At 46.4% G+C, this 108,043-nt stretch overlaps 27 protein-coding genes across 28 annotated transcripts; 11 read left to right on the forward strand and 16 right to left on the reverse strand.

Annotated features, from left to right (window-relative positions):
* Positions 1-954: 954 nt before the first annotated feature.
* GL218_07205 (Transcriptional regulatory protein pro1) lies at positions 955-3,106 on the forward strand (the record flags this gene model as incomplete). The annotated part of the gene is made up of 2 exons (XM_033583952.1): positions 955-1,111; positions 1,221-3,106. 2 exons carry the CDS (start codon positions 955-957, stop codon positions 3,104-3,106), a joined length of 2,043 nt encoding a protein of 680 aa, XP_033432836.1.
* Positions 3,107-5,362: 2,256 nt separating this feature from the next.
* Positions 5,363-6,199, forward strand: GL218_07206 (Haloacetate dehalogenase H-2; the record flags this gene model as incomplete). Its single annotated transcript, XM_033583953.1, has 1 exon — positions 5,363-6,199. The coding sequence occupies one exon, from the start codon at positions 5,363-5,365 to the stop codon at positions 6,197-6,199; it is 837 nt and encodes a 278-aa protein (XP_033432835.1).
* Positions 6,200-7,728: 1,529 nt separating this feature from the next.
* GL218_07207 (uncharacterized protein) lies at positions 7,729-9,144 on the forward strand (the record flags this gene model as incomplete). Its single annotated transcript, XM_033583954.1, has 1 exon — positions 7,729-9,144. The coding sequence occupies one exon, from the start codon at positions 7,729-7,731 to the stop codon at positions 9,142-9,144; it is 1,416 nt and encodes a 471-aa protein (XP_033432834.1).
* A 1,058-nt stretch (positions 9,145-10,202) lies between these two features.
* GL218_07208 (Secretory component protein SHR3) lies at positions 10,203-11,057 on the reverse strand (the record flags this gene model as incomplete). The annotated part of the gene is made up of 2 exons (XM_033583955.1): positions 10,203-10,825; positions 10,967-11,057. 2 exons carry the CDS (start codon positions 11,055-11,057, stop codon positions 10,203-10,205), a joined length of 714 nt encoding a protein of 237 aa, XP_033432830.1.
* A 3,567-nt stretch (positions 11,058-14,624) lies between these two features.
* On the reverse strand, positions 14,625-16,506 carry GL218_07209 (Mannosyl-oligosaccharide 1,2-alpha-mannosidase MNS1; the record flags this gene model as incomplete). The annotated part of the gene is made up of 2 exons (XM_033583956.1): positions 14,625-14,718; positions 14,804-16,506. 2 exons carry the CDS (start codon positions 16,504-16,506, stop codon positions 14,625-14,627), a joined length of 1,797 nt encoding a protein of 598 aa, XP_033432829.1.
* Positions 16,507-17,338: 832 nt separating this feature from the next.
* Positions 17,339-19,019, reverse strand: GL218_07210 (uncharacterized protein; the record flags this gene model as incomplete). The annotated part of the gene is made up of 2 exons (XM_033583957.1): positions 17,339-18,088; positions 18,282-19,019. The coding sequence occupies 2 exons, from the start codon at positions 19,017-19,019 to the stop codon at positions 17,339-17,341; spliced, it is 1,488 nt and encodes a 495-aa protein (XP_033433071.1).
* A 1,382-nt stretch (positions 19,020-20,401) lies between these two features.
* GL218_07211 (uncharacterized protein) lies at positions 20,402-22,404 on the reverse strand (the record flags this gene model as incomplete). Its single annotated transcript, XM_033583958.1, has 2 exons — positions 20,402-21,829; positions 21,901-22,404. The coding sequence occupies 2 exons, from the start codon at positions 22,402-22,404 to the stop codon at positions 20,402-20,404; spliced, it is 1,932 nt and encodes a 643-aa protein (XP_033433072.1).
* Positions 22,405-26,305: 3,901 nt separating this feature from the next.
* Positions 26,306-28,825, reverse strand: GL218_07212 (DNA polymerase alpha-associated DNA helicase A; the record flags this gene model as incomplete). Its single annotated transcript, XM_033583959.1, has 5 exons — positions 26,306-26,393; positions 26,528-26,588; positions 26,660-26,819; positions 26,936-28,030; positions 28,109-28,825. The coding sequence occupies 5 exons, from the start codon at positions 28,823-28,825 to the stop codon at positions 26,306-26,308; spliced, it is 2,121 nt and encodes a 706-aa protein (XP_033433073.1).
* Positions 28,826-29,314: 489 nt separating this feature from the next.
* Positions 29,315-30,027, reverse strand: GL218_07213 (DNA-binding protein SMUBP-2; the record flags this gene model as incomplete). Its single annotated transcript, XM_033583960.1, has 2 exons — positions 29,315-29,661; positions 29,715-30,027. The coding sequence occupies 2 exons, from the start codon at positions 30,025-30,027 to the stop codon at positions 29,315-29,317; spliced, it is 660 nt and encodes a 219-aa protein (XP_033433074.1).
* A 5,744-nt stretch (positions 30,028-35,771) lies between these two features.
* GL218_07214 (putative catalase protein) lies at positions 35,772-36,817 on the reverse strand (the record flags this gene model as incomplete). Its single annotated transcript, XM_033583961.1, has 2 exons — positions 35,772-36,418; positions 36,478-36,817. 2 exons carry the CDS (start codon positions 36,815-36,817, stop codon positions 35,772-35,774), a joined length of 987 nt encoding a protein of 328 aa, XP_033433067.1.
* A 6,297-nt stretch (positions 36,818-43,114) lies between these two features.
* GL218_07215 (uncharacterized protein) lies at positions 43,115-43,615 on the forward strand (the record flags this gene model as incomplete). The annotated part of the gene is made up of 2 exons (XM_033583962.1): positions 43,115-43,395; positions 43,450-43,615. The coding sequence occupies 2 exons, from the start codon at positions 43,115-43,117 to the stop codon at positions 43,613-43,615; spliced, it is 447 nt and encodes a 148-aa protein (XP_033433068.1).
* Positions 43,616-48,761: 5,146 nt separating this feature from the next.
* On the reverse strand, positions 48,762-49,310 carry GL218_07216 (putative FYVE zinc finger protein; the record flags this gene model as incomplete). Its single annotated transcript, XM_033583963.1, has 1 exon — positions 48,762-49,310. The coding sequence occupies one exon, from the start codon at positions 49,308-49,310 to the stop codon at positions 48,762-48,764; it is 549 nt and encodes a 182-aa protein (XP_033433069.1).
* A 2,256-nt stretch (positions 49,311-51,566) lies between these two features.
* GL218_07217 (uncharacterized protein) lies at positions 51,567-53,361 on the reverse strand (the record flags this gene model as incomplete). The annotated part of the gene is made up of 2 exons (XM_033583964.1): positions 51,567-52,364; positions 52,414-53,361. 2 exons carry the CDS (start codon positions 53,359-53,361, stop codon positions 51,567-51,569), a joined length of 1,746 nt encoding a protein of 581 aa, XP_033433070.1.
* A 2,833-nt stretch (positions 53,362-56,194) lies between these two features.
* Positions 56,195-57,406, forward strand: GL218_07218 (uncharacterized protein; the record flags this gene model as incomplete). Its single annotated transcript, XM_033583965.1, has 3 exons — positions 56,195-56,413; positions 56,498-56,708; positions 56,838-57,406. The coding sequence occupies 3 exons, from the start codon at positions 56,195-56,197 to the stop codon at positions 57,404-57,406; spliced, it is 999 nt and encodes a 332-aa protein (XP_033433065.1).
* Positions 57,407-70,802: 13,396 nt separating this feature from the next.
* GL218_07219 (Protease synthase and sporulation negative regulatory protein PAI 1) lies at positions 70,803-71,393 on the forward strand (the record flags this gene model as incomplete). Its single annotated transcript, XM_033583966.1, has 1 exon — positions 70,803-71,393. The coding sequence occupies one exon, from the start codon at positions 70,803-70,805 to the stop codon at positions 71,391-71,393; it is 591 nt and encodes a 196-aa protein (XP_033433066.1).
* Positions 71,394-74,494: 3,101 nt separating this feature from the next.
* Positions 74,495-75,217, reverse strand: GL218_07220 (uncharacterized protein; the record flags this gene model as incomplete). The annotated part of the gene is made up of 1 exon (XM_033583967.1): positions 74,495-75,217. One exon carries the CDS (start codon positions 75,215-75,217, stop codon positions 74,495-74,497), a length of 723 nt encoding a protein of 240 aa, XP_033432807.1.
* A 1,576-nt stretch (positions 75,218-76,793) lies between these two features.
* Positions 76,794-77,234, forward strand: GL218_07221 (uncharacterized protein; the record flags this gene model as incomplete). Its single annotated transcript, XM_033583968.1, has 1 exon — positions 76,794-77,234. The coding sequence occupies one exon, from the start codon at positions 76,794-76,796 to the stop codon at positions 77,232-77,234; it is 441 nt and encodes a 146-aa protein (XP_033432806.1).
* Positions 77,235-77,523: 289 nt separating this feature from the next.
* GL218_07222 (Exo-beta-D-glucosaminidase) lies at positions 77,524-80,423 on the reverse strand (the record flags this gene model as incomplete). Its single annotated transcript, XM_033583969.1, has 4 exons — positions 77,524-78,659; positions 78,775-79,717; positions 79,779-79,823; positions 79,881-80,423. The coding sequence occupies 4 exons, from the start codon at positions 80,421-80,423 to the stop codon at positions 77,524-77,526; spliced, it is 2,667 nt and encodes an 888-aa protein (XP_033432809.1).
* Positions 80,424-81,683: 1,260 nt separating this feature from the next.
* Positions 81,684-85,443, reverse strand: GL218_07223 (uncharacterized protein; the record flags this gene model as incomplete). Its single annotated transcript, XM_033583970.1, has 7 exons — positions 81,684-82,698; positions 82,747-83,126; positions 84,005-84,272; positions 84,343-84,468; positions 84,527-85,111; positions 85,171-85,357; positions 85,416-85,443. 7 exons carry the CDS (start codon positions 85,441-85,443, stop codon positions 81,684-81,686), a joined length of 2,589 nt encoding a protein of 862 aa, XP_033432808.1.
* Positions 85,444-85,753: 310 nt separating this feature from the next.
* On the forward strand, positions 85,754-88,112 carry GL218_07224 (Chitotriosidase-1; the record flags this gene model as incomplete). The annotated part of the gene is made up of 6 exons (XM_033583971.1): positions 85,754-85,785; positions 86,411-86,517; positions 86,580-87,239; positions 87,288-87,720; positions 87,770-88,035; positions 88,093-88,112. 6 exons carry the CDS (start codon positions 85,754-85,756, stop codon positions 88,110-88,112), a joined length of 1,518 nt encoding a protein of 505 aa, XP_033432803.1.
* Positions 88,113-91,646: 3,534 nt separating this feature from the next.
* GL218_07225 (Killer toxin subunits alpha/beta) lies at positions 91,647-96,268 on the reverse strand (the record flags this gene model as incomplete). The annotated part of the gene is made up of 7 exons (XM_033583972.1): positions 91,647-92,898; positions 92,958-93,646; positions 93,705-94,117; positions 94,199-94,367; positions 94,440-94,460; positions 94,532-95,441; positions 95,649-96,268. The coding sequence occupies 7 exons, from the start codon at positions 96,266-96,268 to the stop codon at positions 91,647-91,649; spliced, it is 4,074 nt and encodes a 1,357-aa protein (XP_033432802.1).
* Positions 96,269-96,928: 660 nt separating this feature from the next.
* GL218_07226 (uncharacterized protein) lies at positions 96,929-97,777 on the forward strand (the record flags this gene model as incomplete). Its single annotated transcript, XM_033583973.1, has 1 exon — positions 96,929-97,777. The coding sequence occupies one exon, from the start codon at positions 96,929-96,931 to the stop codon at positions 97,775-97,777; it is 849 nt and encodes a 282-aa protein (XP_033432805.1).
* Positions 97,778-97,960: 183 nt separating this feature from the next.
* GL218_07227 (uncharacterized protein) lies at positions 97,961-98,593 on the reverse strand (the record flags this gene model as incomplete). Its single annotated transcript, XM_033583974.1, has 1 exon — positions 97,961-98,593. The coding sequence occupies one exon, from the start codon at positions 98,591-98,593 to the stop codon at positions 97,961-97,963; it is 633 nt and encodes a 210-aa protein (XP_033432804.1).
* A 678-nt stretch (positions 98,594-99,271) lies between these two features.
* On the forward strand, positions 99,272-100,030 carry GL218_07228 (putative wsc domain protein; the record flags this gene model as incomplete). 2 transcript variants are annotated; one of them, XM_033583976.1, is made up of 1 exon in its annotated part: positions 99,272-100,030. In XM_033583976.1, the coding sequence occupies one exon, from the start codon at positions 99,272-99,274 to the stop codon at positions 100,028-100,030; it is 759 nt and encodes a 252-aa protein (XP_033432812.1). The 2 variants fall into 2 exon arrangements, with proteins under 2 accessions (XP_033432812.1, XP_033432811.1); XM_033583975.1 differs by having other exon boundaries at positions 99,518-100,030.
* A 1,558-nt stretch (positions 100,031-101,588) lies between these two features.
* On the reverse strand, positions 101,589-102,134 carry GL218_07229 (uncharacterized protein; the record flags this gene model as incomplete). Its single annotated transcript, XM_033583977.1, has 1 exon — positions 101,589-102,134. The coding sequence occupies one exon, from the start codon at positions 102,132-102,134 to the stop codon at positions 101,589-101,591; it is 546 nt and encodes a 181-aa protein (XP_033432810.1).
* A 1,349-nt stretch (positions 102,135-103,483) lies between these two features.
* Positions 103,484-104,286, forward strand: GL218_07230 (Presequence translocated-associated motor subunit pam17, mitochondrial; the record flags this gene model as incomplete). Its single annotated transcript, XM_033583978.1, has 2 exons — positions 103,484-104,111; positions 104,186-104,286. 2 exons carry the CDS (start codon positions 103,484-103,486, stop codon positions 104,284-104,286), a joined length of 729 nt encoding a protein of 242 aa, XP_033433049.1.
* A 270-nt stretch (positions 104,287-104,556) lies between these two features.
* Positions 104,557-105,984, reverse strand: GL218_07231 (Adenylyltransferase and sulfurtransferase uba4; the record flags this gene model as incomplete). Its single annotated transcript, XM_033583979.1, has 1 exon — positions 104,557-105,984. One exon carries the CDS (start codon positions 105,982-105,984, stop codon positions 104,557-104,559), a length of 1,428 nt encoding a protein of 475 aa, XP_033433050.1.
* Positions 105,985-108,043: the final 2,059 nt, after the last annotated feature.

Genomic DNA, 108,043 nt, shown 5'->3' on the forward strand with positions numbered 1-108,043 from the left:
CGTTGCCTAATACCCTACCAAATAATCCTTGCCATCTGCTTGCAGCCCACCGTCTTCCGCCAGTGTCACCGAGTGGTACAATGCCCTTGTACCGCTATTTTTTTTTTTTAATTCTTTTTTTTCGAGGAGGGTGGTTGGTCCAGGTGGTCGAGGATACCCACCTTCATCCGGGTGACTCGACCGCGGTCCATAGAACCGGCCAAGCTCATTGGCATCCGCAAGCGCATATCCGGCTCAAGTCACCACGTCCTACCCCAAAATGGGCTAATTTGCATATGTAGTAGCCTGCAGCGACCAGTAATTAGGCCAGAAAAGTCATGGGTTAAAAAAGGAATTACCCCAAATTGCGTATGTTGCTATTTTTGAACATAGCCGTCGACGCTACACCAGTTCACGACGCAGCTAAGGTGGTGGCCAAAGAGGACGAGGCCACGATATAAGTCCTCACACCTCCAATCCACAGGAGCGTTCTTTTTTTCGAGATAGAGTTGTGAAGGGTTAAAGATTCAAGTGTCGTTCCAATTTCTCCTAATTAGTTTCCTCTCTCTCCCCCCTTCTCTTTTCCCTCAACTCTCGTCCTCCCTATAACCTCTTATTCCCGCTAAACTCGACTAACGTGAAAGGCAAGCTGGTACTTGCTTGGATCCTATCATTCATTCGACGAGAAAATAATATTAATTTTGACGATTTCCGAAATTTACTCCGTGCCGGCCTTATCTCCACTCTGCGGATTATTATTCACCGGGCACGAGAACTTGAGCGTTGAACGTTTTTGGGCAATTACTGGCTTCGAGGCGCACTCTCTAAAGCAGACCCTAGCAACCTCGACCTGGACCTAGAACTAGGGTCCCTGGCTCCCCTGGTCCCCTCCCGCTTTCGCTCGGCTTGACCAGCATAACCCCCCCCCACCACTACCATCTCGACGCAGGTACCTCAACTCGACATAAGATACAAATGGCATCTCTACCCCCCAACCCCCAAGGAGACCTCATGAGAGCAGCAAACGTCAACATGGCCGTCGCACAACCGACTAAGTCGAAGGCTGCTTCGAAGCAAAGCAACAATGCCAACCCTAAAGCAAAGTCACAGATGCACCGCCGTTCAAGAACAGGTTGGTACTCCCATATAACTGACTTACACGACCACTTACACCGGCTCGGCCTTGGTCCGTGTGTAAGTCAACTTAGAATAGCAACACTAACAAGACCCCTTTTCTATAGGCTGCTATACCTGCAGATTACGACGAAAGAAGTGCGATGAGGGCACTCCCATGTGCACAGCATGCAAGCATCTCGGTCTTGAATGTGAATACAAGCGACCGATGTGGTGGAGCAACAACGACTTGAGGCGACATCACAAAGACAACATCAAGACGATCATCAAGCGAAAGAAGCTCACCGAGAAGGCCTCCCACACCATCCAGACCTCAGTTAGTTCGCCGCCTGGCTTGTCGCACTCCCTTCCTACCTCTGCGACCTTCTCGGACCCTCTGGATCGAACGAGGTCGGCGTCAATCGACTCGCAATTCGCCTTCAACTTCAACAGCCCGCCCAATGTACAGGACTATGGGGCTTACAACCCACACATACTCCCGTCGCATTCCGACTTCATGTTCAACATGTCTCCCTACGAGATTGACGTCAAGACCGAGCGACAAATGTTTGTAAATGACGTCCCTACCTTAAGGGAATCAACAGTTTCAACCTTCAGCACTTTCCACACGCCACCGCCGCCAGGAACTGTCCTTCCGTCCTACCCCATGGAAGGAGAATGGGCCGAGCAAGTTTTCCAGGAACGTCGCGAGTCGCTAACTGAAGAGACATTAAACTACAACTTTTTTGATTTCTCGCACGGACTACCTACCAGCACCAGACAAGTCGATATCGAACTAGATGAGAATGACCAGCGACTACTAGAGCATTTCATTCAATTCGTGTTGCCAACTATCTTTCCCATCTTAGAAACTAACCAACACGGCTCCGTCGGCTCTGACCTCATCTTGCCTAACTTACAGAACAACAAGCCTTACCTTCACTGCTGTCTCATGATTGCAGCTCAACACTATAAGGCAACAATGAACGTCCAAGGAGAGGAGATTGACAACGACATCATGCGACACCGACACGCTACCATCGTCGCTCTTTGCGAAGCTCTAAACAATGATGAGAACCACCACCAGATCCTCGAGGCAACTCTAGGTCTCATCTTCTTCCAGTCCTGCGTTGGCCGATATGACGATTCGCTCCCTGACATTCCCTGGCACCAGCACTTCCAGGCCGTAAACTCTCTTGTCACGAAATTGGATCTGCCCCGATTGGTTTCCGACTCGTGCGAGCAGCTCCCCCAAACGCCATTTAACATGACGTTGACCGCGTGGATCGATATCCTAGGAGCAACTATGCAAGGGAGAGCCCCAGTTTTTGCACACACCTACCGCGAAAAACATCTGTCTACCACTAACCCATTCCTTGGACTTCGCGAACTCATGGGCTGCGATGACCACATCATGTATCTCATTTCCGAAATCGCCTGCCTCGAGGCCCTCAAGAAGGAAGGAATGGATGACATTACCCTTTGCCAGCATGTACACGCTCTTGGCGACCAGATTGGGTTGACTGAAACCCATGACAGCGCACCCAAGATGCCCTTCAACGCCAATGGCTCTCTTAGCCCGAAACAACTCAGCAAGAACATCACCAGCGCCTTCCGATTGGCAGCTCGCATCTACCTATGCAGCCTAGTTCCCGGCTTCTCCCCCAGCCAGGCTAGCTGTGTTGGCCTAGTTGAGAAGCTCACCACTGTGCTACAACTTATTCCGTCCGGTGCCAGTGGCTTCGACCGAAGCCTCTCCTGGGTCTACCTGGTCGGCGGATCCGTCAGCGGAATGAACTCTAGCTTCAGACAATTCTTCAACGACCGCATCGCTCAGCTAGGCGATGCTTCTAACTACGGCAGTTTTGGTGGCGTTGTCTCGCTACTACACGAGGTCTGGCAACAGGCCGACAACAGCCAGCCGAGTCCCAGTGCGAACGGGTCCACAGAAGCGCCCTACATCTCCTGGAGAGACGTTATGCAGATGAGGGGATGGGACTACCTGCTGATCTAGATTGATCATGTCCCTCAAAGCTGGTCTCGAGGAGAGTAGTCCCTCTCCTCATCTGCGGGTGGCCTTCTGGGGGCGATGCAGGAAATTGCCGCCCCCTTCGCACTGCGACTACGGTCGACTACAACATTTTCTTTAAATTATTACTATCATAATACCCAATAGAGAGAGGATGCCGCAAGGCAACCGGAACGACACTTGGAATAGGTGGAGATTAAGGAGCTTGGATATATCAACATAGTGGACGGCGGAGACGGGCCGTCACATTTGGGAGGTAATGAACCTTGCTATGGCTTATGAGTAAATGACGATTTCTTATTATTGATTCCCTTTACTACGTGTTTACGGCATTGTCGGATGGCTCTATATATACCATTGCATGCATTGGCAGAGGGGCATAGGAGTTTTGGGCAATTTGAGCCATTTGGGAGGTATGGATTCAGCATTTGGTTCTGGATAAAGGCCTAGCATCACTTGTCCCTGGAAGGAAAGGGGCAAACCAGGTTCATAGAGGACACCGTTATGAATGTCCTCGCCTCTCAACGTTTCTTAGGGACTAGAAACCCTAAGGACAATAGGAGAAATATTCATGTTTGTAGCATAATACCTAACACAATTAACGAATAAAAATTCAAAATTCAAAATAATTATTTTAGTCTTGGAATTTCTTTTACCTAGTGATTTGATTTACATCTATTTGCTAACATTAACCCGTATTCTTTGACTCATACTTGCATTAGACTAATTAGTCGCAACTAACAAAAATATTCAACTTAATTAGCTTTTTATTTTATTTTACCAGGCGTTTAAAAGAAAACCTGTAAAACAGAAGAAGAAAAAAACCGGACACCACCAACGACCCCGGAGCAAAATTTTTGCTATCCTTACCGGGCTTATACTCCACCGGAAAACTTGGGCATCTTTTTTTTTTTTACATAGATAGATGCAGAGCGGTGAACGGGAATGGATCTCGTGATCAATGAGTCAGGTGCTCAACGCCCCAACGACCGACGATCCCACATCGGTTTCACTTACATAGAAATCTACCATGTATGTTAGGCTAGTTACTTAATGTAGCTTTCTTCTTCTTCTTCTCCATATGTGTGCTCCATAGGCACATATGCAGTAGATCATTCATCCGTCCACGCAAGCGCGGCGGCCCGCTTCTCTGTCAATTTACCGTATGTAGCAACCCGGTCGAAGGAAAGGCTTTTTCGTTTTCTTGCAGTCCATGTCCACCTTATCATGTATGTAGTGTATGTAGTGTATGTAGTGTATGTAGTGTATGTAGTGTATGTAGTGTATGTAGTGTATGTAGTGTATGTAGTGTACGTAGCTATGGTGGAGTTTCACTTTCAGCTGCATTTGATATTTGACAATTACATACATTAGGTATATAACATAACATGCTTGATGCTTGATACTTGCATGGCTTTTGAGACCGAGTGCAAGGCAGATAGACGGTGGCGTTGGTGTCGCGTGAATGCGGGCAAATTTAAGACATGCACTTTTATAACTTCTAACCGTTACGTTAGGTACCTTACATACCTACCTCCTGTAGATACCTAGATAAAAACACTGTATTACTGCTTTGCATCATCACATGTAGATCGCAAAACCACGCGAATTCAAAGATCTAAACGACTAACCTACATATTGCTGGGTATCATATAGTGGGCTGTGCGGACAATCAATGCGTCTAGACAGGGCTTTCATTGCTTCATGACGTATTGCCAGCTCGCTCTTCTACCCTTGACGAGCTGAGATAACTTTTTCATCCGATCTTTTCAACTTTTGAAACTTGCGAAGCCACGCAAAATGCCCTCACCTATACTAAAAATGTACCTGTTGGTGTTATTGAACTAGACAGGGGACTTTTCGGCACATGAGTAGGGTAAACCAGGATTTTGTCATCTCGGCCGAGAATGAGACCATGGATTGATTGATTGACTGATTAATTGATTGCTTGCTTGTTTCTCCGCCGGCAAGCGAAAGAGCTGATGCGTCATGCATAGGCGGTCTGCACTTGATGGATCTCGTGTAGGAAAAGTCCATCTATGTACTACTAACAACTCCGTCGGCCGCTTCGCACCGGTCATCTCGACCCGACAAAATCCAAGCCCCGTATATTGTTTTTTTACCCGCAGGACGCCCAGTGGCGTATGTAACTACTACATACTGCGGTGAGGATCGTCACTTGGAACGGCGGTGGAATCTTCTGCAACAAAAACCGGGCAACACGAGCTTGTGCAGGTACAAATGTCGCATACGCAGGAATTACCAACGACCCAGTCGGTTACGCAGGGGAGGCGAATCAAAGCCGTCTTCTTCGACTTTATGGGAACGTGTCTAGATTGGCATAGCGGAGTCACCAACACTTTACCGGTAGCTATAGCGGAGGCAACCCGCTCCAGATTGGCGCTTGATTGGCGCGAGGAGTTCTTTAAGGAGCTGCACGCTCGGTCCCAACAGGGCCTACCGCCTGAGGATATTGACATCACACATCGAAAAACTTTACTTGGAGTCCTGGGTTGGGATATCTACAAGGAAGAGCGCTGCCATTTTGTTGGGCTCGACAACGACGGCGGGCCTACAGGTGTTGTCGATGTTGTTGCCCCGGACGGCGGCACGGCTGCTATCGAACGCGCTGTGCGTTCGTGGCACAGTATGGCTCCATGGTCGGATGTTCGCCCTGCGCTAACCGCGCTGAAGAGCAAGCTAGGGCTGGAGCTATTTGTACTTGCCAACGGGACTACGAGGCTCCAGCTCGACCTAGTCCGATCTTCCGGTTTAGATGGTATCTTTAGCTTGTTGTTCTCCAGCGAACTTCTAGGCGTCTATAAACCGGCGCCGGAGGCCTACGAAAAAGCGTTAAGGCTGGTGAAGGTCCGGCCGGATGAGGCCGTCATGGTCGCAGCCCACGCATACGATCTCAGGGCGGCGAAGGCCCTCGGTATGAATACGATGTATGTGTATCGTTGGACGGATGACCGTAGCGAGGATATGGATGTTGTTAGAAGAGAGAATGATATGTTCCTCGGTGAAAGTGAGAACGGAATGGAAGGGTTGTATTCCGCTATCGAGGCCTTGAATTAGGTCTCTAAGTAAAAATTGCTAACTATGTAGTTCGCATCATACATTCTACCAACAAACAGCCTTGCGGTAGGTCGCGAACCAGGTCTCTCGGTTCAGAGGATCCGTGGGCTGTGAGCTTTTGGTAAACGAATATGTTGTGCATGAGGCCTCCTGCCGACGGATTATTGAGGATTAAGCGGCTCGTGTGAGTTGCATTTGAAGAAATGAGGCGCACACCATCGTCATAATTAGGTACAGCACGGCCCGAAGGGTTGGTTCTGTGTTATACTTAACATGCCTAGGTAGAGATGAAAAATGTTGTGGTGGTGGTCTGCGCCTCCAGTCCCGGTTTCTATAAAATGCCGACCGGTAACTCTCAGAGTGAAGTACACGAGTACCTAGTAACAATAGAACCCCCCCCCCTCTCTTTTCCCCCCGGGCTTACAGGTAGGATTTAAACTATAGCGGGTCTTTATTAAGGTCTTACAGGGATTTAGTATTCGCGCAATCAGCGTCTAGATTTGCTAGATTCAAAGCCAAATTAGGAAAACCCTAGTTTTAGTCTAACTGTGCTGGCCAATTAGACACGTATTTCCCACTTTGTCGCGCCTAATTTGAAAGTCGTACTAATACTTTAGACCAATAAGATATTTCAAACTTCTTCTCCTTCTCAACCGCCGTAACTGGCGCCCCTGTAGCCGCCCAATGAGTACGACGTTCAAAGAACGACTATGGGCGATTCGCCTCATGAGAGCCTCTCGTTTTAGAGATTACTTCGTCGCTTAATACCCGCATTGCCTCATCGCGAACATACCTGTTCGCCTAGAATTTGTTGCGTCCACTCAGTATACTCGAATGAGTAGTGCTACGTAATTTATGTAGCGGCTAAGTTAGATCTATTCTGCATCTAACTCTACCATCTCGTCATCTTTGGGTGAAGATATCCAGTCGATCACCCGCTCCCTGCCGCATTATATCGGGCGTCATGTCGAGTACCCCATCAGGTCGCATCTGTTGGGCTAGAGAAATCGTCGTCGCTTAAGTCACGCGATAGAGAATGATTGCCAGCTATGCCATCTATGCTGTTCGGGCCACTGGGGGCCAAAGGGACGAACAATGGTCGAACAAAGTGGAAACAAAGATGTCAAGGAACGAAACATGATTCATAGGCCGGGCATCAAAATTCACTTGTCATTGCTAGGCCATTGCGTTGTTCGTTTTTTTGTCCCATGTCTATTCACCCACACCTTTCATAGTCATTCGACTGAATACTCGAACGTATTCATTGTCTCCGCTTGGTTACTCTTATTACTATTTCTAACTCACCCCCCCTGCCTATCTTAGTCTCTGACTGGCTTTTCTGTGATTGAATTTGCTCTTTTGATACCATAGATATTGTCTTCTACCACGTCCTAGTACATACTTTCACTTTCTTATTCTATCTACATAATTATCTCTTGGCTTTTTATTTCCTTAAGTTATACCTCAGCACTGTAGCAACATCTATAAAAAATCAGAAAACGTCGTATTCCATCATAGCTGATCACCCCATGGCGTATCTCTGGGGTCCTCGAAGGGCTTTACGTCTCGCGGCGGTGCTTGCGACGACTGCTTCAGCCACATATATCAGACCGAATATCCTGCTCGAGAGAGCCGATAGCACCTGTGCCGCAGACTTTACGAAATGCGCATTATCAGGGCTGCCAGAAAACTTCTGCTGCGAACCGGATACGACGTGTATAGCCCTGGCCGGCAACACGACGGTATTATGCTGTCCGAAAGGCAAGACTTGTAACAAGATAAATCCCATAACATGCGATCTTGCGTTACAAGATCCTGCCACAAATCCCGAGGCCGAAATCAAGACGACGGCACTGGATGGAATTCTTGAGACGTGCGGGACGGGAACTTGCTGCCCATTTGGTTATCATTGCGATGGTACGATATGTGTGAAGAACACCGATCAGAGTCAGAAGCCGGAAACAAAACCGAGCTCCATAAGCACGTCTGTACCAACTTCTACTTCCTCACCTGCCTCGGCATCCAAGACAACGACGGTGGCTGTAAGTGAGATAACGTCCGCCACACCACCTCCCACGTCGCCCACAGCACCTACCGCTCCAGATACCGAGCCGACCGACGAACCAACTAGCGAGCCGGTTACTGAGGCACCAGCACCGTCAACAACGGGCACGGCTGATACCGTGAAAATTGTCGGGGGAGTCATAGGAGGTGTTGTTGGCTTCGTCTTCATAATCCTAGCCGTCATTTTCGCGCGGTACAAGCGTAAGAAGCAACTCCAGAGGCGGGAGCAATTGCAGCGCCACGACTCTACGTCATCCTTCGGCAACATTATCAGTGCGCCTGTGCCTCATGCTAAGTATCCGAACGAACGCATAGACTTTCTAGCGAAGCAGCCCCAGTCCAGTTCGCCTCGGAGCTTCACGCCGTCGTCTCCGACGGCCGTAGCGTCGCCCGGTAGTCATCGGAAGCCCGATGAGGGATATGGCGGTTTAGGGTTTATGCCGCCGAACTCGCCCTACTCGCCGTATGCACGGCGCCCGGATAGTGAGATGTCAGACGTACCACGCAGCTACCATGCCTCGGCCGAGATAGGTGGGCTCCGGAGCTTAACAGGCTGGAATACGCATCAGCAGAACGGCGGCGGGAATATTAACAATTATTCTCCCGTCCCGGCACCTCTAGTCACCCTAACACCCGCACGGGATGGTACTATAAAGGGAAAGGGGAAGAACAAAGGGAAGGGCAAAGAAAGGGCTCGAGGCAACGAAGATGAAGACATGAGTATTAATATCTTTGCGGACCCGCGCACGGTGGCAGATGGCAGGCCAGATAGCTCCGTGACGACGTGGTCGAATATCCAGCAGCGGGCTGATAATAATGGTAATGCGACGCCGGTCAGGGGGCAGACAAGGTTGGGAGACGAACTCCCGAGATGGAGGTGATAGACTCCATCGAGTATTACCCTCACGATACGCATAGCAAGGCGGGCATACCTTTTCTCCTTTTTTTCATCTAAGCTAAGCCGATCGCTTATCTTTATTTTCCTTTGTCTTGATCCAGCAAAAATCTAGGATTCGGGAGGGACACTTTTATCATGATACCACTGGGCGGACAGGCAGGCAGAATAAGCCAGGCGGGTTTGCATTGTACGGCGTTGGGAGGGAAAGTTCTTTTGCTTTTTTATTATTTATCTACTAGTCATAGTTTGGAAAAGGAGGGATGAGTTTGACACTTTGCTTCCGCGGACATACGATACGATACGCACCCTTCTTCGCAGAGATCAGAGCAGAACATGTATATTATATAGGTTAGGTACCTTAGTGGTATATTACGGGGGTGGACAGTGCTTTGATCGGCTGTTATTATGCCCTTTAACTATGTGCCTGGCTGGGTGCGCCCTATGCATAGGTTAATATTACTTTCGCTTCTATATGCTTTGGGTTTTTATTGATAGGGATGTTGTCTTCTGCGTGATACCGTGTTTTGCAACTATTCCGGGTTTGATCCATTTAAGTGTCTATCACGCGTGGAAAGGGATAACAACCGACTGGAAAAAAGTATTTATTCTCAAGTTATATAGAGGGTAGAGCAAAAGCTCAACTAAATACCTCAAGTACTCTCCCATGTAAATAAGGCACAGAGATTAAAATCTCAAAAAACAAGAACCGAATCGCGGTTCGTCTTAGTATGCACACATTTAAAACCCAGCCCAGTTGATGTAGCATGGCAACTTTTCGTACAAGCGTCTCAGAGCCCATCTCAAAGTACGACTCCTTCTTCTTATATTCCCATTAATCGTCCATCAACAGCTCATACATCTTCATAATAGCCGACCACCCACGATACAAATCCAAAAAAAAAAAAAAAAAACCACTCTCAACATATTTTTCGGTTTACTAAAACGGCACCAATACTAACCCCCCTTGGCCCGACTCTCCAGAGCTAAGGCTCGTACATAGTAAGAATACGAAAACTTTTTAGGGAAACGAACAAGAGCTATTCATTGCTTCTTCTTGCTGCTCTTCTCAGTCGTCGGACTCGACGGACGACCGCCATTGCTAGTCTTCTCCATATTCTCGTACTTCTCGTACTCCTCGTCGTCCTTACGCTCAGCATACCACTGACCCGCCTGGAGGACCAGCACACCAACAAGCACCAGCGCCAGAATCGTATTGCTCGCAGCCAGGACCTTCAGACTATCCTCGCGCCCGAGAATGATCTCACCGCCGGTCAACGGGTCGCCGGCACCGGCGCCAGGACGGCCGACGCCAACGGTAGTCGGGTCGAAGTCGTCGGACTCCCAGGCGCCGGCGCTGACGAGGCGCAGGCCCTTGACGATGTTAGCGACGTAGACGCCGACGCCGATCAGGTAGAGGACGAGGGAGGCGCCGTCGAACAGCATGTTGGACTCGGAGGCGCGGAACAGCTTGATGAAGAAGCCGAGGAAGCCGACGCCGACCATGATGCTTAGGATGCGCGCGATTAAGGGAGGCGACTGGTGCATGAACTTGAGGTGGATTTCGAGCTGGTCTAGGTACGCGGCCGAGATGGGGTCTTTGGTCCATAGCAGCGGGAAGTCGTACGGGAACATGGCGAAGAGGATTCCGAGGAAGAAGCATGTTGCTAGAGGGGAGGAGACATGTTAGTGTTGTTGTATAGCAGGCCTATTTGTTTGTGTGTATTTATTAAGATCATTTTGCGCCGCGGGGTTAAAGCGACAGCACAGCGCAGCGCAGCAACGATAGAGAAGCAGGATATACATACGTCCTATAATCATAAAAGTCGCAAACGACCCAGACCCGCGATAGTCCTTAGACCGGGTGGTCTTATTCCAATCTACCCACTTATCCGACATGGCGACCTGCGATGACGATGTTTGCGACGCGGTTTGGTGGGAGGTTTAGAGGCTACGTAATGGATAAGATAGGTACCTTAGGAGGTAGGTAGCAGTTGTGTCGGTGGGAAAAGATAAAAAAAAAAAGAGGACGTGCGAAAAATGGTTGATACACGTTTTTAGTGCGAATTGACTTGTTTTATAAGTTTTCACCGTTGATCAATTAAGAAAGTAGGTGGCATATCGTGTTTGCGCTGTTTGCCGCGGCTGAGGGGAGAAAGCTGAGAAAATGTGATTGCAGTGCAAATGAAGTGTACCTAATCTAATCTGTGCAAGGCTGTCCTGTCCCTAAGGTACCTATACGTGTATGCATTTAACGGGGTATTCATATTCCTCTAAGAGCGTCACTTGTAAAACTCTCCGTCGATAGCAAAGTCGCGTATATCGATCGTGTCTATCAACCTACTATCTCAGCTTCAACTATATAAGTGTGATGCGGGATTTTTGACCGTCCCATTCATCCAAAAAGTTTGTTTCCAATTCTAGACGCCCGATTCGTTGAAACCTGTTATCTATATCACGCTTCAATATAAGACAGAATATCCAGTCCCTTTTCCCCCATACTGGAATAAGGGTGTATACGAAACGCCCCATCTCCTTGTGCGCTTGCCGATAAACCTCATATTCCAAGTCTGAAGTATCATATAATATATAGGTACGTGAATCTGACTCAGAAAAGCACTGGCTTCGAGCTTCATCGTAATATACCCAGTTATACCATATGTTGTCCTCGAGATCTGCACACTCTAATACAAGGTAGCAAAGCATACACTCGATGTCGAGCTCCGCAGAGCGAAGCAGTCCAAAAGATTCCCCGTTAGGTAGTTCAGGCACGATCCGCTCCTCAATAAGTTTGATATGATTTAATACATCACATCCTATATTCAGCTCAGCGAATTCCACATTACTTCCTGTGATCGAAGCCCAACTCCACGACGGCGCATACTTGCTACGTCGGACTTGAGGTGTAGAGGGTTCAGTAGCCCATGTAAGCCAATAACTGAGATTGCCTTTCCATAGGCCAGCCATGTATGTGTCGCCGGTGGCTTCCTGGAAAGCCTTCGCGATGCCGGACACAGCAACCAGTCTATCAGACTCTTTTGTAAGCCCACACTTTGTGTAGTATTCCACAATTTGAGTCCAGTGTTCACATAATGTTTCTGATCTCTCTTTGTCGTGAGGGGGAGGATACAATCCGGTAGTATTTTTTTCGAGTTCATGGAACAGCAACCCTGCTTTATTACTCTTAGTATCTGAATACTTTGTCCTGCCCCTTTCTAGATAGTCTAGATATTCTGGATCTTCTAGGTTTTCAAATATCGATTTAACTTCGCAATTGGTGCCCTTCCGGCACCCCCAGAAAATCTGATCTTCAGAGAAGTAAACAGTACGCGTAGCTAGAAAGCGTTCTTGTACGACCCAGCCACGTTTGTTGAGAGGCATTTTCTCGACTTCGTCCCCCCACCTCAAGATATCCCATGCCCACCATAGTCGGCCGTCTATGTTCGCCGCAAGCGGATAGTAGAGTCTCTCACGAAACTTTCTTCGCCTAAAAAGGCCGATATTTGCTGGGTCGGATGACGCAAAGCCCGCCGATATATTACAATGTGAGTAGCGGTAAATATCTATCATCGTACTGGCCTCTCGTTGCCATTCGCTCTCTGAATCCTGAAAGATGCACAACGAGTCGATCCAAATATATCTATAGCCGAGACGTTTAACAAGAAGCGCTGCATCGTGGAATGCTGGCCACGTTCTGTTAATCGGCGGTAATTCATCCAGCCTAACGCCCTTACGAAGCTGTGCCTCTGTGTCTTTAAGAAGCCGTGGCATCTCATCAGTGTTTCCCCAACGATGAGATAATGTCCAGTATACGGGATATTTATGCACAGTATTATGCATAGTATCAGGTTCGGTTGATGTTGGGAGGCGTGCTTCGTTATCGGCACCGAATTGAACCATGACTTCGGCTCTATCTCGCAGACATATCATCCCATCGTCGGCTTTCTCAACGTCAATCACTCGAGTCGGGAAGAAGGTGCTAGTGTCTAAACCAGATGACCTATGATATTTATGGGTTGAGCCACAAGACTTATGGTTAGCTTGGCAGGATGATATCCACTGACGTATCTTTCCTAAAGATTCGTCAGACCCTATGCTAGGGCCGAGGGTAGACCAAGGATGGGCCTCAAGATCACTTAATAGTGCACAAGATAATGTTTTAATGTTCTTTGGTTGTACTAGAGGTTCTGTAACGACTAGATAGCTTATCAGTATATATATATATTAAGGTGATAGGTTATTCTGATAGTATTTTATACCTACATTCGACAATTAAGGTGCTGGCCCAAGAACTCTGAATATCAAAAATTGCGTTGTGATTGTGGTCAGTATAGGCGCTGATACTAAACTTCCCAAACTCGTAATCATTATTGACATCCTCTATACCTTGCTTGATCTGATCTGGAGGCTGATGCATTGCCCATAACAAAAAGCAGATGAAACACCCGCTTTTCTCACTCGCTATAAAGTCGCGATAACTTTGGTATAATTTGATCGTGAAACCAGGTTCAGGTTGGAAAGTAAGTCTGCATCTGTCACATACCTTTCCTTCGTCACTTTCCATGATCGTATAGGAATGCCAGATACCGTCGTATGGTAGGCGAATGCTGAACTCTAAGAACCGTAGACTAAACCCGATATTCAACGAATATTGGGAATGATAAGTTGTTCGTTAGTTACTAGAGAGCGTTGGCAATTTTTCTTCTTTACTTTGTAGGTTTCCGTTTTCAAAGAAACTCCGCAGTGGCGTAGACGAGGAGGCTTAGACCAGACATTGCCCGATGATATCTCTTACAAGATTTCGTTAGCGGATGGAATTAACCAACCACGACAGCTGTTCCTATTCTCTCAAACTGTTTAGAGAAAGCAGCCTAGGCAATATCGGCCCACGCAGTATTGCTACCTAATGGCTTGCAATATGGATGAATAATGACTCTCATTGATTCGCGGAATTGGTATGACTGGCATAACGTGGCAGGGGGCGATGCTTCTTATGTTAAACCCCAATTCCTGTACGATGTACTACGCCTCCACCACCCCAATAAGTACGATAACCATAAAGCAAGTAGGTGTCGGTGCATAAATCCCGCAGTAAGAGCCTATAGAAACCCTATCTTGTGATCTTGAAACGGCACCGCATTGACCGAATATTCACCGTCGAATAAGATCCTGTAACCTGTGAGATTATGATGTTAGGAGCCTAACTTAGTGAGATTCCTATAGCTACACCGAGTCAGCCTCAACTATAGAAGAGGGATTCGCGCTTAGATCGAGATAGAAGCATGAAGGGGATGCATAAGATTCGTTGGCATATGACACTCTTATTGACTGAAAATTGCTTATGGTCCAATTGTCTAGCCCACGTATTATACGTGATTCTTTCATACCCCCTCATTACCCTCGTCCCATATCCCAAGCCCATTCGTAGAAAATAAATTAGTACATTCCTGGAAATATAGACATATACTAGACTAATCTTTTAAATGGATGGGCCTCCGTGTTGAAAACCCATTCGTCCAAATTAATGAGATCGGGCTCACTGAAGATCAAATAGAAATATCTATAGCCCAGTCGTTAGCCGCGGTCTATCTATGACATAGCCAATCTAGACAAAGTGGAAGGAAGAGGGAGATAAATCAACTTACTTCAAAGTTTCACCCATCCAAAAACTTTCCATAGAGTCCATTTTCGGAGGATCGCCATGAACCGTGACATCCCCTAGAGCCGCATTCGCGAACGACGTCTTGGTATTCATCTGGATAGAATCGAACATAACCCAGGCCGACTCAAGTAGGTCTGGGCGACCGGTGGCTCGATATAGAATAAACACGCTCTCTATGGCTTCCGGCCGTAGGAGATAACTTGAGTCGGCGATCTTCGTGAACCCCTTCGGAAGTCTGGACTGAGCAATTATCTCGTCCGCCTTTTCCATGTTATCCAGATCCTGCTCACCAGCCTCCCGCAGAACAGCGCGTTTCCACACCAACTCATCCCATTCACATTCCTTGTCTGACTTGCAAGGTTCCATGACGAAGGTCTCAGGCATTATTCCAAGCGGCATCGCATTGTACGTCCAAATACACCCGTCCACCAACTTCGTGGCCGCTTCTAGATGTTCCGGTTTCTCGAATAGCTTTCCGCCGACTGCGAGCATCCCGCCAGCGAAGCAGACTAGATGCTGGCCTTGGTGCTCTAAGTTTAGGGCTTTCTTCCCGTCTTTACTCCCTATATGCACGGTACCTGATATCAGAATGTCCGCGGTATCCGGAACCATGGGCCGGAAGAGAAGATGCTTAAGAGCGGTTTTCATCGAGTTCTCGTACATAGACTGGTATGAAGGCATAAGTCCACCCGTCATAGCGTACATCTTCGGCAGATACTCATAAGTGCTGTCTGCGAGAGCCCCGAGCCCAAACGTGGTATCGCTGTTGAAATTCACATCTCGAGGATTAAGCGCGAACGGCCACATGCCAGGGAGCTGAGTGGTGCTCTGCTGCTCTTCGAGAGCCTTTCTGATTCTGTCGGCAGCATCATACCATTTCGGGTCCCCAGTCAGCATAGATAGACGCGTAAACTCCATGCTGAACGAACCGACCTCAGCAAGCCATTCCATTTCGGGTGCAACCTGTTTCCCTCCTTTCTTAGCATTCTCGAAGTCCCAACGAGATATCGGCATACGATTAGGCGTATCAAACGCCTTGTATAGCATATCTCCAACTTCTCTAGCCTTGCGTAGCAATCGTAGGTCGCCGCTTAAGTCATAGGCTGCAAGAAAACCTCCCAGATAGCGAATTGCAGTTTCGAAAGCATTTACAGTCTCAATCACACAGGTCGTAAAGTCAATGTTAACCGCAGCGTTTACAGCCTCCTCAAACTCGGACCGCATCGACATAATCCATAGGGTATCTAAGCTGTCGACCAATGTGGCCCCCCAGCCTCCAAACAACTCTTTGGATTTGCCGCTGATAGGAGCCAGCTCATCGCTCTTAAAGGCCCTAGATCTATAAGACTTCCAGCAACGGGCGAACGCCTTCTTAATGGTATCTTGCCGTCCCCGACGAATATTCGCATCTTTACTTGATTCTTTCCCAAATACTTTTTGAATCTTAGGAAGTGTACGTGGCTTGCCGGTTGGCAACTGTCTTATATCCTGGACGGGATAATGCGTGGTCACTTTCCGCCAGAAATAGTTATCATCTTCTATAGCCTTTGCGATAGACAGAGGATTTTGAGACGCGCTTCTAGAGCTAGTTAACCCGTAGCCATCCTGAGTGATCCAGGAATAGTAGAAAAAGAGGATAAGGGACGCGATGACGAAAGGGAACCAGACGCGTCGTCGTAATATCATCTTTGCGAGAAACTAGCTATCTTAGGTACCGAAATAAATAGAAATATATGAGATCGTTATATAAGGCATTGAAATAGCAATTGTTGAAGCAACTTTGTTGTTGTTGTTGTCGTCAGAAGGTAACCAGTTTTACATAGTTAAGGGATGAAAAGATATACTTAGGTTCACTATTCTCTAAGCCTCATTCTCCCCTGAAGTCGCCTGTAGATTCGGGTAGTGATGAGCACCCCGCGTAGGTACGTACCTATGTGACTGGTCTTATGTAATACACGTTTTACTCGTATTTCCTTCGAATTGAATTGTGTCTAATGATTCATCGCGTTTTCATACTTTCACACATTCAACAATACGAAACTCAAATTGTGATAGAAATATCAAACTTTACTTACTATTCTAAGTGAATTTCCTATGCCTATCAAATTAAGTTAATTTTCAACTTCAAAAGGTGGGATGTGCGATGTAATACTGCTTAAGAAATTGAGTGACCTCACTTATCGGAGACTTTGAGTGAGATGACGATCTCATTTCACAACAGCAACTCAATGCCGTCTCAGCCATTCTCCGAGAACACAGGAAATTGTTGGATTCACTCTCTTTTAACGACCTATGTACAACTGCTCTACTCACAGACATACGATACACTTCATATCGTCTATTCTCGACTGTTAATACATATTCGAATGTTGTCATTACGCTGTAAGACACATCATGCTAGGACAAGTCGGGCAATATACACTTCTATTTCTGATGGACTACGTATATTCATCTCAGTAAATATGACCATACTTATATACTACCAGAAAACGTGTGTAACAGCTCATCATCCTCTCATTTACCGGCTCCCGGGGAAGGGCAGCACAGCAACACCTCGCAAACCGTCTACACCTTTAGCCCGGATTCCAAACACGACATCATCTTTACTTAGTGACAATGTAGCTTCAACAGCAGAACCAACATCAAGCACACCCGTCCAAAAAGGTGCGCTCGTAGGACGCCACACCACCTCATAACTACCATCGTGTCCAGTAACAGGCGGATCCCAGTAGAGCGTGGTACTAGTACTCAGAGCCGACGTATCAACGCGCACATTCTGAGGTATCCCAGGCGCTGTCGCAAGACTCCACAGCGCAGCGCCGTTGACACGCGCAACACGCGCTACATACTCGAAGTCGACGAACTCAGGTAGGTCTCCGAACTGCTTCCCATCAGCGTCGACACGCACGTCTTGATGCTGATGCGCGTAATCCTCATGTGGCTCCGTGAACCGGGCTGCCGGGTATCCGGCCTCGAGGAAGGGCCGATGGTCGCCGCCGCGCAGGTAGCGGTCAAGGCGGTAGACGACGGAGACGTTCATGCCTGTGGCCGTATTTTCAGCTGTCTCCTTAACGAAGCGCGCTAGTTGGCGTGCCGGCGAGTCGTTCTCCCCGCCGATCGTGAGGCGCGTCTCCCGCGTCGTGCTGTTCTCGATCGCGAGGCCAGGCAGCCCCTGCGCGAACAGCCGTATCACGTACGGGTCTACGGATTCCCCATTCGTCCCGCCCTTCGGCGACCCCACGATGTCGTTCGTGAACATTCCTTCGACCTTTGGGGGTACGAGTGGAAATTAGTGTCAATCCAAATCTCTCATGGTTGGCTGAGGCTCATGCAAAGGGACGTAAAATTATGGTTTACATCGGAACGTCCAGAGACGTAATTGGGAGGGAACCCGTTTGAAGTTTTACAGGTTTCTACATCAGATACATCTATTCCAATCCAAAGGAAAATGTTAAACTTACATTAACTCTCGGCGTAGCATTGGCGTACGTCTGGGCCAGGAACTTCGCCCCGTAAAGCCCCTGTTCTTCGCCTGCGACGGCTACAAACGCGATACTCGCCTTCGGGCGAGGGTACTGGGGCTGCGATATGATCCGCGCGAGCTCAAGCGAGATAGCAACCCCCGAAGCGTCGTCGTCGGCTCCAGGGGCGTCGCTTTCATAATTCAGCGGATCCGAGACCCTCGAATCGTAGTGCCCGGACACAACGTATAGCCGGTTATCCTCAGTCCCATGTAGAGTCGCAACGACGTCGCTAATGAGCACCGGGAATAAGATACGGTTATTATCGATCTCCTGTGTATACCCTATAGTTTCGACGGTCAGCTTCCCATCGCTGGCGTCAGCGTACTTTTGGAACTCGGCATGGATCCAGTCGCGCGCCGCTCCTATCCCTCGCGTCGTCGAGTTTTGGATTGATAACGTATGCCGCGTTCCAAACGACACCAACTTCCGGATTGTAGCTTCGATGTTGGCCGGATCGACTTGCGCGAGTATGGACTCAAGATCTGCAGACGGCGACTGCGGTAAGTTTGGCCCGCCAACCGTATTCGGGGGCCAGCTTGATGCTAGACATGTCAATATAGACGATGGCTCCTCCGCTCTGGGCCTCAGGAGCACGTTGGCCGGATTACTCGAGGTGAATGGTGCTGCCGCACCGAGAGTCGCAGCAGCAAGCACCGCAGAGAAGGTAAGTTTCATAATAGCGATCGTATACCGAGAGTTAGTATATAGAACCGTAGATGAAACCCTTTATTTAAAGTTATCAATTATTCGTAATAGTTATAGGTATCTTAGACTTATAAGAAGACCCCTAGAAATTCTTGCGAACAATCTAGCGATGCCGGCAATTGCCAACTCCTCTCTCGCCACCGACATCATCGTCCCCGTCGATATCACCATCGCTAGCCTCCGCTCCGGCAGGCCTGCCCAGAAACACCGAAGATAACTATATGCAGCTAACTGACTACCAAGCTACCCCTCTACTCCAACTTACCTATGTATGACCGATGTTCTGATAACACAAATTGACCAATCACCAGCAAGCACGCAAGAGCTTCCTTTTTCCGCAACCACGGTATATACCATGTACGTACAGTAGTAGTAAGCTCCTCTATTAAGACGGGGTATAAGACTTGGCGGCGGCTCGTTTTATGGCCTTGCTATTCTGGATCTGGAAGCTGGAATGGAGGTTATGGGGAAGTGGATATAGGTTGCGTCGGTATTGGAGTGGCACCTCGAATAGGGATGATTCCAGTTGCATAGTAGTTGACTACGCTCTATAATTATCTAAAGAATTATGGGTAAATAGTGTGACGTTATACGCTTAATACCACAACTCCTATGCGCTAAGAGACTAAGATAACTGGATTTAGATGTGGTCACAATATTAATAATTAGTTAAATCAACGAGCCCATAGTCTGTTGGTATTATAAGTGGTGGTACTACGCTTCCGCAACATGCGCGCTTCATATATTAAATGGATTACCACTACAGTTATATTCAGTTTTCCCCAATCAGCTTCCTCACCTCCTAATCTCTTCCCCTTGGTATCATACGCGCCTAAGCTCTACTCAAATAGGTCTTGCGATCCTCCGCGTAGGATATCAAAAATCCTCCCAAGAACAAAAGAACAATAGAAACCTGAGCAATGCAAGGCGTCCCGCCTAATATGATATGGTATCAAATAGCAGGCTGGAAATAGAAGGACTGGTCGAAAATCGCTATGAAAAAAAGTCGGACTGGATTAGTAAAGGTCCGTCACCATCCAAAATCAAGATGGCGAATACAGAGGTAGCTTGCAACTTCATCTAATCCGTTTGAGAAGGGTAAGATGCAGCAGATGAAGAAGTTGTGGTCGTATCGTACAGTCATAGATCTCAAAACGCCGTGCTCAAACGTCGTTAGAGCCAACCGGTGTTAGCGCCAAGGGACAAAGAAAAGAAAGCCGCCCATGCCCAAAATTCCAGTTGCGTCCTAGAAAATGCGCAACAAGTCGAATCGAAAAGTTCTAGCAAACATTCGGAGTCAAAGCTCTACCATGTTTGGGTAAGTTAGCTGGTATAAATTAGAGTCCGTGTAGTCATAAATCCACACCGGCCCCTTGCGGAGACTGGGGGGGCCTCTTTAGAGTTAATTGGCTTAGGGAAAGGGTCCTGGCAGCCTTTTTCCTTGAGCCGTCTTGTTCCTCCACACGAAGCTCTTCGCCAAAAGCACCGAAGCCGTGGGTTGGCTCTTCCTCGCGGGGTGTTTTGTATGCTTCTGATTCAGTATCGATGCCAGCGGATAGGGGCTCATCGTCATCATCGTGATCAAATGCGGATACGGTGGAGTAAGTAGTAGAGGAGGTTTCGAGTTTGTTCGAAGTCCGCGCTACGAGGTTAAGCCTGTGGCCAAGCTGCGTCACCCGAGCCTCCAACGCTTGCCGCGCGTCTCTCTCGGTGTCTAATAAGGCCTTCAGAGTCACGTAATGATCCATAGTAAAGGGCCCCACATTCTCCCCTAGCAAGGTAGGGAGACTTGTCGCACCACGAATGGTAGAGTTAGACGTAGGGCGCGGCCGTCGCGGCGGTGCTGACGAAGGAGGCAACGATCCGATGAATGTATTTCCATCGCCAAACGAATCATTCGAATGCCGGGATAACGTATGTCTAGAAGAATCTTCTATATCGCCCAAGGATGTCATGTATCCTGATGTTTCTGCTGTCATGGGGCGTTTCGGCGTGTAAGTCGCGGATGCTCCTATAGAACCTCGAGGCCGTGGTTGATCGGGAGTAGCAGGTACATAATTGTTTACGCCCGGAATAACTTGGAATAACTGAGAGACTAGTTTCTCTAATTTCTGGTTACGAACTTCCAGAGCAACTATACGATCTTCAAGACCAGCTGCTTGAGTTATCTTCATACCCACCATTGGGCCAAAATGAAAGGGTTGTAGCGGTGTCTTGGGTGGTGAGAATTGCTGCTCTGGGGAGCTAGCCGGCGTCTCTGCGTCTACTTCCACGACGCCGGTGTTGTCGTCGTTATTAATGGTAGACGCATTAGGCGATCGGATGGCTGCATTATAACTTTCTCTCCAGTAGCGGATTTCGTCACTCCGCTTTCGAACTTGAACGTGGCCCGCTATAACATCCTGAAGTTGCGATAAACTTCTCGATCTGCGGCGGTGCGCAAGACTATCGCTCGTGATGGCACGGCCAATGCCATTGGGGTCATCTTCGGCGGATGTATGGTCGCCACGCCCGTGAGTGCTGGCAGGTCTAGGAGATAGACCTATTAACTCCCCATCAAAATCTTTTACGCGTCCGCTTAGGATCCTGTTTGATGATGCGGCTCTTCTTCGAAGTAATACCGGATCTATTTGTATTGAACTGTGGGCGCTAGTAATTGCCAACATATCATCGGGGCCGACAGAATGTGATCTTAGCGCTCTGTCGAATTCTGTAACTGGTAACGAGACGGATCGCTTCGACTCGTTTGTTTTTAGGGCTCGATTCGAAGCCGACTGGTCCTTAAAACATAGAGTTGTTAGAGCTTAACGGTCCTTAACGGAGCTTGATAGTAAGTTGTAGTTATGCTTACATCTTCATGTAGTGTAGAGTCGACCAGTCCTCCAAACCGAGACTCTGGGTTATATGCCTCGCTCGTACTCTTCTTCTTTCTCTTAAATAGTCTACCTAGTGTAGACTTCAGCGTCGACCTTTTCCGCAGTGGCCTATCTATCTCTACATCACCATTGTCGCTGACCATAGAATACCTTACGGTGCTAGAACGGATTGTTCTTTGCTGTTGCGGGCTTGTAGATGCGTTTGAAGCTTGGCTAGGTCCAGACTGTGTGACAGAGTCAGGCTTGTCCACCCGTGCGACCTCAGGAGGGGTCTGCCCAGGTCTCGAAGGAGGTCGGTCTTCGTTATGAGGCTCAAGCTGCTCCAATCTGCCTTCATGAGCAATACCTGAACCGGCGCCTCTAATAGGAAATTCGTCGTCTATTGGGATAGGACCGCTAATTCTACCGCGGATAGTAGCTTGGTCAGGCTGAGCTGTTTTCGGTCGCCCGACACTGGTGGCAGGCCTGAAGATACCCATATTGCTTGTAAAGCAAAATGCGGATTTCACGGAGTTGTTAGATTACAGATGTATCGAACGACGGGGAAGATGATGGGTAGATAATTGATATGGAAGTGAGGGCGACCAGCGATCCATTTCTCTTTTTTCAAAACATAGCAAGTCCAAATCCGCGATTAACCAACTTTGCTTAGGAAAAGAACCGCTTCCTGCATCTCACATCGCCAGCAATGCAGCTCAACAGGATGTGGGCGTCGAGTATACGAATCAAAAGTCGAGAAGGGTAAATTACCCTCGTCGGTTGTTTACTTGATAACAGTGGCAAAAGACAAACAGAAGGATAGGTTACAAAGAGACCTGAGCAGCCGAGCTAGTTTAAGAGGTGGGATACGAGAGGCCTTGGGGCCATTACAGCGCGTATATGTTGGAATGTATGTTCCTTGCGACGGCCGCACGCTCATGCATATACATAGTGAATGAGCGAGTGGGATGGCAAGGCTCTGGGGGGGTTCGAGCGGACGGGCGGTAAACATAGTGTAAGTACCTATAATCCTGGATGGATAAGTGTCAACCCATGAAACAACTACCAATGCATACAGGCGCCGGTGCGAAGGGGGGGGTTTAACTGCACTGCTGCAACAATGTCTAATGAGAGATCGGCTCCAAGTAACAGAAATGGCAGAAACAACAATAGCTAGGTCCGCAAGAGAGCTCAAAAAGGGACTAGGATAGCTAGGATAGGTCGGGATGACGAAGGACCAGGGCGTTGGAATGCTCTGATATTGGCCCCAGGGGTTTTGTAGTGGATGTGGATGAACCCTGTTAGGACCTGCAGGTGCATTCAAGAGGTCCGTGTGTTCATCCGTCCGTGTGTTGGCTGAGATTGTCTTGACGGACTGAATAGTTTATTGGCGTGCGTCTTTGCATCTCGCGTAGGAATAAGACGGGGAGGCGATGAATGGTTGTGACATGAAGATTTTGAGCTGTCACCTGGCATCGTATCGGAGCGCCAACTACATTACTTCATTGTCTCAGAGATTGTTGTATCAAAGAGAGCCACGAATTCCAGATAACTAGGTGAAGATGTAAATGTAAGGATATCATAAGCAGATAATTATAATAATTGTATATTTCATAAATTAAGATAGGGATTAATAGTAGACTTGACAGATTAGATGGACTTGCCTGGGCCTGCCTGGGCCTGCTAAGCTTAGGGTTAACATAGTACCGTACTATGTACCTAGCAGCTTCCTAGCTACAGTAGTATTTGATTTAAAGAATTGTCCAGGTGCTTTCCCCCCTACAGGGGTTGAGGAGTACGACCGGATAGGCGCATACTCAAGCATTGGAATGGGAAGCCACTTACAACGTACTTAAACGCCTAAACGCAGGTATCTAGGTACCTAGGTACCTAAAGGTAGGTACCAATAGAACCAAGCTACGGAGGCTCTTTCCGGTTGGGGGTATACAACCGTTTCGTTTAAACATTCGCATCTTACGCTGACTCGGCCTCGGGTTTAACCTTCATTTGTACATATTTATATAACTACATATAGATATGTAGGTATATGTACCTAGATTGCAATTAGATTCGGGTCGTTCAAGATATATGAACTGTAAACGTCATCTATCTCGCTTCGACGTCCACACTAAATATACTTACTATCAATTAGGATATTCGATCGTATATTACACGCGCTTAGGCGGGTAATTTAGGTATATTCCATGCGAGAAATGTCTATCATATCGTACCTATTTGAACGCTAATAATACACCCAGATTCGTCAGTCGCAAATCACATATTCCGCACAACCTGAAATAGTAAAACACGAACGCAACTTCTGGTCACACTATTCTAAACCAGGAGAGTATCATATTCAGACGTTTCCTTATTTAACTTAAATACTCCAATCAAGTACTCTACTGCATCCCCTCAAACAACAAGTACATAAACAAGTACATACCTAAAGCATGAGCATGAAATCCACATATCACGCACGCTGTATTTGCTATTCGCGAATTCTACTATGCATATAAAACCTCACATCGTGAGGAACATGGCCCGCATATCCGCGAAGATGGTCTAAGGCCGAGCACAGACTGAATAGTGTCCTCAGCTGCAGACACTAAACTGCATGTAATGAAATTCTGTATGTAGCGGCCGACACTAGAAATGAGGGGCCGATTCTCCATTCTCCATTCTCGTCCCTGTTATTTTGCACCACGTCCGCTCTCCGGCTCATCCGTAGATTTACTATGTATCAATATCTATTAGCAGCGGTGCCAAGCTGCCGTACGACACAATATACTACACTACGAGAGGCCTCGACACATTCACGCGACCCATCGACGCTTGCCGCGTTTGATCTTCGAGGGATATCTTGGGGATCGGAAATCCTATGGGCCAGGATCTCCCTTAATAAGATCTCCCCGTCTTTAGTCCGCAGGCAAGACGTCAGCACCGCGGCGTGGTTGCTATGCGACTGACTAATAACATCAATGCCGCAAGGTATCGCAGCGATCAATATGCATCCTAGGTTATGTTGGCACCACAGCACGAGGTTTGAAAGAGGCCGGCACGAGGTGCAACTCGGGACACGTATTCGTTAGTCCTTTAGGATTTGGCTCTAGTCTCGCAGGATGAAAGAAGAGCTCACATCCAATGCGTCTCCTGTAGCTTGCATATAGTTGCTGCATTGGATGTTGTCGAAAGCTACCTTACTGCATTACGAACGCACAAGGCATGCATTGCATGGTACATGTTACCTAGTATCGAGAAACCAACCAAGACCAGAGTTGCAGAATTTCTCCGAGCCGCTAGCGACGCAGGTACAACATTTTATGGCCTGAGGTTTATAGCTCTAATTTAGTAGATCGAGGCTGTGTTAAGTTTACAGATTAACACTTGCATTGCGGCTTTCTCTTCTCCTACCGAGTTCGCCAAGAATCTAACTATTCAAAAATATAAACAATAATATTCTCCAGTTATTCAGATCATTCGGTTACTATTATATCTTATCAACAATATGTTATAGTAGTTGACCAATATGCATCAGGCATATATATCACACTTGCTTAACATCCATTTACTCGGAATATATGCTTCCTAGGAGGTACTTTCATACAAATATAAAAAATACATGCGTATACGAATACTCATGTACTCTTGTACCCGATTTCGGTTTTCTCGTTTCGAGTCTAGCTTGTGGGTCTCGAACGGTCCGCCCCCACCTCCAAAGAGCATTTCTGAAACAACAAGGATCCAAGCTACTGTACGTACCTAGGCTAATCGTCACAGTATCACAGCGTCACCGTCGCATATTCTTCTTTTCGAATACTCGATATGGTATTAATGACAGCACAACACTTCATTTACATTATCCGCATATGGAGATTCGTTATAACCCTCATTAATAAGAGAAACTCTGGGGATCCTTGGTTTCTTCGGCCTTCGAAGATGCCGCCCACCCGCCGCTACGGTCCAAGTATCGCACTCCTTGTCCCTTAAGTGAGCAGAAATAAGTGAGGCAGAATATTCCCATCTAAATAACCCGCTTCCTCCCCTACTCGTCCAGATATTGCAAACACATACATACATTGTATAAGCCTTACAGGAATGAGTCGAAGGAGATCATAAGAAATAATCTAGGAAGTGTCTGGTATTACGTCTTAACAAAGACTAGCCAGCAGCAATTAGGAAGGCTCGACATATGTACCTAAGTAAGCTCGGTAAGCATCGTAAAGTTGCATCTGCAATGTTCCAGCCACCACCATTCGCTCGTATAAAAAATATGGAAGAACGCTGTCCTTCAATTCACCAGTTCCAAATAATTCGGTGTTAGGGCAAATATCCGTTCGCTGGACCCCAATTTCCCACTACTACGCCACGCACATAAGCAAGTGAGTTTATCACATATCTGTCTTATGCCTCTATCGAAGCCGCATCGACGTAACGGAGATCAGCGTTGTTTTCTAGCCAGTCCATCCAGTTGTTGAGGAATTTGCTGCCCCTAGTGTAGGTAATTGAGTCAGAAATGAGCTTCTAGAAATTCTCCACGTGGGTGAGGGTCGGAGCGCGGGCCATATCAGACGAAATTAAAGTCAGGGATAGACGGGATATTGCAATGGGGTACTTGGGACATACCTTCGGACGGTCTCAGAGTCGCCCACGACGACTAGCGAGCGTTTAGGCCTCGTCATAGCAACTAGCACGAGTATTGTTAATGTTTCATGTCATAGTCTTTATATGAGTTATAGCAAGCATTGCTCGACATACCATTTAAACGACGCTTCTCGCTGAGGAAGCCTACTTCTCCTTCGGCGTTGCTCCGAACCAGACTCACAATCACGGCCTCCTTCTCCCGGCCTTGGAATCCATCTACGGAGCCGAGTTCGATCCTAGGAAAGGCTTCCTTCAAGGGGGCTAGTAGGCCCAACTGGAACTAGTTAGAATAGCCCGGATGGATCGCGACAATAAAATTCGCGCAATATAACGTCGGAAAGGGGCTAAGGTCAAGATTATAAGAAAAGGGGAGGGGAGAATGAGGCTTACCTGAGCATTATATGGCGTAACGACGGCAATATCCTCCGGTCTAACGCCCGCCTCGACTAGCTTCTTGACATGCTGCTTGACGAGCGCAGCCTCCATCTCATTGCTCTTGCTTTCCCCAAATAAGGACCTGATGCTTCCCTTCTTCCCGCCCCCTTTCCCATCTTTACCCTCCCTATCTTCCTCTTCCTCGTTCTTCTCCGGATAATCCCCTCCTTGGGTATCTATGAAAATCACCGGTTCGCTCGTGTCCTCGGTATCTTGCACTTCATACGGCAGCCCTCGTAGTAACCGTTCTTTTACCGCATCCGCGGCTACTAGTCGCGACTCGTATAGCTCATCCGAAGGGAACCTCATGACCTTCTCGTGCATACGGTACTGTGTCGTAAGCATGCGTTTAATAGACGACCCGTGAAGTTTAAGTAGCCTATCGAAAAGCGTAGTCTCGAGGCTTGCCCCTTTAATAATAGCGCCGTCTTTCTCCTCTTCACTCCCTTCCTTTACGGCCTTGGGTTTCGTCTTCGAGTTGGTTGATTTCACTGTTGGCGGTAGTTGAAGATGGTCGCCGGCGCACACAGCCTTGGAGGCTGATAGGAGCGGGACCCAGCATTGTGCTTCGAGGGCTTGGCTGGCCTCGTCGATGATCACGACATCGAATTTCTCGCCACGCAGTTGGTTGCCGCCGGCGCCGTGAAGCGTCGCAAGGACGACTTTACTCCCACCCACTAACGTACCTACACACCGGCGCTCGCGTTCGCGGTATTCTTTCCGTAGTTCCTTGAGGTCCGCGTATATTGCTTTTCGCTCACGACCATTGCGTGTCTTCTTAATAGAGGCTTGTTTGGCATCCATCTCAGAGCGCACATCCTTAACGATGAGGCCCGCCTCCGAGGTCTGTGTAAGTACATCCAGCGAATGGTTTAGTACAGAGGGTAGTAGGCGCGCCGGATGCCCGAGTCGTACGATAGGTACCTTGTGCGGTGAGAGCCTCTCGACAATGTTGTCTACCGAGATGTTAGACGGCCCGCAGACCAACACACGTAGGCCGCGCTTAACCATTTGTAAGATCAGCTCTATCAATGTGTGCGTCTTGCCCGTCTAGTAGAAACAAGCAACACCCAGTCAGCTTCATCTTGCTTATAGCAGGGGAATATAATTCAGAGTTGGAGCACTCACTCCAGGCGGTCCATGAATCAACGCTATCTCTCTAGATGCCAGCGCGAACCTAATAGCATCCTTCTGGGAGTCATTCAACGTCGGATCAAACCACTCGATCTTACCCTCCCCATACTCCGCATCCCTGACCAGATCCGCCGACACAGGCGACGGACTCGTAAGACCAAAAAGCACACGCGTGAAAGTCGAATATTCAGATTCTGACATATCCCCCAACCGCTCCATAGTCTGCTTCATACGACGATACGTGACGTCATCAGCCAACTTCACCAGCCAGACACGGCCGCCAAAAGACGCCGCATCCTCCTTATCCTCATCGACCGCAACAGCAATAGCATCCCTCTTAATCCTAATCACGACGCCCCTCGCGCCTTTGCGCTCCAGGTCCTTAACCTCGCGCTTCTTAGCGCTGCCAGCAGGCTGCTCCGAGACGAGCACGATATCGCCGGTGCGGACGCCGTGCTCGGGCAGTTCCCCGGTCCCGGAGGTGGCGGCATCCGGGGCGAGCTCGATTACTGTCCTCCCGCCTAGGCCGGTTCGTTGCGATGAGACGACTAGGTTGGTGACGGCGAGCCCGGCGCGCTGCAGGGAAACGGGGCTAGTTCCTGAGATTAGGCCGCTGGTCTCGTTGATCTCGCTTTGCAGTTCGATGTCTAGAAGTGCTAGTTGGGTCCGGGCGAAAGCTGGTACGTCGACCGACTTTGTTAGGAGTGACATCGTTGACTACCTATTATATTCATCTCACTCCAAGTGATTGGTCAAACACAGCTAGACTCGTCAAACTCGAAATAGGTAGTGATGAAGCCGAAGTGACTAAGATTCGGATTGAAGAGAAATCTATTCAGATTCGCGTTTAAATTACCTGGTAGGTTAGATACGCTCGGTAGCGCTAGGTTGTCAGTTGTAAATTGTAAATTGTAAATTGTAAGTTGTGAGTGGTGAAGTTTGGTGGAGTAAATTTTGATTGATGATGATAGATTCTAGCTATTCTGTAGATTTCCTACATGTAGACAATCTATAAACACCACTCAAAATCCATACTACTCAGTACATAAAAATCATTATAAATTATAGCTTTCCTAAGATACCAACCTAATCAAATGAATGATTACATTTGACCTAATTTCATCAATCCTAATTTTCTTCTCATTCTTCAATGCTATCATGACTTCCAACTCCGATTCCGAACCCGCCATATCGGGTAGCTTAGCTAGATCCCACACCCGTAGGTTGCGTAAATAGAACCACAAACAAGCTTACAACTATAAGCGCACATGCAACCAACGAGACAATTATTATTGTCCCCCTCGAAGCAGGGAATTTCCCTTTGATCACCCATTGCTGGCCTTGGTAATATCTACGATATCCCAGCAACAAGACTAATATAGATATGCCTATGAAAGTTGCACCGAGCGGCTTTCCTATATGGCGAATCGTCTGAAAATGGGGGTCATCTGGCTCTATCGACGCGTTTAGACGGAATAATTGGGTGATGGCTATTCCGATAGATGCGAATGAAAGTGATGTTCGAAGCCAGGCAAGAAATGTCCGCTCTAGTCGCAAGCTGTTAGAAGCAAAATAGAGGCCGGCTGGCCAGTTGACGTACCCAAAGCCAAATGGTCCCTAGCTACGCTTCCTTTATTCTCCAACTCTACCGACCACACGCCACTAAAACAATGTTTTAACCAATTCTTCTTTTCGTTCGTATGGAGAGATGCGCCATTCGTGCCGTTTGTACCGTTTGTACCATTTGTTACCGGACAGTCGAGTTCGGATTGCTGTGCGGGACGTCTATTTCTCGGATTGGGTGACATTCGCGTGCTCTGGTAGTTTGTCGCATTGCCACGCGCAGTCGCAATACTCGTAGTTTCGTCTGGTACGCCATCGTCGTCCCGCTCTAGTACACGCTGAAAGCTCATCCTCGCAATCCGTCCCGATGTCTGCGAACTAATAGTGTCGGCACGCTCTCTAGCAGTCTAATAGCAAATTAATTTTTTTTGTCAGAGAACTTAAATATCGGGAATGCAAGGGAGGATCGTGGATATATATAAATTTATTTCTTTTCTCTCCCGTTTTCCCTTATCAGAGACAGAAAAGCTATAGACTAGAAAGCAATGATAGTATACGCACGAACCTCGAGAATACCACTGAGCCTATCTTGGGATGATAACCTCGATAGCGATAGCGGGCGGTCTGGCACAGGCGAGGATCCTCGCAGATTGAGAGAGGGTCCCACCGTTGGGGAACGCCCGGAGGCGGAGGCCATCTCCCCTCTCGTCCTGCACGACCTTACTGGGTTATTTTTCGTATCTTCGAACGTAGTCGTCGAACAAGAAAAAAAAAACCATACCAAGACTCAATTTAAAACTTGGTCTTGCATAGGCGCAAGCGCAAAGGCTAATTGACCGGACATGTTGGAAGTTTGGTGATGTTTTGTTAGCTTAGATGATACCATAATTAGGCTAAGCCAAGATCTTTATAAATTTTTTAGATCGATGACCTTATGTATGTAAAGAACCATCCCATCTCTAGTGTCCATATGTACGGATTAGGTACGCTTCCTCTTTTTCCTTCACGAACCATACGTCATATGTAGGAACATACATACTCTAGCACTCAGGACCCCTGTAGCTACCCCTAACCCACTTCTACCCCGACAACTCTACGTAGAATATAAATAGAGAGAGTACCATTGTTTGGTGACCTTCAAAAACTCCAATGATACTGCCAAAACCAACCAAGCCCCTATATAAGGAATTGCAGCCGCTGTTGATCCTCTAAGGGAAACCGTCTCTGAATGTCCAACATATTCTCCAAGGAAATCCGTTGGTTTCTTTATAATCACTTCGTTGCTATCAACGTATCTTAAATTCGCAATGATCTAGCTAAAGAGCGTTGCGACAGTCGTCTTCCCTGTCCCTGGTGGACCAAGAAAGACGTAGTTGAGGGCCGATTTCAGAAGCTCTTTCATTTCCCTTTCACGAACATAATTGATTTCTTGTCTAGATACTAATCCTTTTACAGTAGCCTTGACTTTCTCTATATTAGCCATCTTCTCGAGCTTCTTCCAGGCATCACTTCGGCCATAGTGTTGATTTCTCTAAACGTTCTCCTTGACGTCGTCGGACTTTCTTAACTTCATCTCGAAGTGCCTTAATATTTTGGAAGGTCCCTTGTCTCTTTCTATGTCTAATTTGTCGACTAAACATACGAAGGATCGGCACATTGTATCCTCCGTCGACCTTTCGGGGCTCCTCCTTCAATATACTTATTAGGACAGCAATTAGTTCGTCCTCGTAATAGTCTTCAAGGTCGATCCTTCGTGAAAAGCGCTCGCGAGCCTTGGGGTGACCTAATAAAAATTTTATATGCTCTCTGGAACCGGTCACGATCAAAACACCTTCCTTCGAATTTAGCTCCCAGTCGGCAATGGCCTCGTCCATAATAGTAATCTTATCTAATGTGATACCTAAGAACTCGAGATAGTCGGTGTATATCCTGGCGATGGTTGATTTACCAGTTCCTAGATTCCCACTGATAATCAAATCCAGCTTTAAACTCCTGATCAGTATATTTTCTTTGTGGGTCTGAAATGCTTTGATTCTGTCTCGGACTAATCGGAATTCGTTCTTTACATCATCTAGTCAGATCATGTTCACTAGCTTTTGAAGAGGCGAGTTTAAATTCTCTCTTTCTCGGCTTTGGATCCAAAGAGAAATGGTCCCCGGTGAGAAAATGGGAATCGAACTCGCCGCTGGTATCCACGGAAGGGCGTACGGTCCAGATGGAAGAAGGGAAATCTATATGGGTATATATGGAACCAGAAGTCCGACGAATCCAAATGGAAAAATGGAAAAAATAAACGTGTTGTCGGCAGAGGGTAGTTCTATTTCCCCTTCCTGATTATTATAGGCGTTCGGTTTCGATAGATCATTCGCTGTAGCAATACTATTCCTCCAGACATTCTAGAAGGACTTTAGACGGTTAAACTCCTCCATCATAGTATACATTTTGAAGAATCATGATTATCATAAGTAAGCGTAGATAATGATCGGTGGCGGAACCTGGGGTGGATGGTGCCGTCTAATATGCTATGGACATCTTCGGTGGCTGCTGGACACACCATCTTCGTATGGCCTTCGTATATTCTGTTCGTCGCAATGCCTTTCCTAGGAGGAGGCTGAAGACTTTCAAAAGTCTCTACGTCGGAGGTAGGAGTTATACAGCCGTAGCTTGAGGGGGATAAGGGACTTGTCGATAGGCCTGAACAGGAATCGTCTTTATCACTCCATCTATGAGGGACATTGGCTCGGCCACTGGAATTCTGGTTTGAAACCTTAGGTGAGAATCTCGTAGTATCAATTTATAATAATCAAAGATTTGTTAAGGATAAAAATATGATTTTACCTTAGTACTCGACGGGACCAAAATGTGGAATAATGGGCGTAGGTTATATGTGATTGAGTTATCTTTCTAAGAAAGACAGACAACTTCAACTTTTGAGTTTACTGAAGCTACCTGAAGCATAAGTACCTAGGTACTAAAGGATTTCGATGTGCTGACTCCATTATATTTTATAGACTTATCTACCTAGGGAATGGTTATGTAGGCGTGGAGGTAAATACTAATATGTACGTATCCCAAGCCAATATGCTACGCTAAGAAGTAGGCACTGTACCTGAAATATGTTCCTCAGTTGCTCATCCTAACGGCGAAACTTCTTAGGATAAAAATGAGGCTGAGCGGGGGAAAATATTTATTCATCCCCTGAGACGTGAGAATGGTACAATACAAGTCTCTTAAAATTGTAAAAGATCTGGTAAGCCCAAAGTGCCTAGGCTGGGATCCTTATAGAGCAATAAACCAGGTATGTTATGCCTCACTTTGATTGATGTCCTACTAGAGGACTTATTGCGCATATTTTCTACCCTGCTTACGCTTTGCCAGATATTTACTGTATATTTAGCGCACTGTAGCAAAAGAATACTTGTACAAGTGGTTAAAAGTCATCAAAACCTACCCGTAGCTAAAGGTTTAAAGAGGATCCCCATCATCGCAAACACAGGATCAGACAATCTCACATTTGTATAAGGCTTATCGAAATTTATTGAAAATTAGCCCTACAACGAACAACCATGGATCAAAATCTCTTCTTGATTCAAAGATGGATAGTTAAGTACAGCATTAAGTACAGAACTGCAGCCATTCGCTGTAAGCTAGTAACCTCCCATTATAACGCACGCTACAAATATATTTCTCATCATTACGATAAAACGGTGCTTTCATATAGGACTAGTCAAGTTATGGCTATTGATGTATATCTAAGTACTCAAAACCGTTGGAAGTTCTCGTAGAGTGATAATGTCAGATATAGAACGAGTGCTAGGATATCTGATAGTATTAAACTCGTAACGCTTAACTTCTACTCTCTTGTAGAGTATATAGACCCCTATAGCTACCCCTAACTAACAGATACCCTAACAGTTACAGCTAACATGTACTTACTGTTAATGGGATAGAAAGGTAAAATTCGATACTAGGGGATAGTTACCAAATACAACTTTACAGATCGCAGCAGCTACCCACATCTCTACACCGCCAAATTTACAATATATTTAGAGCGTAGCACACGAATAACTTCCACTTATTTTTACACTTTTTACACTAAACAATACACCATATTTTCCCACCTCTTCCCTTTTCCTACTTTGACTCTTCTCTCATCCTATCCTATCCCATCGCACCTTAAACAGGCTTCAACTTTTTTTTTTTTTTTTTTGCATTTCCTAAGATGTTGTTTTTCCAAGGATCCTATCACGGAACCAGAATTTACAGAGCTTTCTGAAAGGGTAAGTTATCATTTTTTATTCTTTTCAAACCTCATCTAACATTTAACGGCTAAACAAACCACACCATACCTGCGTCTGACTTTTCGAGTCGTTCAGTTAACTTGCTTAACACTAGGTGTTGGGTTTCTTTTAAGAATGGACGCCGGGAGCCTAAACAAGTGACAAGTATCTGAACGATGCAGCCAAATAATCCTCGCCATTGAAACAATTGATATTTCCTAGAACCTATTGAAGGGCAGTGTAAACATAATTATTCTGTGCGAGATTTTCAACTAATAAAGGACTGCTTAACCAGTTCCAAAGAATTCTGGAAAACGCTCGTTATGACAATAAAAAGTCTCATATACTTGATCCTGAGAGTCTGGTTGTACAACTTTATATCACTATTAGATTAGTTAACTGCCTACCTAGGTAGGTAAGTAGAAAGATGTATTAGATTAGTCATCACTATCAGGTTACCTGAAACTCCTATTTTCCTAGAATTATTAGTGCATAGCACGTTCTCATCATCCTAATCGGATCATCAAGAATTCTATAAATATTACTTCATCTCAACGTTCTAACTAATAGTACCTACCTACATATCGGCTATGTGACAGATTCTTGCGGGCTGCTTAATACAGTAATTTGCCAGAATATTCTTTCTCGCGCAGCTCGGGGATCGATGCAGCGAGCTTCGGTCGGTCGGACGGGACAGCCGCTCTCTAGATAAGCAGCGGGAAAGGCTGAGGCGCACCAGCGATCCCGCACATCCGATTCCAAAGGGGGCATAGACAGCGCTGAGCTGGAGCGAGGTTCCCGGTTGCCGGCGACTATCAGCCAATCTGCCGAACAGGAAGGACGCAGTCGGAAAAGTCGTCTTCGGCCTATGCATACTACTCTGTCTCGTCAATTGTCGGTTGCAAATTTCGCGCAGGTGTTTATCTAGATATATATAATCAGGCCCCGATGTAACCGCGATGCGATATCCTCACGGCTAGTGTACCTATAAGCACTTCGCATACCTTCTCAACACTCTGTTGTCTCATGTTGTTGACCCGAAGCATACTACTCAAATATGTGGCGACTATTTATATTCAGTCCTACCTCGGGGGATCGGGGGATACAAATTGCGATTGGGTGCTCTCCCTCTGCTATGTGCTCGGCTTATAATTTATTATGCTCTTGTTATAAATTTGAATTGGTAAAAATATTCTCTTGATACCCTTTGTTACAGATTGCCACGTCTTTTTATCTGTAGGCCAAGATCCTGTTAGCATACGGCATTCTACCCCCGTACTGTTTTCTGCCCGGTGGGAAAATTCCTATGCATACCATCCACCCATGTTCTGGTATTGTGTATACCTATACCGGCCGGTAACGGATAGCTTTGTGATCGTCCTAACCGACCTGCATGTCCCTGGTCTGTCTCTTATGTAAATTTCGTGAGCGCTGAATGCAACCCTTGACGCCACAGTTCCATCCCGTTTCTCGGTTTGCTTAATCGAGCGTACGAATCAACCTGGAATCTCGTCGATACTTCTGACATTGATTTCCAGCCTTGCGTTCATTTTTCGTCTCAAGGTGCTGCTAGCTGGATATACTACCGAAACTTTTGTGAGAACCATGTCGTGCTTTAATCTTATATACGTGCACTTACAAACTCTTCTTAAGCGATTTGAACTACCTAAGGGCTGGAGTGTTACGAGGCCGTGCCACTGTGTTTGTGATCAGCAATTCCTTGTTTGTATGATCCGTGGGGTCGGACTTAAGGGCTGAATTATATTGCATATAATCCCTGGTTCGGGAAAGGGAGGGAAGGGAAGGGAGACGCTTTACTTTTGACGGCAAAGACGAGGATATTGTGTAGTACCCACCGGATCAAGCCTCATGTGATCCTCCCAGAACGACTTTCTCGCGTAGCTGAAACTTTCCTGTTTAGGAATGATGAGTTCAGCAACTGGTTGCCAGGGATATTTCTTCTCATCCCATGCGACGCCTGCATACTCGACAGGCTGTTCGCTCAAGTTCTCAACAAGTTGCACTTGGAACAAGAACTCGGCGTCGTAATTATAATGGAAGTTTTGCAACCATCGGTGTAAGATATCCTCGGCGTCTTCTGGCTTCACTGTTTTCTCGGCCAGCTTTGTTTGCGTTTCTGTGGACGGGACGAGCCGATATTTCATAATGTAGTCGCCAAAGCGATATGCGGTTTGCGAATACCATCTCATCGACTCGAGATGCGTGTTTGGAGCCTTGTCCCGCGAGACCTGAAGCTCATAGTCTGGCCGCTCTTTTAAGCGCTTATACATCTCCGCTTTGTCGTGATCGTACATTAGACGAATACCCAAAACCTCTCTAGTAGTTTTGGCGTCGGCGAGCTCGATAGCTGGCGTGCTGTTAAACTCAATATCTTGGGTCGAATAGTCTCGACCGGCGTCAAACATCTCCCCTTTTACATTGAAGATCTTCATAGCAAAACCTCGCGGTTGAGCAATACGGTCCTGTTCTCAATGTCAGAATTTGCTAGTAGCTCGGTACGTTTAGAAACACCTGCGTCAAGACCTGGATCGCCTGGTTCTGAGCTATAGCGGCATGCCACGGGATATTCTCCGGCTTCCCTAAAGAGCTCGGACTGCTTGAGATGTTTGGGTAGATCTCCTGGTACGACAAGCTTTCCCTTGACAATGCCTTGCGTTCTAGCGTGAGTACCGCCGTAACAATGCCGTGCCTTGTTATACTGGCGCCGTTGCATCTCGCTGATCTGCGCGATCACGGCTCTCATATCCTCCTCTTCCCCAGGTGGAATCCTCTCCACGCCCGCAGCCTCCCAAGAGACATACTTCCTACTTGCTAAATTTACCCATTGGCTCGAAGCCATCGTGTCGATGCAGATTGATGCAGCTATCCGCTTTTAGATTATAACCAATTTATTTTTACAATTTTACCAGTCTAGGACTTGATCATGTAGAGGTGCAGATCTAAAGCGGAATCCAACGACTGCCTAGGTACCTAAGTTCGAACATGATGAACCATACGTAGGTAAGGTCGTGACGTACAAAATACGATGTTGTCTATGCCGTCATAGATCATGAACGTAGTGTGCCAGCCAACCCGCGGCTTCGAACTCTAATGGGAGTTCAGGCATTACTCCTCATGGCTCATATTATCGAAGCAACTTAAGCAGAGACCCGAACGTATCGGCGACAGCGACGGTGAAGACATATGTATTGTATGATGTATAAACTAGCGCCTCTAATTTACGGGGAAAATGCGTGGCGCCAATAGCGTTCAAGAACGGAACTTCGTATATTTGGATATTGCTATATTCTTGTCATCTTTCATTTCATTGGCTGCGTCTAGGTTTCGGAACTTGAACGAAGCTCCCGCTGGATCCGCCATCCGTTTTCACGGAGACGAGATTCAAAACGAGCTTTACCGATTTATAGAAATGCATGTATACTAGGGTACCGTACAAATCTAGTTAAATTTCATAACCGATTCGGGTTGATGTACACACCCTTCTGCTTCTAGAAATCTACGTGCGTATATGAGAGACGGCTTCGTGCACTAGCACGTGAAGAAGGGGTACCAGAGACCCGGTGGAGTCCTGCTTCAAGCCCAACTTACTTCGTTGGGTATTCCGCAACTACTATATGCACGATCTGTTAGGCAGGCTAGCGTAGTAAAACGCAGCGAGTCCCGCGCCTTTCCATTCTCCAGTTCCGCGAGCTCGCATTGCTGATCAGGGCGAATGCCGCCTTGTTGATCACGACGCGCTGGTTTCCCAAGGGGAAGAGACCCATGATGGATCACTGCTCGGCCACTTGTCAACCTTTTTTGATCCTATGTAGGGAGGATTCTTACCGCGTTATGCATGATAAGCTCGTGGCAGGTTGGCTAGTTAAATATGAACCAGAATGAGGACGAGGCTCTGACGAAATCCTGCTTCTCGAAGCTGAGCTAGAAGGACCCAAGGCTACGTACGTGTGGTAAATACCAGTGGTCACCACGCTACCCAAGCACGAGGGTTCTTACCTCTCGTAACCGAACGGATTGAGATGCTGTTGGTGTTCGACTCCAGCCAGCTGCAAATTATGTTGATCCGAGTTCCAGCTACACGAGTAGCTGGAGATCGTCTCTGCCATCTCGTAATGCCTAATAACCTCGTGACGATAGCCCGCGACCCATTGACGATCTCAAGGGAGAGGCACAAATCTAGTCACCGGCATAGCTATAGCATGATCGCCAGCTAGGCCTCGATAACAGATAACACCGAGGGTATTGTCTAGACCAGGCCTCCATCTGATAAGCAGGCAAACTAGCAGGCTGGCAAGGTATGTAGGTTTGTACGTAGAAGAGTGTGTCAATGCGCCTTACCACACAACAAGCCCCGCTCGCTATGGCAGTACATATGAAGGGAATATGGGAGCGGATGAGAGGCGACGGCTGGTGCTGCACGTGGCAGGCCGCGGACCTAACGAGGCCCCTCGTGATATACCTTTTTGGGGGGTGCGATAAACTAGGAGGCGAGAATGCTCCGGCAACAAAGACTTGGCCCCAACGACCGACGATCTCTGGTACTAGGCTTGGAGGAGACGATGTTTGCGTCTATGATGCGTGATTGGCTAGACACGTCGGACAAGCATCGCGGGAGCAGAGAGGATCGGCACTTCGAGGACACTTCTTGTCGGTGAAGTGCATCTTTCCCCCCCTGTTTCGATGAAGATATTCTAGTATTCTGTGATGCAGTGTGGGATACACACTTCTGACAAAACTTAGAAGTGGAGGTGCTTGCGTGTTGTAGGTTGCTATATGGAGCAAGTCTTCTACCCTATTAACATTAGATAGTTTGTTAGTTAGAAGCCGGGTGAGACTTGGGCAGCCGTGTTACGTGTTGATGGATAACACAGGGCCACAATATATAATTTCTGGGTGGGACTGGCATATGTGGAAGAAATTGATAGCCGTTGTTGAAGTACGTGAGACGTGCAGGATTCGGCCCTTCGAATTTTTGGATACCGGAAGAAAAGCGGGCGTTACCTTTAGTCACAGTTATACATAATAAGCATAGACCAACGCATAGGCGGGTTGCAATTAGGTGGTAGAACACTTGTTAATCAGGTATAGCATTATTACACAGCACTATCATCATTTGTCCCATCATACGTTAATAAACGTTGGTTTAACTACATGTGAGGGAAAATGCGCATACAAGTATACGTATATATTATACGTACGTACCTAGGTACCTTAGCCTTAGTGTATAATAAAGGGATCTCACATTAGTTTTGACGAAGGCTTGACTGGATGACATTGAAACGTTTAATGAGGGGAAATGGTAACTACAGCCCTCTCAGAAAAGGGGAGTTGGTAAATGAATGTGAGAGTGATGTCATTACCGTTCCACGACATACGCATAAGCAGCGGCAAGCAGCAGGAGATCGCAAAAGGATTTAGAAATATGACGAAGCATTAAGAACCTGGTAGAGGTTCGGTGGAAGATTTGGGGGGGAAAGGCTTTGATGAAGGCTTGATATTAAGGGGTCTCAGAAGTGCTCGGCCTGGCGCGGGTGGCTGATACATATGAGAGAAGCCATGAGGGCTTGATCGCGGGGAATGAATAAGATTCCTAGGTACCTAGGGTACGTGTATGCAGGCCCCGGTGAGGATCAGTGAGCCTCTTACGAAGATTGGTACGCATGTCGTCACCGCGATAGATATGGCAAGCAGCCATATGAAAAGTGTCGATATAACTGCCAAACGAGACAAGGGCAGGTCCCGGAAGAAAACGTTGCCCTTAAATCGACTTAAATCGATTTAGATCGAACAAAGAGGATGACGGGCAATAGGAACTGGTAACAAACTTGCCGTGAATAGCCTGGCTCAAATGAGGATTTGCTAGTATACCTTCCTATGAAGGTAATGATTCGACGGTGGGTAAGGCATGCAGAAAACGTCTCGTTAATCTGTTTGAATACCTAATCAGACGAGGGCTTCGTGCATGGGGGATATTTTGGGTAGATCTTAACATTTTGATCGTCGTTCTGCTATGAGAATCCTAGCGAGCTGTTTTGAAGTCGTAGCAAGATGGCGTCGCCTTGTCTGCTCGTCTGCTTGTCAGCTTCGTTGCCTTGTCGCCTCTATTGTGGAATAGCCACGGTTCATGCGTATGTAAGCAGAACAACTCAGGGCATTAGACGTCTGTTCGGTACGTATTGGTTGGTTAAGCTGAAGCGGCAACGAGTTAACCATGATAAGTACCATACATTGCTTATAAATGACATCACCACGTACCTCTCACCACACGCCAGGGCGTGGAAAGGCCCCGCATCCGATTTGGAAATGCCCAGGTGCTGCACCATCGCTGTACATTATGTACCTAGGGTACTGCCCAGGAGATAGATGGGTGTACTTGTTACTGAATTGGCCATACTGTGTCTTCGACTGTACAAAGGCAGCCCAGCTCTACGCTTCTGCTTCTCAGCTCTGATGCCCCATATATATCTGCCTTGTCTGCTCCCGCCTACAAAATCGTCATCTTCCGGGGGTCTGCCCTAACCCGAAGGCCATTGAACCATCCAGAAAAGACCCGAGGACGTTCCGATTACGCCATCTCTGCGTCGTCTCGAATATTCTTGTTTCGCCCTGCCTGATCAGTCATTCTAACCATTTTCCCAAGTCAATCATATGAGGAAGCTGGGAAGGAGTGTGAAATAGAAAATTGAGAGCGAGGCAAAGAAAATCTTGTTTAATTGAACCGAATTGGGTGGTTTAGCGACGACGCAGTTCCTAGTGGTATTCCCGCCACCTCATGGGGTTTTGGCGGATGGCATTTAGTATTTTGCCTAACCTGCATCCTGTAAAATCCGAAGGAGGTCACTTTTTTTTTAGGGGTCCTTCTCATATCCTCTGAAATTGGCGCCCTGCAGAGCGGAAGAACAACTCTAATCTGCGCCAAGGGTTATGATAGGCCAGTCATATTCCCTGCCAGCCCTCCGACTCGGGTTGCTATCTTCATCTAAAATGCCTCTTTCTTGTACGTGCATAAGAAGACGTCTTGAACAGTTCACTCTCTCGTCTCGGTACATTGATCTGAGAGACGTGTTCGTCGTGAGGTATCTGGGTATGTGATCAACCCACGGTGAAGTTTATCAAATAAGCATAATCGGTACGAAGCAGCTCGGGTCCTGTTCCGACCGCCAGATTGTGAAAATCTCGTAAGCATCATTATGGGCCGTTAAACGGAGCCTTTTTGCTTATCACTTACTTAAAACGTATTCGTGAAGCAGGCTTTTAAGATCAGTTGCTCATCACAGGAACCCCTTAGAAACGGTCTAAGATTGCTGTGCTCCATTAACTTCTCTTGCTGGCCCACGAACCTGAGCACGGCCATTGGCTGAATTACCTCTAGCCAAGCCCGAGAGGAATCCAGTAGCAATCCCATTCCTCGTTACCACGCCTGTTCGTTCCCCATTCCAAGGACCACTTCTTATCGAAAACTCCCAATCATGAGCGGTCTGTTGGAGTCACACAAGCCGACGACGATCCGCGCGACTAGGATATTCTTTATGTGGGTGCCTTTTAGTGGTTCTCCTTACAGGAACCCTTTATTTTAGATAGCAGTATGTAACTCGGCACTATTAGTAACGAGGAGTATAATTGAATGTTTCTCTTGATATGGCTTGTCCTCTTGCTGCTGCTGCTGTCATGTTTCAGGTTTGGGTCTCTTCTTAAGGGTAAAGAAGCATAAATAGAATTTCCGAGCTGGAGGAATTAGTCTCGCCGTCTCGTTGTCTCGCTGTCGAGGTTTATTACAAGGGCCTCAGTAATAATACCGGAAATGTTGGAAGGACACTAAATAACAAGTACTTTTTACATTACGAAGCATCAAATACATCCACTGGACAGATACGATAGAATAGGAAAGAACCTTTAATGCTTAGGCAATCGCATCCTGTTTGCGATTATCTGCCTATAATTTTAATTCAAGGGTCCTTCCCGCCGAGATTCGGTTGCTTACGATGACATAGATGGATGTAAGGTTCTCATTCATACCTCAGTCTTGTCAAAAGAGGCAGAAAGGCTGTAGGTACATAGATGCATTAAGAATGCATTATGTAGATACATGTACATCCACGTAGGTACACTACATAATATGTACGTAGGTACAAGACATGGAACACAAGCATGGAAGGCATGGACCATGGACCATGGACATGTATGGACGTATGGAGATGTCGGAGAGAACAACATCTAGTAGTAGTAGGTAGCGAAGTAGAGAAGGTAGGTACAAAAGCAGGTGTACGTATGTACTTACGTTACGCCTTGGTAAGGCAGGTACATGGCAATCAAGCAAAGTGGATAGGTACCCACTGGTCTAATACAGTGTTAGTTTTACTGTGACTATGTCACTCGCCCACGTCCCTGTGCCGTGCCGTAATTCTCTTGTCACATCAGAGACCTAAACAAAAACGTCGTTTTGCCGTCCTTTGAACAATTTTGTACCGATCGACAAACGACCCACGAGCTGACTGACCACACAAACTCTCTCATACTCGGCCAGCGCAAAACCCAACCACGCTCACCCTGTCACCCCCCAAAACACCTGCGGCACCCCCGTCCAAGTCCTGAGCTTTAGTCTGGCGATCACTTCAACCCTAGGTATGTCGAATTGGTCCCCCCCGCTCATCCCCGATTCGCAAGACCAGGCCCATTCGAACTCTTCCTGCTTCTCCTCCCTTATTACCCAAAGCCCACCCTTTCTCTTTTCCACTACCGTATCCTGACCGACTTATACAACCCACACCCTCACACGAAAGAAATTATAGAAAAAGAGCCGATGTATCCTTCTTGCAGGAATTAGCCAAGACAGCCTCTTGCGCACCTTTCTCTCGTTACCTGCGCCTCAGGCCTGTCGCACACGGATATACATACGCATTTATTCTACCCGTTCGGACATCACGGTACCTATTGTCTACTGAATGGTGGCGATCTCTCGGAAGCTTGGGTGACGGGAGGATACGGGCGTAAACCTTCAAAGCATCCTACCAACTTTTTAATCCATTCTAATACCGCGGGCATCACGTCGTTCGCTTTCGCCAACTTAATACTTCATTTCCGCAAACCCTCCGACGGTCTGGACCAGTAGTAGGATTATACACACAAAGCGTTCACGATGAGTAGTGAACCCGTAAATACGAAACCTAATCTCCCCGAGCGATCGGATTCCTCGTCTTCATCTTCTGCAGAAACCCAGGGGATTCACAGTCCTATCCCTATTCGACCGCGTTTGCCTAACCGCAAGAGCAGCGGCACTCTCATAGTTCCTCGAGATTCCTCTCAAGTTGGCCCACTAGAGCCAGAGCTTGAACCAGATGATGTTAGGGCGATGAGCCCGCGAAGAACGAGCGAGGATATCGAGGTTATGGGACGCGAGGCTCGGGAAGAACTTCATAAGTAAGTCTAATTTGATCCGACGAGACTGGCGAGGTTAAGGCTGACGGATTACAGGCATGCGAGGGCGCTGCAGGATTCTCTCTTAATGATCTTCAACCGAATAGAGGCAGTCAAGGAGGAACACGACAAGCTTGACAGCCATAACAAATTTTTGCAGAAATATATTGGCGATCTAATGAGTACAAGCAAAATTACATCTACCAACCGAGGCAGGAAGTAGGCTACTGCCGCGAGGTTGCAATGGAGAGGAGGGAGGTTGGACAAATAACGGCCGCCGTGTTGCGACAGCGGCGCCTATGATACCCATACCGATTTCGCGACTTAAGGTCGCTACTGGCACCGAGATTCGAGCTCACAGGACTTGCCGGATTATTACTATACATTTACTAACCAGATTCGCTCGGTGGCCGCTCGTTGCTTCTGGATTTTAGTAGTTCTTCTCAGTGGGATAGTCCGCCCGGCTAATACGGGAGGCTTCGATTCTGAGTGTGTTTTAACAGTGCTACGTATTTGGGGGTGACGAGTTGTACTGTGATTTTTATACCAAGACAGGGAATCCGGTGTTGAAAAAGAGTTTATATACCACTGCCGTTTCATGACTTACATCAGCATCAGGACTACCATTGGATTAGGGGATGGGTTGAACGGAATTTGGCATCACAAACGGCGTTTGCAATAACGATTTGATTTCGGCAGTCAACCGGAGGCGATTGACCTCGTTGGCAACATGTACGTAGGCGTTGCTCGTCATTGGGACATAGCTTGGTTCGAGCACAATGATTCGCGAATAGAGCCTACCCGTTCATTCGACTGCTATTCTGGATTTCTCGCTGGTGACGAATAGTATGTTATAGCCTGGCAGTTAGTAGGCCCTCATGTCCTCGTTTGCTCCAGATCTGAACTTGCCTGCTCATTTGTCCGATACTTGGGTTCGCGGTGCTGAGAAGCTAACATAGTTAGGATGTTTTGCAGTTCTCTGCGCTGTATCTACAATCGACGACAGCTACGAGTCATCGCAATGTACCGTTAAGTGAGACGTCAATTCTTAGTCAGGAGATAGGAGCCAATATTCCGGCTTCCAGCTTGGCTGCTGCCACTCACCTCTCAACAATACGATATGTCTTTTATCGATCATGAAGATTGATAACGCGCTACGCTGGACACGACATGATTGGCAGAGGCGCAGACGTTGCTACGGGTGCGACCGAGGGGAAGTCCTACGACATGGTAGTCACATTGGGTGGTTCAATAATGCAGACGCTGTGATTCCCATGGCGACGCGGGACGGCTGGGTTTGCATGGAAGATAGGGTTGCCGTATGGGTATTTTCACATGCGGTGTAAACAGAACCGGGGGAGCTAGTGGTGTCGTCGGCCGGTCGAAATAGGGGTACAGACGGAGATCTACCTGCTTCGGGCGAACATTGTTATCCAGTCCCGGGGACTTTTGTACCGGCCGAGAAATTTCGAGAACCCTACCTAACTTAAAGAACGGACGGCGGCAAAGTCGGCGTTGCGACGTTCGCCGGATTAAATTATTCATTCATTACTGTTATTATATTTTTATTTTTATTTTGGCGTGTTATATGCATGGATATTTACACGAGCTTTGGGTATTGGAGTAGGGCAGCAGGGGGGAAATAAATCGGAAAGCTCTGGACCATGGATTTAATCTCATGGGAAAATCCAGATTCCCATCAGACCCAACGCCCGAGCGAGTCGAAGCCCGAGGAACGCTTATCTGTGTAACCACACTTTGAAGCACGCCCAAGCGAAAGATGATCGTCACAACCCCCCCTCTCTCTGCTGCTCCCCCGACGCGCCCGCTTGGTCCCGTCTCCCTCCTTCTTCTCGCTCTCGTACGCTGGGACCTATAGAAAGATATCTCACCCCCACGGAGGGCTTCGGTTAGTCTACGAGGGCTTTTGGGACGGGAAACAGGACGTGGCCTTGATTATTATTATTATGATTATTATTTTTCGGGGAGGATTGGACGGGGTAGCATTTGGCGTGTCCAGTTGACTTTCAGACCAGGGTCCTTCGGCTCTCCTATCGCTTTTTCAAAAATCCCATGAGCTTTTCGCAATCTAAAACCTATCCGTCATCTGAGTCTTTTCGTGAATTTGCCATGTGTGTAGGGCGTGGCTGTTAGTCATGGTTCTTTGTTGGGTACTGACGCAATTGGCGCTCCTTGTCCTTATTCGACAGGCATTTACCTCGTAGGGACGAATGAGAGGCAAGGGGTTGGCCTGTATGTATATTTGCTTATGTAGGTACATGTCCCCCCTTTCTCGTCCTTCTACCTACGCACAGTACGCATGAACTATAAAGAAGTATATTTATTATATCGAGCAAACGGTTTCTACTTTTTCGACCCCAACGCTTTGTTCTCTCTTCCCCTCGTATCGTATCGACCTACGCCATAGTGGTATGTTGGACAGGAGATTCTGTGTTCTTGGACAATGTCTCACCGGTTCTCAATGGGAGGGGTGCCTGTCATCCTAACTGATCCTTGCAAGTTATTTTCCTTTTTTTTTCGCCTGCGGCATATCATGGCGGCACGTGGGATGGCTGCACGTATTGCTGGAAAGACGGAAAAAAAAAATGAAACAAATGGTATTTTTCACCGCTTCCGCTTCGCTCAGTTATCTCGAGGTGCTGTCTTGAAGCGAATAGATGCCGAGTTCCGCCATTCGTTGTTGGTCGATAGCATGTAACGGTCCATCTAGTCATTGGTCGATGCAACAATATAAACTGTTTCCTCTCGCTCATTTGTCGCCCTTTGCAATCCTTTGGCTTGGCTATTCCTTTGGCATAAACCTCTGTTCAACAACGTCGACCTGTCTAATGAGGTACCTGCCTAATAAGTAAACTAAGTTGGTTACCTCACCTGAAACTGTTCCTTATGTACTTCATTTCGACTCGCAGAAGTTGAACAACGGGTAGCTATCGGTTAGATGCGGTTGGGCTCCGAGGTTGTGGTACTGGTCGATGAGTATCCATAAAGGAACGATAAGCAAGACATACATGCCTATAAGCTGCGTTCACGCGTGTCCGGGTATCTTCCAAGGCCCGATATGGTGTTCATATCGGGGCGAATCACAAGAGCCTCATGCATGGAAATTCGGGAAGTATTCCTCTTTGAGGCATCTTAAGGGGGGGATGTATATAAGCATGATAAGCACAATCATTGGAAGGCCTACGCAAGTCCTGACAAGCCTAGAAGAGGGGTTATGGCTATTTTCATGTAGAATACATATGTTTATATTTATAGATGACTTTTTATTATAATCTTACGATGATCAAGTCATAAGCTTCATTTCTGTATTTGCCAAATTATCGATTTATGTAGTAAACTTCGTTAACATTATGCTGAAATAGGCTGCAATTTAGCTACCCCGTTATTCGACCACGTTAAAAACCTCTTGGTGATTAAAAGCCAAAAGCTCGTCATATTATACTATGGTTGTAGTGAAATTTATGGTCGCGTTATTCTTACTGATTCATTAAAATTATAAGATATGATGAATCTAGTGTTGTCAACGCCTGCTCCAATAAGTAACATTGGATTTTACGATGCACCAAGTAATATATATGATCTATATTGGTAACTCGACGTGGTAAGTTAATGATGGTGTGGTTGTAGAGTTGTCTCATAAATTACCTAGCATTAATCAGCGACATAAACGACCTACACACCAAATAAAATATATTAATAAAGTAACAGGTAACTTACCTATGCATCTTTGTTGCTGGCCTTTGCCACTCGAAGGCAATGTCAACTATGACTTTGCAAGAAAAGGAGTGCTGTGTATGGATGCATTACTAAGTTAATATCGAGCATTCAACATCTTGGCTTCAAGTTCACGTGAACTTTCTAGAGTAGTATTTTATAATCCTATTATAGTTATTTTTTTTGCCACCTTGGATGAAGCTGGTAAGCCAGAGAGGCGTCAAGATAACTGTCGAACCTCTACTGACAATTATACTAGTAGGTGCGCCATATTTTTTTGACGTCCTTCTGTATGTTATCCAAGTAAGAAACTTAGGAGAAGACCTGAAATTCAGGACCTGAATGATGAGCGACGTAGGCCGAGCCCGGGACCCGTGACTCTATACCGGAGTCCGATGATTCGGGTCCAAACGACCGGCCGGTACATCCCCGACCTGCATCATCTGTACACACCAATGGCCAAGCATTCCCATCAGTCGCTGCTTTATCCTCCTATTGGACTACTCCCCTAAAATCCGTCTATGAGCATACATACAGTACGCACGTACGCACGCATGTATATGCAGACCCAACAACGGCATTTATCCGCGTCCTCGGTGACAAGGGGGTAGCACAATATTACACCACCCCCAGCCGTAAGACGACGTCAGGTACGCCTCGATTTAGTCGCAGACGCATGCAACTAACCTGCCCCCCAGCCAATTCCCCGTCGCCAACCAGGAACCGATAGATGATAGCTCACCCCGGCACAAGAAAGAAAGGGGGACGACAGGGTAGGGGGTTCTCGGTGGTCTAGCGCGTACGACATACGTCATACGTCATTCCGGGGGAAATAGTCGAAATGGTTAAGCAGCGAGGGACTGTGTTTTATGACAGGTCCCTTAGGGTACCCAAGACTAATAAGCAGCGTGCGTGCGTGTGGGGGAAAAGATGAGGGCAGGATGGGGAAATCTCGATCGCCGACGCCAACACTAAACCAAACAGGCCAAATGTGGGGGCACAAACCGCATCCTTCTACATACTTCTAGGTACATAAGCATATTTCTTACCACTAAAGTCGGTGAAAAGCCAAGGTCGACGAGGCTAACACGATCCCTGTAAGAGTAGCTGATGGCTCAGTCCCTGTCGAACTAAACTAGATGGTAACGGGTAGCAGTATAATTAAATCACAATGGTACGACATATAGAGGCTAGTTACTTATTATAATTGCCAATGGATTACAAGGAATTTCGTTACTCATCTAGGTACCACGTCACCGAGCACAGGTACATAGTAGGTATGCAACTTGGAGACAAATGTCCTACAGTCAGCTTGGAAAGGTAAGGCAAAATGGTATAGGTCTATCCAAGCGCTAGCCCCTGCACCAGACTCCGTACTTGTGTGGTGACGTAGGAGCCACATGTATCTAAGGGAAAAGAAAAGCCCTTCCGCTAACCATTAGAAATGCAGATTATAAAGAGTGTAAAGCAGTGCTACAAACGCCCGTCCCCTTGCCGAACTTATACCTAGGTTAGGCCCTCCTGCGGAATTTGAAATTAATACAACTACAATGAGGCAAGACTATATGAACTCTATGCTGAGAGGTGAGTTGCAGAGACGTGCAAGCAGCTAAACATATCAGGAAAGTATTCCATCAGTAACCGAGACTGTCGTGTTGATGAACGGGACATCGCCCAGGGTGATCGACAAACCATGCGCTGATGCAAGCTCGGTGGAAGCGGCATAGGCACTCCAAACGCGCCATACCGACGCCAACTTCGAACTCTTCGAGGCAGATGGTACATTCCGCAGAATCCACACAGTCCTTCTCCGTGGCTAGGTACGGAAACATACCGGTTCTGCGAGTAGCCTGGCTCGACCTGCCGGATGCGCCAGAACTTGGGTTATACGAACTATGTGCTATGATACATGATTCGATATGCGACTCTCGTAGAGCCTCAAAGTTGAGGAGCTCTCTCGAAGGTAGCTCGCGATGACATATGGGGCACTCATCTTCTTCCGGGATCTGTGGCGCGGGTGGTAATGGGCGATTAGTCATCGCTGTCGAGGATGTGGACGAGGAACCACTGGCTATATCCATGAAAGAACTAGCAGTTAATTGATGGCCCAGGAGTGAAGTACGGCGATATCTCGGGTGTGCCTGCTGTGGGCGTGAGTAGTACGTCGGCGGGGTTCCGGTCATAATTCTATTTTGAGACGGGAAGTAAGGTCCGCTTACAGGCCTCGACGGGCCCGGACCAGAATTCTATGGTGGCATTAGTAGGCTACTTGTAAGTGGCAACGGGGGAAACGAACCATCGTGACACTTCGACTCCTAGGGTAGGCATCATGAGATGAATTTGGTAAGACCAAGTACTGCTGGGGGCGGCTGAGATTATTGTCCCCATTGTAGTTGCCACTAGAACTACTCTGGGATCGATGATGCGTCGACCTCGGTGAGAATTGGCTTGTCGAGTGCTGGGTTTGAGGTGGTGTAGTATTCGGGTCCGGGACGCAGGGGTTGCAGAGCCGAACCTGTTCACCTCCTCCGAGCGCGGTAAAATCGGCGATGCCGCCTTCATCCCCGAGGAAAGGATATCGTTGAAACGTCCTTTCACCGGGTGGCCGTACGATATATTGATGTGGTATAGTAATCCTATGTGGGGAGCACGCATTACATACTACTCTTCCACATTTTCTTTCCTCTTTATTAGTTTCCTCGACCAGCTTTGTCATATATTATAGTTAGAATAGAACTTACCGGCAATGATGTTTCCTAACAAAAAAGCTGAACTGCGTGCGACATATTGGACAAAATGTCACTTCACTATCTGGCTGCCATCTCGGAAGGGTAATATCCTGCGGAGACCTGCCTGACCGTGGAGTAAATTCTGATGCTATCGGATTTAAGCGCGAGGGGGGCCTCTGGGTCTCACTTGACACTACCAATGGTGGTGCAGTTGCATTCTGATTCGTACGTCTAACTATCGGGGATCTTGCATCGGTACTGGATTGAGGTGGTGCCGAGTTCCCAATGGATAGCCCACTAAACGATTCGTTCGTTTGGTCTAAGACTTCCCTGAGAGTTAGCCTCCCCTCTTGTGTATCGCCAACTTGAACTGCATATGATTCTGAGCCCCGTTCATCGGATGCGATTGTATTGGTGCCAACGTCGGATTCCGACGACTGGGAATTGGAACCTATGCCCTGGATAGACGCTGAACCATTTACTATATTCGATTCTGTGCCCAAGCTATTTGAATCCGCGTCATGTCTTAACGCGCTACCGATCTGTTGTGTTGTCGCATTAGCCTGACCGGACCCGCGGCCACGCATCCCGATCGCCACACTCCCATCATCATCCCCCACAGGACTCCTCTCAATCGTGTGTGTTGGACAGTCGTGATATCGAGAACATTCTTGGTCAAAGAACCTAGAAGTGCTGTATGGACAGACATGGTTAACTCGGGTCTCGCTCCGAGCATGCGAGCTCCCTGAGCCAGCGTCGCTTATTTCGAGAGCATCCCTTTCGGATAGGCGAGGCGAAATAGGTGGATCACTACTAGCAGACATCCTGTGACCCAGACTCGCTCAAGCCGCATAGAAGGAGATCGACGGGGAAATCATAGAAGCGCGGAAATATGCTTAGAGTCTCTGAGAGATGTTGATTAATCGAGCTTGGTTATCGTTTGGCACTGGTTTATAGCGACGAACCCCTCCGGGGCAAATAAGGATTGCTGAAGAACTGAGAAGACGGAAAGTTAGCGATAGTCTTAATCTAGGTACGATACCATAGAGAATGTTATGTTAATGTTATGTTGAGAAATAAGTTGAGGGGCAGAGGTCCTAGCCATAACCCTCTGATGGTCACGGACTTTCCTCTTAATAAACTTACAGGGATACAATGGCGCTTAAGCCTTCGGAGTACATGTATAAAATATAGAAGTTGGAACAGGTAAGTAAAGTGAATGGAAGATGTAAACCTCCCTGCAGCAAAGCAGAACCGACGACAACGCGATTCCCTAGTTTTGGTATGTATAAGGAAGAGAGGCACGAAGGATGTTGCCGCTAGAGAGTGAGAGCAGCGCAGTTGCCAAGCAACTTCGATATGCTGCTGATATGCTGATACATCTTCTTATCTTATCGGCTAACTCGGGGTTCTATCTATCGCGTGCTTGGAGAGTGCCGCGGCGGGGCAATCGGTGTTAGTGCTTTTAAGATACATGAACATGTACCTAACTTGCAAGTTAGAGCTGCTGCATTAGCGTCTATTTTATATTCAAGGCTCTCAGATCATTGATGTACCTAATCCAAGGTTAGGTGCATTCCATTTATAGGTCTCTATAGGAGGTACTCCTCTAACCATTTAGAACTTAAACTGTTATATTCATTGGGTATAATATGTACCTATCTTCTTAACTCTACCTATCGTATATAGGTAAGGTAGGTACCTATGCTTCTACGTAATCGGCACGATTCCCACTGAAACCCAGTTAGTGCCGTCAAACCATACTTCTTTAACCTTCCCGCCGCCTACTTGGAAAAAGCACCGGTTCATATCCTGTTCTCTAGATATGCCAATATTTCCAGGTTCGTAGGCCCCAGGAGTCAGGCAAACAATGTCAGCTCCTTTCTCAGCTCCATCTAACGCGTCGTAAGTTTGAGGTCCTTTCCAACCTGTATCGTCGTCTTGCCATACGACTTGTATCGTACCATCTTCCTCCTGATATAATATATACGTATTAACTTGATTATTGTTGTCGTAAGGTCGTCCAACGGAAAAGGCGCCGATAGAGGTGTCGGCTGGGATCTTCTTCGACAGAGCCCCTTTTCTCCAAGCCACCCCGTCATTAGAAGACTCTAATCCATCACGGATTTTGAGTGATAGCATACCCTCATTACTTCGGTAGATTATGCCTCCGGCGTTTTGATATGTCTGTGCGATTGGAAGCACAACCATACCACCCCCTTTAGATGCTTTAATGTTCCAATTCGTATCATTAACCCACCACGGGGCTGAGAGGTCACTAGCATTTTGTCCTAGCAACGTAGTCCACCGTATAGCGTTGTTGGCGTCCTGGGAAGCAATAAAAGGGAAATAACATGATATTCGAGCTTTTCCAGCCGTCTGTAGAGGATACGTATTGATACTTCCGGGTTCACCTTTGAGAGGAAATTTCCCGTTTTCAAACTCGAAATTGAAGTTCTGACCCCGAATTATACCATCTTTATCCTCATAGAAAAACTCAAGATTTGGCTACTCAATCAGCAATGTGTACACGGCCATACTTGGGTATGAAACTTACCACCGGGTCGGCAAACAAATACGACCCCGCGGCTATCGATCCATTTTCCATTGGTTGATATAATAGTATGTCCAAAACCGTCGTCTTGGTCCAATTGGCACTGACGTGCTCCTTATCTGTAAATCGTATTTGATTATCTTCGTCTTGAAAGAAAAGACGAATTCCGTAATCCGCATCGGTCCTATACCCTGTCACAGCTAACCTGGAACCGACTTTGATAGATTGTGTTGGCGTCGACTTCGGAGGATTGGATGATGTACCGTTGGAAGTTATATTCGAGTCCATTCCGTCGTAATTGACGCTCCAATGTGCCTGGCTTCCTATAATACCGCCCAAAGTCGCGCCGATCCCAAGTAGTAACACTACGGCGCCAACTATAGTCCATAATACCCAACGTTTCACCTTCACCTCTTTACCATTACCCAAAATTTGACCTTCATCCTTTACCCACGACGAACCCGCGCCGGCTGCAGCATAAGGACTGAGATATTGATGTTCAGCACTCGACGAGGCTAGCTGAGGATTATGCATCAGATTTTCACTAGAAAAGCCTGAAACATGTGATGATGGCAAGGTCTGGAACGATTGCCCATAGTTGTGACTCGCATTTGGGCCGGACCATTGAAACTGCGGTTGCGATTGTGATTGCGTCATGTATCGTTCTGTTGCGATCGTAGGGACGGCCTGCAACCCTTGCGAGGTAATTTCATCGGCGTGTGCTGATCCTTGTGTTCTATATGGCGCCGTCGCATCTCGCATTCCTCCCAGAGCAGTAACGTCGGCATACTTGTGTCCATCGTGTGATATAGGTTGCAATCCCGGTGTGCCTTGCTCGTCTCGTACTGGGGCTACCTCAAGCCATGGTTGAGACTGTTTGGATGTCAGCGTATTGGGCGGGAAATGGTATTTATTGTCGTCAAAATGTTCATCTTGATGATGGTTCTGCATTGCTGCTGCAGAACAAAGGCGCAAGTCGCTACATGAGACAAGACTACGCGCAGGTTATACTTGATGGTATCCTACTATCCAACTGTACGTTGAGGAAAATCATTTAACATTGGATGTATTACGAGAATAGGAATAACTATAGAATGGAAAGAACATACCTCCTACCTAGGCTACATAATTTACAAGAGATCAACCTCTTACAACATTCTTAACCCCTGGACCACTAAAGTCTTCTGGTAGCCCAATGGCTAAGCATAATTAGATCTCTTGGGGCTGAGCTTTCGGCGATGTTTAAATCTAAATTGAACGGATCGGGGTTTATAATTGGACCATTAAGGGTTAAGGCTACAGAATTAATCAGGTACATATGTATAAACACGAGGTAGGATTCCAAACCCTGCTAGTTTTGAACCCCCTTGCCCTTGTTCCCCCCCCCCCCGGTTTCCCCTCAGAAAAGATAATTCAAAACGAGGCCAGTACGAACCTGACGGCTTGATAAGCGAGAACGGGACGTATCAAGCTTTTCTTTATTTTTAAACTATCCGCCTCTGAAATGTTCTAGTTGATTTCGACCTGCACGTCAACCGGATAGCCGAAGCCGAAATGGAGGTATCAATCAACGCCTCTACACACGAACCACCTCGATATGGACGTTCTATCGAGAACGTCGAGCAATAAAGAGTACTTTTTACCAACTCCCGTTGCGTTTCTTTTTAGCGGTATTTGATACTCTGTGAGTGGTAAGGTCGTAATTTAGATTTTGATCTCCGTGTGGGCCGAGTAGTGCCCGGAGGTCTAAACCCTCATCGCCAACGGCTCGGACTTGTCTGTACGTCTATGCTCTTTCACCATCCGGTAAATTACCAATATTGCCCAATTTGTAGTTAACTCAAAAAATCTTTAACCTTAGATGAATTACACTGTCCTATAATACGCGTCATCGTGATAATTTACTTGTCTGACTCATTGACCTAGCGTACGGGCCAATCATAGCGTTGAACATACGAAGGAGGGCCCCCCTATTCTACAAATCGGACAGTTTGTAATGTTCAACATCAAAAGTAGCTTCCCCACTTACACGCCATGCCTCAAGTACATGTACATGAGTGTAAAGCCCATTCAATTCCAACATGCAACTTGTAGAAACCAACGGCCAGGTGGAGGATACAGATATATTAAAAGCTCTTCATAGGTACCTATCTAGGTTCTTGGTTTACACTAATTTGATTCTAAGGATTACGAATGATACAGGGAGTTTCTGGAGCTCGCAACTCTAGGAAAGGGTCTCGTTTCAACTTTATTGTTAGGCATATACTTATGATAACTTCCTATTGGAGCTCAATATCCTCTTACTTATCACCCAGACAGTGACTCAGTCAGTAATAGAAGCTTTGTAATATATTTCTTACTGCAATGTGGTTTGATTTGCTGCGGTTGGAATACGCTCTCCGCTCACTAGCTTTTATTTACAACTCGGCAGCGAATTTTAACATCCCAAGTCACAGTCGCGTTTGTCCATGATTAGTGTAAGTAAGTACCTAATATGAATGAAATTACAATTGAAACTGTCCTTGTATGATACGGATGTTCCTTAGTGTTCGCCCTTATCTACATGGTTCTGCTTATGCTCCTTGCTGCGCGCTCCTCTATTACACACCAGGAAAACGGGTCTCTGTTACACCTTTTTAGCTTTACTATCGATGATCGCATGCAGGTAGTTTGCCCCCTATTATTCAAGGCGATATGTATATTTTAGTTCAGGCCGAATCTTTGTTTGTATGCAGCATAAGATATAAATGTCGATGGTCCCTTACCCTTACAGAGGTCCTTTATCTACCCCCTTTTCACCATAATGCACACCGAACAATAAACCACTATCCAACTGGTGTGTGGATTAGCATAGATTGTAGAAGATGGTTTACAATTCAAACGATCTTTAACGCTGTGTGGATATTCAGACCAGTAACAAGTAGTTCTGTTTCTGGACAGTTTAGCCAATTCCTATCCGTGTTAGGCAAACGTTCGACTAAACGGCAGTACTGCCATACTAGGGACTTGAGTTCTGTACTGTAATAATTAACAATATTATGAGCAGCAATGCGCTAATAAGTACGTATTATACCAACAGGTACATCTAGGGATGAAAGGACATTTGTAAAGGTCGAAATCCGCTGCTGATTCACCAAGATGGCACCCCGTAAAATCTGGAGTTGAGATGACTGTCTCCGTCTTTAGTCAAGGTGCAGACAAAATTCTTTTAGAAATCAAGATCATTTATTGGACAATACATCACGATGTCCCTTCCTAGTTCATTAGTTTTAGAATGTCAAAATACCTGCCTTGTCACAATGCATGACTGGACTTCGTGTCATAGCTTCAAATATGTATACTTTTTTCGACTGTATGCCAGTCGAATATCTATACCTTTCGACTGGCATACAGTCGAATATATAAGTAGGTTCTGTTTAGTGCAGTACATTCCTCAGGTTATTCCTTCCTAAGCAGCTAAACTTGCCAGTCGCCTGCCTAGATTCAACGAGTCATACGTGAACAAATCACTGATTATCAGGGCGGAGCGAATTTTTCAAAACTAAGTTGAAATAGTTTCCTAATACCTCAGGTCACCAGGTGGTTATAAATAAGGCACCACCCCAGTGATTTCTATTGATATTTTCCTCTCTTCAACTTCATCAGGTTCACAGGTGAAAGGTCCCAACCTAAGAACATCATTTCCTCGAGTCTTGCATCCTTTAGCAAGATCTCATCTACCACCGGGTTTGTTACCCATATTGGCAACCTTCACAGTATCATTCTCTTGTCCCCAACACTGAAGATGAGGGTCGACCTTCAGGAAGAGCTCGATGAGGTCATGAGCCTTGACGAGTCCACAAGCCATGATGAGTCCATGGGCCTTGACGAGGTCACGAGCGTTGATCACATGGATCTCAGTCAGCAGTCGGACATCGATTCGATGCCCGAGACTGCCACCGCACCTTCGAGCTTTCCTCAGTTCAACTCCTTGCCCCAGCATGTCCGTCGTATGATCTGGAAGGTAAGTGAACTTTGTTGTCTCTCTGGAGCCCCTTTACCTTTCCGTTTACATTAAACCGCTAACACGGCCTGATATTTTCTTTAGCATGCGATGGATGAAGAACTCGGTGCCCACCACATCGTCGTGAGCAACCACCGTTCCGTCTGCCGATCTGTTCCGGCGCTGGCCCACGCCTGCCGCATGTCTCGAAGCATTGCATTCGAGAAAGGTGGTGTGTTCAAGCTCGGAAATGGGGATAGGACTTGGTTTTGCCCCGCTACGGACTTCGTCTACTGGGACACGGACAAGTATGACTGTAAGTTTGCCACCTCCCTTGATTCGATCTAATTCCATGGCATTTTGTTAAATGCCGTAATAATAATACCCCTTTATTATCACAGAATTACTCTTAAGTCCTGGTAGCCGCTAACAATCATCTTTGTAGTGGGAGAATTGACCTCCTCTGTTCAGAACCTCATCGTACCCTTCTTTGCCGGCAACAACTTCAATGAAGTTTTCCACCATTTTTCCGAGAAATTCGAGGCGTTCTTTGTCCCTGGCAACCCGAGTCAACTGAAGAACATCTTCATCTCCGTGGAGTGGGCTGCAACGACGGATATTTGGAGTGACATGGCCATCTCTCGACTCTTTGGGTCGCGCACTATTCTTGCGCCTGCTCTCGACCAGTTCGACCCTCTTATCGACCACGTCAATGACACTTGTCCGGTGCTTCCTGGCTTAGTCGCTGAGATTTGGAAGAAGCATGAAGCGATTGACTTTGATCAGTCGGTCAAATGGAGAAAGTATGCTGGAGAGGTTCTGCATGCTTGGATGAATACCGCAGCCGTGTTTTCCAACAAAATTAGCGGAGACCAGCTTGATGACTTCTGGAAAGAGCGCTTGATGCACCCCAACGGAGGCTCCTGGTTGAAATGGTTTGAAGACCGTGCGCCCAACATCTTCCCTACTTTCATGTTCACGAAGCCTGACGACGATGAGATAGTCATGACTTGACTTAAGGGAGGCAATTCGTTATCTGGGACTACAGAGTGGCACCTGAAGAATCACATGCACTGGCGTTGACTTATTGTTGACTACTAACAATAACTGACAGCGGATGTCTATATATTCATCCTAGATGCGAATAAAAATAACAAGATGCCCATGATTCCCAATTAAGTTTCTGGATGTGATAACGTGATTGTGATTGGATACCTAATATATTTGTCTTTACGAGAGTGCTTCGTCCTTGATGGAAAAGGTTACGGGTAACCTACCTAACTTGAAGCCTATTAGGGTCAATGCTGCCTACGATATTACCTACCTCCTTAGGTACCTACCTGGTATATTCATATTGATTTTCTAGATTCTGAATTGAACTACGATGCCAGGAGAGCAATCCCGGATTCTGGTAAAATTTAGTTAGTGATTAGGGGCTGGTTACGAAGCTAAGACCTGCTGTTTAAACCCTGCGTAACACGCTAATATTGTATTTGAAGTGCCCTGTACATCTTATACTCCTCAATGTTTTATCCATCCCTTCCCGAAGGAACATAGAAGAGTGAATCCGAAAGGACCTATTATACCTGTGATATCCCATATACATATCAGATATGAATTATCTCGAGTAGCTTGTATAGCACTCTCATACAATATCTCATCAATGAGCCATCTCCTAGCTCTCATATAAGGTAGTCTTTAACAACTAAGGAGTAGAACAGCATCCTTGGTTACACAACCGCCATACTATTATACGTGGTCACATGTAGATGTGGCGTCGTTTCCGTGTTGATTCTGAATGCAATATGACGATTTTCGGCATGGCTAACCCCGAAGTTCTTCCTATCATACCACGATCGATGCTTAGTGGTAGTTGCAGAATAAAATGACTGGTATTTTTTCTATGCACAAATTCTCGGGATTCGGTTAGGTATTTGGGTAATCATTTAGTAGGCCTACTGCGCCATATTTACGTCGGATACCCCAGTAACTTTCTTGGGTTATTGGTCCTTATTGAATTGTTCGAGAGACGTTCCACAAGCTTGTGGAGATGATCGAAGAGCTCTAGAGCTTTAAAGGCAAATATATAGGTCGTACATACCCCTCTAGCATTTGGTCCTCGGGTAGACCGGACATTCCCATGATCCGACCTCCAGAATCTCCCGGCCTTTTCCAGGCTCATAGCCCCATAATCTATGTATCCGAGTCCTAATTTCACATTGTAAATATTCGGCTCTGCCGGTGTTTAATATCGTGATCCTAATTCTAGATTCTCTGTCGCTCGCTGTTAAAACTCGGGACTGGGATAGCATTTGAAGAGAAAAAAAGTTGATGGGGTGACGGTGATACGGCTATCGAGATGTGGCGAATTTATTTGGAAGCGGTGAACATGCGTTGATCCCCGATAGCTATTAGGGAGTGGAAATGAAGCCCGTCACAATACATAATGGTCGGCATGGCAACCCTGACAGGTTGTGTGGGGGCCGCTACGGGATGGTATACTGTATAGAAGTACGTGATTGAAAGGTGCTCATCCATACAGCTGGGTTATTGGCTTTGTGGTCCCAATGCAGGACTGGTAGGCTATTGAGATGGAAGATCCGGAGAATTCTATTCGGAGTACGCTAGTTACTTTCTTTATCACGTAAATATTGTATTGTATAGAGCTGATCGCTTTTAGTTCCCTCCCCTTTCTCCCATTAGACCGGCGAAATACCTATGTAGCTGAAAGCTGGATGTCATGCACTAGCCTCGCATACGTAGTGGACTTTAAAGAACTTTGTCATCTCCGTGGCACGCGGTAGGGCTCGTAGGTCGTATGCGCAACTGAGCCAAGCACCGGAACGACGTCTAAATGCTACGGCAGCTTTAATGTGGGCTGAGAGATCAGTCATTGCGGCACGATCCTGTGGAGGAGCTGCAAAAATAGATTGCAGGGTAGGAATCTACAATGGGGTAACGAAGTATACCCAACGGTTATTTGGCGTATACCTCTCGGGGTTAGCTAATAACTTGGAGGTAAGCCCACGTAGGAAATTTAATCAAAGTGCTCACGTTCATGCTGTGTCACATATCATGACATGCGTCCCGTTAATCCTTGTGATAAGCCAACCAGTACATATGTATTAAGCAGATTTAGATGATACAATCATAAACCTCGGCCGGTCTGAAGACTATATACAGGCTTTCAGCTCTCAGGTTCGAAGAGGCTTAGTGATACGGTAACTGACGAATGGGATTGGCTCATAGAGGCTTTCGAAATTCTTTGATGGACATTGTGACCCTTCTATGGGCTAGGTATAATTTCGGGCTTACCAAACCGGTCCTATTCGAAATTATCTTTTTTTCTTTCTTTTTTTTTCATTAGTTATATCTACCAGTAGTTAATCGCCGGCACCACAACCGATTCGCACGTGGTTTTCGATAACCCCCAACCTGCAATACTGCTTCGAGAAGGGGAATCTGTTATGATCGTCTTGGCTGAAACATCCCTACCGTTACAGCCGTGAAACTAGATGATAGCCTTAAGAGATAGGTATGTATTAAGAGTTTCTGCTTTATAATAAAATTGCCTCCGCTTTGATTATTTGTGTACCGACCCAACCTGAAGACTAGACTGCCGAATTTTATACCCAAACGCCACGTATACAATACCAGACTGAGAAATTAGTAGAACTACATGAGATATCACCAACTACCTAGTTATAGTTACTGCTTATACTTTCTAAGCTCTGTGATAGTATTTCGTGCAGCTTATTGACTTCGAGCTTCGCGTTCTCTAATATTGACAACGGCCCAGGGGTAGCGTCAATATTAAGTTTAGAACGATCCAATAAACCATATAAATCCCGAACATGCAATGCAACCATGTCTCGCAGCATCCGGGTCTGCATGCCGGTGCCTTTGATAGAGTAACGCCCGAAGTGGAAAACTACTGGGGCGGCTTCCCCAGTTTGGCACTGCATGAATCGACTGACAAGCTCGCGTGCAATGGCAACTAATTGGTTGCCGAGCGTAGCGAGAAGTATTGGATTTTTGACTCTCGTGTCACATTCTTGACAGGACAACATGGCCTGACATTCCTGCATGCCTCGTTGTAGGCACTGGAAGAGAGTATCGGTTGCCACGTCTCTGCTGGAAGTAATTTGGACACCTGTATCTTCAAACAGATACAGTAAGGCACACAAGCATCCACATTTCTGACCCGAGCTCAAGCTGCCGGAGGTCGTGGGCGTGCTCAAAGGTTCAGAGCTGTGGCTGCTGTTGGTCAAGTCTTGCGCAGATTGTGTCCTTGTAGGTGGGGGTGGTAGAAGAATAGGAGCTGAATCTATGGGCCCAGAAGATGACAGACCGAGTAGGGACGAGTAATTGTCTGACAACTGTACCTGATCCATATGTAATCCACTTGGCGACTGATCATCAGGTGACAACGATGCAGGTGCAGAGAACCCTTTTGAAGTCAGTATCGGTTATGGAAACTTCACTCATAGCTTTCATCTAAGTGTATACTGCAATGATAGATAGAGTTAGTGAAGACCTACCTGGAGTAAATTCAAATTCATTCCCAGAGAATGGTTCCATATCTGTCGGTAAGTTCAGTAAATGGTGAATCTCTGAATCGGGTACCGACCATCCAGTCGTTGTGGCGGAATCGGATGGACTAGAAAAAGAATTGTCGATCATTGTGCCAGTAGTGATGGCTTCTCTTGAACTCTGTGTAGGCTGGCTCGTTCTAGGTGTACGACGGCCGTTCTTATGCCCACTAGTTGTTGTCTTCCTCTGGGGATGGCGAGGGGATCGACTTCGTGATATTGAACTTTTATTTGACCTGGTATTTGTGACGACAGACGACTTACGCAATCGTTTTCTACCAGGCCCTGTTCCAGAGCTTAAAGTGTATGTACATGTGTTAGAGGAAGCTATGCATCTGTCGCATTCGTCCTTTTCTCCATTGCATTTTACCTGTATAATAAGATTTGGTTAGCTGGTCCTAGTTTCCTGTGAACTGTGGGTATACGTTTATTAACTTGCTTTTTTCGCGCGACATAAGTCACAAGCTGTGCGCGTATATTCCCTCTCCTGCACCGGGGACGACTGGTGATCAGGCAGGTTGAAATGATCATGCTCCTTCGTCTTTTCGTTATATCTAAAAGCACCAAACATATCTACCTCTTATGTACCCAAAGCTAGCTAATAGATCTACAAGCAGGACCAAAGGTATATGAGGAAGGGTTAAACCGAGGTTGGAAGGAAAAGGCGGAGTTAAGGATATAGATATAACTAATACTATATAGAGCACACTCTGTGCTTAAATAAAAGGCAATGCGTCTCGTTGATCGGGAACATGTCTATGTAGCTCGGAGCTGTACATTTCAACCGAATGCTTGCATATCGAACTCACGTATAAGTAAGCACAGCCATTTATCTAACCTAAGCAAGTAATATAAAACAAATTAAATAACAGGATTTAGCTTTTTATTACTATCAACTTATAAAAGTGATAGTTGTAGGAATTATTAGATTTAATGAGATTTGCCAATCCTCGGCAGTGAAAATTATAGATCTACGATAATGGCGACCTATACGAATGAAGGTGCCAAGTGCCTCACACGCCAGAGGCTTGATGCGTACCTCTAGTGGTCACGTCAGACGCCGAAACCGCCTCGGGATTTGCATATTTGCGTAACACAACCCAACGGAGGCTGCAGGATTGCGGTATGAGGGAGGGCCTTGTGCGCCCCTCGAAGCCGTCCGACTTAATTGCTAGGCGATTGCCGATACTCCCACCTCAGAGATGTTTCTTGCGAGCTTAGCATAAGGCGAGAATAGAATATACAAGATCCTATATTTTGATCTAACCCGGTGATCTTTAAAGTTAACTTCGAAAACTTTTACTTAACTTTTACAGCTTGTTAGATTCAGAATATATGTATACCTACATAGTTATCATCAACCTTGCTGGTTCCTCTCTAGGTGACCTTGGTGGCGAGTTTTGTACCTGGGGTAGGGATGAACTGCAGCAATCGTCAGATTTTCTCGATAGCCCCGGGGTCTAGTCTAAATTTAATGCTTCTTGTTCTGCAATACACCGTCACATCGCTCTGCGGAGGTCATAACTCAAAAATTCTACACCTAGGTATTCATACCTTCCGGAGTGACAGCTCGGCCGCAACTCTCTGTGAGAAATCGATAGCTTCAACAATATCTACGCAGTATAGTGGAGTCGAAGGCTATCATGAATATTATATACCTCTCTATACCCAGAGCTTTGCTGTAAGAGCTTATCACTGGGTATACACATTACAACCCCCAATCTAAGCCTAACAGCCCGATGTGACTTTATCATGATTACATACAGTTAAAGATCTGAGGACCCTTACCCAGGAACTACTTGGCGAGACTTGATACAGACCTATCTACCGGGCCTCCATTTTTACCTCCTCTATTATTGGATGTTAAACTCGTAGTAGCGTCCTATAACTCATACTATATCTCTAGTGATATGATTCATTCGCGGCGTCAACGTACGATATTATAATCTGTGCACCCTTAAACTGAGAACCAATACCCTTTAGTGGCGAGTAAACGATTTTCAGAGCTAGGAGTGAATTTATCCCGGCTAGGCAAGTCAGTTCCCCTAGTTCAATTTCCTCGGCATGTACTGACAATCCCGGTGCTTTGCCCACCACTGTTGCCTGGTCTGGGCCCTCTATTCTTTCGCGTGGCATGATAAGGTCGGAGGTGGAAACACAGCCTCATTGCTACCTAGGTGGTGAACTATAGACCCGATCGAGACGGGATTGCTGACACTGCCTGCAAGCGTTCTGTCTTACATGTCTTAGTAGTGTCGGGGGAGACCTTCTAGCGTAACATCTATACATAAGAAGCACTTCATGGCGTGGTCCTCTTTCTAATTTAAGCAAGTACATACTTGAAAAGGACTCAAAACATGCCATCTCATGGACGGCGTAGTATAATTATTGGAATAGATCTAGCTAGAATACCTAATGTAGCGTGCCCCGTGCCTAGCTCGTACTTCAGGAGATACTAAATTTCCCTACGCAGAATGAATCTGCGTAGGGAGGCTCTCCTGATTAATATGAGACTTGTTGCACGTACCTCGTACGAAAGCCACCCCGGCTGCTCTTGCATGTATATAATGATATTGGCGTCGATTTAGTCAAACATCTTGATTATTATAAGCAGGCTAGAAATAACCACGATCTTCCGGATGTCCGCACGTGCATCACCTCTACTGCAGCAACTGCAGCCGGTGCTACTTGCTGATAGCACCAGGGAGGAATACTGAAGATCTCGACGAAGATCACACCGAAAACTTACATACCTACCTACCAATGGCAATTCGTAACACTTGAATGGCCAGTAAAATTAATGATGTATGTAGGTAGGCTAGGTAGGCTTAGCCTTACATTGACTACATGGAATTCACTTGGCCTAGCTTCGAGAATAACTGTACTATAGCTACCTTCTATCTTCGTATCTGAAGTAGGATCGTTTGTGTACATATGCTTCGAAATTACTCTACTTGATTAAAAAGGGAAAAATTCCTGCTTACATATCAACGCATCACTAATAAGCTGGAATATAATTTCCCCTATAGTTGAAAGAGTGGGTAGTTTTCTTAAGATAGATATCTCTCTACTCAAGCTTACCACGAAGATTTAGTACTATTGTCGAACCCTTGTTCGAGAAATATCTGTAGGCGTTGGACTACGGGGGAGTGTGAACTTGCCAAGGCGAAGTTAAAGGTAGAAAGAGTAATGTTTGCGAGATGGACTCTGCGAATGCTATTGTAAATTGCCGGTTGGATTATAGGTAAGACGATTATGTCGAGTACGCATATTAGGAACAAGGCAAGCAGGGAGGCGACGACAAGAAGCCACTATAGCAAGTTAGGGTCGTACTTTGAAACTATGGATAATCTTAGATCACTTGGATTTCGAAACATCCAAGAAAAGGGGCTCTGACCTACATCATGGACTCTATCTCAACCGGGTTCATAGTTCTCGGTGTTTCAATGGATTCGTGCACTCGCCACTTGATCGTATTCCCATAAACATGGCGGGTAGATAATCTAGTTGACACAATAAGACCATCAGAACTCCCGACTTCCTCAACCTTGACATCCTGCTTTTGGTTCTATTCGCCGTTATCAGGTAGGTACCTAACTTCTCGGGTCGCATGGGGGCCGCATCTACGTAGGATCGATGTATAAGTAGGAAACGATTCGAAGTGACTGTATGTAATAGACCCTAGCTAGTCCATGAGAGGCGCAGTTTACAAAAAGATTTGTGATTGACCGAGTGGCTGCAGCCTGTAAGTGATGGGGTATGTAGGAGTGATCGTGAATATTTGAATCGCGTCTAATACGAAGTCAAGTGCATTGTATCACCACTCATTTTATCCTAGGACTCATGAGATCAACACTTTTCGGTCTAGAAAAGGGTTTCAACACGGAAAGCACCATCTCCCTCAGTTTTTGAGACAGCTTATATGGATTGCGGTCTTGACGATTAACCTCGGATATATGAATAGGGGGTCTCGTTTTACGAATCTATCCCGATTAGGAAATTTCCCAAAAGAGAATCTGCCTCCGGGGGTCTTAGGTAAGCAAGAAAGCAAAACTCAGGTCTCGAGTTGATGATAAGCTGAAACTCTAGAGAAGGCTGTGACAAATGGTAATTATTATTTCTATGTATCAGCGTGATAAGATCAAGTTTCTGTCGTGCATGGACGAAGAAAAAAAAAATTTGTAAAAAATCTTCCAGAGGCAGCCGGCACAACAGTGTATCGATTCATAGGGACTGTGTAAGTTGAAGAGCTGGAATTTTCTGATTTGTGATTATAATGTAGTAATTTGCACTATCTTGAGTTAGAATTTTTCGACCCCATTCACACTGTCCAGGCCGTTTACACTATTGGCGGTTCCAGGTGCTTTTGAATTTCAGACCAAGTAGTTCTCTTGCGTGCTCTAGGTATTATGGCAGTTCAGAGGACGGATCGAAATGGATTCTGGGCCAGATTATACCTGCTCCTTAATGAATCTTCAAAATAGTATCTCTAGACCAAATTAGTGATTGTTAATTTAGTCTTGAGAAGCCTTATGTTGGATCCAATACATCCGCGAGGTACCGCTTTGAAGGGTGTGGAGGTTAGTCGATGTTTCCTCTTGTTTGCCTCCTTGTCTAATTAGCTGTTGGCGTCGAAAATGAGTGAATTTTTCTAATAATCTTTAGTCTGACAACTCGCTTGCAGAGTTTGCTAGTATTGACCATCCTCCCGGTACTATAACGTCCCTTTTCGACTTCTGCGCTGTCTGGAACGCAAGATTGTGTATATTATAGATTCCCTTTTCGAAACAATCTAGGAAGGGCAACGTTGTGATTTCGTCGTATGTATAGCTAGTCGGTCGTGGTCGCTATATGGTAGATATTTATATCATGACAAGCTTAGCGAAGTACTCTTCAAGATTGCGAACAATCTCATGAAGCGGCACGTTAATTTCTGTCTTAAAATGCCCCATGTTCGACCTAAGACAGATACGGTATATGATTTGGCTCGCCATGTCAACCATGTATTCGTATATATGGAAAGCTCTGTCCTATCTGTCAACATAATCGATCACGCCGAAGCTTTCTTCAACTACCCGTTGCGTTCTGCTCGTACTTTCAAGTAGCTTTAGGGGGTTAAACTTATGGGCTACCTCGAACGCCAGGGTATCGCTATCATAATAGCAACGCTATTTCTTCCTTTATATATTGAGCAGAGTTGGACAGGTCTAATGTGATTTTGGTGAAGTATTCGTTCACACCGAGACGAAGTTGGGAAATTCGCGGGTCGCTCGTTAGATAGGCGGCGGTTTACATATTTATAATCTCGATCACGCTTCCATATCTGGTGGGTGTCTAGGTAGGAAGTCTTTTTGTCAACTTAATATAGACTCAGTAGTGTTGTCATTAGCACCGTTGAAACTGGAAAGATATAGCGATAGATTACCATTAGCTAAGTCTTTTTATCATCGTCACTATAAATATCTTATTCTTAGGACTAGCGATAGCGAAAGCGCTTGCCGATGAGTAGCTGGGAAGATGGTAATACCTCGATGACCGCGGCCCCTCTGTTTTCTTTGCCTGACAATATGAATTACTTTTTTACCATGCTATTGGAACAATTATAACTAGCAAGGCAAGGTTATTATTTGATAAACAACACACCGGATTCTTTCAAGAATTATTACATACCTCGTTATGTAGCTATGATTATAGGTTATATAGAAGTAGCGCTCGTAAGCCCTGGAGAAAATTGCGCCTGATAATAAATGTAAGCGACATGAACAAGTAACCCTAAAAGGGATATGCAATCAGCTTTGAACTAAAGGAGTAAGTCCCTGTTAAGAATATGTATCATAATGTTAGAACCAAACAGACATCTTCGTATCTAGGCGAGCTATGGCTGGAATGAGTTCTTGAATTCACCTTTGGATTTCTGCGGTTTTCAAATAATAGTAGTCCTCGTCAAATACTTCGTTATAGCGTACTACCTATATTGACGTAAAATAATAAACAGAACGCTTCTGGTGATTATTGGCTGGTAATTCATGGGAAAAGTAACCTTGTTAATTTGTATTTTTGGAATATACCTCTTGACTATGCCTTAAGTCTATAATGTCTCAAAGTACCTATACTCTTTCCCTAAACTCTTCAACTTTGTACGAGATACGTTGGAGGTAGTTAGGAAAATTGACGCTGCAAGACTCACGTCGGGGTCTGGTGTAGCGCATAACGATTTGTTCCCTCTGTACTAGCTAAATCTATCATTTTCACAAGAGTCCTAATGTCGAAGAGTTCTGTAGGTATACCGTGACCCCCTGAATGATGATATACGCGAGCTAACGATTGATCGCATAGACCACAGACTAATCTTGACTGCGCACTCATTACAGGTAGATCTCCTTTTCCGTTGACGTGGACCGTTGGTATTTTGATGCGGTCTTGAGTTAAAGAGTGATGTAAAACCCGAGGGATAGCTTCTTGGTTCCGTTTTTTGAAAAAGCTGGCTGATTCTGTTGATAAGCCTATATTGCTGGCTACCGTGAACGTTAGAGCTAAGTTTTCGACAAAGATTCGCTTAGGTTTAGTAAGTTCGTTGAATTCTGCCTCGGGAAACGTCTGAATTGTCTCAAAGTCTTGGTTAAGAAGACCTTCTACGATGGATTCGTAGCATTTCTTACTAGGTGAGAAAGCCGATACCGAAGAGAATAAAACTGCGAACTCAAAGGGTAGTTGTGTCTCAGGCTCACGGGCTTGATAGTCGAGTAAGTATGAGGCAGCCATAGAAGCACCTTGGCCGAAGCCCAATACTCCGTGAAAGGGGCCATTTTCTTTCACAAATTGATCGAGGTTATCGAGAGCTTCTCGAATCTCAAGGGTCGTGTAGCCCGTGGTATATGAAAAAAATGGCCCTAAGTAATAAGGCGCTATTCCTAATGGTGTATTGGCAAAATGGAACACATAGAAACCGACATATCTATCATCAAACTCACCTGGACCCCTTTCTCTTTCGACCGCTCCATCCAAGTAGACAAATTCGTATCTAGGGCCGAGCTCTCTTGCCAGTGGAACCAGTTGATCCTTAACAATCTCTGCGGAGGAGCCGATGCCGTGTAAGGCCAATACTCTCTTCATAGTGACTGGTAGACTCAAGGCGTGTTAACAACATCTGCCGAAGATTTAGGTACCAATGAACTTCTGAAAGTAAAGTAAGTGATATGAAGATATATTCAAAGAAAGCGATGTAAAATGCTTCTGGATAGTAAAGCTCATCGCCTTTTAGCACCGGTATCTACCTCCGTCCAAGATTTGCTTTAAGCTACCATATTCTCTTTCGAGCCTTTTCAGGTGCCATTTAGATAGGTCGCCCTAAAACGGGATTTGCCAACTACATAGCCATCTCCGAGCCCACCATCTTCGGCGTTTTAATTGTTTTTGTCTTTCCAGTTGCATCTACTGAAGTGCAGACTACACTTGACAACGATACGGGATATGTGGTAGATACATTATTTTATTCAACAAATCGGACTTTTTGTTAGTCTAATTAAGATATGTGTAGCCTATTGGCACTTCAAGGGATATAGGCCAGATTCACCATGCATGATAAGAAGCGATATTACCCTAATAAGTCTTGGCCAAAAATTGTGATACAGTTTCTTAGTACGTAGTTGTGAGATACCTTTATTATATGGGGTGGATAGTTAGAAACCAAAATCCTCATGCTTTCATGATCTTTGTCCGCTTCTGCCTTCATAGACTATCATCATCATCTAGTTGTTGTTGCTTCTTACTTTAGGTACCTACCTTACTCTATTATCAAAGCATAAGACCGCGGCGCAGCTGTTCAAGCCAAGACCTGAAAAGATGACTGCAGCTGCAGTGAGAACGGGCAGATCCCGCTGCACATCATATCACGAATGCCGCGATCGGTCTTGGCAGATAAGATTCGGTTGAGCGGTAAGTAGGTACGTATATCACTTTAAAAGGTGGGTTTTATGCGAGGATGCATCTGTGAATGCGGGATGGGAACAGCTAACCCCGCTAAGAGGCTGCTATGAAAAGTGGCGTGTGAGGCGTTTGAAAACGGTGGGTTGATAAACTAGCAACATTCGAGATTCTCTGGGCCGACATGGATTTTAACCGTTGTTAGTTGGGATGCCAATGGATAGGATAGGCGGGGTCGGTAACGGGTTGGGCTGTTTTGTAGGGAGTATGACAAGTGACAGGTAGTTGACCTATGAGGGCAGCAGGGTTATGGTCACACTTCATCCGAACTTTCCCCAATAGTTAATTGCCATGCATATACTTAGCCCGGATGGCATATCCCGCGAATTTGATGATTGAGCAAATGGATATCGTCGTGGGGAAGGCGTTGGTATAAGTATTTTAATCCCATAGATAATATCGCCTTATGGCAGTATCCGATTGAGTTGGCGGCAATAGCTGCCACCTATAAACTCATGGTCTATAGGTTTACCGAAGAAGATATTCGTGCGTAGCTCCCGCGGAGAAGCTGGTATTAAAAGGCTCGCCAAGACTTTAAGGGGTTGCTTCAGGGGGGCGGGGTCTCTCAGCTCGAGGATTAACAGCCTTATGGCCTAGAGCGGTTCGAAGCATTTAATATTTCCCTCGCGATTGGGGGGCGGTGGATGCGGAGATGAGTCCGAAAGACTGTACGGGCAAGACTGCGCAAGATTGTTGTCAATATACAACGTCACTTTGCTAGATGAGGTCCAAAATGCCAGCGCTGAGGTAGCGAAGTTTCAAGGAGATATAGATTCGTAACCAAATATTCCGCGAACTCAATAATGACATTTGTATTCGAGATTCTTAGCTCGGGCTCATTAGCTCGGGTATCGAGGTTGATCGCATCGCGAAGTCAGCTTATTCTAGGTAGTTCGGATACGGGAGAGCATATATGAAAAGTGATGTCACAAGACAATCAAAAGTGAAAGTAAAGACGAACAGAGAGATTACCTAGGTTAGTTAGGTTAGGTACCGCTAAGGGATGTAAACGCGACATCACGTGTATAACCCCTCTATACGAGGTACCTCGATTAGCCTATAAGCTTTTAATTAGGGTCATATTAAGGATCATATGCATTGTGTCAATAGAACTTGAGGAACTTTCCATTTTACAACATCAATCACCTCTAATCTTATAATGTAAAGGATTTGAGCCTCAGCAACCTTTCCTTTGCGAATATGGGTCTATAATACTTTGGTTTCTTTATTAACTATCCGATCTAATATCGTCTATCTTGCGAAATGTCACTAACAAGTGTCTACCTCATAGGAGCTCAATTCCCGAATGGTCTTAGGAGGTACATTGGCACCCTCTAAGACGATTCTGTAAGACGGGCAAATACTGGGCAGTGTCTACACGAGGCGCAGCAGACTTTCTATCATATAATATGACAGTCAATACCTATGCACATAGTTAATACTAACATAAGAGTTATTGTACTGTTGAGTCATGTTGAAAATTTTCATCGCTGTTCTAAAAGGGCGTTTACTACCATCCACACAGGTAGACAGGGAATCCAGGCGTGGCTTTATTTTTCCGAATTAGGTCATATTGACAAGTCGCAGGGCGCGCAAATATCATATGTATAGCATAGATGGCTAACATGGAGCCTCGGAAGTCCCGAAAACCGGATACCCTACATCATTAAACAAAGCTAAGTTCGATCGGTTCAATATAAGGTGCCCCTAGGACATTCTGCTTCCTTTTCAACTCGTATTTTGGTCAAATCTACAGGCTCGACTATAATTGCATTTTTCTATTTCTTTTCTTTTTTTTGTCATTTATATCATTCGCCACGACTTGTATTCACACGATGTCCACGAAAATTGCGTCAGTCGTTACCACCACCGAAGTCCAGGTGAAACAGACATGCGAGGTGACCATCGGCGACGCACTGGTGTCTGATGCGGCAGCAATAGCTCTGATCGGCGCCAACACTTTCACCGCTACCTTCGGTTACTCCGTCCCAGAAAACGACTTGGCAGACTTTCTAGCAGAGACGTACTCGTCAGAAGCTATTGAAGAAGATATCATAAGCGCACACGAGAACAATATCAGCACATTCGTCGCCCGCGATGAAATGGGCTCTATTTTAGGGTTTGTGCAGCTCGTTCGTGGCCTTACAGATTCATCCTTGAAGGGAGATCCCTCTTCGCACGCCGAGCTGCGGAGGCTTTATGTAGATACCACGGCCCATGGCAAGGGTATCGGGAGCAAACTCATCACCGTGGTCGAGAACAGGGCCAAGTCCGAAGGCTTTAAGCAACTGTGGCTTACCGTCTGGGAGGACAACAAGAGTGCACAACGGCTCTACCAGAGGCTAGGGTATTCGAAGGTAGGCGCTGTGGAATTCGCTACCGGAACCTGCATTCAGACGGATTGGGTATTGGTAAAAAGCCTGTGATTGATTTGAGTCCAGTCATGCCTCCTCTTTTTAAATATCAGGCATAGAGGCATGGATAGAAAGGAAGCGAGTTTGCATACATAGACGGGGCGTTGGTACATACAAAAGACTTTGGGCATTCGGTGGCAGTCTTCATTTATAAATAGGTACCTTACCTAGGTACCTAACATATCACTAAAGGGGGAGTTATGGCGGCAGCATTTCCATAGCTGGACAACGTACAAATAGGATACAATGAATTTCTATATATCAGACATATCAGACAAGTTTGATAGATCATAATTACAATAATTACAATTCAGATGAATGATTTACTCAAGGTGAAACGTTGGTTGTCACGTGAAAATTCTCTGGAGGCTCAGGGGTTAAACACTGTGTATTTTCCCCGCTCATTATTCACAAGCAGCCAAGGTTACAAAGACGTTATATGAATTAGCACAATTGTAATAATTATTACAAAGTGACAAACATGTGTCATATTTCTAGTAGAAGCTGGGCACAAATCGAACTTAAAACGATCATCTTCCCGCGGAAATACGAATTAATAGACACATATTCATAAGAGTAATTCGTCATTGACATCAGAACCAAAACTTTAGTAACACCCATACCCGCACCAAGATTGCCTTTGTCAAATAAGATTAGAGAATCATATCTATTTACTAAAAAGGACACTCAGGATGGCGGCAGCAAAGTCAACTAACCACCTTGTTAGCTTCTCTGATGAAATAATACCTTGGGTTGAGGAAACTGGGGCTCAATTCCACTATGATCCTCTACGAGATGACGCCATAAGGCTTCTAGAGCTTAAACCGTCTCTTCTTCAAGATCCAATAAGATGCAACCTCTTGCATGTGAACAGCAACGAAAATCACCAATATGAGATTCTCTCTTGCGATTGGCAAAGCTCAACAGGGCCGCAAGTACCTATATCTCTGAATGGCCACACTTTTGATACCCCATTCGAGGTTTACGTAGCACTGCGCAGAGTCAGATTCGAGGATCAGCCGAGATTCCTTTGGCTGGATGCTATCTGCGTCAACCAGCAACTGAATAAAAATGATCAGAATGCCGACGAAACGGAGAGGAGTATCCAACCCTCTTATATAAAGGGCATATATCAGGGTGCAACAGGCCTCCTTGCGTGGATTGGGAACGCCAAGGACAACTCGCATCTTGTGTTTGAGCATCTCGATGAGTGTCGCGAACATAGGCATATCAATTGGTGTCGATATCGGGGTGAAACGCGGGATGCCTTTCTTAACCTGTCTCGCAGGTCATGGTTTCAGAGAACTAAATCTGTTCAAGAGCTCGCTTTAACTAATAAGGCTAATATTCTATGTGGCCGTCATCAGTGCGAATGGCCAGACTTGATGAAATGTACCGACTTCTTAGGGATCGGGGACTACTATCATCCGTTAGAAGGGCCAGATGGCCGAACGCATCTGCGTCATCTTTGGGAGCTCTCTCTCGGTAATATTATACCGTTGAGGGACGTATTCCTATGGAGCCGACATGGTCAGGTTCACGACCCTAGAGATAAGATATTCAGCGTTCTAGTACTGGATACAGGTATACGGTTTGACATTCCTATTGACTATAGGCAAGACCTTGTCCATCTTTTCAAGAACTTCACACAGACGGTCATCGAATCAAGCCAAACACTCGAGATCCTCCACTGGCTAGGATCACAGAATAAATGCATCGATGGCCTTCCGTCATGGATTCCTGACTATAGCATAGTCAATCCCATAGGTACTTTACCAAGAATATTTAGCGCATCGTCAATATATTCCGTTCATTATCCAACTCTAGTACTCCCGGGGTTTGAATTCCGACTTGATGGCTCTCTAGCGATCCACGGACGTCTTATCGAGAAAATCGAGAAAATAGGAAGTGAGCTGGGAGCAAGCGTCGCTGTTGGCGGCAAAGCATTCAATTCGATATTGTCCGAATGGGAAGCTCTCGCTTTGAGCCTAAGCTATAAAAGGTTTCCACAGGCTATCATTGACGCCTTTGCTGATACTCTCATCGGGGACGATCGTACCGATATGCTAATTGAAAGAGACGGGATCCCGTATATTCGAGCGTCGAGACCGTCTAAATCGCCATCAGCTGATGAATTCCATGAGTGGTATGGGCAGTACGGTGCGGGTGTGCTGGGAGAAGCCAACTCGACACGCGCAGGGGACGGAGCTAGCAACTGGCTTTTGACGAGGTATGCTCGCCGGATGGAAATGACTTCCTACGGACGCAAATTCTTCACCACCGATGAAGGTTCGATGGGTCTTGCGCCACCATGTGCGAGAGAGGGTGATGACTTGGTGTTTATTCCTGGTGGAAAGTACCCGTTTGTATTGAGAGCTAGGGGTGACGGCACTTACAAACTTATCGGGGACTGCTTTCTATACGACCTAGACGTGTTTGCACTACTACAAAATGAGAACATAGAGACTCAGAAGTTCGTTCTCGTTTGAAGGGTTACGGGAAGCTATGGCCATTGTAATGGAGCGTTGACAATTCGCCAACTACGACTATCATCATAGCAATGAAGTCTTTTAGTCTAGCATTAGATTCCCTGTGTGAGCATATGAAATAATAGCGTATTAACTCTGTTTAACTTAATATAAACGGAAACCTAGGTATCTACCTCTCATTCATTGATTACACCTCGTGTCGTAAGGTGGTTATGTGTCAGGGGTAGTTACAGGGTAGCAGGCAGGCTTTAATAGATCAAGTTTATCTGTCCTGACATTTACTCTGTGTATGACTTCAATCAAAGTTATAATATCTGATATTCTGCCGTGATTTAGTAGGTTAAACTTTGAGAGCTGCGATGAAGTGTCGAGGTTTCATAAATGAACGTGGTGTTGGATTTTATGTGTATAAGAATTGTGACCTGTAACGATCCTATCAAAGCATAACGGCCGCGAAAGCTACCTAATCAAAGAAAGTACAGAATAAAATGCAACCCTATAATAACATCGACCCAAAGTGCAAGTAAATCATTCTCCTTAAACACACTCTACTACCTATAGAGGTCTTGCTCTTGTAAAATTACTAAAAACTCCATATCATCCCCTTCTCTCCCCAACCGAGAATCACTCCTCCGACCCAAAGTCGGGAAAGCGCAGGGCCGATGTGTCGAAGTCGCATGAATACCGGACAATCCAATCGCTGTCTCGGCCGGACTGGTACACGATGATGCCGCTTGGACTGGTAATAGTAAGGTTGAAGAGGCCGTACCGCTGACCGTTCGCGAAGACGAAACGCAAAGGGTAGAAGCGGTCGCCCTCGAGGTCCTTCCTGACGCTGGCAGAGCCGTGGCGGTTATCGTTACGCGCAAACGACCATACGGCCTTCGCGTCAGCATTCTCGTCCGTCCACCCGGAGACCGCTGTTTCGCCGATCCAGGCAAATACCACGTCGTCGACGTCTGTGATGTCAAACTGCCAGGTGCCGCCCTCGCAGGCATAGAGGTATGCTTGGTGGTTCAAAGCGAAGTACGTGCTGTTGAGCTCGACAGGGGAGCCGTAGAAGGTAGTGGTATCGGGGTTGGCATTCGTGTAGCCGAGGTGGCCTCCGATCCAGGGTGTTACGTCGGAATAGATTGGGATACGGGTCTTGTAGACATCCGCGCGGAATCCGGGGTAGTTCTCACCATTGTTGCGTAGGGGGTTGCTGTAGTAGGACCAGTCCCAGCCTTGGTTGCTGCAGTTCTCTGGCTTAGGCCAGCTGGGACATAGTTCTCTGGAGAGGATAGCTGTGCCCAGGGGTAGGGAGGCTAGTAGGAGGGTGCTGAGGTTTTGCAAAGTGAGCTTCATGATTTCGATGATTAAGTATAGTGGGCGAATATGTGTTTCTGGAGTGAGTTTAATATGTGAGCAGATAGACGGATAATCAATCCACTTTGACAACATTCGGAAATGTCCTTCGCTTAAATAATGGGAACCACGAGAACCTTTTCTCCTCCGTATCCTCTCTTCGGGTAGGTAGGTATCCGTTCGGCTCATCCAAACTTGCACCGTATCACTATAGAAAATCCAAAGGGGCGACGACATAGTTCCCACTCTTGAGTAGCACCATTAGTCGTTACATCAGGAGTTGAAGTTTGACCTACGTCAATATTTCGACCATTTGGAAATTGAAAAGGTTGAAATAGGATCGTTCAGCTGAGTCCTACTTGGTCCGCTTTGATGAAGACCGTGATGCTACTGCTTCTCAACGAGTAACACAATAGATGCCATTGAGCTTGGTATGTAGGGCTTCATCAACAGATATCTAGTCAGATTGCAGATCTGCGTCCATAAGGGAGATCTTTCACTCAGCTGAAAACACCAGCCTCAAGATGACTGGCATTTCCAGCAGCCCTGCAAGACCACGCCAATGATATAAGCTGAATGCTAGATTTATCATAATATTGGCGAGCGACTATTCCCATTGGGGTCATAATGATCGCACCGTAGAGATTTGTTTAACTTCCACTACCCATATTGAGTACCTAGCTATTCGTTAACTGGGCTACTGTGTTCTGGCTATGTCTCTAAGATATGTTCAGTTGGTCTTTATGATTGGTATACTTGGGAAGCAAAAGATCTATGTGCTATCTAAGTGATAGATGATGAAGCGCTTTTTGGCGTCTATCATTTATAAAAAGAAATCTCACCCCGCCTGTTTTTTTACCTTTTTCCTTCTTTATATATTATGAATTTTCGATAGAGTATCAACATCAGCAATAACTACCCCTTTCTATAAGTTTATCTGTAGAATGGCCATGATGAGGTAGACTAGGAGAGCCTCGAGTCTTACTTAAACATAGTGGTTTTATTGTGAGTTAATTCAAAGCATCTAATCCCGGGAGTTGCCTGGTTGTTGGTTTATTAACAGTCAACTATTGACTCGGTACTCAATGCTGATCTATTACGACAATGGATAGTGGTAAGTCTATAGACTTCTGTTTGAAAGAGACGATACGATACGATACAATACGAGTAGCTAAGAAGTGCATAGATTATCGAAGTAAATTGCTCGGAAATAAATAGTGTTGGTCGGGCTGGAGATTAGGTGATTGGATATCATATGATGTTGTCCAAGTAGTAACCACTCTACTTTCTTTATCTCTGGAATTCATTTACGATGCAGCAAACTATCGACTGCGATATGCGGGGTAGATATAAAAAGGGAACCTGCATAAAATGACATAAGATACGCACGGGTACATAAATAAGTATGCAGTTAATTGTGTATCTCATACTATCGAGGAGCGCCCAGGCTAGTGCCAGTATATAGTTTCGTATGTGCCGCCGTCGAGTTTATCTTACAAGCTGACCTTCTTGTCTTACGTTTTCTCGTCCTTGGCAGAATAGCTCGAAAAAGCAATCATCAAGAGGAAAAAAAAACATGGACGGTTCGTCAGCCTTAAGATCATGTACCCACAACAGCGATCCCAGACGGCAGGTTCCGGGGGACAATACTCGCTTAAGCAACCAATTACACCCCCGGCCTGAAGTGACAAGCCGGAAGCCGGCAAAAACGTTTGCAGACTTACCCGCGGAGTTGCGGGAGATGATATGGGAATACGCTCTTCCCGATACGCGTGTCTTCAACGCGCTAGTGTACGCCTCGAAGGGGCTCAAGATGTTATTGATCGATAGGAGTCACCTGCGCATGCCGCTCGCGCATGTGTGCTTTGAGTCGCGGCAGCTTGTACAGAAGGCTGGATACGTGCTTGCTTTCCGCGACGAGGACGAGCCTGATGATCCGGGGGTGTGGTTTCACCCGCGACGAGATGTTATCGAGAGAACGATATGGGGTCCTTGCGAGTTTTGGGGCTGGAAGTGACGTGAGACAGCGACGGTGAAGCTAGGTTAGTTGCATCGTGTGCGGTGTGTTTGGAGACGGGCTTTAGGGCTAACATGGTATATAGCATTCATCGTATACCGCTGGAGTGAAGTCTTGTTTGCATATAATTTCTTAACCTAACCTATGGTCTGTTGGAATATTTGCTTGAAAGGGATATTTTTGGTTTGGGTATAGATTCGCAATCATGATATATCCATCCTGCCAATAACCATATTAAACACAACGACTATATGATTAACTACCTATTTTCTACACAGTCTCAACCCTCCTAGTCATACAAGTATATCTGAGCCTTTTGAATGTTCTTTCCGGTAACCTGTACATAAGCAGCACCCTCACCTTCGACTTCAAGCTCGAGCTTCTCATGCGGCCATAGTGTGACATAGTTATCAGACCAGAATACCGGCAGGACGTCTTCTCCCTCTTCGTTAACAAGGTTGAGCCTGATGAAGAACGCAGGTACCGAAGAGTGGTTCTCGAGCACCACTCCGAGTCCTCCTGCTTTGGAGTCACTCCGCTTCGACGTCGCCGTAGTTGTGACAGAGACTTCAGCAGGCCCTAAGCTGTTCAAGGCTGTGTAATTGGCGTATTTTGTGACTGGCGTGTAAAACCAGTCTGAGTTTTCCCAGTCTAGAGTGTCGGTGCTGTTCGCTAGCCAGTACACATTCCGACTCAATGTAGCATTCTTGTCATCCGAAAGGACGAGCCGCAAGAATGCAATATCCGTTACCGATTTGAGAGCGTCTGTAAGGTCTATAATATCCGTGCTGGTATTTGGTACGGTATCGAAACTTTCTTGGCTGTTATGAACTGTTTTGCCATCCTTGTCGATGATATCAACAGTTACCGTCCTCGACCCCTTTCGATCTAGTGAGCGGTTGATCAAGTACACGAGCTTTCCATTATAGTCGTAGGCTACGTGCTCTATCCTAGATCCAGCCTTTGCCCCGAAGTAGGATCCAGCCGGGTGCAGGTAGTAGTCGAATAAGTTCCAATGCAAGCTTGGCCACGCATTGTTCAGCATCCAGTAGATAAGTCCTGTCGCTGGTCTGTCGGCATTCCATAGGGACGCAAAACCCTCGAACTGGGACTTTGTAGCCTCATAATCCTGTATCTGAGCTTTAAACAAATAATCCTCTAACGAAGTAGGTGCTCCGTAGCGGTTCCAGAGAGCAGTGTTATAGATCTTTCGGTCGTAGAACGATGATACGCTCGTGGACATGTGATACAATCCCTTGTTTGGGCTCTTCCACAAGTCATCTAGATCTGCCTCTGATAAAAACTTCTTTAGGCTGCTGATTTCCGGTGTCCCAACTCCACTGCCTAGCTCAGATCCAAATCCAAAAGCAGCTCCGAGACGGTCCTCTGATGGCTCGACGTCATACCAGTAGTTAGGCGGTACCCCTGCAATAGAATGGTAAGCGATCAGGCGTGTGGTAAGTCTCAAGTGGTTCAAGTATATCTTAGGCATAATAAAACTTGGGATAGGTTAAAGGGGTAGGGTTGGGATATCACGTACAGTCGTAAGGCCCCGCCATTTTCAATCCCGACGGCCCTAGAATCTTGGGATAACCCCTCTCTGAAGCTGAAGCAATGATGGGCGCCTGCCAGTCCGCCGCTTCGAGCGAATAATAGTACGCTCCCGCTGCTTTGTCGTCAGGCCAGTAGTCACTTCCGACTAGATACCCTAGCACGCTTGGATGGCTCTGCTGCATAAGAGCCTCGTGGTACATGCTCTTATTCGCTATAGTGTAGTCGGCGTCTGTCCATTCTGACTTGACGGCCAAGTCTTCGTTGTACGTCCAAGCCTCCCATTTATCGCAGCACTCCCAGCCGGGGAGAACCATTAAACCTAGTCGATCCGTGATCTCGTACAGCTCCGGCTGCTCATTCTTGCCTTCTAATCTTACTGTGTTATGGCCCAAGTCGAGCATCAGCTTGGCTTGTGTAGTGAACTTGGCGCTATCCCATCGTAGGAAGATATCCGCGGAATAGCCAGAACCAACGACTTGGAACGGATAACCGTTGACGAAAAATATAGTGTCGTTGTTTGCATTGAGCTCTGCCGTTACTTGACGGACACCAAACGTTCGCTCTATTCTATCAGAAATAGATCCATCTATGGACGCGGATAGCTGTCCCACGTATAATGGCTGACTTCCCCACTGCTTGGGCCACCAGACCGCCGGCTCGTTTAATGCTGTCGATAAGACCACCTCGGCGGATCCCAACGGAGGCAACGTGATAGTCTGGTTCAACTCATACGTTTGGCTTGCGCCTTCTAGGGAGATGCTGCCTGTTAGCTCAATAGTAGCTTCGCGATCCTCTAGATTCGTAGCTGTAGTCTTTAAATTCACGAGTGCGCTGGAATGTTCGATTGGCAAGTTGGCTTGTGTAGTTACTCGCAGGGGAGCCAAGGAAACAGGACCCGTCTGCTTAATTTCTACGTTTCGCCATACCCCCTAATGAATATATTAGTATTGATCAATAGGTATCATCATAAGAAGTTAGGGCTCTACGAACAGTCCCATTGTCTGGGGGGTAAGGGTTCCAGTCCACAAAGCCGAGCTAGAATGCAAATCAGTCATTGCTTATTACAACCGCAAGTTTAAGGGGCTTAAATACGCCAAAGTCATAATTGTAGTCAGTCGGATAGACTTGAATTACAAGCGCATTCGTGTTGTTTGCTATTTTGGTAATTTCGAAAGTATTCCCGACATAAGCACCCGCCTGAGACTTTCTGGTCACGACCTCCTGGCCGTTTAGATAAATATCGGCACTCGAGGTAATTCCATGAGTCTGCAGATGAAAATAGCGTTTTCCAGGGCTAGGTTCAAGAGTGAATTCTTTTCGATATATCCAAGGAACTTTGAATTGACTGGAATTGAAGCTCTGGAGCGCATTTGAAAAGAACAGCCCACTCTCGCGGTACACACCGGCTTGGATTAGACAGCCCATGAGAGTACAGCGGGAGCTGTCGATTTCGTGCCATGTTTTCATGTCTACACCAGGTCGGGATAATGCTGCAAGATCCGCCCCGACTCTTTCTGTTGATTGAATGTCCCACGATGGTATGATGGCGACCTCGCCGGGTTCAGAAAGTAATGCGGCGGCGGCGAATGTGTTGATACCAAGGCAGAGCCCCAGCAGCGACTGGTGCAAATGCATTATGGCCAATAATGCTTAAAAGTAGATCATGAGATCAATGGTATGTTGGAGACGTAGGTCTCAAGAGGGTTACCTATATAAACCACCATTGGGAACGGTTACATCTAGATAATCTGGGACTTATCGGCAGTGTGCATACCATGCCAGCCATGCCTGCTATATGCAAGTGACCTCTCGCAGATTTCCAGAGCCTAATAAGGCAGTTCAGGCTCCGTGGGACCCTTGTTTCGGTACTCCCCCGCAGTCTAGCTGTCATAATAGAAGGGATATCTCGTACTTGGCGCGTTGACGTCGTATTATAGTTTTGGATGCAACGTTGATTTATAGATCCAGCAAAAGAAGACAATGATCTAAGCCATTATGGCGACTTGGTTCTAGACGTACCAGCTATATTAACCATTGGAGGCCCTTGCAGAAAATTGCATCTATGTCTTAATTGCCAGTCTACAAGTAGGCTTTGATTCGGTTAAAGAGAGACCTGCAGTGCCGGAAGGCTTGGCTGCGGTTTTTAGTCATGCCAATACTTCTATGGCTACTCTACCGTAAATTCTGATTTTCCGGCTTCGAGGGTCGCCATATTAGTGAATTGAGATAATTTCGCTTGATTAATTTAAACAAGAGTCGCTTAAAGGGACATTGGTTTGGAAAAATATTGACCTAGCTAAATTATAGTCACGTTTCTTCTCTTTTGACAATGACTACCTAATGTAGCGATTATTGGGCTTATACCAAACCGAGAATGCGCATTACTGGTAGATATCCAATCAAAATATAATAATAGAGTAGTATTGTTTAGGTTGGTATAGCTAAGTCTTCAAAGCCACTATTAAGGACATTCAATGTTATATCGTGGAACATTTACGAGTATGATAAACTCCAAGTAAGTATTGCTCTCGAGGTATATCGCTTGGAACCTTTACATGTAGCCGTCCTGAGGCGAATCTCAGCGTATCGCTGCTACTAATAAGCATCAAGATCTATGACAGTTGAATCGCACATCTGAAAAGGGGGTGGCCCACAATAGGGGTCATTCTAGGTACAGACCTCACGACAGACACAAAAGTAAAGCTAAGAGACACATAAATACTAACAAATGAAAATAATTCAATTTTGGATAGAAAATCATTGAAGTTTTGTGTTTGAACTATTCGAATGCAAGTTATTACGTAAAGGATCATAGACGATCCTAGAGATACCACTCTAGCCAGCTTAAGGGGCAGGCTTCGATCATATATCAAATACTCAAGCGGTCTTAACGCATTACCAACTGATTGGCACAACATAGCCAGCCCACTTAGCCTCTGTATCAGCTTCTCGCCATTTCTCGATACCGCCTAACACGCCATCCGTGCCCACCTCCCATGCGCCACTTTCGACTTGCTTGAGCCACGCTCTCAGGACTTGAGCGAGGCGGACCTCGTGTGACTCAATGAATGGCACATATCCCAGTTGATATAAGTCGGCGTGTGTATTATGTGGTTGGCCTACGGCGCCCTTTTCCTCTTTATTTTCTCCGAACCTCGCTCCGTCGCTTGTTCGTGCATATCCGCGTGACCCAATACCGAATGGCAGCACTAAACGGGCGCCATCTTCGAAGCATATGGTTTCCCGGTCCGAGTCCGTTAAGTAAAGCCCCGCGGGGTATGCATTTACTTGAGACCATGGCCAGGGGAATGGGAGATGGGATCCCGTGCGATCGTTCGCTCCATGCGGACTGGGTAAAGCGTAGAACATATCTGAGGCCCGGAATAGTAATATAGGAAACTGGACTGTTGAAGCCCGGTCTGGAACCTCCTGAAGTGGAACGGACTCGACCGAACTGAAGGGCTGGTGGCGGAATGTGTCACTGGTGGGTATTTCCAGTCCCGGAGCTATATAACGGAATAATGGTCGTCGTGCTTTGCTTAGAAACTCCCAAGCAAATCCATCTGATATGTTCGCCGCGGCTAAAGAATCGTCAGGAATGAGTGGGTATGTACTCGATGGTCTAGAAGTTACAGGAATCCGAGACTCAATTACATCTAAGAGACTGTGGTAGACGGTAAGTGTTTCTTGTAGCTGATCATCGCTATATGGTAAGCTTATCCACGGATCGAATTTGTCGCTCGGGACGTCTATATCGGGATTAACGGCCTGCACCTTGCCTACTTCTACCATGTCAAGCCAGGCGCTGAGGATCACTTCAAGGGCAAACCATTGCTGGCGGCCATTATGGGTAATTGGAGAGTCGAAGATGGACATCTGCATGATTGCTTTATTTTCCATTTGGTCGAAGCTATCATTATATTAGCTGAGATACTAGGAGATGTACTGCAAGTCTTACACTAGGCCTTCTTGTTCGAGAGCGACACCAGTAGCGGTGTAAAGAGTTAAATACCGGTCTGAGTCTATCCCCATGTTACTCTCTCTCTCGTGGCTCGACCATAGGTAATCAGGGCTAGATAGACCTGCGACATAGTAGTGTAGAGAGTGATCATCTACGACTAATGCACGCTCTAGGAAAGCTACTAATGATGGCGAGAGACGACTGCGTACTCTCTCAGCATCGGGCCCGTAAAACTCGAACCAGTTGCGACGGTGTAGAACTTCTACTTGATCATCATTGGTATCATATTCCAACTGCTTTCCAGAGTCCACCCAGCCTCTCTCAAGGAGCCTGTTGTGTAAGGTGGCGCATCGAACATAATCCAGCTCAACAGCCATCTGTGCGGGGTCATTTAAGATGGTGCGCCACGGTAATGGCGGGCTACCTCTAATAAAGGGTATTTGAGCATTCATTTAGTTGTAATGAAAAAAATATAGGATTAGGAGAGATTCGGTTGCGTATAGACGTACCTATATGATATGATGTATACCAGGTAGGTACCTAGGTACCTAAGGTTCAGTGGGAAAGTATACCTTAGGTGCCTAACCTGCCTAACCTGCCTAACCTGCTCCTGCCTAACCTAGATACGTAAAATCATGAGAAATATTTCATTAAAGTTGACGCTTAATGTTTTGTCTTAAACCATCCGCCTCTTGACTCAATTCGGTAGGCAGTTACTCTGAGCCTGTCTCGTTCTTCCCCTCCTAAAAGTCCACAATCATTCTTCTCCTCAACTACTACAAGCCCCTGAATAACACTTAGACCCTTTACAATATTCGTCTGTGTTACCACAATATCCATCAGTGCTACAACACTTGCCAAATTGCGTTCCTGTACAAGTTTTGTTGCCCGCAAATAGAGGACCACATTCGCCATTAATTGACAATCCACCGTTGTCAGGATCGCAAGCCCCAGAGTAGCAGTTCCCAGGGCCACAGAATTTCTCGCCCTCGCCGCAGTAGCCATAAATGGAACAGCACGGTCCAAAACGAACGTTATTACAAGTTATACCGGGACCACATGTCCCGTTAGTAGTGACTCCAGACCCAGAGCCTATACAGGCGCCCGAAAAACAATTACCGGGGCTGCAGTACTCTTCTCCACCACCACAGAATCCAAAGATACTACAGCAGACACCGAAAGTCGTACCGTTGCACGTTGCAAAGTCGTGGTTTGGTCCACAGAGTCCGTTGGTCGATTGTGGATCTAGTGATACCTCTGCGATGCACACCGAGTACCTGAGCCACAGGTTCGTACAGTTGTCGTTGATATAGGTGTTCAGTTTCCTAAATTGATCGAAGCTTATGCCGAATCTGAGACAAATTTGTTGGCACGTATCTCCCGAGACCGCTTCGTAGTAAAGGCCACAATCTGGTATTGTGCCAGTCTGTGTGGGTGTTGCGGGTTTCGCCGTTGTGTGATAGGCGCTGGTTCCCGTGGGTGCATATACGCTTCCGTTGACTACCCAGGAGCCACCTGGTGGGCTAGAGTAAGTATGTTAGACGGTGGATGAACCACATGAATCGCGTCGTTGCGTTGTTCTAGAAAGCTTACCCGATACAAATACGCTGGTCGATAGAAAGATCGTCGCAACTACCTTGGATATTCTGATTCCAACCAAAGAACATTGCCGATGTCACATTGAGTGTCGAGTTGGAAAGCTGAGATGCGTAACCGTCACTGCAAATGGTCGATCAGTAAATGGCCCGATGAAGCATGGAACTTGTTATCACCTTACCATGTCTTTCCATACGAATCGATGATAGCAAGTGAACATGGTGCGGGGAGGCAGACTGTTTGGTGTATTTCACAAAAGAAGTCACCAGTTGCTATGCGTAAGTCGCCTGTTGATACGTTGTATCGATCTGCGAGTTGATTGCAACCTATCGGAGTTGGTTCTGGGCTGGCCAGTTGACCGGTACACGTAGGCGTAATAGACGAACCAGTCGAGTTAGATACCTCTGTAGGCGTGGGCGCTATGCTTACAAACAGTGTTGAAGGCGATGTTGAGTAAGGCATTGACTTTGAACAGTTCCCCTGCATATACTCAAACTGCTCCATTAAGAATTTAGTATGATTGCTTACGGGTAGAAACGGAGATATGAGTCTCTGCTGCCATAGCTTCATAAAGCATTCGCTGCAGTAAAGAGTTTTGTTGTATAGATTTGGCACAGCCTCCATTGCTGCATCAATCTGATCTATCGAGAAGTCTGGGTCGTTGCAAAGCTCTGGAGCTGGGTCTTGCCAGCACATGTCAGGATCATAGCGAATATAGTCACTTCCCACCCAGTTCTGAGACTCGTAGAAACACCATTTGCCTGATCTGCGAAGTATAATTAGAACCTCTGGCTTTCATTAAAGGAGTTGAACGTTTTGGCATACGAATCTTGGAGACAAGCCAGACTATAATAATACGTATACTGTAGCGCAACAGTCTTTGCTTGGACTAAGATCCCAGATTGGTTGATCTCGTCGGAGGCACAGGATGATTCAACTTGAGATAGCCAAGTCTGCAACGATTTTGAGCAGGATGGCGAACATAGACTCGTCAGGTTTTCTAAATACCAATCTAGGCAATATCAAGACATTAGTAAATTTAGTTAATTAAGACGATTCGGGAGTTTTACAGTTGTGATCAACTCCGAGAGCAGCCATATTGGCTGTAGCTGCATCGCATTCAACTGTCAAATTTCTAAGATTTAGGTAAGTTAGCTTGTATTCAGCCTCTCTCCTAGATAAACACCTACAAGGCTTCCATGCATGGTATTGAAATATTCAAGTTAATCCGGATGGATGGATCATATCCCATGAAAGCTTGGAATGAAGCATGGCCTATTACTACAAGTATGGAAAGGTTGATTATGGCAAATTTGGCGATAGTCATCTTGATGTTTTGCTAAATGAGTTGTAGAAAATGTTAAAAGGTACAGGTCAAAGCATCTTGTCTCCAATATACACCCTCTACATGATGATAACCCCCCCAAAGATGCGTTTAGAGTAAATCCCGTTCGAAGACTACGAGTCGTCTGTGATCTGGGTTTCACTTAGCCGGAGCAATCATACAGCGCACATACAATATAAGTCACAGATTAAGACAATTTCGTCAAATCTAGAACAGAGCACAGCCCAGTGGAATCTAGATCGATCCTTTAGATCACACGTCTCGCCAGAAAAGGGGGGCAAGAGGAGATTCAATTGTTACCCTTGAGTTTCCAAGTTCTTTGTAGAGCAAGGCTAGATTTTTGGATATTACAATACCCTTTTATGATGTTCACCTCCCCATTACTCCCACGGATCTAAAACTATCTTCAAGTTATGATGGGCTCAATAATAAAAATATCAGTATTACTCTTTGCCTTCGACTTTGCCGTAGAGGCTAATTATAATTCGAAAGGCAGCGGCTCGGGTCTTTATAAACCTCTCTTTGAGAAACATTCCAACTCTACTCCATCATTCATTGGGTTGACTAGGAAGTCTGTTAACCCGCCGGTCTCTGGAGGCTCTTTTCTTTCAAGGAGAGGCACTAGCGACCTACCTATCGGTGCTTGGTAAAGTCCTTCTCCTAAAACCCCTTAAAGCAAATATATTACTTATCTGTTTAATCCGCTGACTTGAAGCATAGTGCACCTGGAGCACCTTGTTCTAATGGAGCATGCTGTAGCAATACTGGCGTGTGTAGTTATGCACCGACTAGCTGTGGCCCCGATGTATGCATCTCAAACTGCGATGGTAAGGTTGATACAATACAAAACACTCGAAGTGACTAGAATTCTCATAACTTTCTATTTTAGCAAAAGCCCCCTGCGGCCCGTATGCAGAGGCGTCGAGCGCGGCTTGCCCATTGAAGGTCTGCTGCTCAGAATTTGGCTTCTGCGGCTCTACTGATGAGTTCTGCGGTTCTGGTTGTCAGGACAAGTACGGAGGATGTGGTCCAGCCCCTAAGCCTCAGTGTGAAGGGGACAGCACATCCGCCCGTACGATTGGATATTATGAGAGTTGGGCTGCAAATCGCAACTGCGATAAAAGAAACCCCGAAGACCTCGATTTGACAGCCATAACTCACCTCAACTTCGCATTTGCTTTCTTCCATCCTACCACGTTCCAAATGATGCCTATGAGTGCAGGCGACCCGGAACTCTACAAACGCTTCACGGGGCTAAAATTGAAGAAACAATCACTCCAGTGCTTCATTAGTGTAGGGGGGTGGAGTTTCAACGATGGCACCAACGTACCAAATACGCGGACAGCATTCAGCGACATGGTTAGTTCAGCGGCAAATAGGAAGACATTCATAGACTCCCTCAGCCAATTCTTAAATACCTATAACTTCGATGGGGTCGATCTCGATTGGGAGTACCCTGCTGCAGGAGATAGAGGTGGTGTAAAAGCCGATACATCTAATTTTGTGACATTTCTACGAGAACTTCGGGCTGCTTTTGGCGGGAGATATGGTAAGTCTTTTACCATAGGTAAAATGCTACTATTAATCATGACTCTAGGGATAAGCGCAACAATCCCAAACTCTTATTGGTATCTCCAAGGCTTTGACGTCGTGGCGATGCAAGATTCCCTAGACTGGTTCAATTTAATGAGTTACGACATTCACGGCGTATGGGACTCGACCAACAAGTTCACAGGCCCCTTTATCAGACCGCATACCAATTGGACGGAGATCGACCAAGGAATGGACTTACTATGGCGAGCTGGTGTCGATCCAAGCAAGGTTGTGCTTGGTCTAGGCTGGTATGGTAGATCTTTTACCTTATCCAATGCTGGATGTAGCGAGCCTAATGGAATATGTACCTTTTCTGAGGGTGGAAATCCTGGGGAATGTACAGCTAACCCAGGTACGCTTTCTAACGCCGAGCTCTATCGGATCATTGCCGCGGGTGGTACACAGCAAGGCTTTGACCCAACTGCTGCTGTCAAATGGTTAGTTATGCCATATATGTCTCTATATCTTACTCGCTAATATTGTTAGGATAACGTGGAACTCGAGCCAATGGGTAAGTTATGATGACGGAGAAACAATTCAAATGAAAACGGCAAATGGTAACAAGTTATGCCTTGGTGGCGTTATGATCTGGGCCATAGATCAAGACGATATAGAGGGCTCAAGCATGAATAATCTACTTGGTATTGGCGGTGCAAATGGTGTATCGGCTGAAGAAGCAGCAAATATCAAGAAGCAGTTAAACAACGCTGACTTAGCCACTAACATAGCCAGCTCATGCTACTGGAGTTTATGTGGGTTAGTTTATGGTAAACCTATTCGTGATGATTCATACTAACTATTCTATATAGCGAAGACTGTACTTCAGTAAGTTAGAAACCACCCCCGCCCTCCTCAGGGACTTTACTAAATATCTATAAAGGGGTATTTCCCAACAACACAGTCTCAGGGTCAAGTAGCTGGGGTATCCAGAGATTCAACATGCTCGGGTGACGATGTACAAACGCTGTGCTGTGCTCCGGGGACGACTTTGGGGACGTGCAAATGGGAAGGGTGGCGCGGCGTCGGTTTGCCATGCAGTCCAGCCTGTTCCGATCCATCGGCTACCATCATTGCTAGGAATAGTAAGAACCCTAATCTCTCATTTTTATTAGACGGAATTGATATGAGAAGTTCCATATCACCGTATCATTCTATAAGGTTGAACTAACAAAGTCGTGACCCGTCTCAGCAAATCACCACGGTAGTGCTGCAAGCATGGATTTAGCCGAAGACCAGACTTGCAACGGAGGTTATCAAGCCTACTGCTGTACGGGGTTTGTTCCATCTTCTAAAACAGATACTAGGAATCTGGCCTTATACGGTCAAGGAGGCTTTTCGAAACGTGATAGTTATGCCCTCCAAAAAAGAGGCAATACAAAGGGGGCCGGCGTCGGTGCGACGGCGGGCTTAGCAATATGTTCTGCATTGCCGCTCATGGCACTTTTTGGGCTTTTTGTTATTGCAATGCCAGTTGAATTTGCTCTTTGTGTCGCTGTTGGAGCAGCTATCGGGTACATCGCTGGCGGGATGGGAGGAGGCACTTCACAGCCAAATCCAAACGGATCTGCACCGAAACCTAAACAATCCAAAACAGGGGTAGCTGGTGATGCTAAGACTTATGGACAGTAGGTATCCCTATTTTGTTACTCAAATCTACCCCCCCTTCAAAGTTTGGCTTCTAATATGATATCTTAGATGGGAAAAGGTCGAGTATCCTGCTACAAAAGATTCAAGTTGTGACTGCGCCGTCACATATACTTGTCGCTACGACGTTGGGAGAGGAGGGCAAGACTTTGATGAAGTAAGTGTAGTTTCCCTCACTGTTGGAAAGATGATTTATTTATTTATCAAATCTTATATATCTGTTTCATAGATTTGCGACAACCAGAAGTGGGCTATTGATAAAGGCTTACACGGTCGGACTGTATACCATTATGAAGGTAATGATTCCTCTAATACCGGTGTCATGATACGACAAAGTCTAATACACAAGATAGGGCGTAAGAAGAAAGGATATTATTATGTGACAGATTGGAAAAGGCAAAGAATCTCCTTCCAAAAATTAGCTCAGACACCAATACATAACGTACCTCGCTGCCAGGTCGATGAGTTCCCGATGGGAGCCCTAAAAGAGGCGCTGAAACCCAACCCTCAATATGTTCGCTTGGTCAATGGGAATGCCAATCGCCGCCAAGGGAGCGATTTCAGCGCTTGGCTACGCGCGGTCTGGAGACCATGTAGCTTATACCGGCTCGCCGTATGTGGTAGCCCTACACCCCCTATTACGTGGGAAATCGGCAATCCGACAAGAGGTGATAAGCGCACAACAGCTGCGACTACCAAAAGTCATTTCATCCAAAAATATGGTGTAAGCTATCATGTTGTTATTGGTTTATTTCCACGATTGGCTAATGCTGGCACTTGAAGTTTGATTCCCAGACAGGGGATTCGCTATGCTACGGTAGGCTCCGATGATATTAAAGCCTAATAACCTTTTGTACTAACAAGAATGCGTACTCGACAGCTACATTTACCTACAAGGACGATAAAAACAAGGATCAGACATCAACTATTTCGGACCATGGCTTTCGTGTTATGGTTAATGACCCGTAAGTTTCAACAGGAAGGGATACGCAAGATCATAGTCAAGAGAGACTTATGCTAAATTTTACTATTAGCCTGTTCACTTCGTACAATTGGCCGATGCAGAACTACAAGGCTAAGCCTGAAAACGCGAATGGCCGTCCTACTGATGTCAACAGTGCGAATTGGCTAAGACGTCGTGCCGTACAATCAGTTCTCAACGGAGATATACCACTAACAATGTGGCATACTACCCCCAATAACGATAATGGACAAGACTCTTACGACATACTCTGCATGAACGGTGGCTCGCTATATGTCGATATCGAGACCGGAGAGATTTCATGCTTCGAAGATAGTGACATGGTTGAACTACAGGCTACAGAAAATGCTAACGAAGACCTTTCGTGGTACAGAACACCCACGGTAGCAACTACAGAGGACGTTATTGTTATATCTACGGTACCCCAGTCCGTACATGTGGCCAGGGAGACGTTACCTACTACTACACCAATTCCTATGTAGATGTTTAACTCAGTGAAAGTCTTATGAGATCTTAAAGCCAAGAGAGCTAGAGAAGAAATATTAAGGAATAATCAAATTACTTACTTCATACCCGGGTACGTACCAGGGCAATGAAAGGTAGATGATATAGACTAGAACTTGAAGTAAAAGATTGTTCTTGGTTACACTGACCTCCGCATGTCCATAACGACTCTCTCCCTTTCTTCGCGGATTTCTTTAGTGAATTTTCGATGCGTGCCTGAATACAACATTCTATTTTTTCTCAACCCCTCTTGTCTCCTATGCCTAACCATTCCATGATGTCAGATATCACCTGGAATGCTGCTCATATTGGGACAAGGACAATATGGAAAGCCATATCCAATGCCAGAGGAATACCTCCTACCATTCTCCTAGCTGGCTACATCCGGTCTACGAAAACAGATGATCTAGAAGACTGTTCATTTCCAAGTACCTGCCGAAGATCTGGCAAGCAGCATTCAATGCCGGCTGACTCGGGAGCTGTAAAGGTACTATCACCAGTCGTGCTAGCTACAAGGGCTCAATTTATAAGACTGCTGAAGACACCTAAATCAATCCACAGGCGTTACTTATAAAACTGATAAACATGCGAAGTTCTCTAAGTGCAAGGCAAGACTAGTTGTACGAGGAGATCAGCCAGCATGCGGCGTTGAAGAGACACACGCATCAACCCTAGCAAGAAGATCCTTTAGGACCCTGATAGCAATAGCCGCCTAGAACTGGTCAAATATGACGCATTCAACGCTTCAACGAACGCCATGGAGAATCATGACGTATTCATGAGGATACCACCAGGCTACAAAGATCCTGAAGGCCTTATACGGGTTGAGAGAATCTGTGAGATGTACCTAAGTACATCTCAACATGTGATCTTCGGTCACGTGTCATCCAAACACTCATATATGATACCTAAGTGTTTGTAAAAAAAAAAAAAATTTGTATCATTAGATTTTATTCAATCAATAATCTATTATCCAACAGAATCCCCCATATTATAGTAGAAAGAGCTAACAACAACCCTCTCTACCTTAGGTTTCAATCTCGTACCGCATGAGCTATAAGCCAAGATTTTCCAACATATAAATTTATAGGAACTATGGTACTGGATAGAACATATTCTAATGTTTAACATAAGCAAACCTGTTAAATCTAAGGTTCATCAAGCTCCGACAGTATCCCCGCCTTCAGCTCTCGATAGTAGGTCGGACGATGTCGGTTGCAAGTTATTTACCTCCTATATATGGCAAATTCCACCGCGGATACTCTCAACTAAGTCCAGTTTCGTCTTTACGCCCCCGAGGCTGTCGTACTCGGACGAGGTCAGGCTTCGTCGGGAGTTGGCCGCGTTCCTGAAGCCGGCGCGGCCTAGGCCGGCGCCCGCTAGGTAGCTGAAGACGGCCATGAAGGCGTTCTCGGGATCGTTGACGATGTCATAGACGGCCACGCCCGCGTCGCCGGTGGCGCCGATGAGCCGGAGCAGAGAGCGGACTGTTGCCATTCCTGCGGCCCCGACGGCCTCGCCTACGAAGGGGATCCAGAAGAGCAGTCCGGTAATGAAATTGAGGATGAACTCCTCGCGCTGCTTCTTCTCGATCTCACCGGCCTTCTCGACGATCTTTTCCATGCTTGAGACGGCCTCTTCCGTCGAATAGCCCGGCAGCGACGTGGCATCCACTAGGTCCGTCAGCTCCATTAGGTCGTCCCAATCCCCGTACGCCCGCACGATCTTGAACCGGTCGAGCATGTCAGTTGCCTTGGGGAAGGAGTCGCCGATGACCTCCTTGGGATTATAGACCGTGACCTTATCGGCGAGGGGGTAATTGTAGAAGAAGTTGTTCTGCCTGTCCATGCACTCGTTGACGTCTTCGCCCGCGTACTGGCACCCGTTGTTGACCCGCATGAGCCGCCTACCGAACTTAAGCCACGACTCCTCGATGCCGTACTCCTCTCCGATGTCTTTCCAGAAACCGTCAGAGTCCTTGAGCGTGAACGTGGCGTTGGGGATCGGGGTTAGGTCGCCGTCCGCTATGGATCGCTGGAACTCCATCTGAGGGCACTCGATATCAATCGTACCCCTGCCGTTCTTGCAGTCGCTGCCTTTGACGCAGTTCTCGGCACAGGTGGCATAGCGGCAGCTGCTGCAGCACGTAAGGTCCTTGGTTTCTTTACATGTGAAGTACTTGTCCACCTTGTCGCTGGCCATAAAATGGTTGACTTGAGCGGGGACCTGGTCTGTGACGTATTTCTCGTAAATGGAGAACTTGTCGTCGTAGCCATCGTCGATAAGTTTCTTGTACTTTTTCAGGGCTGTCTCCAAGGTGGCGACCTGGACGTCAAGTAAATATTGCTCGATGCAGTGGGCGGGCATAGAGTCTTTCCGTTGGTTGAGCTGATCAAGCGTTGTGTATGACCCCTGGCACAGAGACCAATAGTTGTCGTCAACTTCGTATTCGTAATCATCGTCGTAGCTATCGCCGCCACTCCCACTAGACGTTGTTAGTACGAAAGGAAACCAGAAGCGCGCAAGAATGTTGGTGAGACTTACTCCGCGAAATACTGCAGGTCCACGGCCCAGTCGGTAGTGCCCGCAAAGTTGTACGAATCGTAGAACTCGGCCCGTGTCTTCTTCATATCGTCATCCATATAGGCTACCCACTCGGTATCGTTATAGACCAACATGTTGGAACCTTCCTTCTTCCATTGCTTATTTATCTTTCCGCTCTGGATAATCTCGTCGATTTCGGCATTGGAGATGTAGCCCCCCGTATCCGTACAACGCCCTTTCGCAGCGTCGGACACGCGGGGTGACCCCGTAAACAGGCATTCCTCGGAGTCGCAACCCGCCTTGGCCATCTTGAACGATCGTCCATAGCTAGCCACGCCAACGACGACCTTGTTCGAGGCGGCGCCGGCTTTGGTGATCATAGAGAGGGCGTCTTTGGTCTCCGTCTCGTTGACATGGGACCTTAGACAGTTACCGGTCTCGCAACTAGGAGAAGTCCACTTGTTGTTATAATCCCACTGGCCATGCAGATCGTATGTCATGTAAATGATATAATCGAGGTCCTTGGCCAGGTTCTTGATAGGGAACGCCCTGAGGTACCAATATGATGCCGGTGCCGCGAAGGAAACTGATTTGGAAGAGCCCACGGATTTCTTAACATCGGACAGAAATTCGTAGTAGTTCTTACCATTGACAGGATCATCACTAGGGATGTCGGGAATATCAGGGGCCTGTATGTTCACTCATTAGTCCTGTCAAATGGAACAAGGGTGGGGATAGGTCACTCACTCCAGGATACTCCCAGTCGAGGTCGATGCCGTCGAGATTGTGTTCGTCGATAAATGCAATGAGACTTTTCTTAAACTTGTCGCGGTTGCCCGGCTGGACGGCGGTGCGGAGAATGTTGAAAGTCCCAGGCATCGTGCTGAAGTCCCAGCCACCGAATGAAATGATCTTCTTGACGCCTGTCATATCCTTGAAGATATCAAACTGCTCCTTGACTTTGCTGATATCAACTGCGAAGTCATTCGGCGTGATATCAGCGAAGGCAAAGTGAATGTGAGTGTAGACATCTGTGTCGATCTGGTCGACATCCATGGTCAAGCACTTGCGGTTGTGGTTCCAAGCCTCAAAGTAAGCAACCTTGATCTTATTGGCCGGCGCAGGTCCTTTGATGATATCTCTGCCGCAGTTGCTGATACCTGATCCTTACAGTTAGCTCGATGTCTTTCTCACAGCATGACTCTTGATGAAGCAATTTAGCTAGAGACAGCGCAACTTACATCCGTTCTTTGCGCCCGAGGTTCCAGGAGCACCTGTCTCGGACTTCTTCTCGACGCAGAAGTCATCCGTCGTACCACACTGGCCCCAGATATTGCAGCAAACATTAAGCGGACACGGATTGAGCGTGCTCAAGTCGGTTCCTGCTGACGGCCGTGCTGTGTCATTCACCTTTATATATTCATGTTAGCCTGGGTAATGTCATAATGACTATATGTAGTGGGATGGGGGACATTTTCTTACCGTTGGTCCGCAAATAGCGTTCTATTAAGAATACTCGTTAGTCTAGATACTTTAACAAAACGCTTATGAGAAGTAAGCAAGAAAGTACTCACAGGAACATTCGCTGGCATGGGTGGGCTTCCAGTGCTCACACACATCTTGAAGTCGGGCAAGAGTTTCTCGCAGCCGTTCCAGGCCCAGGTTTTCTTGTTGAAGCCCTCCAGGTCTTTCACGGTCAGGTCACGGGCTGCCCCTATCTTGGCGCAGTTGTCGTTCTTTATGGTCGTGTACACCGCACAGTTGCCGTCGGAATCGGGCTTGGGCTTCAAGTCCGGCATCTTCCCGGCCGTGCAGCAGACCTGTTGGCCCTCGGCCAAGTTCGCGCATAGATCGGCTTTGGTATTGGCCTTCATGAAGTCGGCAGCGCTGATACCACACTTGGAGGCCAGTGTGCCGCAGCTATCGCCGTAGATCACGCTTCTTGTCTTGCACGTGCCATCCGAGTTTCCCGGTGGTAGAGTGCTAGGTAGAGTGCCGCTGCTGCAACAGACGATCTCGTCGAGGATAAGGGTGCTGCAAAGATCCTTGCGATTGTACTTCTCCAAGTCTGTCTGGCTGATCCCGCACCTGTTAGCCACAGCCCAACATCCATCTCCAGATTGGACTTTGGTTGTTTTGCAGTCGGCCCTCTTGATAAGGTGCGACCTCGCGCCGAGGCTTGCCGGTGTAGTACCAGATGATGCCAACATATTAGTTGTACTATTTGATATGGCCTCAATGGGCGAGGGAACACGCAGGGTGACCGACATCCAAGGCTCTCCTACGGCCGGCTTAGTGACGCATTCTCCGTTGGCCCATGTCCTAACAGCTTCTTGGATGAATGGGAGATTCGCGACACTAGCAGCAACAATGCCGAAGCTGTAGTCTGCGCCGCGGTCATCGGTACCGCACAGCTGGACGACAGTGGCCTTAGATATGGCATTCTCCTCTGCGTATTTCAGCAGATTGTTGAGAACATCCGAGCTATGGCACTAGGTTAGTGGTTCGGCCTCTACGGAAACAAGTGTGTGGTGCGAACGTAGGTTATGAATAGGGAAAGGGGTAAGAAATATCAATGTAAAGGTGTTCATATTATGGCATCGATACAAGATGGGCATCGTAGGTTTGTATTCTGGAAGCTCCAAAGACAGATTTATAGCTTGAAGAAGTTCGGACCCCTAGGATACTTACGTTACTCCGTGTTGATGAATCTCCGCTCCAGCAAAGACGCCAATGGCTGCTGATTGGGAATATGCAAATTCGATTGCATTGTGAGCGCAGGAGGGTACCTGTAATGCGAGATGCCGGGAAATCTGACGCCCAGCAGCCAGGAAATGGTTGACAGAGAATTCAGCAGCATTGCTGCCGACTTGTGGTTCGTGCATGTAGATAGAGGCATCCTTCAGGACACGATTAGACGTTGAACATAGGGATGCCTTGCTCTCATCCGCAATGAATGCAGCTTTTAAACCCGAGCCATAGTCGGCTGTGCATGCCCTCATAGCCGTAGGAGTTGTTTGATCTTCATCTGTGGTCTTGACGACCATGTTGAGCAGCATAGTCTCGTTACATGACGCCAACTCTGCAGCATCTGGAAACAAGAACCATTCGGCACTCGAGCTGCTGTCTTTGGTTGCGCTGCATGACACAGGGCACTTTTTGCGCGTATCAAGTGATGCTCGCTGGGCCGTCGCGAGCCACGACTCAAGTTCTGCAGCATCTTCGTCTCGGCGGGAAATTTTGATATGAGAATGAGATGCAAAAGCCTCAGAAGCCAAGATGGCCCAAGGAACAAGTAAAGAACCCCTCATGGTGACATGGAACAGCTCAAGCAGGTTCACTGAGGGGATGAAAGCCTCTGACTCTCCAGCACGAGAGGAAGCAAATATAAGACGGATGAGAAAAATAAAAGCGACTGAGCACAGGCGAGCTAAGCGAACGTTGGACGGCGGAGCTCATGCATTCGAGCAGCTCAAGATATCGAGAACAAGGCCGGTGAGAATGGCCTTGGCATAGACATGGGCTGATGTTGTCCTACTAGCACTACCTAGATTGCTTCCGCCTCTTTGAATATACAAGTACGCTCATTTCCGATATAGTCAGCTCCATGAACAGGGGTTTAACAAATGAATCCTCACGAGATAAGAAATTTTGCGGCGAAGGAATGAATTTAGTACCTGCATATTATACGCCGCAGACTAAACCATCGCCAAGAGGCCAAATTAACACCAGGCTGAATAGAATGGCCTATCGGACAGGAGATCAGGATTATACGGTAACACGGCGTATACTAGTCCAGTTATACTTCTAAAAGAACATGATCAGATGTAGCTCTGCTGTGAACATGAGCCCGAAGAACGGTTTTGGAATCGGGAGCAAACTCATCAATCATTTTTCTTCACCCATCCTTTGCTTCATCTGGGACTCGACTTCTTCCTTGCTCTGTCGAGTCTTGTGCACCAGCAGCAATCATGAGAGTTACTCTTTTCCTCGTTATTTCTCACCTCTCCGTAGCCTTGGCCGGAGGGTACCAAGGATGTCTTGAGCGCGTGCTACTGTTCAATGCCTACGAGATCGATGGGCTCAACGATGAGAAGGACCAGACGATCGGCTTCAAGTGCGCCAAAGCGGACACGAACGCCAAAACATGCACCCAATGGAATGCTTGCAAGCCAAAGAAGAACTCGGGTCGCACCCGGTGCAACTTTGACGACCTCATGGTGTTCCTGGGAAAGACGCCGACTCCAAACGGTTGGTCAGTCAACGACTCTGATGGGAAGTTGGACCCCGAGGGGACGGCCAAGCAATGCTACAAGCTCTTCACCAACGCCCCGGGAAAGAACCCCAAGGTGCCCAACTTCCCGCCTTACGTAGCCGTGAAGGATACGTGGGAATTCAACGACTACATCAAGCGTGTCGGCGACACGGTTAACAATACTTACAAGAACAAAGGGAACACTGGAAACCGGGGCTTCTGGGATAGCTTCGACACGACTCTAAACAAAGTCAGCGAGGCGCGGGCTGGAGACCACGGTCCTCATCTCGTTGATGAAGCCAAGGCCCAGCTGGGTGGCAAAATGGACATACAAATACAGAAACTAGGAACTGGGAGCAATCCTGCTACTGGCGAAGTGTGGGAAACCGTGGATTGGAAAGAGACAGCTAAACAAGCTAAGGACAAGGGCGTGCCTGATGTCGACAAAGAGATTCAGGGATTTCTCAAGAGCTTCTACGGCGGGACTAACAAGCAGGCAAAGGACCACCGCGTAGTGATACAGTCATACAAGCGGGTGACGGACAGAAGCCAGAGTTGTCGTTAAGATGAGCAATTTGGAAGTGGTTATGTGTCGTATAGTAGGAAATTTGGAGGAGGCAGAGCATGAGAAAGGAGAATAGAATAGATAGCGCGATTGTAGATAGTGCAATGATTAATTTCCCTCGATGAGATAATTCCTAGTTCCCTAAGACGAACACTACTAAAGGTAGTGATATTCGCCCTCGACCTATGCTTCTTCAGCAGCCTCTTCATTTTGTCTATTCATCTCCTCCAGCGCTTCATCCAGCTTCTGTTCCATCTCGAAGCTTCTCATCATCCGACCATCGTCTGGATCGAAGAACCACAGGTTTTCCAGGGCGCAAGGCCAGGAATGCTCGTGAGAAGCTCCATGCCATGCCTCCATCCCATCTCCACAGACTACATGGATTTCCTCCGTGTTTACCCAATCCCGGAGCTCTCTTACTTCAAAATGGTAGAAGGATTCATCCGAGTTTTCGCGCTCAAACCTTAGCCGCTTAATGGATAATGCGACGGGTGCGAAAGCTCTGAACGAGGTTTTCCCGATAGAGACCATATCGATGTCCAAGTTGAGCCAGACATAGCGCGACTCCGCACCCGCAGCGGCGTTGACCTTAGTGGCGGTGACCTCAAAAAAGGCCTGCTTGTACAAGCCCAAATTACGGGCTTCTTGGCAGGTTTGGAGTATTGCTGGCACCGGCGTAGGCGAGACTAGCCTCTGAACTTTTAGAGGGTTGTCGGGCACGACGCGGACCTCCACGACACGAGGCTCGACTGTCAAGGCCCAGATGCACACGCGAAGTTCGGTTGGGAGGCGCGAAAATGGATGAAAGGTGGACATTATTGATTCCTAAGAGCAGGGCTCAACGCAGGTACACAGCGTAGTCTACGGTCCGTGACTTGAAGCGGAAGGAGAAAAGCCGCCAAGGATTATTAATAGTTAGCACAATGGGTTATCTCGTGCCTATATCGTGTAATCCGTATGATATGAGGAAAATTATAGATGTTAGTGTTATCAAGTCGAATGATTTGCGATGATAAACTGTTGGTTGCTTGTACGGCGCATTTCTTCTTGGCGGTCTTGTTATCTAGATTATCGTGTAACGGCGGCATAATATAAGGTAATTAGGTCTATATGTATAAGTCCTTCACGTAGGATCGATTAAATAGGTAGGATTATTAGTTCCTACGCGGCGTATTTCTTAGCTCTTGTGACTTAGACCTCCTTGTAATGCCCAATCAGGTACCGCAAAGTTGTTGTCGCAGGGGGAGCATCCTGACTCAGTCTTAACTCAGAGTCTAGACTACAACTGAATTGACACCGATATGAGCTGAGATATAAGCTGAAATATGAGCTACACTTGGCGCCAAGAGAGAAAATAAGGAGAGAAACAAACGAAGGCAAGCATGTGAGAATACCTATAGCCGTGATTTCTACCTGCGACTCGTCCATCGTCCACCCTTCTTACCTTCTTCACCGGCTCACCTAGGTAGTAATTCGATTTGCATCAGCGCTGCTATGAAGGCCTCCTTTTTGTTTCTGCTCGTGGCGTTTCGTCGCATCTGCGGTACCCCCAACCCGACGCTTCAATGGGACCCGGAGACGACTAAAGACTGCATTGAATGGTACAATAACAGCGACGGCGAACCGTGTGAACATGTACGCAGTCTGTTTGGGATCACCCCCGATGAGTTCCATGAATGGAACCCCTCCGTCGGTCTTGACTGCCAGCCATGGGAGTATCAGTCGTACTGCATCGTTACCATGGAGAAGATAAACAACACAATCACGACCACTTCATCTTCTTCCTCTACAGCGACTGTCTCTACTACCTCTGTGATCACGCCCGGGCCCTCTCCTACCTCTTGGACCGATATAGGCTGTTACGTCGAGGACCCCGTGCTGCCTATCCTCGAGGAGAACCTGAGCCCCGAGGGCGGTGATACAGCGCTGTCTATTCCCAAATGCGAGAACGCATGTTATCTTAAGGCCTATGTCTTCGCAGGCGTGCAGGAGGGAAACCAGTGCTGGTGTGGCAGCTACGTGGGCGGCGAGTGGGCGAGCAACCAGACTTACTGCAATACCACCTGCACCGGCGACAGCAAGACGTTCTGTGGCGGCAAGGGACTAGTCAACGTCTTTAAAGCGGAGGAGAACGAGGAGTCTACTGGCACTACTGCTACTACTACCGGGACTTCTATTACGACTACGGCAACAGGATCTGCTATCAGCGAGACACAGTCGTCCGGGGCAATCAGGAACCTGGCATTGTTATGAAGAATTGGGGTTGATTTAATTGTCTCTTCTCTTGTTTTTTATGTACATAGGCAGATTTAGTCGAAATATAACACCGGTGGTGGCGGTGGAACATATGGCCATTAGGACATTTGGCTGCCTAGGGCGTTATAGAAGGACACAGGAGGCGAAGGTTACCTGCCAAAGCAATACATGCATTATGCAGCAAATAATCATGATAAGCTCTGGAAATTCCCAGTTAATTTCACTTTCAACTTCTGTACATGGCGTGAAGCCGTTGGAACTGCCGTTTATAATAGGATAATTATAGGTCTGTGATATATTGAAATCTCCTGCATCAAATTGCAATCACAATGATGATCAACGGTAGCTAAGTAGCCTCTATCATGTATGTCCATATCTTATGCTCGAGTATTTACATAGATACACCTATGGTCCCGTAGATATATTCTCATTCTCCTGAATAGAAGTTAAACTGGGTTCTTCATGTAAACACCATTAAACCCGTCGACCCAGACAGTCAGTGAACACGTCGATTTTGAGGAATCGCGAAAAGGTAAATCCTCACCAGGCACTGCTAAATTGACCTCTGACACCTCTGTTTGGAAATCAGGATATCTGGGCCGTGTTTCTTTAATAGCAGATAATTATTAGGAGGTATCTATCTAGCCTAACAGACAAGTGATAAATAGAGTTCGGATGCTTTCTGGAGAGATATTTAGGCATTAGTTTCTAATAAAATTTATGGGCTACGAGCAATTCCCAAGGCAAATGTAAATCTAAATAATGTAAACTGTTCTTGTTAATATTGAATCCTATTTAATATATTAGTAATCAAGAGAATCAAAGAATAGGAGTAGTAAGATGACGGGCGTCACAAAGAGACATGAATATCCGAATATTGTCATAGCATTGCTATGATTGCAACCGTATGAGGGTATCTACCAACGTACGGAGATATTAAACTTAGGGGCTAGGCTTATGGGTAGAATAATTATCAGGAGGTGAAAATAATTATTTTCTGCTGAAAAGGGGTAAGAGGATGATGAAGGACAAACAGTCTCCACACGTCGAGCTCTACATAAAAAGGAGAATCAAAGGGGAGAATACACTGTTTAACCCTTATTTACGCCACGTTATTAGCTGCTCTTACTTTTAATTTGCATAAGAATAAATGTCGAGGGTTAAAAATATTATTAGTCTCTTAACTAAAGAAGTACGCAGCGTATTCCGAAGTAAACCCCTGAGGGTATCCTATCTGACATCTGGATGCATAAGACAACCACCTAAAGTATTAACCTCGTGCGTGAAAAATTATTAACTTGAACCATTTTCAATCTCAGTCGAAACAATAATGATAGTATTCCTTGTAGACGTCACGTATTATGACAATGAAAGAGTCGTGATCGTAGCAACAAAAGCAAATTTCCATCCAGCTTCCATCAACATTCTCACCAATACCAACCCCAATCTTCTTCTTCTTCTTCCTGAGATTGGTTGATACAGGCGCGGCTGGCCTCAGTGGTGAGGCCGTAGATTGCTCCGTCCAACTCTTCGTGGAAACGGGATGCCCTACGAATCAATAAGCTTCCTGGACGCGGATATCTTCAAAGTCAGAATCATACCGCTGCGCACCGGTGGAGGGGCTGGTGTTGCCGGTGTTGCCGGTGTTGCCGGTGTTGCCGGTGTTGCCGGTGTTGCTGGTGTTGCTGGTGTTGCTGTTTCGGTTTCTGGTAATCCAGCCTCGAATGTAGGATCGCTTGGCCTTGGCCGCCGTAGCCTTGACTCTCTTCGCGATGTACTTCGCGGGGGTTCGAATGGAGCAGTGCCACCAGCTCATAGCCCAGATGTTCACGTACAGACAAACGCCATCCTGTCCCGCTTGCGTTGGGTCCCATGCATCTCTTTCACGAATGAGTTTCCTCGTCATCCTTGCTGAAGGGCATCCGAGCAAGGCCTCCCAAACTCCGATGGCTACGATGCCATAGACGGCGGCCTTGCCCATGAACTTGAAGGCGGGCTTGAAGATAGACTTGAAGATGGGCTTGAAGATGGGCTTGAAGACGGATTTGAAGACGGGCTTGAAAGCCATGCTTGAGACGTAGATATGTCGTAGATATTCCATAGTGGCTGATGTTGTGATTGTTGTTGTGATATCTAGTTCGCAAGGATGAGGAGTTCACACTTGTAGTGTGGTAGTTGTGTGTGTTGGAGAAAGAAGTTTGAGATAAAAAGTTACTGTCAAGGCTGCGAGATTAACAGCTGGGGCCTGTGCACTTCAATGTGCCTTCTATCGTCTCGGCAACACTGTGAGTTGACAAGATCGTGGTCCAGTCAAACCCTGGTTGACGATGTGGGAAACCAAGAATCACCGGGGCGAACTGCTTTGACCTTTTGTCACTACACAAAAACTGGCAACATGTTGTATGCGTACTTGGTTTATTTAACCTTCTGAAGTGTATTAGATTAAGGCATCTATATTTTCAAATTAGGAGTAAGAAATAACTCTTCACTGCCTTGCCTTGTCATATAATCTTGTAGCTAGTACACCCCCTTTTTGTACGCCAACAAGAAAAGTTGACGGTATCTAATAATTACCACGCTTTCAGAAAAACCACCACATTCCTCTAAAATATTTAAGTTTTATTTACCTTATCCTGGTCCTGTATCTGTATTAAATACTTACTATTAGAGTAAGGTGCAACACGATAATAAGTTAGGTAGGTACCTACCCAGGTATATATTTAAGGCGATCCTAAACCAAAGGAACACAATGATATGCTTATTTTATTACCATAAACTTAATCCATCTTAGATATGATTTACTATCGGGATTTCGTACCGCATATTTCCCTGAAACTGTGAATATCCCCTTTTTGTAGAATTTTGTATCCAAGCATTTGGGCCTGTTATCCTTTCCAATCTGACCAGCATCCGATATTTTTAGTAAATATTAACTTCCTGGGACCTCAAATTAGTTCTTAGTTCTCATTTACCTCCTTAGTGATAAGTCTTTAGACTAATAATAGATGTCTAAGATGCTTAAAGAAAGGCTAGTCATGTTAAGTAAGTTTTGAATAGGCATTTGAAATTTCTTAACTATCTTTAAATTTTCACAACTCTCCTTTAGGCTCATCATGATTATGTCCAACTGTATTTAATATATAAAAGCCTTATGGCAACTTAGAATTCACCTATGATTCACATATGGGGGAATATGATATTTGCATTTATCCGATATGCATCATATAATATGACCAAGAAGATCTTCGCATTACGTAACTAGCGCCCCTCAATTGTGGCTCGAGCTTTACAGGCCTGCAGGCGTCTTTTAGACGTAAATCGACGTCAAGTTTCGACATTAGCTTCGACAAGCTCTCGAATCCTTGAAGTAACGACAAAAAAACTCTCCACTCCGACGCATTTGATGCAGCGTTGAAGAACAGCTTTACCACGACATCGAAACTCGTTGAAATGTTGACTCCCGCGACAACAGCAACGCGCCTTGGTGTTTTAGGCACTCGTGCCCTCAAATTGCAGGTCGCATTCACGAGAGGGGCAACTTGCCAATATTCTTCACTAGCATCTCGACAATGCACCATTCGTAGCACCAAGTCGATTCCTTCCATCGCAACTCGAACAGCCGCTAGAAAGCCCGCACGCAGCATACAGTGCCAAGCTGTTACCCGTCGCCATGCTTCCACTACGGCCTCTGTGGCAGAAGCTGCCTCAGAATCTTCTACTCCAGCTCTCGATTGGAATACCTTTTTCATCTTGCGCAAAACGCGGCGCCGCTTCCAGCTCGCCAGCGGTATTTTAACAATGGCAATAGGTGGTACGGCAGGTGCTATCCTGCTTGTAAATATGGATATGGACTGGCTATTGACCAAGGTCCCAATGGACCCTTTTTTTGCGCTGGGTATAGTGACTCTGAGCTTCGCGGGGCTAGGGTGGTTGGCCGGTCCGAGCGTGGGCTCTGCGCTGTTCTACACGTTCAAGAAGGGTGTCAAGAAGCCGATGGCAATTAAAGAGTCTGAATTCTTTGCGCGCATCAAGAAGAACCGAGTAGATCCTAGCAACAGCTCATTGAGTGGTAACGCCGGTAAGTTCATCTTCGAGGTCTGAGTTGGGATGGAGGGAAAGTTGAGTTCGCTGACATTATTTTGTTCTTTATAGTCCCTGATTTCTACGGCGAAAAGATTTCGAGCGTGGCAGGTTACAGACAATGGTTAAAAGACCAAAGGGCATTCAACAAGAAGCGAACAAGCTTCGTCTGAGAGGAAAAGTGGTCTCGGGGAATTGGCCCCATGCAAGGGAGAAAATGCATAGTCCACATACACTAACAGGATTACGAGTTTCTTATCACATTAGTGAGAGAATGTATCTCAACGTTCAGGTAAAAAGCAAAAGCTTCAAAAACCAACGGATTGGCGTTCGGTGGCTCTCCCTCCAATGTATCAACAGAAGGAACCGGTATGATTTTGAAATGGAACCCCCCATTCCTATATTGGCGTCGTTAAATTATATGCATCGTCGAGACTGAGCGGTTATGTGAAAGGTATTGTTTGGTCGACGTGATATTTCCAGGCCCTCATGCCTCCTTCGATATCACCTACGAAGCGTGCCCCATTCGCATCTAAGCCCATCTCTTTCAGCCTTCGGGTTACCAATTGGGAATCGTTACCCACTCGGCAGATGACATATATTGGTGCATTAGGTGATAGTGATTCTGGGATATACTCTGGCCCTGAACCCTCCTCAGTAGACTTTTTACTACGAGTCTGTAAGGTTGAGAAGGGCACATTGATCGCGCCTGGTATACTAGCAATGTCAAAATGCTCCTTCTCGCGGACATCTAATAGCAAGTGATTCTTATCGGGCTGTTTTGTCAGAATATCATTGTACTCTGTAGCAGAGATTCTTTCTTCGGGCTTCAACACGGCGACTGGCGTGGTCACCCCGCAGAACTGGACGTAATCCAACGAACCAGCTCTTAGTTCTCCTAGAGTTAATGTTGATGCGGAGGAACAAGCAAAACAGTTAAGCCTTCGACTCCTCATCCTAATTGACCGGAATGGTGTAGACGAAGTAGCAGAAAATAAAAGTAAACTGGGCGCGATAGGGTCTTTCAGTGCTGAGCCTGAGTCTTTTCCGACTCCAGCGACGACCAGTTTAATAGCCTCAAGTGCTTGTAGCACGCCCATAATGCCCACAACCGGACCGAGAATCCCTCCTTCGCCGCAACTGACTACGCTGTCGGCGGGGGGTGGCTTAGGGAAGATGCAGCGGTAGCAGGGACCACCATCCATAGACCCTTGAACTGCTGGTGGATTATTTAGGACAATTAACTGTCCATCTGTCCGTAAGGCAGATGCGGAGACGAGTGGCTTCTGTAATAATACGCAGATATCAGAAATTAAGTACCGAGATGTCGGGTGATCTGTACAGTCGAGAACCAGATCGTACTTAGAAGCAATACCCTCGGCATTCTGGGGCGTGAGATGTTCTCTATGGGCTACATATGACACGTCCGGATTAAGTGCTCGACAGTATTCGATTAGGCTGTCTACTTTCATCATACCAACCCTTAAAGTGTTGTGTGCGATTTGACGATGCAGATTTGATATTTCCACGGTATCGCCGTCAACAACTCCAAGGGTACCAACTCCTGCGCCAGCTAGATATGCAGCAGCCGGACAGCCTAAACCCCCGGCACCAACTATCAGTACTGCGGCAGACTTCAGGCGTATTTGGCCTTTGATGCCGACAGTAGGTAGTATAAGTTGACGACCATAACGAGAATATTCTTCTTCGCTCAAGGGCCACTTCCATTCTGATGGTTTCGGGTTTAAATTCTGAGAGGTTGGCTCAAGTTCTTCTAGTTGTCTTCTCAAGTCTTGAAGCTCTTTCTCTGTCTGAGATATTTTGTAGCGGAGCTGCTCTGCTTTGTCGGTTATTGAATCCATGATGTCCATAACACCATTACTCGTTAACCGGAATTTCAGATGTCAAAACCCATGCATCACTAGCGAGGTTGAGGCTGAGGAAATATACCGAGTATTCCGTATATAGAGGTGCTGTGTGTGTGTGCAGGTACCCGGGTCCTACATAAAAATGGTATGCGATTACTTAGCACTTGCAGCGCAAAAAAGGTGACCTTATGTACATCCTAAGCATTCTTGCACCAACTGGAACAGCTAATACGGTTTAACTAGAGGGTATCAAAACTCCACTTAAACACATCCTATAGATTTAAGCCTAACCGAAAATGTATTAGATGTATAGGGTATTAGGTTAGACATGTCGTACATTTAAAGGGATGCCCTAAAAATGGATACAAGCAAATTCAAAAAAAAAAAAAGAAAAAAACTTTTCGTCACTCAACTAAGGTATGTAAACTTGCCAACTCCTAACTTGTGATAGGCCTAGTTTCAATTGACCTGCTAAATAGGAACCTCGGTCAGCATGTCCCATGTGAACGATTCAAATTCCAAGGCTCTGGGTCTCCAGCTTATGTACAGTTATCAACCGGTGGTTCCCTTGGTCTGGGTACCATGGATATCACCGGATCTACAAACTTCGACATAACCAACCGTCTCTTTCTGCTTTCCACCTTGTTTCTGATGCCATTCGAATCATTTGCGTACTGATCAACGCTGGAGCTTCTATACACGTAACGGGTAGCCTCAACCTTGCTTCGAATACTTGCAAGATGGGACAAGCTTGGATCTAGTATATTCAAGCAATCCGGTCAAGGATTTACATATTAACCAACACTAGACCATCCATTACGTCCCCCGGTCTACGAACTACCTCTCTCGGCGTCCTACCCATTCTGGATGGCCAACCGTCTACTGACCCCCACCTTAAATGAAATGGGTGTGCTGCAGAAGTTTACGAGCCTCTTTTCTAAGACATCATCAGCTGAAGCCCATCGGATAAGATAATATAGAGAGGTAGAGTTCAAGTGACTCTACATACGAGAGCATTCGCCCACTGCTACCCAACATAAAAGATCTACTTGCCATTTCATCCAAATAAATATCTGTTACAAACCATAGGACTACAGGGCCATATGGTCTTTTTAACCCGCCGATGTCCCAACTCCACGGAGTAGAATGGGACCAACTGGGAAACGTCGTTTCTTTTACGTACGTCTTTGGTGGTATCTGGCTAAGCGACCGAGTAGTGGAGTTAAGGATTTGGACTGAAATTTTACTAAATTTCACACCCTTCGAAGTTCGAATACTAAGCTATTCGTCCGAATTTCAATCGGGACCGACCCAGAAGCTAGGTACCTAACCGAGTCAAGCCTATCTCGCCAAAACTTATAAAAGACGTTGACATGATGATGGTACGTAGCCCATCGATCGGACTGACTACCTAGACTCCTAACGAATGTGAGACAACCCTTGCATATATATAGCTCGTGATATCTTACATATCGTGAAATATGACGAAGGTAAGTGAAATAGAATGAAGGTAGGCTACACCTTGAATTGCTTGCATGCTTCTAAAAAAGATGGGTAGACTTCGTGTATCAGAAGATACATGCATTTACTCCATCCTTGTACGAATTGGGTCTGTATTACCGTTCCATTTTTATTTACAGAGGTTCATCAAGCCTTTACAGAAGGGACAGAAGGGAGCGGGGGGAAGTTCTGGACCCTACAGTAGCCCTAGACCGGATGTCGCGTTAGCTGCATGTGTAACCCCGGCCTGGCGCAGAAACCGTCACCTGCTCGCAGCGGCGCAAGTTCATCTTGGTTTTTCATGTCCCATCTGTACTTGGTACTAACCGTTTTAATGCGTAAACCCCCTCTGGAACCTTGTCATTATGTCCGACCAATAAACTTACCCGAATCCATCCCCCACTATCTCCTCGTCTACCAGTCTACCTAGTCCTCGTTTTTTTCTAGGAGTTCATTGTCGGGAGTCAAAAGTCATCTGGTGTCGAATCCGGGTTGATTCCTGTTCGCCAGACATTGTCGAGTTAAATGAAGCTCCATACAAATCATCCCGCAACTTTCCACC

Source organism: Daldinia childiae (assembly GCF_008694065.1).
Source record: "Daldinia childiae strain JS-1345 chromosome Unknown Scaffold8, whole genome shotgun sequence".
NCBI classification, from domain to species: domain Eukaryota; kingdom Fungi; phylum Ascomycota; class Sordariomycetes; order Xylariales; family Hypoxylaceae; genus Daldinia; species Daldinia childiae.